The following is a 137,533-nucleotide window of genomic DNA, read 5'->3' as shown; positions in this document are numbered from 1 at the left end:
AGCTTTTCCATTTTCCACAGCAGAATTGCACCAGTTTCATTGCTTAGGGGACTTCTGTGGCTACAGAGGAGGGAGCTGGATTTGCCCCTACAAGCACAATATTGAAGAAGCAGCAGCAGATTTCTTCCTTGTGCTGAATATCGAAGAATTTAGGGAATTAAAGTCCCCAAGCAGGCTCATGATGATGTCATGAATTTGTAGATTTTAACAAATGTGTTTACAGTATTGTATCCGTGTGTCACAATTACAGTACAGTCTACTAACTTCAAACTCAGCAAGTTTGGGTTTTTTAAGAGAGCTCTTATCCCTGCTTTATATGCTGAAATGCAAAACATAAGCCCTGATCCTACAAACACTTAGGCAGAAGCTTAACTTTACTCACAAACACTAAGGGTGAAATCCTTGCCCTTTGGAAGCTAATGGGAATTTTACCAGTGATGTCAATGGGGCCAAAATTTCATCCCAAATGGTAGGTCTACACTGGATCTGGAGGAGTAATTTCCAGCTCATGTAGACATACCCACGCTAGATCTGATTCAGCTAGCATGCTACACAGAGAAGTGTGGCCAAGGCAGCATGAGTGGCAGAAGGGGCTAGCTACCTGAGTATGTACTTATGGTCTTGGATGGCATCAGAGGGAACCCATCCAACCACTTGCAGCTATTCTATTTTTAGTGTGCGGTCTCAATCAGACCTAGTTAGTGCGGGTATGTCTACTCAGGCTGGAAATCCAGCTCCAGGGTAGACATACCCGTAAGGTTTGCAAAATCAGGGCCTTAAAATTTGGAGCCCAACCCTGCATTCCATACGCAAGTAATGAAGGATCAGGCCTACTATTTGGTTTTGACTTCCTAAAGAGTTGGAAGGCTAATACTGTTTAATATTTAAATACAATAATCTACCTTTCCTACAACTATATAATGCTCAATGCTTCAAACACTTCTTCTCATGTGCAGGCCTTACTCAGACTGTTGGTTTTATTGAGCTCAATGGCATTGCTTACATGAGGAAGAAGTATTAATTTCAGTATGGGTTTGTATGATTTCACTATACACGAGTCACAAAATTGTCCATTCAGAGTCAAAGACAAGGAACCCAACCAAATACGTCACTGTGGACAATGTGAAAATGTGAATTAGTTTCAGCACTACAGTTTTCTTGAGATCTGTTTAAACAAGAGGATTTCTTTAAAAGTCTTAATCAGGATGCGGGTCCTGTTATGCTACATGCTGTACAAATTGAGTAGCGGATGTGGTGCCTGCCCAAAAGAATTTACAGTCTAATCTAGAGTTCATCATTTCACATTACATTACCGTGAGAACACATCTTAGACATAACATTCAGAAGTATATGAGTTGTAGACCAAATATCACGTTGTTATTGATTAAGGAGTGATACTTATATGGAAAAATCTGAACATACTGATGTAATTTAGCAAATTACCCCCCTTCAATTTTCTATTATTTATCTTACATTCAATATCCGTTTTTTTTTTTATACAAAAGCAAACCAAAATCTCCCCTCCTCCCATTCCTGATCTGTAATCTTCCATGTAGCTGAATTTGTACGTTAAAAAAAGCACAAGACAGAACAATTGCTTTGATGACAGTACAGTTGAAAAACATTAACCTTGCAGATAAAGGACAAACAACATATTAAAATCAGCAACATGCAAAACACTTTCTTTATTTCCATACTAAGTTAGAGCAGGGGTGGGCAAACTATGGCCCATGGGCCGGATCCGGCCCATCAGGGCTTTGGATCTGGCCCGGGGGATTGCCACCCCTGTGGCGCCGTGGGCCCCGCGCCACTCCCAGAAGCAGCCAGCACCATGTCCCTGCAGCCCCTGGGGGAGGGAGGGGCAGCACACAGAGCCCTCTGCCCCTCCTCCCCCAGGGGCTGCAGGGACATGGTGCTGGCTACTTCTGGGAGTGGTGCAGATCCAGGGCAGGCAGGGAGCCTGCCTTAGCCCCGCTGAGTGGCGTTACCACCCTGGAGCCGCTCAAGCTAAGTACTCCTGCACCCCAACCCCCTGCCCTGAGCCTCCTGCCACACCGCCCCTACACCTCAACCCCCCGCCATGAGCCACCTCCCACACTCCGCATCCCCGCCCTGAGCCACCTCCCACACTCCGCACCGCCTCCTGCGCCCCAAACCCCTGCCCCGAGGCCCCTCATACACACCGCACCCCTCCTCCGCCCCAACCCATTGCCCTGAGCCCCTTTCTGCACCCCACACCCCCTCCCAAACCCCACACTCTCTCCCACACCCCAACCACCTGCCCCAGCCCTACATTCATGGCCCTGTATGCAATTTCCTCACCTAGATGAGGCCCTCGGGCCAAAAAGTTTGCCCACCCCCGAGTTAGAGAAAATGACCTTCAGGGTTTATGAAAACAATTACAAATATAAAGAAGTTTGCTCTAATATGCCCCTTTAAAAAACTAAGATTAGTTGAATCACTGAAACAAAAAACCAAGAGCCATCACTATTCACACAACAAAGATACTATCTTCCTGCTACTCCTAAACATGTCACTGAACTTAATGTTTTCACCTAACAGAGATATGAAAAGCAACTCCATCTCTGCTTTCTCTCTCACTCCTTCCCCTTTATAAATAGTCTGGAATGGACCCAGTGTAGTCTTTTCTCAGGCAACATTTCTAGCGCAAATCAATAGGAGTTTTGCTTGAATCAGGACTGCAGTATTGGTGACCCTGCTGAAATCTAATGTTATCTGAAGGGAGCTTGAGTCAATTTGGAAATAAAATCCACTAAGAAACCTGTACTGTTATTAAATACAATTGGTAACGCTACGTCCAGTAGATAATGAGTCAAGGTTAAACGAATACAACTAAGCTAAATTTGAAGTTTCTTTGATTTTTTTTTTTAAATCACTGCTAAGGTGAATTCCCTTTTACTCTACACCTTTCCAGACTACACTTAGACAAAAACTATTTTGTCAACTGTCTTAAGGCTGATAACTTAACACACAACAAGAAACATGGGGAAAACTAGACACAACATCCAGAGCAACAAACATAAGATGAATGTGACAGGAGATAATGGTTTCAAAACTCACTGTTTGCTTTGTTTTCTTTTTAACTGGTACTGCTACCGTTCAGCCAGTGGTTTTCGTTCCTAGGCACACAAACAGGCATTGGAATCCTGCGCTGAAAGGAAAGGATGAGAAAAAGGGTAAGTACTCCTGAGTCATTAACTAGCAAGCAGCACGCTCAATAAGTCCCCTCATCGACAAAGAACAATATTAAACAGCAATAAAGATTATTAAAAAATCATCAGTCAGTACAGAAAAATCTAATACAAGTAACATGCCAGTAATAAATCACAATAATAAATAGCAATGAGAAACATACGTCATAAGGACTATGGTAACACCACAGCTGATAAATAACTGCAGATGGTAATGAAGGAAGTAAAACAAAAAGGTAACAGCAATAATAAGCTCATCAATAATTACTTATCACTAATAATGATAAAGCTAACCCTATAGCAGTAGTGATAAGGACTATTCTAGCATCATCCATAACTATTCAGAGACACCAATAACTATGGAAATGCTGACTAGGAAAGACTATCACTGCACTAACGAATGAAACGAGAGGAGCCCATGCTAATTACGAGTGTGTCATATTAATAATCTTCACCACTCCTGCAGTGCAATGCTGCTGCACAGGGGTCCAGCGCCGCCTCCTATTTGCCGCCCCACCTTGGCCACTAGCACCTTGCAGCTGAGCTGCACCACGCCTAGCCACCAGCCCCAACCCCAGCCCGCGCGCGCGCCGCCCCGCGGCTGAACCCCTGGCGGGAGCGCGCCGGCCTCCCTCTCTCCCTCCCACCAGCCCGGGAGGAATAGAAGGCGGGGACGCGCATTCGCGCGCTCTTTCTCTCTCGCCGCGGGGGCTGGCGTCTGAGCCCGCTGCCAGAACGAGGCTCCCCTGGGGGTTGCGAGGGCCCGTCTCCAGGGACGCCTGGGAGGCATGTGAGGGGCTGCGGCGGCGGCGGCTGCTGGGCGGAGAGGAGCCCCTCCCCCACCGCCCCCGCCCCTGAGCTCGCCCGACTCCACCTGAGGAGAGGCCGGGGCGCCCGGCCCATGCCGCTGCAGCGCTGCCAGAGGCGATGCCAGGCCCTGGGCTGTAAGGTGTGGCTGGGGGTGGTTGGTCTTCTTGGGAGCCAGGAAGTGCTTAAAGGATCCCCCCAGCCTAGGGGAGGGGAGGGGAGAGGAGGGGGTCCACAGGACCTGGAAAACCAAATAATTCCGGGGACAAGTAATGAACAACGGGGACAGGAGTGCGGTGAAAGGGTCAAACGAAGGGATCCGGACGGGGACGCGGAGCAGAGAACCCCGGACAGCGCCCACTGCTCCTCGAAGGTGTCAAGGGAGTCAGTGGACGCCGCCCAGAGGAACTCTGCCCGGCGGCGTGAACGGACGGAGGATCGGAAATAGGCCCCACCGTCACAGGAGACTCCATCGGCCAACCTCCTCACTCTGGTTTTATAGATGTTTAGCCAGGGCCAGGAAGAGGTTGACCAGGAGGTCCCGTGACTTAGTGGGGCCACAGACAGGGAGTGCACAGATAAGGAGGTGAGGGGAAAAGTGCAACCAAAATCTTAACAAAATATTTGTGAGGAGCCGGAATAGGGGCTGCAGCCCCGCGCACTCCAGGTATACTTGCGCCAGGGTGTCCCTCACACCGCAAAAGGGGCAGGTGTCCGGGATTGGGGTGAACTGTGCCAAGTACACGCCCGTGCTCGCTGCCCTGTGAAGGAGCCGCCAACTGATATCCCTGGCGGGCCTCAGGACCAGGGTGGAATATAGGCCGGCCCACCGGGGCTCCTCACCCTCTAGAGGGCTGGGGGTGGTTGGTGTCGGGGGGCAGAACAGTGTGACAAAGGGATCCTGGATCCCCCCCCCCCACACACACTTCCCCTGGGGGCTGTAATGCTGCCAGATTTCTGACCGCAGGGGTTGTTCTCAGAGCCCCAGCAAGCCTGTGTTGGCTCAGCACTTCAGCCTGCTTCGATGTGATGAACGTTTCTAGCTCTCCTGGTTGTGGTGGAATCAGAACACCTGGACTGAGTGCACCTCCGCGGCTGGAAGACCAATAGAAACAAACCCGAGTCGATTGCTGTTGTAAAATCCCATGATTTTTAAGCCAGTCTCACAATTTATTTTTTTTTACCACTTGTGGTCAGCAGTGCTGTTTTTGGATGAAACAAAGTGTGCGGCTGTCAGAAAATAGCACAACATATCACAACTCTTTGTACAGTGTTTTGATATCCTTGCATGGAAGGAGGGATAGACATGCAGAGTATTATATTCTTATCTATGTGTGTGTACACATATATACATAAATATATATATCTTCACTTTAATAACATTTGGTCAGGGGCTTAAAATATAGTTTGACTATAGCAGGGATGTTACTGTACTAAAATGTGCTTTTTTAAAAGGACATGTAGAAATAATGTATGATAATTAACAGGAAGGAATTTTTTTTTGAAGTTGAGTCCAAGATTGGGGGGAGGAGGGGCAGAGAGGATTCTTGGTTATAAAACAAAAGCAAGTATAATGTTGTGTATTACCAGTAGTTTTTGTTCAGTAGTCTTTATTTGTCCCTAATTGCAATATTCTTTTCAAAGTACACATTTATGAAAAAGTTACTTTTTTATTTAACATGCAAAGCAGATGCTTTGTCCTGGGCAGTTAATAATATGAATCTATGTGGGTTAGGGTGACCAGATAGCAAGTGTGAAAAATCAGGACAGGGGGTCGGGGTCCTGTATAAGAAAAAGCCCCAAATATTGGGACTGTCCCTATAAAATCAGGACATCTGGTCACCGTAATGTGGGTATAAATCTATTTCTGCTATACACAGAGCATAGTGGTTCTGATATTTAGCAATTATTAAAGCCAAATAGAATCTGGTTCACACTTTACATTGATTTGTGTCCCATATTGTACTAGGCACAAAAGATGAAGAGAGAAAATTTAGAGTGAAAGACATTGAAAGTATTTGCCCTTCAGTGCAAATTTATAACATGATTGAAGAAGAGTGCTAGAATTAGATATAGATAAAGAGGTCTTGTTGCTACAGCTGTGTCAAACTTAGTTTTGTTTGCAAGGGTTTATATATTCTTCTCCAACTTAGTAGTTTTTTAAGATGAGACAGGACCATTATGATAATCCAGTCTGACTATTTGCATAAGGCCATACAACCTTACCCAAAAAGAAAAGGAGTACTTGTGGCACCTTAGAGACTAACCAATTTATTTGAGCATAAGCTTTCATGAGCTACAGCTCACTTCATCGGATGCATCCAGTGAAGTGAGCTGTAGCTCACGAAAGCTTATGCTCAAATAAATTTGTTCGTCTATAAGGTGCCACAAGTACTCCTTTTCTTTTTGCGGATACAGACTAACACAGCTGCTACTCTACAACCTTACCCAGTAATTTGTGCATCAAGCCCATAACTTCGGTTTGAGCTATAGCTTATCTGTTAGAAAAAAAACTAGTCTAGGTTTAAGTGATAGAGAATCCACCTTGTCCTTAGGTAAGTTGTTCCAGGGGTTAAATACTCTGTGTTAAAAATGTGTGCCTTATTTCTTGCCTGAATTGGTATAGCTTCTGTGCACTGGATTTCGTTAATACTTTTTTTTCTGCTTGATTAAAGAACAGTCTACTATCAGAAATCTCTTCCACATGTAGGTACTTTCCAGACTACGATCAAGTCATCTCTTAATTGTTGTTTCACTTTGAGGGTTTCTTCACACACAAAGTTGCACCTGTTTAGCTAAATTGGTACGTCACACTTAGTTAAACCAGTGTGTAGTGTGTGTAGTCCAGCATCAGGTTTGAACAAACTCAAAATGACTTCCAAATGAAACCAACAAATTGATGCTAATTTCATATGAAATCATTCAAAACCGAATATTGCATTATTTGAAAGCAAACCAACAGAGTCGCATGAAAGCCCAGAGTCATAGGAAAACTTCTTTCTATGAACCTCTTTACACACTCTATATAGCTTAAACTTCTAGTCCTGCCTTTCAGTGACTTAATCTAGAGCTGTGTCCCTGCCTACATTATAGACCTTGTCTCCTATCCTGTCTCCCCTTGACATTTCTGCCCCATCAATTAACCCTAACAATGGTATTGATCCATTACTACAGGGATTGGCAACCTTTGGCACGCAGCCCATCAGGGAAGTCCGCTGGCGCAATGTTCCCTCTGATTTTTGATAGGCTGTGTGCGCAAAAAATTTCTTCTGTGCAAATTGTTGAAGCAGAGTTCAAATTTGTGGCCAACAGGCAAATGCGCCCAAGCGAGTAAAATGCTTATACATTTAAAAAGTTTTAATTTTCAATTTGTGATAATAGTTTTACACTATGTTATTTTATAAATGTCATTTTTAAATACTTAGAAAAAGGAAATTTAACCATTCTTCATGAAGCAGAAGTTAGTTTTAAGTATTACGCTTTATGATCTTTTTTTATAGACAATCACGAGCATATATCAAGCACATATTAATCATGATCTTTATCAGTCCATAGGCTTCTACCCGTTGGTGTCCACTTTCACCTTTCATTCTATACAAATGTCCGAAAAGATTTTGATAAACATATAATAAAGACAATTTAATAAGTATGCCATTATGTCAATTTATATGGGTTTTCAGATAGAGACATCATAAGTAAAAAAAGAAAAACAAGAGTTTGTGTTTTAAATTTAAAATTTTCCTAAAACATATCAATAAATGATTATCAGCCAAGAATAAGATATGTATTTACAAATGCATTTTAATTTCCTTATTGGTCAAAATGTCAAAGACTGCTAAACTAACCTTACTGTTTTTCCCTACAATCTTTTTTATTTGCCCATTCAATATAAACTCTGTCCAGATCTATCAGTCCTCCAATCAGCTGGTAACTCTTAATACGCATCAGCATGTCCAAATGATCTACTCTTAAACGATTCCGTAGTTTGTTTTTTAGAGTGTTCATTAAGCTAAAGCCACGCTCACAGTCTGCACTTGATGCTAGGAATGTTCCTCCAATATCCATCAACTTTGCAAGATCCTAAAACTGTTGGTTCTGGTGAGCAAATGTCACCATATCTGGGAAACTTAAAACCTATTGGCTTTTGATTCTTTCGGCTACTGCAAACTTGACGTCATTGTACTGATTGACTATAACAATCTCTTCAGCAAGAAAGTCTTTGTATTTTGAACATAAGGATTTGACCTGATGAATTCCAAAATTGAAATTGCACTTAACTATTGCTGCACAATCAAAAGCGGACCACACCTGGACTTCATCCTCTGGAAACCTGTCTGCCAAATGTGCACACAAGATGTTTGTGAAAGTTATTATGGAATTGGTTTCAATTTCATTATTGCATGCTCATATCTAAGAGAGCCTTAACTTTGTCACTCCATAAGACTGAATCTCCAAGGTATTGTCTTCTGATTTTGTTCAGTTTACCTTGGGCAAGGTGAAATGCTTCAAGAGGTGTAAGGCCCCGTTTCTGGAGCAGTGTGGATAGTGAAGCCAGCTCCGATAAAACATCTTTCAAAACTTTTAATGTTATTCGGCATTCCATGATATTCAGCTTTTTGTGGCAATATTTAGAAACTGGATCAGTATCTTTGTCTTGCTCAAAATATTCCAGAAGAGGATTATAGTTGCGAATAATTGCTCGAAGTGCAAAGTGCCTAGATAACCAGCGCACTTCATTGAGTGGCCTGAAAGCCACTGACTCACATTCAGAAGCATCCACTGTTTCCTGAAATTTGCATTTTCTCCTGGATGACCGACAGAACTCCGTGTAGACAGTTCTCATTAAGGTTTCGATGTCTCTTATCAGCTTGACCTCTTTCCATGCATCGGAAATCCCCAAGTCTTCCCGGTGTGCAACGCAATGTTGCTGGACTAAGTGAGGAATATCACGTTTCAGCTGAGCCGCCATGCCATTGGGTTTGCCCAACATCACAGAGGCACCATCAGATGTGAACATCACCATTTTCATTAGATCAAGTTGGTGTTTTTTATAAAACTCTTTGATTGCAGCCACTGTTGAAACAGTATCACATTCTTACAATCGTAATAGTCCACCAAACAAAGTTTTATAGTCTGCAAAATTTATGGATCTATATTTAAAGTAGAGTATCAAGTATCTGTTAATGGATATTCAGTGCTTTCATCAACAGCTAGAGTTTGAAACATTGCCAATGCTATTTCATGCATGAGGTCATTTTGGACAATGCAGTTGATAATGTCAAGAAATTCAAAAGCATAATTTTTACTTCTCCAGCTTGCTGGTATGCGCACATACTTCTCCATTTGGTCACTAATATCCTGAACAGAAAGCATTGAGCTGTTAATTTTAATAGCCAACAACACACGGTCAATAAGTACCTTGATTTCTTCTGGGTTTGAGCGCTTTTGTTCAAGATTAATTTGCCTCCTCTGCTTTTGAGCTGGACTTTCAAGAATCATGCTAAGCAATCCGCTTCGTAAGGAAGAGTTGTTGTTTCTAAGTCTTGTTACGCCATCTATGTGAGACTTACTTGACAGATGATGCTTTAAGAAATCCAATTTCCATACGTCGTTCCACATTCTTCCTGTTGAAAATTCTCCCGAAGCTCTGGCATCTTGACAATATACACAAACCACTCCATTGTCCTCATATGTGAATATTTCACGAAGTTTAACAAGCGTTACACTATGTGACTTTGGTGTAACCATCTCTATAGTCTTATCCAGCCATCCAGATTTAAATGAAGTCGCTGTTCTTTTACGCTTTAGACCTCTAGACAGTGACATTTTGGAATTGATTTTTTTACCGGATTGGTTTATTTAAAATTAATACTTTTATTATGTGGCTACTATCTTCAATGTGCTTAACAGCATGACTCGACAAAAGGGCAAACGGGAGATCATTCAGATCAGGATACTGGAAGTTTGTGCATAGCTCCGATAACGACCATTTATCTGCTGCAAAAAAAGCGGGAAAATGGTAAAACATCACGAGTAAATGTATGAAGTCCAATGCCTTTGAAAGATTTCAGTCACGAAAAGAACATTTACCTTTGTTCATTTCTGCGAAATCTTTGCAGTTCCTTAGCAACTACAGCCAGGCATTTTGACCTATTCACACGTACTTGAGTTTGTACACAGCCAAATGAACAGACTACAAGGAGATGTGTGGGTCCTGACCGTCCCAATGTGATCAACATTTCACGTTCTGAATGCTGGTGTGGAGGGGTATGATTCATTGCCCTCCTTTCCTTCCCGCCCTCCCCCCCTTGCCAGCTAGTAGCATCTGGCTGTGTTGATAGATGGCAGGCGAACAGTGTCAAAAGTCACCCGTAAATGATATTTCAGCCTGGCCCTGATGTTGTATTTCATTTTTTGTGCACGTGGTGTTTCACCATGTGCATGGGGTTCAGGATCTGTGTGAGCGTGCACACGCGCACAGCTTAGAGGGAAAAGTGGCTGGTGGGCCAGGACTGTCTGTTTACCTGCAGTGTCAGCAGGTTCAGCCGATCGCAGTTCCCACTGGTCACGATTTGCTGTTATAGGCCAATGGGGGCTGCGGGAAGTGGCAGCCAGCACATCCCTCAGCCCGCGCCTCTTCCCGCAGCCCCCATTGGCCTGGAATAGTGAACCGCGGCCAGTGGGAGCTGTGATTGGCCAAACCTGCGGAAGCTGCAGGTAAACAAAGTATCCCAGCCCGCCAGCGCCTTTCCCTGGTGGGCTGCATGCCAAAGGTTGCTGATCCCTGCATCACTAGATAGAAATGGTAGAATTGTCAATAAAATAATGAAGAAAAGGCAGAAGTGTTCAATAAATATTTGTTCTCTATTTGGTGGAAAAAATAGCTGCTTTATCATGATGATAACAAAACACTTTCTAATCCAATAATAACCCAAGAGGATGTTAAACAGCAGCTATTGAAGTTAGACATTTTTAAATCAGCATGTCCAGATAACTTGCATCCAAGAGTTTTAAAAGAGCTGGCTCGCTGGACCATTAATTTTGATTTTCAATTACTCTTGGAATATTGGGGAAGTTCCAGAAGTCTGGAAGAAAGCTATATTGTTCCAATGTTTAAAAAGGGTAAATGGGATAACCTGGGTAATTATAGGCCTGTCAGCCTGACCTCAGTCCTGAGCAAAATAACAGAACAGCTGGTATGGGACTTGATTAATAATGAATTAAAGGAGGGTAATATAATGAATGCCAATCAACATGGATTTATGAAAAATAGATCCTGTCAAATTAACTTGATATCTTTTTTTCATGAGATTACAAGCTTGGTTGTAATATACTTAGACTTCTGTAAGCCATTTTACTTAGTACCACTCAACATTTTGATTTAAAAAATGAGAACAATACAAAATTAATATTGCACACATTAAATGGATTAAAAATGCCTAACTGATAGGTCTCAATATAATTTTAAACAGCAAATTTTCATCAAGCAGGTGTGTTTCTAATGAGGTCCTACAGGAATCCATTTTTGGCCCCACAGTATTTAGCATTTTCCTCAATGACGTGGAAGAAAAGTAAAATCATCACTGATTAAGTTTGCAGATGACACAAAGATTGTGGGAGTGGTAAATAATGAAGAGGTCAGGTCAGGGATTCAGAGTGATGTGGATTGTTTGGAAAGCTGTTTGGAAGCACACAATATGTGTTTTAATAAGGCCAATATAAAATTGTACATCTAGGAACAAAATTGTAGCCCATACTTACTGGAAGCAAGTGACACTGAGAAAGGTTTGGAATAGTAGTGGATAATCAGCTGATCATGAACACCTAGTGTGATTGTGTGGCCAAAAAGGCTAACGCAATCATTGGTTGTATAAGTTGTACTCCTAGGAGAATTCTGCACCATTGTTTGTGTGCAGAATTCATGGCCCCCGCAGATTTCTTTGCTTTCTCACTGAATAATGACTTTCTGATGAGGAAGTGAAGAGAAGCCACAAGAGTGGTCATGTGCCCCTCCCCAGCAGCTTAGGCATGTCATTTCGGGCACCTGGAGCAGCTGGCAGAGAGGTAAAGCATGGGGGAAAAGCAGGTCTGGGGACACCCTGGCTGGTGCCAAGTCAGACCCACCCCCAATCTGCCCAATGCCTGTGCATCCAGACCCCCCTGGACCCTCTGCTGAGCCTACTCTCCCCTTCGTAACCATAATCCCCCCCCACTGAGCCATCCGCATCCGAATCTCCCAGTACTAAACCTTACTTCCTGAACCCAGCCCTCCCCAGCCCCTGTGCCTTGAACCTCCCGCACAAGATGCTGTGCATCCAGATCCCTGCCACACACAGCCCCCCCCTCCAGTGAACCCCCACACCCAGATTGCCTCACACAGAACTCTGTCACCCACACCTGGACCCCCCCACACTAAGCCACTCCACACTTGGATCCTGCTGGGCTGAGCCTGCCTGCCCACACCTGGTGTGGAGTCAGGGCCTCGGGTGTTTCTTGGGCAAGCCTGGCCCGTGTGCTGTGTCAGGGTTGGGTGCAGCCTCACCACCACTGAGTCCATGTCCCGGGGGTGGGGGGACTGCAGGGTGATCTCACACCTCCATGCAGCCAGTGGCGTGTGCTCCCCACTGCCATGCTAGAACTGCCACATTTATTGACAAATAAATGGTGCACACAATATTTTAAAAAACTGCAAAATTCTGCTGATTTTTTTGGGGGGGAGGCACTTTTTTTTATTTTTTGACGCAGAATTCCCTCAGGAGTAAAATGGGAATCTTTAGTAGGAGTAAGGAGGTTATATTACTTCTGTATTTGGGACTGGTGTGACTGGAATACTGTGTCCAGTTCCGGTGCCAACAATTCAAGAAGGATGTTGATAAATTGGAGAGGGTTCAGAGAAGGACCAAAAAAGTATTAAAGGATGTAAAACCTGCCTTATCGTGATAGACTCAAAGAGCTCAGTTTATTTATCTTAACAAAGAGACGGTTAAGGGGTGACTTAGTCATAGTTTATAAGTAATTCATGGAGACCAAAAATTTGATAGTGGGCTCTTTGATATAGCAGACAAAGGTATAAGAAGATTTACTGGCTGAAGGCTGAAGCTAGACAATTTAGTCTGGAAATAAAGAAAAAATTTTGAACAGTAACTGTAATTAACCATTGGAAAAATTTAGCAAAGGTTGTTGTAGATTCCCCATCACTAACAATTTTTAGATCAAGATTGGATGTGTTTCTAAAAGATGTGCTCTAGTTCAAGCAGGAATTAATTCAGGGAAGTCCAATGGTCTGTCTTGTACAAGAGGTCAGACTAGACCTAGATGATGACAGTGGTACCTTCTGGCTTTATAATCTGTGAATGATGCCAGTTTCAATTACTTGTTTGTTTCTTTCTTTCTTTCTTTCTCCCAATCCCATCTGTGTGGGCTTTTTCCAGGAATACCCCTATGCATGGAATGCTATCCCCATGCTGCTGTACCAAGCTGCTACTTTCTCTTCATTAAAGTCCCTTTTATAATACCCTTTTGCCACTAGGCCCTAAAGAGTGAGTTTATAAATTACAAACAAAAAAATGAAATCATCCTCACCAATGTGTTGCATCTCTGAAAATCTACAAGATAGACACATTTCTTAGGACAGAGGCTATCTCTGTTTTCATGTACTTTACACCACCACATACATATTTTATAGTAGCAATTCACGGTGCACTTAAAGCACAGATAAAAGTTAAATTTTTAAGTTCCTGGGTTAGTGTTTCTGTGGTGTGGTGTGTAGTTGCTGGTGAGTATTTGCTTCAGGTTGGGGGGCTGTCTGTAAGCGAGGACTGGTCTGTCTCCCAAGATCTATGAGAGTGAGGGATCGTTTTTCAGGATAGGTTGTAGATCTTCGATGATGCGCTGGAGAGGTTTTAGTTGGGGGCTGTACGTGATGGCCCGTGGTGTTCTGTTATTTTCCTTGTTGGGCCTGTCCTGTAGTAGGTGATTTCTGGGTACCCGTCTCGCTCTGTCAGTCTGTTTCCTCACTTCCCCAGGTGGGTAGTTTTAAGAATGCTTGATAAAGATCTTGTAGGTGTTTGTCTCTGTCTGAGGGATTAGAGCAAATTTGGTTGTATCTTAGGGCTTGGCTGTAGACAATGGATCATGTGATGTGTCCTGGATGGAAGCTGGAGGCATGTAGGTAAGTATAGTGGTCAGTAGGTTTCCGGTATAGGATGGTGTTTATGTGACCATCACTTATTTGCACTGTAGTGTCCAGGAAGTGGATCTCTTGTGTGGACTGGTCCAGGCTGAGGTTGATGGTGGGGTGGAAATTGTTGAAATCCAAGTGGAATTCTTCAAGGGCCTCCTTCCCGTGGGTCCATATGATGAAGATGTCATCAATATAGCGCAAGTAGAGGAGTTCTAAGCATAAGTATAATATGCTTATGCCCAGCTGCTTCACTAAATCAGAAGAATTAACTGTTACCCACAACATTAAGAAATACCAATTTAAAATTGAATTTTTATTATTAACTATAAATCTATTTATCCATGGCTAGAAATGCTGCTTTTTGTGAACTTTCAAAAAGTTTCATGTCGTGAAAATTAGGTTTCCTTTTTTTCACCATTTGCTTCTTAGAGGAAGAACCAACCACTGCCTCACTTTTATGACAATGGTGTCATACGTCATTCTGTATTATGAGCATTCCAAACCTAAATTAACAGAACAGATAGATTATTTTTTAATAATGTCACCTTTTAGTTTCCAAAAACACTACTGATAATTAGCAAAATGTCAAATTAGTTACTAAGTAAACAGAGTACCATTTTCATCCATTTATACTGGTGTTTTCTAACAGCAACTGTTTCTGGGCAGACATTTACAGTTCAATACATAAATCCAGAGATGATTTTCTTTTCTTTGCCTTATATCTAGAATTTTCAAACTTCTGAATCCTCCTCAGTTGTCCAGCAAAAATAATTATTAGGCAGAAAATGTTTGAGCAACCAAAACTACTTCGTAGGCCTCTGCCTCCAAAGCTGCTACCTGAACTGTCTATGCCAAGGGAAAACACCTATAAAGGTAAGCAGTACTAATAACAGATAGTCTTCACAATGCATAGTTCCAAGATTTACATATTCTTTGGAGACAATATTGAAGGAATGTGTATTAATCAATTTAAGTATTAATTTAAACACCATATGGTTGCTATCATTATTCAGCAAATAATAAATGAAACCAGAAGAATTCCTCAAAGAAACTGCACTGTGACAACAAGTATTGGAGTTGGAGGTGTAATGCAGTGTGAATATGACTGGAAGATGATCACTGCATATGTTCACAACCCAAAGGAAAGCCAGCGCTTGATAAAATTTGAGATTGCTATACTGGTTTTTGTATGAGAGTGTGGGATTAAGTGTGAAGAAGACCCATACAGTCTCTTGTCCTACTGAACTGTCTTCAAGATGCAGCTGTACAAAAAGTTTACTAGCTACTTAACTTGTAGAATAGAGTATTGATTAATTAGCATCCTGTGCAGCAGCATAAAGGAGAACAAGAGAAGATCGCTTCAGGGCCCTGCCAAATGCCCCAGAATAGCCATTAAACCAGAGAACATAAATACCACAGTTAGCAAAATAAAATATGTATTAGCTAATATTTATGCACTAAATCAGGAATCCCCTAATTTCCATGTTCTAATGCAGAATGTAATGAGTATCCTGAGGGGTTGGTTGGCTGGTTTTTGATGAATCAACTTGTACACAATGTAAAAGCTATATCTAAAGAAGCTACACTTGCTTTCTTGACATTTGCTACTTTCCTTCATTATGGGTAGGGCTGACTCCAGCGTTTTTGCCGCCCCCCAAAAAACAAAACAAAACACCTTGCCGCCAAACACGGAGGCGAAGAGTTGCGTCCCCGCCGCCGAATTGCTGCCGAGTGCAAAATGTGCTCTGATGGAGCGGCCGCCGAATTGCTGCCGAGGACGGATTGCCATCCCAGAGCCCGACGTCCTGCCGCCCCTTTACATTTGCTGTCCCAGGCTCCTGCTTGGTTTGCTGGTGCCTGGAGCCGGCCCTGATTATGGGCCACTGATTGATGCAGAAGGCATTTTTCCTGTAAGTGCCAGGGACCTAAGGTGTGATCCCTCTTTGAGCTTGCTCTGGGTCTGTGCTGCTGTAGACCTTGCCCAAGGACACCTGTGTCACAAAGACAAATTCTAGCCCTTAATATTGAGAATTTGAAGTATATACATGTGTACTTTCCCAAGCAGATTTCAAACCTGATATGTTCAACTCCCTGTGTGAATTTCAACCTTCCTGACCTCAATGCTCAAATGAGTTTTAAATTAGGAGTATAAAATGTGCTTATCCTCATTATCTTTGCTATCTTCTAACAGATATATATTGTAAAGTACAGCTATTTTTTAATTGGTTTATTTCTCTAAATCAGATTTAGATCTCTCAGTGCTACTGATCCAAAGCCAGTCCGTTGCCTTCAGTGGTGTAGATCTGGATTTACACTGTTTGATGTGTGATCAGATTGTGCCCCCCTATATTTTTTTAATCTCTACCTGGTTATTTACATTTTTGGCATTACATGCAACTACCTTAGGCCTCAATTCAGGAAGGTACTAGGCACATGCTTACCTCCATTTCTATTAAGGAAAGTACTTAACTTAAAAGCATGTTCTTATGTCCCATTGACTTCAGTGAGACTTAAAGTACCCACTTAAAATTAAGCATGGGCTCAAGTGCCCTTCCTGGAATCAGGGCTTTAAATTGGTAGCCATTTTAAGGTAAAGTTAAAGAGACAGTAGCTTGGACTCCTTTTTCTTCCAACTGCTTTGCACTGCTCAGGCAGTGCAGAACAGTCAGACAGCTGCCCCTGAGTATTCCAATTTGTTGGGAAGTTGCCACAAGCCAGGTGGCATAAAGCCAATGTAGCTGGCTCTATGCCATTTGCTTCAGGTGTCCCATGACACAGACAATGGGGAGGCTGTAAAAGAACTGGAGCAGGCAAGACCAGAGCATGCTGTGTTTCAGCTGTCCTTGCTTATGTAATGGGCTCTTGGGGGCATTAAAACCAGGTGCAAGTTAGAGCAGTTCCTAGGCTGCTCCATTTTGTGCTGAAGCTTGTTTGGCCCTATAGTCACCATTAGCATCAGGGTGGGGGAATGGAAACTGCTCCCGTGCTTGTGGATTTAACTTCAAACACTTGCTGATGGTTTCATACATTCAACATATCATAAGTTCATACATTAGCTGAGATGACCCAAAACTACAGTTAGTGCTGAGATAACATGTAAAAAAAAATCTTTAATCTGTGACAGAATAAATGCTTGGTTTCACATGGTCTCCCCTCCAATCCCAGAACAAACCAATGTTATCAAAAATAAATTTATAATTAAAATTCAGGATATATAAGGCTCTTTCTTGCATGCATCAAAGTTAATGGCAAAACTCTCATTGACTTCAGTGGGATCAGGAATAGACCACAAGTAATCATTATCAGACACCAGGCCATAACTGATTTCCCTAACACCATAATGAATGCTTATGTTATGATCCAACCAAGGCCTGTCACTATGTGGGTGAGTTACAAAATGACAAACAAAAAGATGTAGCAAGAGATAAAGGTGTTGGGAGAGATGAGAGAGGATGGAGTCAGGAATCAGGGCCGGCTCCAGGCACCAGCTTTCCAAGCAGGTGCTTGGGGCGGCATTTAGAATGGGGTGGGAGTCCGTGTCCCGCGACGGCAATTCGGCGGCAGCTCGGCTGCTCTTCCCTCCACAGCGGCAATTCGGCGGCGGCAATTTGGTGGCGACTGCTTGGGGCAGCAAAATTGGTAGAGCTGCCCCTGTCAGGAACACAAGTAAAGATACAGGGAAGTACAATTGTGATTAGTGATTATGAAAAAGTTAAGGGCATTTGGGGATGGTCCCATCCCTCCTGTGTACAGCTGCATAAGTAAACACTTACATATATACATGTTGAGTCATGTTGCCTTTGAAGGCAATGGGGAGTTCTGCTTAAAAACTGATATCACTGATGATACAATACAGTTCAGAAATATCTGTACATTTTGTATGCTATAGGTGACCTAGAAGATGCAAAAATGCTCTTCGCCATTTATTTAACAATGGCTAGTAACTAGGGCTGTCAAGTGATTAAAAAAATTAATCGCAATTTAAAAAATTAATCGTGATTAATTGTGCTGTTAAACAATAATAAAATACCATTTAAATATTTTTGGATGTTTTCTACATTTTCAAGTATATTGATTTCAGTTACAACACAGAATACAAAGTGTACAATGCTCACTTTATATTTTTTAATAGAAATATTTGCACTGTAAAAAACAAAAGAAATAGTGTATTTCAAAAGGAGTACTTGTGGCACCTTAGAGACTAACCAATTTATTTGAGCATAAGCTTTCGTGAGCTCACGAAAGCTTATGCTCAAATAAATTGGTTAGTCTCTAAGGTGCCACAAGTACTCCTTTTCTTTTTGCGAATACAGACTAACACGGCTGTTACTCTGAAACCAGTATATTTCAGTTCGCCTAATACAAGTACTGTAGTGCAATCTCTTTATCATGAAAGTTGAACTTACAAATGTAGAATTATGTACAAAAAATAACTGTATTCAAAAATAAAACAATGTAAAACTTTAGAACCTACAAGTCCACTCAGTCCTTCTTCAGCCATTCGCTCAGACAAAGAAGTTTGGTTATAATTTGCAGGAGATAATGCTGCCCACGTCATGTTTACAATGTCACCTGAAAGTGAGAACAGGTGTTCGCAGATACCTTGCAACGCCAGCTACAAAAGTGCCATGCGAATGCCTGTTCTCACTTTCAGGTGACAGTGTAAATAAGAAGCAGGCAGCAGTATCTCCCGTAAATGTAAACAAACTTGTTTGTCTTAGCAATTGGCTGAACAAGAAGTAGGATTGAGTGGATTTGTAGGCTCTGAAGTTTTACATTGTTTTGGTTTGAGTACAGCTATGTAACAAAAAAAATCTACATTTGTAAGTTACACTTTCACAATAAAGAGATTGCTCTTCAGTACTTGTCTGAGGTGAATTGAAAAATACTATTTCTTTTGTTTATCATTTTTACAGTGCAAATGTTTGTAATAAAAAATAATCATATAAAGTGGTCACTGTACACTTTGTATTCTGTGTTGTAATAGAAATCAATATATTTGCAAATGTAGGAAAACATCCAAAATATTTAATAAATTTCAATTGGTATTCTATTGTTTAACAGTGCGATTAATAGTGATTAATTTTTTAAATTGCAGTTAAGTTTTTTGAGTTAATCGCGTGGGTTAACTGCGATTAATCAACTAATAACTAATAATTACATATTAACTTTAAATATAGAGTTAACAGCCAATAACAATTGATAGTAGGAATATTAGCTCAATAATAGCTCAAAGAAAGAGCTGAAAACTCCACTGCTTGAGACTTTTTAAAAACTAGGTTCTGATCCTACCAGAAGGGCTCTTACTTCTGTACTGTCCCATTGACTTCAGTCAAACTTGTGCTCCCACAAGAGGCTGCTGTGCAGATTCTGATGTAGGGTCAGTACTTTAGACTGGACAATATGTTAAAATAAACTAGCACTGTAAAAGAACAATCCTGCGTTGGCATAGAAAAGATGTCCTAATAGGTCTTTTCTATGACCTATATGTAAAACAATTTAAATAGCTAAAACTATTAAATCTGAACATAATAAGTAAACTAAAGGAAAAAGTTCGGAAACAAATTTTTCATAGTATTTGATATGCATAACTAATTTGAAATTTCTTAACATTAATATTATGATATTGTTTTATTAATATAGTGTCACTTATGGTGTGTTTGTTATTTATACCAATTCCAGTTATCATTTATTATTTCACTAATTGATAAAGAATACTCATAACATTATACTGGTATGGTAAAAAATAAGTAAGAAGGGAAATCTCAGCAAGTGAATTAAAGTTGAAAAGTAAGAAGTTGCATTTCTTGTTCTCTTGATATTATTAAGTCCATTAGGGGATTAGTTGGTGAAATTTTCCATCTCTGTCAACACATTTCCAGTCTGGCACTATCCAAAATGTATCTAAATATTTCTGGCTCAATACCAGAGCTCTGCTCCACTGATTTTAAATGATTTAAAATGATAAACCTTTTATCCAGAGACAGTGTTCTGTTGCAATGGCTTTTTTTCTAGTATAACATATGATTAGTGATGAATGCTATTTAGAATGTATAGATTTATACAGTACCCTGACAAGAATCAAAGTGCTGTACAATAAAGTACATTCAAGGATCACTTCGCACCACAAAATGCAGCCATTACATTTGATGGATGTTTATAAAGTGGAGTGACCGTTGATCAGAATCCAGCTTTTCAGTAATGGTAATATGATCACCTTGGAGTACACGCTTGTTCTGTGTTTCATCAAGTATGAAACAAGTTCATTCCTTTAGAATAAGATGAACCTATTCCCAGGAAGGTGGGGCACTAAGTGGGTGATATAACGTATCCAGACAATACACAGGAGTCCTATGTGGCTGCTCTTCTAGCTGGTAGCCTAGAAAAAAGGCTGCAGCTCCTCTGTGGAGATTTTTGGGCACTGGACCCATATATTCACCATTTAAGTTTCCTTTCACAGGCTTATCACACTGGTCGCATCTGCATCATCCTAGTTGAAGCCAGCACAGAGCCCACATCACGGTGTTTAGGGGATGTGGAAGCCCCCTGCATGGTTGCTTCTGCCTGAGCCTCCACTCCACACAACCATGGCTATCATGGGGCCTAGATGGTATAGAGAGCCTTATGTGGGTCCTGCGTAATGGGATGGATGTTAGTCCAAGTGACCATTATTAGAAACTAAATATGTCAGTTCATGACTGGCTAATAGTTTAAAATTATTTGTTGGTAAATTAACAAATCAGCCATTTGGCAGTTTAACCAGTGGAAGTTTAATTTGCTGCTTCTTGTTAAAGATGGTATATATTGTTCTTTGGAGCAACACATTTCATAAGGGATTAAATTGTGGCTCTCAGTCACAGCCCCAGAGTAGGGGATCTGTGGAGGAACACTGCCCCAAAAAGAGCCCCTGCAAGCTTCTTGCAGCAAGGACTGCCTTTTTGTTATGTGTTTCCAGTGCCTCACACAGTGGGACCTGATCCTTGATTCAGGACTCTAAGCATTATCACAGTAATCAAGTTTTATGTGCACTGGAACCTCAGTAATTAGTTTTTCACTAATCTGTGTGGCTCATCATAAGCATTCTAAATATAAAAAGAAAAGGAGTACTTGTGGCACCTTAGAGACTAACCAATTTATTAGAGCATAAGCTTTCGTGAGCTACAGCTCACTTCCTCAGATGCATATCGTGGAAACTGCAGCAGGCTTTATATATACACAGAGAATATGAAACAATACCTTGAGGGGGCCATTTAGGGATCTGGGGCAAAAATTGGGGATTGGTCCTGCTTTGAGCAGGGGGTTGGACTAGATGATCTCCTGAGGTCCCTTCCAACCCTGATATTCTATGATTCAACCCCCACTGTCCTGCTGGTAATAGCTTATCTAAAGTGATTTCCAGCACAAATCCAGGTTTTCTCACCCTCCACCCCCCCACACAAATTCACTCTCCTGCTGGTGATAGCCCATCCAAAGTGACAACTCTTTACACAATGTGCATGACAATCAAGCTGGGCTATTTCCTGCATAAATCCAGGTTCTCACATCCCCCCCACCCCCATAAACACACAAACTCACTCTCCTGCTGGTAATTGCTCATCCAAACTGACCACTCTTCAAGTTAAAATCCAAGTTAAACCAGAACATCTGGGGGGGGGGGGGTAGGAAAAAACAAGAGGAAACAGGCTACCTTGCATAATGACTTAGCCACTCCAAGTCTCTATTTAAGCCTAAATTAATTTATTAATTTATTAATTTTATTATTTTATTTATTAATAAATTAATTTAGGCTTAAATAGAGACTTGACTTAGCCACTCCAAGTCTCTATTTAAGCCTAAATTAATTTATTAATTTATTAATTTTATTATTTTATTTATTAATAAATTAATTTAGGCTTAAATAGAGACTTGGAGTGGCTAAGTCATTATGCAAGGTAGCCTGTTTCCTCTTGTTTTTTCCTACCCCCCCCCCAGATGTTCTGGTTTAACTTGGATTTTAACTTGAAGAGTGGTCAGTTTGGATGAGCAATTACCAGCAGGAGAGTGAGTTTGTGTGTTTATGGGGGTGGGGGGGATGTGAGAACCTGGATTTATGCAGGAAATAGCCCAGCTTGATTGTCATGCACATTGTGTAAAGAGTTGTCACTTTGGATGGGCTATCACCAGCAGGAGAGTGAATTTGTGTGGGGGGGTGGAGGGTGAGAAAACCTGGATTTGTGCTGGAAATTACTTTAGATAAGCTATTACCAGCAGGACAGTGGGGTGGGAATAGGTATTGTTTCATATTCTCTGTGTATATATAAAGCCTGCTGCAGTTTCCACGATATGCATCTGAGGAAGTGAGCTGTAGCTCACGAAAGCTTATGCTCTAATAAATTGGTTAGTCTCTAAGGTGCCACAAGTACTCCTTTTCTTTTTGCGAATACGGACTAACACGGCTGTTACTCTGAAACCTGTCATTCTAAATATAGATGTCTAACACTTACATGTTTACAAATTACTACAGATCATTCAGTGTTGTTTACTTTGTTTAAAATTAAATTATACTTGTCAAATAAATTTACAAAGCAAAACATTTTGTGATGCAGTAGGGTTGATTTTTTTTAAATGATTATTTTTGTGTGTTTACTCAGTGTAGGGGAAATTCTCTCTAAAGCATCCAGTTTGAGTCAATCACAGTATTTTCTTGAAAAACATGTGAAATGTATGCCTAGGTATAAATGTATCTTCACTTTTCTTGCTTTTGTGTTCTCCAGACAGGATTCCTCAAAAAGACCAACCTGGAGTGATCAGAAGCACAAATGATGAAGACAGTAATATTTTTTCCAGTAGTTATTTCAGTGGTCAAACACAAGTCCATCCCAAAGATACACACTTCCTTCTTGATCAAAATCTAAAAAAGGAATTGACTCTTACTGCTCCTTATTGTTGTATACCTCCTGACTGCCCGTTGCAGAAAGATGGTAGATCCTTGGACATGGAGGTTCTAGCTCCCCCTGAGGAGAGTGACTCTGTTTATTGGTCTTTACCAGACTCTGCTGCTGCTGCAAGCACAACTGACAAGGATAGAGTTACTCTTTCTGGCTATTATTCGAGCAGTCGAACATCAGTCCAACTCAAAGTCCAAAATCTTTTTCCTGATCAAATTCTTAAAGATATTATTATAACTCCAACTCCTAGTGGTCCTGCCAGCTTCCCATTACACAAACGTCGTAAATCCTTTCGCAGGCAGCTTCTTGGTTTACCGAAGGATGAGCCTGCTTATTTTACTTCACCAGAGTTTACCTTTGGGAGCTTAGCTGCCGTGTCCCCTTCTCACCCATCACCTGTGATGGCAACCTTTAGAAAGTTACAGCGAGAAACAGCTGGCTATCAAAATCTCACTACCCAGTTGACCAATAAAGAGAGAAAGAGCATACAGACTGAAGTTAACACAATAGTATTGTCTGATAATGAAGAGTTCCCAGTAATTTCACGAAGAAAGCCTGAGAGACAGAGTATCATAGGTACTGTATTTTATATTGTCAAGTGTTCTAATTCACTTTTGTCTGTGCATGATTTTTACTGAAAGCATTTCCGAAATAGGCCTCCTTTACAGGAAAAAACGATGCCATTTGTCTGTGAGAATGTTACATCATTATTTAAGAACTAGATAGGGCAAAATTGTAGCTAGTAATAACTAAACTAACTTTATGTTTAAAAACATTAATAGCAGGTAACAATTTATACTAAGAATATCTTAAAATACTTAATAGTATAAGGAAAATGTTTAAAGCCCCATTGCTTGAGGCTTTGAAAACTGGCCCCTAATCCTGCAACGGGATCCATGAAAGATAGTCCTAACACCTGCACAGAGTCCTTCTAGGCCCAGTTCATTGTAGCTCTGCATCTTGTGTAGTCATTTAAATGAGTGTAAAATGCTAATATTCTGGTTTACTATCATTTTGCAATTACTTTGCACTAGTGTAAGGTCCAGATTTGTAAAGGTATTTAGGTGTTGCTGAGCTTAGTGTTGCATTGCCTATATCAATTAGCCTTAATCTTATTTTCTGAAGTGGTTTAGGCACTGAAGAGCCTAAATCCCATTGCCAGTAAGTAGGATTTTGGCTCTTAAGTGAGAATAAGATTTAGGCTCCTGAGCACAGCAGCATCTAAATACCCATAAGAATCTAGGTCTAAATGACTACATAAGGTGCAGGACAACAGTGAATTGGGCCCACTGGCTTCAGTAGGACTCTGATGGTATTTCTGGGTAAAGAGTGGATTGGGCTTTTTAACCATAGTGGTTTTTGCTTATGTGCACAGAGTTGAACAGGGATCTTGGGTTCTTATGACTTTCCTCCAAGTCTAAAGCACTAAGCAGAGATCTTTGATTAGGAGAAGATGAGTGTACATCTCACAATCAACTTCCTTTGCTCCCAGAAGAGACAGGCACTAGTGAACCATATTTCTTCCAATTTTTTACCTCTAAGTAAATAACAGGTTTGATAAAATTATGGTGTAGCAGTGCCCACACTACAGTTAAGATTGTGTTACAGCATAACTTTTAACCTTTTACTTATTTATTTATTTATTTATTTATAGATATTGATATCTCATTGAATAGGCAAAAATCAAAACATAGAATATAAACTTTGAGCACTGTTTGAATTTTCCATGATGGTGTGATGAAAAATGAATCGATAGGGTAATTTTATTATTATTCTCTTTCTGATGATTCCTTCTTCCACTGCCTCCCTGGATTGCTTCACTCTTCTTTGTATACCTTTTGCAAAAACTCTGCAACTCTCTGGGACCTATCTTTTGTCCAGATTGTTGCTCCTCACGTGCTGATTCCTAGAATATCAGTTATACATCGGTATTGTTTATCAATATTTTATACCTCTTCAGCTGTAACAGAAAATGTGTGCCAAAGCAAACCTACTGAATTTTAATTCAACAATAAATAACGTACCAAGAGATAGGACTTAATGTGAAATCACTGGTGGCCTAGAACCCAAGCTTATGGCATGAGCAATCCCAAGTTTAGCCACTGTGCTATGACCTTTCAGAGCAACTAACCTACTTTTAGTTAGCCTATCTTTAAACTGTAAACTGCACTTCACTCCCAAAGCCAGGGATAGAATCAACTGGTGATTTCCAGTCACCAATTTTATATTAGCTACTAAATAGGTGGGTAATCCACTGTGAAAGTGTGTCGTCTCCTCTGATGGCTGGTCTAGAAAAGGGTGAGCAATTATTCCTGTAGCTAAGTTAGTAGTGATTCACACAGGGGAAATAAGCAAGCCTTAACTGTTGCTAAATGTAATTTTTGTTTGCTAATGAAAATTTAAGAATCTGATTCTAGGACTGGTCAGACAGTCCAGTTCTATTATTTCTCTGTGCTAATTTACAGGCTTGGCCTTTTATGACCTGAAACATTGTAAACATTTTTAATGTATTTTTTTCTGGGGAAGGGTGATGGGTGGAAAAAAGTGAGTAGGCAACATTCACCCATTATTTTCTTAAAATATTTCTTAGAGAGACACTTATTTCAAGGGTTGCATGGAACGTTAAAATGAGTATACACTGTAACCAGATAGTTATGGCATTTTGTCGTTAAATTGATTGCACAATCTATAGTTCAGAACTGTTAATGTTAATATATATCTCCACCCTCATCCTGAACAAATAGGCACTGAACTCCCACTGTAAATATAACACACCAGCTGACACACATGCATATTTCAATTCTGTGATTTTTACATTAAAATTGCTTCCAAATTTGGGCCCATCACCAACCAAATAAATCACCCATTTACATAACATTTCCTGAATGTTACATAAAAACATGGTTTGCAGCCACCATTTGCAGTCTTACCCTCTATCTCATTTACACACCCCAGTACAAAACTATTTACAGAATTATGTAAAATGGAACATGAAACCACACCAACTCTATATTAATCATATGAACACGTAACCATTAATGTGGCTGTGGTGTTGAGGCTGCACATTGGTTGTTCAAAATGGGTGGAGATAAGTGGATTGTGGTTGGTGGAAGGGAGGGAGCTGAGGTTGAGAAAGGGAACTGATGAGTGGCGTGCAGATGGGCTGTTGAATGACATAGATGCGTATTTCCTTTCTTCTTATGGTTTGCATGGCTGGAAATAAAGTGCATCAATCTTAACTCTAAGATAAGCCTATATTGCATTTTAGTGGGAATATAGGTGTGGTGGTGGTTTTTTGTTGTTTTTTTTTAAATGACTGCTGAGAATACTAGAGAAATAGTGTATCAGGAATTTCAGATAGCTGTCCTATGACACATGCAAGCTATGATAAGAAATTTGGTTCCCTGATGGTCATTTATACTATGTCCCTTTATGCTGCTCTGGTAATGTAAAGAGGCCTTAAAAGTAAGCGTTGACTTGATGGTCCATTTATGCTGCCAGAGCTGTGTAAATGATCCTTTGGGTAAATGAGAAATGGGCTAGTCTGACTAAGTTAATACATTTCTCACATACCTCTTCTACCACCACTCCCAACTTTTTTCAGAAATGGCTTTGGAGGAGAAAATAAGAAAATCTAACTCATTGGAACAGATTTTAGAAGAAGGTGATGAAGGGGAAGAATCTTATATGGACAGTTTAAAGCTGTACGCTCATAGACAGAGCAAAAAAGTGTCCTATTCAGGTAGGGGTAAGATATATACATTACAATTATGAAATAAACTATGTACAGCACTGTAGTGGGAATTTTGTAATGGCAATATAAAAGATGAAGAACAGTCCTACTATCAACTCCCAATACTGCATGCCATTTTTAAGGGGAGAATGAAATGGATGTTATAATAAATTATAATGGATGTTGTCATAATAAATAATAGAAATGTACAATTACAATAAAACCAAGACAGGAAGGAAATTCAGAGCCAAAGCTTTTCACTCTCACCCTGTTGGGCTTTTGGATTGTAGGGTCTTAAACCAGTGAGTGAGGAATCCATTTGGACTATTAACAGTAAGAGTGGTAGAAAGCTTTTGTAACCAAACCTGAAATTCATCGCAAGCTTGTGCCATGGATTGAGCCACCCAGAATTAAAGCCCTCAATCAATTGCCACTTTCTGAAAATTTAGGCTTTAATGGTTTATCTAAACAGAATCAAAATCTTCAATCTCTTTAACATCATCTGTTGTGGGTTGAAGCTATAGATGGACCTGAACAAGATGCTCCCAAACTTTAGGAAAGTTCTGCTCCAAATCCAAACATCACTGCTCAGGCCCTTTTATCAATAGCTGAAACCCATTCTGCTGCTCCCCCTTCAAAAAAAAAAGTTGAATAAATTTGAATGCTTTTAAAGGGTCAAATTCTGCAGTCTTTATCCAGGTAATGCTAAGATACTGATTTGTAACAGGGAATTTTGCCTGAGTAAGGCCTGACAGTGCATGGAAGGATTTGGCTATAAATTTGGGATCTACATAATGAAGCTTTAGTTCTTTATTTCCTAATCTCAATGATTATTTCTTTATTTGACTACATATATTTTTAATTGCAGAACCTGATCGTGCCCTTGATGATGATACTATAAAGGGTATCCAGGGATTCGGGTACCAGAATTTGTTAAGAGATCAGGATGAACAAGAAAAACTGATGGCCAGGTCCAGAATGGCAGTTTTATACTGCACAATCCATAGAAGAACTGAACTTAATCTTAAGGTATACCTTTCAAAAATTACAGCTGCACCCACTTTCCATATCGCTATCCTTAATGATCAACTGCTGCTTTCATTAGAAACACAGTTTCCCTGGGATTCATAACTTGGCTTTCTTAACTTCATTCACCTAGAACCTGGTATTAAAATTGTCAGTATATGGTCACTTTTTAAAAATTAAAAATGGCTAAAATAACTTAAGATTTGTTTACCAATTTTAGATTAGTCTTAAGCTTGGTTGTTCTAGATGCGCCTTTTTAATTCTCTTGCCTCACCTTGATCTCCCTCTTTATTATCTATTTCCTCTCCTTTTTCACCCTCACTCTTCTTCCCTTATATTGTGTGTCTTTCCTCATTTTTCTGATGCACCTCATGATTTATGTGACATCTCTTGGCCCTAGCACCTCTTGCAGTATTGGACTGAGTTTGGACACATTGCTACTACTTCTCCTCCATATAGTGCCATCAGATTGCTTCAGCACCATGCAAGCAGGAGTGGCAAGATCCTGAAGGTGGGATAAGGTGCCCAACCCTCTTTCTAGGAGGCCAGAGACTTCACAGTCTAAAGTTTCTGGAACCCTGCCTGGCATTAATTTGGCCCTGTTATGTAGATGCTGTTTTTAATTATTTCTGTTTTCATGTAATGCATGGATCTGTTGAGTCAAAGCATTGACAATTGATCTGTTTGTCAGTATAATAATGCTTAATATTTATTCAACTATTTATTATTGTTCCCTGTTTACATTCAATCTGTAGTATCTGTTAGGAACGTACAGTTTACTAAGTAACTTTCATAGAAATGACTCACAATTCTAGCTTACAAGGAAATAGTTACTTCATATAAATTTCTCTAAGGTTGTAGAGAAAAGTATATTAATGTATTAAGATTATAATATATGATATAATTAAATACTGTATCCAACTATTTATACCCAAGGGTGTAGACAAAGGTTGTGCATGCAATCGTGACTTAATTTCCTGATCAGGAATTCATATTTTTTTACCATAGCTTTTTGTATGGGGTTTCCTAGCTTTGAAAGAAAGGGGTTTTAAAAAATGAAAAGAGGAAGCTTCACTTTCTAAGACTCTGGATCTCTGAGTTGCAAACATCATGTACATTCCAGAACCTATTTAGCTAGACAGCTCCAGAGTACACATCCCGTGCACCTTAGGAAGATCACAGGAAACAGCCCCGTACATTTCATACAAAGAGGGCATAATAAAAGATAAAAGTAGTAACTAGGCCATGCAGAGCATAGAAAGTGGGAACAAGTAGCTTAAATTTGATGCAAGAGGAAAGAGGAGATCAATGAAGTGGGAGGTGAGAGGCAATGTGGCCCTCAGTTAGGCAAATCCTTTGATGCTCCTTGCATAATGATTTGATACTGTCTCACATGACTTTCTTATAAACAAACTAGGGAAATACAACCTAGACTGAGCTGTTATAAGGTAGGTGCATAACTGGTTGGAAAACCATTCCCAGAGAGTAGTTATTAGTGGATCACAGTCAAGCTGCAAAGGCATATCAAGTGGGGACTCACAGGGATTGGTAATGGGTCGGTTCAGTATCTTCATCAGTGATTTAGAAAGTGGCAGAGAGAGTACACTTATAAAGTTTGCAGACGATACCAAGCTGGGAGGGGTTGGTTGCAAGTGCATTGGAGGATATGATTAAAATTCAAAATGATCTGGACAAACTGGAGAAATAGCCTGAAGTAAATAGGGTGAAATTCAGTGAGGACAAATGCAAAGTACTCCACTTATGAAGGAATAATCAGTTACACACTCACAAAACAGGAAACGACTGCATAGGAAGGAGAACTGCGGAAAGGGATCTGAGGTTTATAGTGGATCACAAGTTAAATATGAGTCAATGGTGTAAAACTGTTGCAAAAAAGCAAACATAATTCTGGGATATATTAGCAGGAGTATTGTAAGCAAGACACACTGATAAGGCCTCAGCTGGAGTATTGTGTCCAGTTCTGGGTGCCACATTTCAGGAAAGATGTGGACAAATTAGAGGAAGTCTAGAGGAGAGCAACAAAAATGAGTAAAATTCTAGAAAATATGAACTATGAAGAAAGATTGGAAAAAATGGGGTTTGTTTAGTCTGGAGAAGAGAAGACTGAGAGGGGACATAACAGTTTTCAAGTACATAAAAAGTTACTAAAAGGAGGAGAGAGAAAAATTGTTCTTGTTAACCTCTCAGGATAGGACAAGAAGCAATGGGCTTAAATTGCAGCAAGGGAGGTTTAGGTTGGACATTAGAAAAAACTTCCAAACTGTCAGGATAGTTAAACACTGGAATAAATTGCCTAGTCCTGCCTTGAGTGAAGGAGGTTGGACTAGATGACCTGAGGTCCCTTCCAGTCCTACACTTCTATGATTCTTTGTATCCATCAATGGAGTCATTTTGGTGTTTTGTCTAACTATTTTTTTTTAAATCTTTTAAATTACGTCCTGATGGAGCCAGTTCTTAGCTCTGCCCCTCCCCCACCCCATTGATAAAAAATGTTAATTTTTTAATTTAGTTAATATATCCTTTCTACTGAATATGTCTTCTAGGGTTATTTCCTGACTCTCCTTCCAGACCTGACACCTTTAGTCGACACTTTGTTGTATCTTAACCTATCATTCAATGACTTACACTTCTTTCCCAGGGAGGTATGTACCAGTTATTTTCCTTATCGTTATTAAGAGTAAAACTGTAAGACTGTCTGAATTTTTACAGTTTAATATTAAACTAAACATAAAAAAATGTAACTTTCAAACAACAATGATTTAATAAGAGATGCAATAAGAGATGCAAATTGCATAGCTCAGATATTAGAAAAACATCATTCCTTTACATTTCTGGTTATTTATGGGATAGTAAGAATCAATGTGAGCCTGGAAAGATTCCAACAAGATTTAGAAATATCTCTGCATCTGTGTCTGAAGGTCCCATTCTGATCTTGCTTTATACTAGTGTCACTCAGTTGACTTCAATGGGAAGTGACTCCTGATTTAAACTTATCCTCATTTATGGAGCACCAATCTATGGTTGATACTAATATTCTGCACAAAAAATACGCTGAAAGAACCTTAATCCGGTTGCAAAGTCAAGCACGCAAAAGTTAGGAAATTCCAGAATTAAAGTTGCCTGTGCAATCTTAATGCAACTCTCTTGTGCATATGCTATGATCCAGTCCTCAATTACATGATCACATACTACTTTTTCCACAGGATCCATGCCTCGTTCAGTGCACAGGACAGACAGTACTCAACTAATAAGCAGCTAGTCAATATTTTTTTTCCTCATTGTTCAGTGTGTGACTGTAGGCTTTACTTACTGCACATTATTCAGATCCTACTCTGAAGTCAGAAGTATTAATTTTCTCAGGGGCTTTGATTAATGCTCAGAACTATAGTATCTGAGTGTTTCACAAACATTGGTGATTTGATTTTCACCACACTTCTGTGAGATGAGTGCGTATTTATTATCCCTCTTTTGCAGATGGAGAGCTGAGGCACAAAGAGATTAAAGTCAAAACTATCCACTAATTTTGGGAGCCCAGTTTGTGATCCTGGAACCTGATTTTTCAGAGTACTTACCATTATATAGCACAGTATATGTATGTTTAGGGCCCTACCAAATTCATGGTCCATTCTGATCAATTTCATGGTCATAGGATTTTAAAAATTATAAATTTCATGACTTCAGCTATTTAAATCTGAAATTTCATTATGTTGTAATTGTAGGGATACTGACCCAAGATGGAGTTTGGGAGAGGGTCACAAGGTTATTGTAGGAGTGATTGCAGTACTGCTACCCTTACTTCTGTGCTGCTGGCAGCAGTGCTGCCTTCAGAGCTGGGCAGCTGGAGAGTGGTGGATGCTGGCTGGGAGCCCAGCTCTGAAGGCAGAGCTGCCTCCAGCAGCAGCGTAGAAGTAAGGATGGCATGGTATGGTATTGCCACCTTTACTTCTGCGCTGCTGCCTGCACAGCTGGGCCCTCAGTCAGCAGCCACCACTCTCACTTCTGCGCTGCTGCCTTCAGAGCTGTGCAGCTGGAGTGTGGCATGGTATGGTATGCCACCCTTACTTTTGTGCTGCTGCTGGCTGGGAGCTACCTTCAGAAATGGGAGCCTGGCCAACAGCCGCCACTCTCTGGTTGCCCAGCACTGAAGGCAGCACAAAAGTAAGGGTGGTAATACCGTGACGCCCCCCCTAAAATAACCTTATGACACCCCCCATAACTCCCTTCTGAGTCAGGACCCCCAGTTTGAGAAATGCTGGTCTCCTCCCCCTTCTCCCCCCCCCCCCCATGAAATTGGCATAGTATAGGTAAAAGCACACAAAAGACCAGATTTCACGGCAAGAGACCAGATTTCACGGTCTGTGATGCGTTTTTCATAGCCATGAATTTGGTAGGCTATGTAGGTCCAAAGCACAGCTTCCATTGACTTCAGTTGCAGCTGTGAGTGCTCAGCACTTCTGCACATAAAGCCCCAAGGTCTCACTCTGGGCACCCAGAAAATGAGGAACACACAATTAATGACCACCTGGTAAAAGTTTGGTTTAAGTGATTTGCCCAGTATCACATAGGAACTCTATGGCAGAGGTAGGAGTAGAATCAAATTCTCCACTTCCACTCTATTCTGTGCTGATAAGACCTCAGCTGGAGTATTGTGTACAGTTCTGGGTGCCACGTTTCAGGAAAGATGTGGACAAATTGGAGAAAGTCCAGAGAAGGGCAACAAAAATTACTAAAGGTCTAGAAAACATGAGATATGAAGGAAGATTGGAAAAAATAGGGTTTGTTTAGTCTGGAGAAGAGAAGACTGAGTGGGGGCATGATAACAATTTTCAAGTACATAAAATATGGTTCTAAGGACGAGGGGAAAAAATTGTTCTTGTTTACCTCTGAGGATAGGACAAGAAGCAGTGGACTTAAATTGCAGAAAGAGAACTTTAGTTTGGACATTAGGAAAAGCTTCCTAACTGTAATTAAGCACTGGAATAAATTGCTTAGGGAGGTTGTGGAATCTCCATCATTGGAGGTTTTAAGAACAGGTTGTACAAACACCTGTCAGGAATGGTCTAGTTATTACATAGTCCTGCCCTGAGTGCAGGGGTTTGGATTGGATGACCTCTCGAGGTCCCTTCCATTCCTACACTGCTATGATTCTATGAGACCATCATTCCTCTTCCTACAATCCCCTGTCTCATTCACCACACACCTTCCAACTGCAATAAATGAAGCAGGGTGCCTGCAGACCACAGCCTCCTGTACTACACAACCCTGATTCATCCCCAGAGCAGGTTCATCCTGTGCATTGAAAGAGGTAGGGGTCCTGTGGGAAAATAGTATGTGATAGTGTAATTAGACTGATCATAATACATACCCATAAGGGCCAAATTAAGGTTGTGCTGGCAATCTTAATTTTGGAATTTCCAAATGTTGAGTGTTTGACTGTGCAAGCCAAATAATGTTTGCTTAACATAGTTTTTGTGTAATTTCCTAGGTTTTTGAAAAAGCAAACTGAAAAACATTGTACTGAGGCCCAAATGGGTCATCAGCAGGGTTGGAATCTTTGGATCCATCACAAAAACCTCTGCCATTTGAACTAACAGAGTAACTGACAGATGATAACATACAACTGCTGTGGAGCAGTATTCGAGGAGGCCAGCACACTTTGCCATTGGGTTACACCAGTACTTATTCACAGGAGAGGAATGGTGGGACTCTGGAATATTGGTTTTCATTCCAGACTGGTCTGTCCATTTCCCCCAAGCGTGATCTGTAGTACCTCATCTCTCCCACTGGTCCGTGTCCCAGTCCTGCCTCTTCCCCACCCCGGCTTCTCATCTTAGTCCCATTCTCCTTATCTAGCCACTCCCAGTCTCTACTTCTTAGGCTTTTCATCTAAACACCAAATCCTTGTCCAGCAAGCCCTACCTCACCCCTCGGAGCTTCCTGTTCTAGTCTCCTTGCCCAGAGATTGCCAGTCCATCCCAGACCTTCATCTAAGCTGTCTCTCTCCCCCAGACTGGCCTCCAGTCTAGTCTCATCATCCACATTCCCCATCCCCACTGGCTTTCAGTCCAGTTCCAATTTCTCTTCCCAGCCTCCTCATCCAATCTCAGTGTTGTTCACCCCCCCACACACACATAGCAGGTTCTTATCTTAAGTCTCTTTACCTAGTCAGTCCCGCACTCCCCACAGCTCCTCATGCAATCTCTGTCTCTCCCATCCCCCACCTACTGAGCTTAAACTCAAAAAAGAAGCTTACAAGAACTGGAAATTTTGACAGATGACTAGGGAAGAGGATAAAATATTGCTAGAGCATGCAGGGATGTAATCAGGAAGGCCAAGGCACAATGGGAGTTGCAGCTACCAAAGGATGTGAAGGGTAACAAGAAGGGTTTCTACCGGTATGTTAGCAACAAGAAGAAGGTCAGGGAAAGTGTGGAACCCTTATTGAATGAGGGAGGCAACATCGTGGCAGATGATGTGGAAAAAGCTAAAGTACTCAGTGCTCTTTTTGCCTCGGACTTCACAGGCAAGGGCAGCTCCCAGACTGCTGCACTGGGCAACACAGCATGGGGAGTAGGTGAGCAGCCCTCAGTGGTGAAAGAACAGGTTAAGGACTATTTAGAAAAGTTGGACATGCACAAGTCCGTGGATCCAGATCTAATACATCCAAGGGTTCTGAGGGAGTTGGCTGATGTGACTGCAGAGCCATTGGCCATTACCTTTGAAAATTTGTGGCGATCGGGGGAGGTCCCGGACAATTGGAAAAAGGCAAATATAGTGCCCATATTTTTAAAAGGGGAAAAAAGAGAACCCAGGGAACTACAGACCAGTCTGCCTCACTTCAGTCTCCAGCAAAATCATAGAGCAGGTCCTCAAGGAATCCATTTTGAAGAACTTGGAGGAGAGGAGGATGATCAGGAACAGTCAACATGGATTCACCAAGGGCAAGTCATGCCTGACCAACCCGATTGCCTTCTATGATGAGATAACTGGCTCTGTGGATATGGGGAAAGCAGTAGATGTGATATATCTTGACTTTAGCAAAGCTTTTGATGCGGTCTCCCACAGTATTCTTGCCAGCAAGTTAAAAAAAGTATGGATTGGATGAATGGACTATAAAGTGGAAAGAAAGCAGGCTAGATTGTTGGGCTCAATGGGTAGTGATCAACAGCTCGATGTCTAGTTGGCAGCCGGTATCAAATGGCATGCCTCAGGGGTCGATCCTGGAGCCGGTTTTGTTTAACATCTTTATTAATGATCTGGATGATGGGATTAATTGCACCCTCTGCAAGTTTTCAGATGACACTAAGCTGAGGGGAGAGGTAGATACGATGGAGGATAGGGATAGGGTCCAGAGTGACACAGACAGTTTGGAGGATTGGGCCAAAAAAAATCTGGTGAGGTTCAACAAGGACAAGTGCAGAGTTCTGCACTTAGGAAGAAAGAATCCCATGCACCGCTACAGGCTGGGGACTGATTGGCTAAGCAGCAGTTGTCCAGAAAAGGACTTGAGGATTACAGTGGATGAGAAGCTGGATATGAGTCAGCAGTGTGCCCTTGTTGCTAAGAAGGCCAATGGCATATTGGGCTATATTAATAGGAGCATTGCCAGCAGATCGAGGGAAGTGATTATTCCCCTCTATTGGACACTGGTGAGACCATGCCAGGAGTATTGCATCCAGTTTTGGTCCCCCCAATACAGAAGAGATGTGGACAAATTGGAGAGAGTCCAGCAGAGAGTAACGAAAATGGCTAGGGCACATGGCTTACGAGGAGAGGCTGAGGGAACTGGGGTTATTTAATCTACAGAAGAGAAGAGTGAGGGCAGATTTGATAGCAGCCTTCAATTACCTGGAGGGGGGTTCCAAAGAGGATGGAGCTCGGCTGTTCTCAGTGGTGGCAGATGACAGAACAAGGAGCAATGGTCTCAAGTTGCAGTGGGGGAGGTCTAGGTTGGATATTAGGAAACACTATTTCACTAGGAGGGTGGTGAAGCACTGGAATGGGTTACCTAGGGAAGTGGTGGAATCTCCATCCTTAAAGGTTTTTAAGGCGTGGTTTGACAAAGCCTTGGCTGGGATGATTTAGTTGGTGTTGGTCCCGCTTTGAGCAGGGGATTGGACTAGATGACCTCCTGAGGTCTCTTCCAACCCTGATATTTTATGATTCTATTCTGTGATACTGATTCCCCATCCCCATTCCCATTGTCCCCTCCTGTCTCCTAGTTTCCTTCCAACCAAGTCCCAGTTTCTGTGCACAACCAGTTCCCGAACTCCCTCCTGGCTCCCAGTCTCTGTCTCCTCCATGCTGCATGGGCCAGGCGGTGTGTGTGTGTGTGGGTGTGTCATTAACTCACCTGTGTTCTCAATCTCTCAGTTAACGTGCTTGGACCCAGATATGGTATGGGTTGCAGCAGCCCAGAGCTTCAATCACTGGAAAGGTCCTGCTCTGACCTGGGCTGGAGCATACTCAGTGCAGACAGAATCTTTAGGGAAATTAGCTGCTAAAATCTAAAGAAGTCTCTACTGATCATATGTGACCTGTGATTTTTTTCAAAGGCTTATAACTTGGCCAAATTAGGGCTGATTTTCATAGGGACAGCAAAAAACACATCCAAGACACAAAGGCCACCCCTCTGCCACATTTTAAATCCCAAAGTATCAGGGTGCTAGAACTTAAAAAAAAAAGGTTTTAATCAGATGTTTAACATGGTCAAAAGAATGTATTTTTCCCTAGCCCCATTCTTCAAAATGGCTGAACTGTTTTGGCTGAAATTTTCCAAAAAGATTCAGCCTGTGGCAGACACCCAGCATGGAAAATTTCAGCCGAAACAGTTAGTTTGGTTAAGTTATAAGCAACTGGAAACATGTTTTTGTAATGGGAAGTGTAGGGCAACCTTAATAGTAGATGGTGCTACCAGCCCAACCTATAATACTACAGCAGTGTAAGTGAGATCAGGAGCAGGCCCAGAAACCACATGACATTTTTATAAGGTACTTTAACTAAAATAACATTACTAATTAGCTACTGCTGTACATTAAATGCAAGATTCATACAATATTAGGACAGTTTCCTTGTTTCTAGTTATTACAGTGTCACTTACTAATGTTAGAAATGTAGAAACTCTTACCATAACAAGAATCAGATTATCTTTGTGGTAAACAACTTTTTTTCCATTACTTTTTTCCCCCCCGAAGGTATATAATATTAAAAACTTAGAAGTACTGAAGCTCCGAAACAACCCCATCAAAGAGATCCCTGATGATGTCCACAAACTCAAGACACTTAGAATACTTAACATGTCCTTCAATTTACTATCTGCCCTTCCCACTGGGTAAGGTGTTTACTATTAATTAATAGATTGGATTACACTATTTCTATGCTCAAACAAGGATTAAATTTTTTGTGTGACCTACATTATATTCATTCATTAATTCATTTCCATACTGGCTTTGTTAATTACACCTACAGAAAGGCTTTCTAGGAATGTATATACATAGTAGGGCTGTCAAGCGATTAAAAAAATTTATCGTGATTAATCGCACTGTTAAAGAACAATAGAATACTATTTATTTTAAATATTTGTGGATGTTTTCTACATTTTCAAATATATTTATTTCAATTATAACAGAATACAAAGTGTACAGTGCTCACTTTATATTTTTATTACAAATATTTGCACTGTAAAAAACAAAAACGTATTTTTCAATTCACCTCATACAAGTACTGTAGTGCAATCTCTTTATCATGAAAGTTGAACTTACAAATGTAAAATTATGTACAAAAAAAACTGCATTCAAAAATAAAACAATGTAAAACTTTAGAACCTACAAGTCCACTCAGTCCTACTTCTTGGTCAGCCAATCACTCAGACAAACAAGGTTGGTTACATTTTACAGGAGATAATGCTGCCTGTTTCTTGTTTACGATGTCACCTGAAAGTGAGAACAGGCGTTTGCATGGCACTGTTGTAGCTGGCATTGCAAGATATTTACGTGCCAGATGCATTAAAGAGTCATATGTCCCTTCATGCTTCAATCACCATTCCAGAGGACATGCATCCATGCTGATGATGGATTCTGCTCGATAATGATCCAAAGCAGTGCGGACCAACGCTTGTTCATTTTCATCATCTGGTCAGATGCCACCAACAGAAGGTTGATTTTCTTTTTTGGTGGTTTGGGTTCTGTAGTTTCCACATCAGAGTGTTGCTCTTTCAAGACTCTCAAAAGCACGCTCCACACCTTGTCCTGCTCAGATTTTGGACGGCACTTCAGATTCTTAAACCTAGGGTTGAGTGCTGTAGCTATATTTAGAAATCTCACATTGGTACCTTCTTTGCCTTTTATCAAATCTGCTGTGAAAGTGTTCTTAAAATGAACATGTGCTGGGTCACCATCTGAGACTGCTAGAACATGATATATGCAGAATACAGGTAAAACAGAGCAGGAGACATACAATTATCCCCCCAAGGAGTACAGTCACAAATTTAATTGATGCATTATTTTTTTAATGAGCATCATCAGCATGGAAGCATGTCTTCTGGAATGGTGGCCAAAGCATGAAAGAGCATACGAGTGTTTAGCATATCTGGCATGTAAGTACCTTGCAGTGCTGGCTACAAAAGTGCCATGTGAATGCCTGTTCTCACTTTCAGGTGACATTGTAAATAAGAAGCAGGCAGTAATATCTCCAGTCAATGTAAACAAACTCGTTCGTCTTAGCGATTGGTAGAATAAGAAGTAGGACTGAGTGCACTTGTAAGCTCTAAAGTTGTACACTGTTTTTGAGTGCAGTTATGTAACCCAAAAATATCTGCATTTGTAAGTTATACTTTTACGATAAAGAGACTGCACTTCAGTACTGGTATGAGGTGAATTAAAAAATACTATTTCTTTTGTTTATCATTTTTACAGTGCATATATTTGTAATAAAAAAATAATAATATAAAGTGAGCACTGTGCACTTTATATTCTGTGTTGTAATTGAAATCAATATTGAAAATGTAGAAAAACATCCAAAAATATTTAATAAATTTCAATTGGTATTCTATTGTTATAAGTTTCAGAGTGGTAGCCGTGTTAGTTTATATCAGCAAAAACAACGAGGAGTCCTTGTTGCACTTTAGAGACTAACAAATTTATTTGGGCATAAGCTTTCGTGGGCTAGAACCCACTTCATCAGATGCATGGAGTGGAAAATACAGGAGCAGTTATAAATATGTGAAAAGATGTGAGTTGCCTTACCAAGTGTGAGGTTGTTAGAGAGAAAGTATAAACAAGGATCGATGACATCACCACTTGGCCTCTCTCCTCCCGCACCTACTCTGAAGGCAACAAGAAATTAGGAAGACAAAGACTTTGAACTGTGGAGATTGGTCCCAGGCTAAGAAAGAAATTCAGCCTGTGTAATAAGAAATGTAAACTGCTGGAACATCTAGAGGGGCGAGAAAGTGCTTGATTCAAATCTTGCTTAGCCTGTAGAATTTAGGCTGCGATTTTATTTTTATTTCTTATGTAACCAACTTTGATCTCTATGCCTACCCCTTATAATCATTCAAAATCTATCCTTCTATAGTTAATAAATCTCTTTTTTATATTTGATCTAAAACAGTGTGTTTTGGGTTGAAGTGCTTGGGGAATCTGCTTAGATTACAAAGATTGGTGCATGGTCGCTTTCCTTTGACGAAGTGGCTAACTAATTAATGAGCTTGCACTGCCTAGGGAGTCTTGAGCAGTGTAAAATGGCACATTACTGGAGCGCAAGGTTTGGGGCTTGGGACATTTGCTGGTGTCTCTTTATACAGTTCATGAGTGGCTTAGAGAGCAGTCATACAACTCAACTGGGTGTGTCACCACATATTGATGGGTGAGTGATCATAGCCTCTGGAGAGGTTTATTGCTTGTCACTAGCATAGCATATTGAGAGTCAGCCCAGGCTGGGGAATTTAAGGGGACACAGTGGTTTCACAGTCTAGATTGTACCCCGGGGACATGTCATAGTGGTGCAGCAAGCAGACTGAAATGCACAGCTTGTTGTTCTGAATGAAATTTGCACTTCATACACTGGTGCCGAGATTTTAAGTGGGTTGGCTGAATACAGTAAAAAAAAAAAAAAAAGTTACACTTTTGTTATTTTCTGTTTCTTATTTTGGGAAAGGGAAATAGGAGCAGAAAGGCATAAAAATGGATGAGAGCGATGCAGTTGCAAAGTTAGAGCTGTACAGACTGCAGGTAGCAGAAAAAGAGAGAGACTATGAGTATCAGTTGAGAATGAAAATATCCCCATTGACATGCTTATTGGGAATGATTTTTTCCATGTAGTTTCTCAAGAAGGAATATTATGGTGGGACCCCAGAGGAAAAGAGTAAAGTCCCAGGAAGTGCTGGAGGAAAGGGAGCAATTCTCTTTGATTCCTCTGCAGCAAAGGGAAGCAGCATGGTTCCAAGTGTGGATGGAGTTGAGACTGTCTCCTGCACTGCAGCTGAAGGCAGCACCTCATCAGGAAAGGAGAGAGTGGGGGTGGAGTGCCTGTCACTGACAGAACTGTTTCAGCTGTTAGCTGCAAGCCCTTTGCAGCTGAACAAAGGCTGGATCCTGCTCTAGTGAGCATAGAGAGATGTGTCCTAGAGGGAGGCCCAGAGAAGGGAATTAAGGAAAAGATTTCTGTAGGAAAGAAGCAACCTTGTAAGCATATTGTGTCAATGCACAGTGTAGTGTACCATAGCTAGGTATCCCAGTGTGCAACGCGCCACCATCCCGTGCACTGTCTTTTGGGAAGTTTTGTCAATGAATGGTGGGGAAAAAATGAGTCATGAGGGGTAACAGGTAGCAAGGGGTCAACTTTCCAGTGTGCAATTTTCTCCATCCCATAATGTCACGCATAGCCCATAATTTTCACAGCTTTTTAAAAAAATCCCATGAATCAGCACAGCCCTCCTCACTGTCCACCATCTCTGACAGAAGCATGGAATCTGCACATCTCTGCACTATTGTCGTAAGCATTGCAATCACAGAACAGATGCCGATCCTCCAGTATTTGCAGAGCTGCAAGAAGAACTGAATCAGCAGGGAACATCACAATTTTATGGAGGACAGATTGCTGTGGGACATAGCAAGAATCAGTTCAAGTGTTTTGGTGGCATTTATGGAGCAGCTGCAGATGGTGGAGCACTGCTTCTGGGCCCAAGAAACAAGCACTGACTGGTGGGATCGCATCGTAATTCGGGCTGATGATGAGCAGTGGCTGCAGAGCTTTCGGATGTGCCAGGCCACGTTTCTGGATCTGTGGGCTGAGCTTGCTCCAGCCCTCCAGCGCAGGGACACCAGAATGAGTGCCACACTGAGAGCGAAGAAACAAGCGGCAGTCACAAACACCAGTCAGTGGGTAATCATTTTGGAGTTAGAAAATTGACTGTCGGGGCAATTGTCATGCAAGTGTGCAGGGCCATTCATTACTTCTTGCTATGCAGGATTGTGACTCTCAGCAATGTGCAGGACATAGTGCATGGATTTACAGCAATGGGGGTCCTGAACTGCAGTGGGGCAATAGAGAGCACATATATCCCTATTTTGGCACCAGACCACCTTGCCACTCAACTGAAAGGACTACTTTTTTCTGGTTATGCAAGTATTGCTGGATCACTGGGGACGTTTCACCAACGTCAGTGTTGGCTGGTCAGGAAAGAGCATGATTCTCATATCTTTAAGAACATAAGATTGTTCATAAATCTACAAGCAGGGACTTTCTTTTAGCACTGGCTGATTACCAGTAGCAATATTGAAATGCCAATAGTGATCCTGGGGGACCCAGCCTATACCTTGCTCCTCTGGACATGAAGCCATACACCAGCCATCTTGACAGCACCAAGGAAAGATTCAGCTACTGACTCAGCAAATGCAAAATGACAGTTGAGTATGCTTTTGGTAGATTGAATGGATGCTGGCAATGCTAACTCACAAGATTGGATTTCAGTGAAAAAAATATCCTAGTGGTTACAGCTGCCCGCTGTGTCTTTCATAATATCTGTGATGCCAAGGGGGGAAGTTGCCTTTGGGGTGGAGGGAAGAGGTAGAGTCTGCTGAGTTTGAACAGTCAGGCACAAGGGTGATTACAAGAGCTCAAATGGAGCTATATGGCTCAGGGTGGCTTTGAAAGAGTACTTTAACAGTGAGCCACAGTCATGCATTGTGATATACTGTGCTCTGCCTGGCTCTGCAGTGTGGGGACCTGTTAGGAATTGTGGGTGCTTGCTGTACATTTATGATTATTACACTGTTCGTCACTGATTCTGAGTTTTGTGTCACACTGTACGGAAACCAGTAAGTGGTTGCTTTCAGTACTGCTAAGGACTCTGCATATGTTCTGAACTAATAAAGATGAATCATTCTCCAAATAACAGAATTTGAGTAACAAAACCAGTACAAAGAAAAATCTGTGCAATTTAAAAGCAAATACTTTAAAAACTTACTAAATTAATAGAACAGAACTTAACGGGGAAAGAACGTTCATGTCCATTTTAGCTACACATACAGCAACTGGAGCTTCCATAGGTCAGTGCTTGTGAAGCTGTGGTTGTTTGTCTCCTGGGGTGGAGTGGTAGGGTAGGGATGTGGCCACAGAGGCCACGTGGAATGCTGGGGGAAAGAGAAATAGGGAGGTGCTATAATTGAGTTCTCCAGACACTGCAAAGGGAAGTGAGCTGGGATTGTTGAATCAGTAGGTCCACAAGAGTTTGCAGCATCTGTGTTTGCTGCTGGAGAAGCCCCATTATATCCTAGCGCATCTCCCTTTTCCTGTTGCAACTCCTGGGCCTTTCTCCTATCTGCTCTTTCCTTCTCCATACAGTCTGTGATATTCACCCTCCAGGCACTCTGCTCACAGTCTGATGCAGCCCTGGCTTGCAGCATCTCACTGAACATGTTATCCTGAGTCCTTTTCTTTCTCCTTCTTGTCTGACTCAGGCATTCCATCAGTGTGGAGGGGGAAACCCCTCAAAGCCACAATGGCAGCAGCTACAGACAAAACACACAGAGGTACTAGTGTCAATATAGTCACAAAAGAAAGTGAACATTAAGATTCAGAACTCCCTTCCCTTGCTCCCCTAAAGTTTTAAACCAGACATGCTTATCGCCACTTCTGCTTCAGAGTGCTTGTGCATGGCACCACTCACAGCACCAAACAGGGTGAGCATGGCCCGTCTGGGGTGAGGGAAATGAGACAGGAATTGCTCAGTTGTATAAAGAGTATATGGCAATGGCACTGAACAGTGGCACCATTGTCCACAGGTGGTCGTGATTTTAGCTGATATCTCACTCCTGAGAGTAACAAAGGCACAGAGAGCACAGCTGCTGCTGACTTCCCGAAGCTGCTCAGGGCCATATGCTGCTGGCCTGTTAACTTGGGCAGGCACCATTGCAGTAATCACTGACTGGCCTGGGAAAAAAATCCTACCTCAGAGGAAGAAATAAGGCTGCCTTCCTAGAAATCTTCAGGAGAGGATTGCAGAGTACCTCCATGAAAGTTTCATCAAGATCTCTCTGGAGGATTCAAGGGACACCCCTGTGTACATAAACAAACTGTTTCACATGGTCCACCCTGCCTAACTGTACAGGGAAATGAAAAAAGCACATAAACAATTCTACTTCTCTTTGTAGTACCACTACCTCTTCTAGTATGAGTAAATTTAATGAAAAGTCGATAGCTGTGTCCTGTTAAGTTGGGCACTTCATTAATACATCACTGTAATGGGAAATACATTTACACACTTATCCAAGGTTCCTTCCCCTGCATTGGGCTTACCTGTGCTCAACTGCCAGGACTCACTGGTCTGCAATCAAATCTCAAACAGGTTCTGGACCGTGGCACAGCTGCACCCCCACAGTTGCATATCTCCCACCCTTCTCCTCACGCCAGAGACCCGTGACGGGCTCCTCAAAGGTATCCAAGGTTGTCTACGGGTAATGGGGTGTCTACCAAGTATGGCATGCAGGTCTTTGTAAAAACGGCAGGTCTGAGGCTTGGCACTGGATCAACTGTTGGCTTCCCTGGCCTTATGGTATTCCTGCCACACTCTGCTTTCATGCAGCACTGCTGCTGATCCCTGCCATACCACTTCTCCTGCATCCCCTGTGCAATCTGCTTGTAGGTGTCCACACTTTTATGGCTAGCCTGTAGCTGTGCCTGCATAGCCTCTTCTCCCTACAGCCCCAGGAGATCCAATACCTCCTGTCTACTCCAAGCCAGAGCATCTCTGGAGCGTGTAGCTGGCATGGTCAGTTGGGCAGTTGCATACAACAATGGAGAGCTGGTAGGTGTGCTTACCAAGCTGGACAATCATGAAAAGTTTCAGAGTAGCAGCCGTGTTAGTCTGTATTCGCAAAAAGAAAAGGAGGACTTGTGGCACCTTAGAGACTAACCAATTTATTAGAGCATAAGCTTTCGTGAGCTACAGCTCACTTCCTCAGATGCATATCGTGGAAACTGCAGCAGGCTTTATATATACACAGAGAATATGAAACAATACCTATTCCCACCCCACTGTCCTGCTGGTAATAGCTTATCTAAAGTGATTTCCAGCACAAATCCAGGTTTTCTCACCCTCCACCCCCCCACACAAATTCACTCTCCTGCTGGTGATAGCCCATCCAAAGTGACAACTCTTTACACAATGTGCATGACAATCAAGCTGGGCTATTTCCTGCATAAATCCAGGTTCTCACATCCCCCCCACCCCCATACACACACAAACTCACTCTCCTGCTGGTAATAGCTCATCCAAACTGACCACTCTTCAAGTTAAAATCCAAGTTAAACCAGAACATCTGGGGGGGGGGGTAGGAAAAAACAAGAGGAAACAGGCTACCTTGCATAATGACTTAGCCACTCCAAGTCTCTATTTAAGCCTAAATTAATAGTATCCAATTTGCAAATGAATTCCAATTCAGCAGTTTCTCGCTGGAGTCTGGATTTGAAGTTTTTTTGTTTTAAGATAGCGACCTTCATGTCTGTGATCGCGTGACCAGAGAGATTGAAGTGTTCTCCGACTGGTTTATGAATGTTACAATTCTTGACATCTGATTTGTGTCCATTTATTCTTTTACGTAGAGACTGTCCAGTTTGACCAATGTACATGGCAGAGGGGCATTGCTGGCACATGATGGCATATATCACATTGGTGGATGTGCAGGTGAACGAGCCTCTGATAGTGTGGCTGATGTTATTAGGCCCTGTGATGGTGTCCCCTGAATAGATATGTGGGCACAGTTGGCAACGGGCTTTGTTGCAAGGATAAGTTCCTGGGTTAGTGGTTCTGTTGTGTGGTATGTGGTTGTTGGTGAGTATTTGCTTCAGGTTGTGGGGCTGTCTGTAGGCAAGGACTGGCCTGTCTCCCAAGATTTGTGAGAGTGTTGGGTCATCCTTTAGGATAGGTTGTAGATCCTTAATAATGCGTTGGAGGGGTTTTAGTTGGGGGCTGAAGGTGACGGCTAGTGGCATTCTGTTATTTTCTTTGTTAGGCCTGTCCTGTAGTAGGTAACTTCTGGGAACTCTTCTGGCTCTATCAATCTGTTTCTTTACTTCTGCAGGTGGGTATTGTAGTTGTAAGAAAGCTTGACAGAGATCTTGTAGGTGTTTGTCTCTGTCTGAGGGGTTGGAGCAAATGCGGTTGTATCGTAGAGCTTGGCTGTAGATGATGGATCGTGTGGTGTGGTCAGGGTGAAAGCTGGAGGCATGCAGGTAGGAATAGCGGTCAGTAGGTTTCCGGTATAGGGTGGTGTTTATGTGACCATTGTTTATTAGCACTGTAGTGTCCAGGAAGTGGATCTCTTGTGTGGACTGGACCAGGCTGAGGTTGGTGGTGGGATGGAAATTGTTGAAATCATGGTGGAATTCCTCAAGGGCTTCTTTTCCATGGGTCCAGATGATGAAGATGTCATCAATATAGCGCAAGTAGAGTAGGGGCTTTAGGGGACGAGAGCTGAGGAAGCGTTGTTCTAAATCAGCCATAAAAATGTTGGCATACTGTGGGGCCATGCGGGTACCCATAGCAGTGCCGCTGATCTGAAGGTATACATTGTCCCCAAATGTGAAGTAGTTATGGGTAAGGACAAAGTCACAAAGTTCAGCCACCAGGTTAGCCGTGACATTATCGGGGATAGTGTTCTTGACGGCTTGTAGTCCATCTTTGTGTGGAATGTTGGTGTAGAGGGCTTCTACATCCATAGTGGCCAGGATGGTGTTATCAGGAAGATCACCGATGGATTGTAGTTTCCTCAGGAAGTCAGTGGTGTCTCGAAGGTAGCTGGGAGTGCTGGTAGCGTAGGGCCTGAGGAGGGAGTCTACATAGCCAGACAATCCTGCTGTCAGGGTGCCAATGCCTGAGATGATGGGGCGCCCAGGATTTCCAGGTTTATGGATCTTGGGTAGTAGATAGAATATCCCAGGTCGGGGTTCCAGGGGTGTGTCTGTGCGGATTTGATCTTGTGCTTTTTCAGGAAGTTTCTTGAGCAAATGCTGTAGTTGCTTTTGGTAACTCTCAGTGGGATCAGAGGGTAATGGCTTGTAGAAACTCGTGTTGGAGAGCTGCCGAGCAGCCTCTTGTTCATATTCCGACCTATTCATGACGACAACAGCACCTCCTTTGTCAGCCTTTTTGATTATGATGTCAGAGTTGTTTCTGAGGCTGTGGATGGCATTGCGTTCCGCATGGCTGAGGTTATGGGGCAAGTGATGCTGCTTTTCCACAATTTCAGCCCGTGCACGTCGGCGGAAGCACTCTATGTAGAAGTCCAGTCTGCTGTTTCGACCTTCAGGAGGAGTCCACCTAGAATCCCTCTTTCTGTAGTGTTGGTAGGGAGACCTCTGTGGATTAGTATGCTGTTCAGAGGTATTTTGGAAATATTCCTTGAGTCGGAGACGTCGAAAATAGGATTCTAGGTCACCACAGAACTGTATCATGTTCGTGGGGGTGGAGGGGCAGAAGGAGAGGCCCCGAGATAGAACAGCTGCTTCTGCTGGGCTGAGAGTATAGTTGGATAGGTTAACAATATTGCTAGGTGGGTTGAGGGAACCATTGCTGTGGCCCCTTGTAGCATGTAGTAGTTTAGAAAGTTTAGTGTCCTTTTTCTTTTGTAGAGAAGCAAAGTGTGCGTTGTAAATGGCTTGTCTAGTTTTAGTAAAATCCAGCCACGAGGAAGTTTGTGTGGAAGGTTGGTTTTTTATGAGAGTATCCATTTTTGAGAGCTCATTCTTAATCTTTCCCTGTTTGCTGTAGAGGATGTTGATCAGGTGATTCCGCAGTTTCTTTGAGAGTGTGTGGCACAAGCTGTCAGCATAGTCTGTGTGGTATGTAGATTGTAATGGATTTTTTACCTTCAGTCCTTTTGGTACGATGTCCATCTGTTTGCATTTGGAAAGGAAGATGATGTCTGTCTGTATCTGTACAAGTTTTTTCATGCAGTTGATAGATTTCCACTCCATACGGCTAAATGCAGTGCCTTGCATAATGACAGGTTTCAGAGTAGCAGCCGTGTTAGTCTGTATTCGCAAAAAGAAAAGGAGGACTTGTGGCACCTTAGAGACTAACCAATTTATTAGAGCATAAGCTTTCGTGAGCTACAGCTCACTTCCTCAGATGCATATCGTGGAAACTGCAGCAGGCTTTATATATACACAGAGAATATGAAACAATACCTATTCCCACCCCACTGTCCTGCTGGTAATAGCTTATCTAAAGTGATTTCCAGCACAAATCCAGGTTTTCTCACCCTCCACCCCCCCACACAAATTCACTCTCCTGCTGGTGATAGCCCATCCAAAGTGACAACTCTTTACACAATGTGCATGACAATCAAGCTGGGCTATTTCCTGCATAAATCCAGGTTCTCACATCCCCCCCACCCCCATACACACACAAACTCACTCTCCTGCTGGTAATAGCTCATCCAAACTGACCACTCTTCAAGTTAAAATCCAAGTTAAACCAGAACATCTGGGGGGGGGGGGTAGGAAAAAACAAGAGGAAACAGGCTACCTTGCATAATGACTTAGCCACTCCAAGTCTCTATTTAAGCCTAAATTAATAGTATCCAATTTGCAAATGAATTCCAATTCAGCAGTTTCTCGCTGGAGTCTGGATTTGAAGTTTTTCAGGGGACACCATCACAGGGCCTAATAACATCAGCCACACTATCAGAGGCTCGTTCACCTGCACATCCACCAATGTGATATATGCCATCATGTGCCAGCAATGCCCCTCTGCCATGTACATTGGTCAAACTGGACAGTCTCTACGTAAAAGAATAAATGGACACAAATCAGATGTCAAGAATTGTAACATTCATAAACCAGTCGGAGAACACTTCAATCTCTCTGGTCACGCGATCACAGACATGAAGGTCGCTATCTTAAAACAAAAAAACTTCAAATCCAGACTCCAGCGAGAAACTGCTGAATTGGAATTCATTTGCAAATTGGATACTATTAATTTAGGCTTAAATAGAGACTTGGAGTGGCTAAGTCATTATGCAAGGTAGCCTGTTTCCTCTTGTTTTTTCCTACCCCCCCCCCCCAGATGTTCTGGTTTAACTTGGATTTTAACTTGAAGAGTGGTCAGTTTGGATGAGCTATTACCAGCAGGAGAGTGAGTTTGTGTGTGTATGGGGGTGGGGGGGATGTGAGAACCTGGATTTATGCAGGAAATAGCCCAGCTTGATTGTCATGCACATTGTGTAAAGAGTTGTCACTTTGGATGGGCTATCACCAGCAGGAGAGTGAAATTGTGTGGGGGGGTGGAGGGTGAGAAAACCTGGATTTGTGCTGGAAATCACTTTAGATAAGCTATTACCAGCAGGACAGTGGGGTGGGAATAGGTATTGTTTCATATTCTCTGTGTATATATAAAGCCTGCTGCAGTTTCCACGATATGCATCTGAGGAAGTGAGCTGTAGCTCACGAAAGCTTATGCTCTAATAAATTGGTTAGTCTCTAAGGTGCCACAAGTCCTCCTTTTCTTTTTGCGAATACAGACTAACACGGCTGCTACTCTGAAAGTAGTAGTGTGCATTCACTGAAATTGGAAGGATGCATTGTTATATTTATGCTATATAAAGATATGTACAAAGCTGTGGATCTTCTGTATATCCACCATCCTTGGGCCCTTCCCCATAAGATAGGCAATAAACCAAACTTCAGATCATGGCTTTCCCAACCTTCCTCTGCTCACTTTGCTTTTTTAGTTGTATGTACCCCTTTTCCTCTACACTTCATCTTTCATATCTGGTTTGTAAGCTCTAGCTCTCACTACGTAGTTGCACAGTGCCTGACCTTGATTGAGGCCTCAGTTCTATGTTAGTACTCATGTCGCACTGGCTGGAGTGACTGTTGACCGAGAGTGCCAACCTCAGGGAAGACTGTCAAAAAGCAGGGCAGACGCCCCAAACTGATTGTCTGTTCTATAATTAGATTTCACCAACCCAGTAACAAGTGTGAACTCCTAAAGCACTATAACAGTCTTATCATGGAGTCAAAGACCGTGGCCGGGGGCATTCCAATCTGTCTTGCCAAGCAGGCAAGTTGGACTATGTGACAGATGGTCACTTTACACCAAAATCACAACAATATTCAGGTTACTTCCAATGTCAAAGGACCAGTCTCTTACTCAAAGGACCACGTCAATTGTACTCCGATCTCAAACCAAGGCAATAGCCAATCCTGTAATAAAACAAAGTTTTATTAAAAAAAAAGAGTTATTTACAAGGTTAAAACAAGAAACATACAAACACAAATGAGATACAGTCTTGGATTTAATAAGGTAATATACGCTTCTATAATAAGCAGCTCTATATATGCTTTAGGACTGACCCATGCCAAGCAGCATGGGGATCGCTTGCTTATGTTTAGGAATCCTTGCCTTTCAGAGTCCAGATGCATAAAGATCCAGTTTCTCCTTGTCAGGGATTTTTATCCCCTTCTCCCCAGAGCCCACACTGATAGAACAAGTGTCGGCGCCTGATTCCTCTTTATGTGAGTGGGGACATCCATCAACAATCTTTGTCCTTTTGATGTCTTACAATGGCTCGTTTGGTTTCAAAGGCCTCTTGTTTGAAGGCCTCGCACTTTTCCTGAGTTAATACTTCTTTCCTGTTTGAGGCCAGTTCTGCACTACAGACCTATGTCCATATAACTGCATCACTCAGGAACGTGAAAAATCCATACCCCTGAGTGACGTAGTATACTGACCTTAACCCCTGTGTACAGCGCGCTATGTCAACGTGGGAGCTTAACAGGGAGATGCAGCATTTTAAGTGTAGACCTGCCCTGAGTTACACAATAGCAGATGTTTACAGTGCAAACACTCAATATAATTTTATACCATGGGCTACAGAGGTTATAAGTGAGATCAATACATGCAGCATCCTACACTGTTCATAGGGGCTAAACACCAAACACATTCTTACAACTCTAATATTTATCTTAACACTACGAGCACCCAGGTAAGTCAGACTGGTTTCCAGCTATGTATTTGTTAGTGTTCAGTGAGGCCCTGGGCCTTAGCATGAGCTGGCACCTGGTCTGCCAGCATCACAACTAGTAACGAATAGTCCTGGAGGATAATATTTTCACAATTTCTAGAGGTCTCTAGTGGAGCCACTGCTTGGGCTTATTCTACTTCTTGCATTGGCCTGTCAAATGCACATCCTATCAGGTCTGTCTCTGTGTGGCTCCTTGAACCTCTTGCCAGCAGTGGCAGTACAGTTGGCTGATTGTCTGCTGCTATTGTGTACCATTTGCTGGCTTCACTCAGCTGACTCCTCTGAGGATTTGCAGAATATAGGAGTTGAGTACACTTTGGGACTCTTAACCTACCAGTATTTCAACCTCTCTCTCTCTCTCTTGCTCTCTCTGGGTGGGGATTTTGGCTCACAAACACACACACCAAGGAAGCATGGGGGGGGAGGAATCCTGTTAGGAATAAATTCATAATGCAGCGATTTCATTCGTAATATTGCTTTATATTGTCAGCACTACTTTAGCTTCTGTGCATGGAGCTATTTCTAATTTTGGGGTGACACCATATCTTAGTGGAATGTTTTCTGTTTTCTGCTCATTTTGGCCAACATCAACCTAAGAAATGGATGGTCTTGAAAGGACCTGTTCCCTTCCAGAAACCTGTCTGTCCAGTGGGAGTAAATCAGTCTTTTAAAACTCGTAACAGTTAACACTGATAGCAGCTGCCCCATCACAGATTTTATAGGTGGATATAAATGAGATATATACATCAGTTAGCATAGATCAATGTATTTAAATAGTTCTTCTGTAATGTACTGTGTTTTCTCTTTTTTTCAGGCTGTTTTTATTACCATATCTTAGTTATCTGGATGTTTCCTACAATGATATTAGTGTTATCCCTCATGAAATCAGGAATCTCAGGTATTGATATATAATATACACTGGAACCAGACCTATGTGTAAAATATTGTGAGCCTATTAGGAAGTCGATTGTTAATAAATCTGGAGTAACGCCACTGATGTCCATGGATTTACTCTGGATTTGCACCGGTATAACAGAGATCACAGTCTGGCCCACTGCCCTGTAATGGGGGTCTGATTTTAAAAATTAAATGCATGTCCAACTGCTTAAATATCATGATTATGCTTGTAAATCAGGTAACTTCACACAAATTATGATCATTTGTTAATTGTGCCCATATGCATGCGCACTTGCCTAATTTGCACGCATGATCATTGTAATTGTATGCCCTCAAATCATGTAAACCACATTGTCATTCCCAGAACGTGCAAATGAAGGTGTGATTGCAGTGTGGGCAGGCATACCTGCTCTAGCTTTAATCCGGCTAGCACATGTAACAGTGGCAGTGAGGATGTGGGAGCAGGGAATTTGGCATGGGCACCAGAGGACATACCCGGGATCCCCTTGTACACTAATTGCTAGCCTGTTCTCCCACTTCTTCACTACTATTATTACACATTAGCTAGGTTAAAGCTAGCACAGGTATGTCTACCCATGCCACACTTACACCTTCACTTGCAGTGTAGACATACCCTCAGTGTGTTTGTGTGTGGTAGACAGGGGAGGTTAATACTTTGGCCTTAAGGGAATGATACAGTAGAAATTTTGTGATAGACTGAAAAGGTTTTTCTGAAAAAAACATGGAATTAATGTACCTTTTAGAATGACGGTTAACATCTTTGAGGTATGTTGTATTAAAAGCAATTGTATATGTGTTATTGTGGCATTGCATGTACCTTCTCTAGTAGGGATGGGGATGCTAATATACTTCTTCCATTATAAACCCTTTGAAGCCACCCTCTGGAGAGGTGCACATATACCAGTTCAGAGTGGATTCTTCAGGCACCAACAGACAGAGAAAGGGTTTTTGAATAAACAGCCTGGTTTTAAACTGGCTCATGACTTTCTTCCTGATCCAGCAAATGGACAGGACCATTGGTCCAGGGAGGGCCCCAGTCCTTTAGGGCAGTGGTTCTCAACCTTTTCAGACTATGGTGCTGCTTTCAGGAGTTTGATTTGTCTTTTGTACCCGCAAATTTCACCTCACTTAAAATCTATTTGACTATAAAATCAGACGTAAAAATACACAACTGTCACAGCACATTATTACTGATCAATTACTTATTTTCTCATTTTACCATATAATTATAAAATAAATCAATTGGAATATAAATATTGTACTTACTTTTCAGCATATAATATATAGAGCAGTATAAATAAGTCACTGTATGAAATTTTAATTTGTACTGATTTCGGTAGTGTTTTTATGTAGCCTGTTGTAAAACTAAGCAAATCATAGAATCATAGAATATCAGGGTTGGAAGGGACCCCAGAAGGTCATCTAGTCCAACCCCCTGCTCAAAGCAGGACCAATTCCCAGTTAAATCATCCCAGCCAGGGCTTTGTCAAGCCTGACCTTAAAAACCTCTAAGGAAGGAGATTCTACCACCTCCCTAGGTAACGCATTCCAGTGTTTCACCACCCTCTTAGTGAAAAAGTTTTTCCTAAATATCAAGATGAGTTGATGTACCCCTAGAATACCACTGCATACCCCCAGGGGTATACGTACCCTTGGTTGAGAACCACTGCTCTAGGGAAAGGTTGAAAGGGCAGGGCCCACTGAGGCCTATATGACTGTTGGCATGGTCTAAGCTGAAGCTGTGATGAATTTGTTTCTAAAAGGAAACCCTTAGTATGGGGTGTTGAAGGACTGCTCCTTCCAGAGCCCATGTTAGGGCTGGGGTGAAGACTAGTCAGTTTATTAGTATGTGTGTAAGATTCTTTTATTGTTTTAATATGGTTTTTTTTGTAATGCTTTGTACCTGAAGGATAAAGTAGGTTTGTGAAGGAAGTGCTGTATGACATAGGCACCGACTCCGTGGGTGCTCCGGGGCTGGAGCACCCATGGGGAAAAATTAGTGGGTGCTCTGCACCCACCAGCAGCCAAGCTCCCCCGCATCCCCACACCCGACCTACTCCTCCTCCCCCTCCCCTGAGCGCGCCGCATCCCTACTCCTCCACCTACCTCCCAGCGCTTCCTGCCTTGCTGCTGCCAAACAGCTGGAGGGGGAGGAGTGGGAACATGGTGCGCTCAGCGGAGGAGTTGGGGAAGAGGCGGGGCCAGGGTGGGGATTTGGGGAAGAAGTCAGAATAGGGGCAGGGAGGGGGCGGAGTTGGGGCAGGGACTTTGGGGAGGGGGTTGGAATGGAGGCGGGGCGCAGGCGGGGCAGGAGTGGAGTCGGGACGAGGCCGGGGGGTCGAACACCCATTTGCGGGAGCAGAAGTCGGCACTTATGCTGTATGATGCCTTATAACAATTATACCTGTTAACCATCCCTAATGAGAAAGCATGTAGGTGCCATTGGGCAACTTGTCTGTGTTGGTAGTAACACAGTGAAAGCAGGGAACTGCAGCCTGGAGATACTCCAGTCAGAAGGGAGAGAAATATGGGTCTCTGCCCAGGACAGGTGATGACTGGGGGAGCTGGTAACTTGAGAATGGTTGCCCTTGCTGCACTGTAAAGGGGGAATACAGGTGCAGTTGCCCTAAACTGTGACACTATGAAAGAGGAATTTTTTTCCCACAAAGAGTTAATCTGTCGCTGTTTTTGGTGAGAAAGTTTGTCGGAATATCAGCAGCTGTTTATATGAGCAGAAGGAGGGCAGATATAGAAGTATACTTACATGTTAATAAACAAGAGTGTGAAGTTGAGAACACACACACTTAACATTAAGTTTTTGAGAAATCTGATGATGGCCTATGTGTGTGTTTGGACACCTGTCTTAAGCTTTCAGTTGGATACACACACAATCCCTTATTTCCAGTTGCACTAGTTGTTTAAACTGTACTTCAGAAAATAATTCTCTTTGTGCACATAATTGCATCATTGAATCAACACTTAAAATGTATTATTTTTTAAAACTTAGCCTTTTATACATACAGATACATGTGCCATCTAGGTGCAGTAACTCAGCAAGTGGGAAGTAGGATATGTATACAATTATAGCTGAGATGAATTGTGTACATAATTTGGTGGTCTTTAAAATTACAGGGCACTGGAATATCTGAATGTTGAAGGAAATCAGCTGTGTGCTTTGCCTTGTGGGGTTTTGAAGCTTCCTGTGAAACTCCTTAACACAGAAAATAATTTGATGCATCCCTCTTTATGGAAAGAAAACAGCCAGAACCAGCCACAGAGACTTACTGATCTGGCTGCCCTTTACTTCTCCAGAAACCACATGTGGCAAAGATATACTGAGATCTCAAAGGATATTCAAGAAATATTAAACAAGTAAGTGACAGAAATCTCTAGATGACACTCTGGCTTCCATGGGAGTTTTGGATACACAAGAAATGTACCAATGGCCCCTAATTACTTATTCTGGCAATGTCAGAAGGACACCGGCTTTAGACCTGGTAATGTATACTTTCTCCATCATGAAACCACCTCTGTAGATCACCACTGTAGGAGCTCCATGCCATGCATTGTGAGCCACAGAATAAGTTAAGAGAAGTTATTGACATCTTCACATTAAAATAATGCTGATCAATAATAGTGCAGTTACTTATAACAATTCTCATGCAGGTATACTCAGCTATGTATCTGAATGCATACCAGGCCTATGTATTTTTGATAATATATGGAACTGTACATTTAATCAAGTTCATCAAACATGTGCAAATTATTGCTTTGATCCATTTAAATAGCTTAACTAGTTCTGTACTGTCACCTATTACCATCGTATATTCCAGCCAAAAATGTTTGCTGCATCGTCATGTTGAGGTTGTGCACTGAACCAGTCTGTTCAAGAGAGAGCTGTGAGCTTCAGAACAATCTAAGTTGAAAAAAATACCAGCTCAATTTCTGGGAGTGGCAGAGCTATCCCCACCCCTGCGCTGCATCTCTCTATTTTCACTTTGTCTGCCTCAGACTTCCACTTGTCCTCCTTCCCCACTGGAGCCATACAAGTATAACTACACCCTTAGGGCTAGAGTCATTACCCCCATGGAATAGAGAGCAGCCTACACCACAATGTAGTTCTGGAAGTGCAGGAACCTTCCACAACCATCAGTCTCAAAATCAATCTGAGGCCAGCTAGATCCCTTAATTTCTAGTTGAAGATGCAGAAAGTGAACTGGAATGTACTGTGTGTGTATAGTCATGTGCAATGTTTCTGACTCATTTTTCTCTCCATCTTAGCTGTAGAGTCTGTGACTGCTGCAAAGGACCCTTGTATGGTCAAGGACTTCGTCTCATTCGATCTTGCAGGAACATATTTAGATTCCGCAAACTTCCTTTTCTCTTTAATGCCTGCTCACCATCCTGTTACAGCAGGTACATGTCTCAGACTGACTCTCAGACTTGAATGCTTTATGGAAATTGATCTGGGTTGCAGCAGAGAAACCGGTGATATAATGCAGTTAAGAAATATGAGGTTTTTTAGGTCATGTTGTACAAGAAAATAGCTTGTGATACTGGAGTGTTTGGGATCACTTTCTCTGTGCAATTATCATATCCTCCTTAATGTGCTTTCTGGCCTAAATGTTCTATTTTTATTTGGAAAGGAGTCTTTGCCTGTTTAGGTTTGTTTGGGATCACTCACTAGCCTTCTCGGAAGGATTTTAAGAACTGCTTATGCTTAGCTATTAAGACATGACAAGTTCTATACAAATAGCTTAAATCCACAATTCATAACTTGCTTATGTTTCATTAGACACCAGTGAATAATTGAATCAACAATATAGCAGGCCAAATTCATTGCCGTATAAGCCAAGTGAAGTTTATAAATTGTACCACCGATGATTTTGGCCCCATACTTCCTGGAGTAATAATTCATAGAAAAGAATTTTTTAATCCTCTTTCACCCTACCAATAGTACACCATATTATAAATTGGTTCTTAACATGGTTTAAAATTGGACAACAAAGTTTGTATCCCTGTAACACAACGTTAACACCATTCTATAACGTTGTCCTAAAACCTTGTTCAAGCCCTGCTAGAGGAGTAGTCTCGAACATGGTTCTAATTCAGTGTTCAGTTCCATAAACACATGCCATTGGCCTTAGAGTGAAATTGACCCATGTGCAGAGAGCCAGTGCAAGCCCTTTGCACCACTTGAGATCTGCTTAAGCCCTCAAAACAAAGCTTAAGTAGGATTTAAATGATGCATAGGACTTGGTGTTGGTCCTCTGCACAAGTCACTTTCAGCCTCAGTACTTACTGCTGCAAAGAGTTCCATTCACATACACGGGACTACTTGTGATAGTAAGCATTTGCATTTGTCCAGGAGTAAGCATTTGCAAGTTCAGGCTCTAGCGTGGGTCATACCTTTCCAGGAACCATGTCACTGTGCTGTGACACAGGGTATATTTACACAGCACTGGTAGACAGAAATGTCTGCTCAGAGGGGGTAGGTGGGATGGTTGTACTTAGGTGGCTGTCATGAGCCACCTTCTGCTGTATAGCAGCCACACTGCTATGTTTAGCCTGCTAGCTCAAGCAGAGGTAACGTGTCTGTCTACCTGTTCTGGGAAGCGCCATCCCAACTGCTGTGTAGACATAGCCACAGTTCCCAGAGGAGTAGTTTGGCTGTAGTAGCCTGGTTTTGATTTGAACTGAACATGATTAAACTATACTAGCAAAACTGCTTTTTTCCACTGGTATAAAAAGTGGTTTAAAGTGCTACACTATCTGCCACATACAAAACACTAATTTGGCTATTAGTAATTGTTAAACGGCACAACTACAAAAAGGTGCCTCTTGAACATGTCTTCAACCCAGACTTAATATACTGTTGATAATCCAGGTGCAGAGTTTATATGGGGGCTAAGACTCTCAAAAACAACTAATGATTTTTTGGATAACCAGCTGGAGACACCTCCAGGAGGCCTGATTTTTCTGAAAGTGCTGAGCAGTCACTCTGAAAATCAGACCTCGGTAAATTGTCTCAAGTTGGCACCCAAAATCACTAGTTGCTTTTGGAAATCTTAGCTGTAGTGCATATTTTATTACAAATAGCTTTGACAAAGGAAATTCACGCTAAAGTGAAGTTTGCTAGATAGTGTTCTCATTTATTTGAACACGAGACAGACGCCAATAATCTAATGTCTGGCTGATTATAGGTATGTATACTTTTGTATAGTCCTTAATTTTTTTTAATGTCAAAATCCAAGATAGGAGCTTTCCAAAGGAACCCTGTAATTTGTATTTAAAGGATGTTTGGGCTATGTCTGCTTTTAATTATATAATGTGACATTGTCAAATACAAAACATTGGTTGGTGGAAAATGTTTAATAAAAAATTAAACTTGGGGGTCTGAAGAAAAATTTGCTCTGCAAATTTCAAAAGATTATTTATCAGATTTCCTAAGTAGGAAGTCTGAATTTCTTCACCCTCAGTCACCAGTTTTGATTTGATGGGCTTGGGCTTGCTCTCCTTAAAATGACTAGTAGCAGCAGCAGCCGCCAATAGGAACACAAGGTTTTGGTGGCATCTGTAGAGAGATCTTTTATGGCTGATGTCTTTCCAACAAGTCTCCTCTATTTCAGAGAAGTATAGTCACAGCAGAAATGCTCATAGTTCAGCATTTCGCTCGTTTGAAGTTGTGGTAGTGTGTTTATCCCACACAAATCATGAAGGGATTAATGTGGGCCTGAGACCAATTTTAACCCACGTGGTTGTAACTGGAGAGTGAGCCAGACATAATTAGAGAAGAAGCCGAATTGGGGAAGGAGCTGGGTTGTGGTTATTAGAAAGGGAAGGAACCCACAGTAGAAGAATGCTGCAGGGGGAGAAAAAGTAAGTCTGCAGTCACTTTCTGGCATTAGAGAGACTAGGACAGTTGAGGAGTAAGCCCCGGGATCCTTGCCTGTGTGTAGAGAAGGCTGGTATGTGGCCAAGAGAGACAGGGAGCAGCCACGGGGGTGGAGCTGGTTCTAGAGGTATGCCATGAAAGAAAGCAGCAGCTGGTCTTCTAAGAAGAGAGTCCTGGGAGTCAATCAATCAGGGAATACAGCAGGGTAACTGAAAGAGGGATGAAAGTCAAGCCCAAGGAAGGCAGAAGTGGGATTAAATTTTAATTGTGGGTTTGGGATTTTGTTGGGGGATTCCAGGTGAGGGCCCTGAAAGTAGGAATAACCTAGAGAGGTAGTAGGGGAGAAAGCATGAGTGAGACATGGGAGGAAGAAATCTAAGGTCTGGTCTGCACTAAGACCTATGTTGGTATAACTACATCACTCAGGGGTGTGAAAAATATAGCGACATAGTTATACCGACCTAACCACCTGTGTTGACAACACAGTGTTGGTGGGAGAGCTTCTTCCATCAATGTAGCTACCACCTCTCAGGGAGGTGGATTAACTACACCCACAAGAGAGTTCTCTTCTGTCAGCTTACAGCATCTTGATTAAAGTGTTACAGCAGCGCAAGTGCACCAATGCAGCATTTTAAGTGTAGACGTGCCCTAAGGAGGTGACAGCAAGAAGTCTGGGGCTGTGAACTTTGCCAGTCTGTCCTTTGGTCCCTGGACTAGAGCCCAGTGGAGTAGGAGGGCTGGGTTTCCCTAGTAGCCACTGGTAAGATGGTGTGAAGCCCTAAGAAGGGGCCAGGGATGATGGAAAGCCCTGAAAGAAAGGTGTGAGGACTACAGGATTCTGAGGACTGAAGATTTTTTTGTCAGCATATTTGAACTCGTATTTGTTGGACGTTGTTACCCCAAAAGGGGTGAGACTAAACTGACCTGTACACCGGGGGAATTCTGCACCTAAAAATTCTGCAAAATTCTGTATATTTTATTTGTCAAAATAACACAATATAATCATGCCCGTTCAATTATTTTGGTAATTTATTTCAAAATACCTATCGACAAGTATGTCTAACAATACAGACAACAAAAAAGATTCAGGAAGTGGTTTTGACAGATAGATTCCTTACTAGGCCTATTAATACAGAACTTGGAGTAATAATTCATTTAAACTGCAATATAGAAATGTATTTCCAGAACCCCTCAGAAGCAGTGCAAAGGCTTGGGGGAGTCAGGGATAATGGAGGAGCTGAGGGAGAGGGAAGTAAGTGCTGGGAGTGAACCTGGAGGGTTGTTGGGTGGGGGTGGGAGAAGTATAGAACAGTGTTTTGTTTTGGTTTTTTTGGGGGGGAGGCATTGTCAGAGAGTTGGGAGCCTCCCCCATGCAGACCCTGAATGACTGAATGGGAGTGGTTAGCAGTCAGGCACATCTGCTCCTGTGCCCATGTGTCCCTGCACCCCCATCTCAGCCACCCTTCCTCCCTCCATCCCCATGTGTCCCTGCACCCCCACTAAGCTTCCTTTCTCCCCATGTGTCTCTGCACCCCCCCTCAGCCACCACCCCATCCCTATGTGGTCCTGCCTCTATGCCCCCCCATCTCCATGTGTCCCTGCACCCCCAGTCCCATTCAGCCCCCCAGTCTTTGTGACCCACCCCAGCAACCCTGTGTGCCCTGCTCTGTGTCCCCCACCCCCTCAATATCATATGCCTCCTCACCTGGCCCTTCAGGCAGGGCGCTCTGAGGAACACAGCCACTCCTCCTCCCATTGGTTGCTGGCTGCTACAGTGAGCCAGCTGCTTTCTGTTCTGGTGCCACAGCAGCCCCTGCTGGGTGAAAGTTGTAACTCCAGTGCCTCTCAAGCAGAATGCATTTTCTGCGGAGAAAAAATAAATCTGTGGGGGACATGAAGTCTATGTGTGTGCAGTGGCTCAGAATTCTTCCAGAAGTAAACATGGCCAGAGGGACGAGGGATGGGAAGAGAGCCTAACACAGGACTGAAGCAGCTGTCAGCTGGGGGCACCAGATGGGGAAAAGCTTGTTACACCACACTCAGCCACAAGGGGGCACGCCAGCAGTGAGAGTGTGCTTCAGCAAATGGCTTCCCCTCCCACTATATCCCCAGATACTTTTTCAGCCTTGCTTATTTGAGCAGTCTATTCAACTCAACAAAGCGGGCCTGATCCCTAGTTGCAGATAATCAGTGAGCTTTGTTAATGTCAATGGAGCTATGAGAGTTTACAACGGCTAAAGATATGGCCCAGTTTGTTTGTTGTTTCAGAGGTGGCAAACGATCTGCCACACCCTTAAACTGGGCCCTTAAAAGATGTGATGAACCAAAAGGAACATTTTCAAATGTCAAATGACTTTGGGTGCTCCTGTTTTTGGGTGCCCAATTTAACACACCTAAATCCTGATTTTCAGAGGTGTAGGGTAACTATTTTTGCCATTGGTTTCATTTGGAGTTGGGAATGTTTTATACCACTGAAAAAGAGGCCGGAGAGGACTTAAGTGTGGTACCCAGTAGTGCAGGCTAGACAACAGTTCCATTTTGCACCAGATGTTGAGGCTTTGACATTTGTTTTCATTCTGATACAGAACAAAAACGAGCCCTCTTGAAATCTTTCAAGAGAGACTGACCAATGCACCCCAGAACAGCCTGGAGGTTACAGCATTCAGACTCAGGTAGAGCAGCAGCTTGAACCTGGGTCTTCCCCATTCCAGGTGCATGCCTTATCCACCCAGCTAGTGACTGTTCTGGAGAAGTGGCTTTCTTGTTTTGATCAGAAATTTCTATTTTGGGCCTGAGACCATATTGATACGTTTCTGAAAATCATTTCAGCTTTGGCAAAATGACCTTTTTTATGGGGGGAAAAAAATGTTGTCAGTTAACTTTCATACTCCAAACTTAATGAGCCAACTGTTGATACCTCTTTTTTTGAAAAGTTTGGACCATGTAACTCAGTGGCGGATTTAGAGTTAGTGGGGCCCTATGTGCAGCTTCATTTTCAGCCCTCCTCTCCCGCCACCGGGGACCCAGCCAAGAAAAATAACGTTCTCTCTTATCTCCCCCACTCCCGTTTTTCATTCTTTTTTTCTTCATCCTCCTCCTATATTTTAAATAAGGGGAAGTAAATGAAAATAAAGTGAGGTACCTTGATTGGGGCAAGGGGTTGGGGTGCAGGAGGGGGTATGGGGGACAGACTGTGGGAGATAGTTTGGGTGCGGGGGCAGGCTCTGGGTTGGGGCAGGGGGTTGGGGTTGGGATGTGGGAGGAGGGGTGAGGGCCCTGGCAGGAGTTTGGGTGCGGGCTCTGGCAGGAAGTTTGGGTGCGGGCTCTGGGCTGGGACAGGGGGTTAGAGTGTGGGAGGGGGTGGGGTGCGGGGTGCAGGCTGGGGCGGGGGGGCAGCGCTTACCTTGGGCAGCATAAAAAGAAAAGGAGTACTTGTGACACCTTAGAGACTAACAAATTTATCTGAGCATAAGCTGTCGAGTTGTAGCTCATGAAAGCTTATGCTCAAATAAATTTGTTAGTCTTTAAGGTGCCACAAGTACTCCTTTTCTTTTTGCGAATACAGACTAACACGGCTGCTACTGTGAAACTTGGGCAGCGTGGCTCCCAAAGCTACGGCACACATACCCCTCGTGCAGTGGCTCCTAGGCCGGGGGGTGGGAACAGGGGGGTCTCCACGCGCCGCTGCCTGCAGGTGCCACCCCCCAGCTCCTCCTGGCCACAGTTTCCAGCCAATGGGAGCTGCAGAATTGGTGCTCGGGGCGGGCCAGCACGTGGACACACACACACACCCAGTGGCCGCAGGGACATGCCAGCCGCTTCTGGGAGCAAAGTGGCGCAGAGAGCGGGCAGGGAGCCATCTTAGCCCCGCTGCTGGCACGTCTCTGTGTGCACTTTGCAGGGAGGGGGGCAGCAGGTCTCTGTGGGCTGCCTGGAGTGAAGGCAGCACACAACCACCTCCCCCACTCCGCTGCCAGGGGCACACAGAGACATGCCAGCAGCCAGCCGCTTCTGGGAGTGGCGTGGGGCCACCGGCCATGGCATGCAAGCAGCCTGCTTGCCTGAGCCCTGCTGCACTGCCGGCCAGGACTCGGGGGCAGGTTGCCAGATATTTGTGCTGCATTTCGGGGGGCCCCCTGTCACTGGGGGCCCTGTGCCACTCCACGGTTTGTTTCATGGTAAATCCACTGCTGACGTAAGTTGTCTTCACATCACGCAGGAAATCTGTGATGGAGCTGAGATCAGAATCCAAAACTCCTACCTCTGGTTTTGGATCTTAACCACAATGCTGTTTAACAATGCAGAGTTTTTAATTGTATATTTTTGCTCACAGTTTCAACACAAGTGTTGAAATACACAATCAACAACTACGTGAAACTTGTGTTTTTAAAAAACCCTGACTTGTATGTGAACTAGCTCACAAGACTTACCCAGAGCTTTTCACTCTAATACAGTAACGTTCTTTAGCATTTTCCTTTAAATAGAAAAATTGAATCTGAAATTCTTTTACAATTAAACTTCAAGGGCTTTGTTCCAGTCTCAGGAACAAATATTCTCTCATTTGTTCCCAGATAGCCAACATCAGAATCAAAGCCTTAGTTTTATTTTCAATTGTTTGTTTTCCGAGTAGGGTTAACTCCTGCTACATTCTTGAATTTGCATTTCTATGTGGTTCTCTTGGCTTGTGGAAGAAAGAAGCAGTGGTATGCTCCTAGCATATACAGTACTTCCCCTTTAACTGGCTCACTGACAGGAGGGGTAGTGACTGTACAGGGACCAAACTCCCTGTAACTAAAATGCTATTAGCTGAATACTGAAGAGCTTACCATTTGCTCAGGATAGTTTTTGTAGTGGTGTTGTAGCCGCATGGGTCCCAGGATACTAGAGAGACAAAGGGAGGTGAGATAATATGAGGATAGTTTTTAGCAGTTAGTGGACAAACTTAATGTATCATAAGGTTGAGAAGCCCTTATACACAAGGGTTTCAAGCAAACACCTGCAGACAAACTTTGGACCTGACCCTTCCCCACATTGAGACAATTTGAGATCTGTTATTAACTCCTGTGTTAGGAGGAGTAGGCTGCAGAAGATTCACTGCCCCAACAGGTTTCAGAGTAACAGCCGTGTTAGTCTGTCTTCGCAAAAAGAAAAGGAGTACTTGTGGCACCTTAGAGACTAACCAATTTATTTGAGCATGAGCTTTCGTGAGCCACAGCTCACTTCATCAGATGCATACCGTGGAAACTGCAGAAGACATTATATACACACAGTCTAAAGTGATCATCAAGTTGGGCCATTTCCAGCACAAATCCAGGTTTTCTCACCCTCCGCCCCCCCCCCACCACACAAACTCACTCTCCTGCTGGTAAATCATCAAGTTGGGCCATTTCAACTTGATGATCACTTTAGATAAGCTATTACCAGCAGGACAGTGGGGTGGGAGGAGGTATTGTTTCATGGTCTCTGTGTGTATATAATGTCTTCTGCAGTTTCCACGGTATGCATCCGATGAAGTGAGCTGTGGCTCACGAAAGCTCATGCTCAAATAAATTGGTTAGTCTCTAAGGTGCCACAAGTACTGCCCCAACAGTAGCCTAGCAAGGCATTGCTCCTCAGTGATGCCCCTCTGAGGCACAGATTCTCCAGTGATCATCTCTTGTGCTGGAACAGGGAACAATCTGCTACAGTACTTTCAGGTGCAACATAATCCTGTTACCTGTGTCCGGCCAGGTCTGCTCACCAGTTCATTAGAAGGTCAAAAACCACAATTCTGCCACCTACTTGTTTGTAGGGGGAAGTAGTAGAAATAGTCTCTGCTCCCCTCCCCTGTGGAATCAAGGCAGGTCTAAGGTGGCCATGCAGAAGAGGGGGTCGGGGCGGGGGAGGAGCTTAGTCCCCTGCATGGCCACATTAGTCCCAGCCGCAGGCCAGCACTTTGTCAGTTTTCAGCTGAAGGTACCTTGTTTTTGGTGTGTAATGGGGTATTCCATAACTATATGCATTTTCCACTTTATGCATCCAATGAAGTGAGCTGTAGCTCACGAAAGCTGATGCTCAAATAAATTGGTTAGTCTCTAAGGTGCCACAAGTACTCCTTTTCTTTTTGCGAATACAGACTAACACGGCTGCTACTCTGAAACCTGTCAGTGAAGGGAAGGCGGTTAGCAGATCCTTAAAGGTTTTTAGGCACCTGTTGAACTCCTGTTGAACTCAATTGAATCAATTCAATGGGAGTTAGGCCCGTACATTTCAGGATCTGGGCCTTGGTCTTTAACTTGACCTGCTGACTTGTGTGCAGCACAGCCTACAGACTGCGCTCTGTCCCCTAAGATTGACTCAAGTTAGCTAACTCAGGTTAGGAGCACACCTTTTTCCTCGTGAAGAGACAGCCTCGGGGAACCAGAGATCTGGGCAGGGGGAAGACTTGGGAGGGACCTAGGGAAATTCCAGTGCAGAACCAGATGTGGGCATGGCAGGAAAGGGAGGGGAAACAAAGTGGGACTTGATGGGTTTGACAAGAAAAATGTATGGATTTTATGAGGAGGAGGAGTAAGGAACTGAAGGATTTGAGGGTGGAGCCTTTATGCAAATGAAAGAATACATACTCTTCAGATATGCAAAACAGGGCATAGCTTTATTTGCATAAAACTTTCAGGGTAGAAAATGGATTGCTCTGTTTACTGCAGGAGATGTTATTTTTGTGGTCCGGAATTGAGGCATGTCAGCACTGATTACAATGGGGGAGGGGATAATCTCCAGAAAAGGCTTTTTTTTCTTTCTTTCTTTCTTTCTTCTCTTTTTGTTTAAAGTATTAGTACTATCACCTTTAGGAAATGTAGCCTGTACTGGGATAGGCAGGCCCCTCACATTTTTCTGCGAACTCTGCTCAGGAAACCACAGCAGCACAGGAAAGCAACGTGCAGTTTCGTACATGTAGCAGGGACTGCTTCAATATGCTAAGAAGTGCAAACTTTGAAATGAAATGCCTCACCCAGCAACTTACCCAGCAGAGGACTTGCATGTTACAGCCACATTTCTAGTCACTTAGCAAAGGTGTTGCTGTATTTTGACACCATCGCTGCATATTTCTGGGTCACTTCATACAGACTAACACGGCTGTTACTCTGAAACCTTTCATTACTGTAGAAATTTGTTGCGACACACCCACACTCTAGCTTTTGGCAAACCACAGAATGAGCTCATTACATGAGGAAGGGCAGAGCACCCCAAGCATCGGTGCTTTGTCTAATGAAGATTGGCCTGAGATAACACCATTGCAAATGATGATGTTTTGTGACTGTGTAGCAAGAAACCTATATTAAGATGGTGTTCTCACACTAGCTTTGCCAACCCACACTGATTTCAAGAGATTTACTCCTGATTTACATCTGTGTGAGAGGACCTATGTGGTCACAAGAAGTGGTGTGTAAATAAATTTTGATGGCACATGAGCATCTTGAATTGAGATTATGACATCACAATAGTGAAGAGAAAAAAGCTCAGTGATTGAGGAGGGAGCTTTAACGGTTTAAAGCTCTTGGGGCCTGATATTCTAGTTCTATCATGCTACACATATTGCAGGATCAAAGATGGGGAAGCAAAAGTCAGTTTAAACCACCTCTATTGTCTCCCATCCAACGGCCAACTTGACCACCATCAAAGCTTAGAGCAGCCTGAAGCTTCGCCTACTTATGCCTGGCTGCCTATGGTCACAAGGGAGACACAGTGGATGAAGAAATGTCTTTTAATGGACCTACATCAGTTGGTGGAAGAGACAAGTTTTTGTGCTACACAGCACCCTTCTTCAGGACTCTCTCATATCCTGGAACCAATACGGCTACACCACCACTGCAAACAACTATGGTCACAAGGGCATTTTCTGCCAACTGAAGATCATTAAGGCACTTGTGTTCCCATTTCTTCCAAAGACCAAACATTTGATAACATCAGATGACATGGAGGTTTTTCTAGCATTGGTTTTTTGGGTTTTTTTTTTTTTTACGACCAGTGAATAGGCTTCCTCTGGGTAATTCAGCAACAGACTCTAGGCTAACGGAATTCCAAATGAGAGGCTGCATTGCTCAGCATTTCTGTAGTATATGAATAAAGGCCAGCTTCTAGTCACATCTGCCAGGTTCCAAGGGGCAGAAAACTGAGCGTTTGCATTACTTAGCCTGGTGGCAATGGACAGTGTTAAAGCTGAACAAGAGCTCTATGTGAGCTCCATGTAAGCGCCAAAGTGTCTTTCACCAACAGAAGTTGGGTCCAATGAAAGCTATTACCTCACCCCTCTTGTCTTGCTAATATCCTGGGCCTAACACAGCTACATTAACACTGCGAAAAGCTTGGTGTCTGTTATGCATGAATAAACTTTAAAAAAAATAGTCTAAGGATGGACAAAGGTAAAGAAAATTGGAGAGTGTAGAGCGCTGATGTGAAGTGTTCTCAGGGCTTGCATGAAAAATCCAGCTGTTCTTTCTGCAGAAGCTAGGACCAAGCTCAGACCAGTGCCACTTGGGCTTTACTCGCCCACTTGCATACATCTACTTCCCGACCACTCACTGTGAAAACGGAGTGGGGGGGGGGCAGTGCGAGGAGAAAGGAAGGACCTGTTCCTAAGCCTTTAATGTAGCACAATCTTTACTTGTGTACCAGCATCCCCTACTGGTATGTTTTATGCTGGAGCTTTAACCACCTGTGATATTTTTTTTAAAGAACAATGTGAACAGTTTTTACTAAAAAAAGATCTGAAGCTGTATTGTTTGCTATCATTCTCGTCTTAAAAAACAAGGTAGCAGGAGCAACTCCACATCGTTTATCTGACAAGGTGAGTTGACAAATGTAATCAAAATATAAAATAAAGCTGGTGCGTCTCAGCTGAATAAACACTGACACCTGTTCACATCACACTACTTTTTCTAACCGCCTCTGCTAAATCGTTCAGGTCTGATTCTCCTCTCATTTATACCTAGGGCCCTACAAATTCATGGCCATAAAAAATGCATCATGGAGCGTGAAATCTGTTCTCCCACCGTGAAATCTGGTCTGTTTTGTGCTTTTACCCTATACTATACAGATTTCACAGGGGAGACCAGCGTTTCTCAAACTGGGGGTCCTGACTCAAATGGGAGTTGCAGGGGGGTTGCAAGGCTACTCTAGGTGGGTAATGGTATTGCCACTCTTCTGTGTTGCCTTCAGAGCTGGGCAGCCAGAGAGCGGTGGTTGTTGGTGAAGTGCCCAGCTCTGAAGGCAGCGGTGCTGCCAGCAGCGGCGCAGAAGGAAGGGTAGCCGTACCGCCACCCCCCCTACAATAACCTTGTAACCCCTCCCCTCCCCCCCACAATAACCTTGTAACCCCTCCCCTCCCCCCTCTCCCCCCCCCCCCCCCCGCACACAATTCCTTTTTGGGTCAGGATCCCTACAATTACAACATGGGGAAATTTCTGATTTAAAGAGCTGAAATCATGAAATTTACTATTTTAAAAAAACCTATGACCGTGAAATTGACCAAAATGGACCGTGAATTTGGTAGGGTATTTATACATCTGTACTTCCAGAGAAACTCCATTCAAACCAATAGGTAACAGAGGTGTCAAACTGGTATGAGAGGAAAATCAGACTCAAACTTGACCATGCCATGCTAATAAGGCAACAATGACCAATCTGTTCAATGTCTTTGCTAGATTAATTTATTTCAGTATTAACTGTATTGTCCCTACTTCAGGAACTTCTGCATAGAGCTTCTGGTTTTTTTTATTTTTAAGTGATAAACACAGACTTTAAAAAAAATACCAAAAAAAAAATTGAAATTGGTGTTTATCCAACACACACTGGAAATGGTTACTTGTATCTAAGGGCTTCTCTCCACAGAACAGTAACACGGACTACCGGGGTGTGACTGGTTAAAGCACGCTAATGTCTTATGCATTAATTAGTCCGTGTAGACCCTGCTGGTGCACACTGAAGGTTTCCTAGTGTGCTTTAGCATAGTGCTGTTTGAAAAGTACTATGTTAAAGCACACTAGGGGACATTACAAAGAGATTACTGATGACAACATATACTGCTGTAATGAGTAAAGTATATAAAAATTGGTAAAAAAAATAAACCCTGAAAAATGAAATGAATAAATCCTAAAAAAGCAGGAGCCTTGCTGATACAGCAGTTTTGGTGCATGATGATACATTTCATTTTTACATAGGTCATTATGGACAGATGGTACGAGAGTTAAGGGCCCAGCCAGCTTATATTATATGGCTCTATTTTAGTTTCCCTATAACTCCGGATTTTAAAATTGCCCCATTTACCCTGAAGCCAAAGAAAACTGTTCTGTGAAAGCTGAAGAAACCTCGTTAGCTAAAACTCATTAAGAATATTACCCTGATTTGAAATCTTGACACTTTTCTAATGTTTTGTTGCCCTCTAGCGCAAAAATGGCTTGCTATTGACCCTTCAAACTTACAACTCAGTTTCCTCACACAGTGGTTCTATTTGAAGAAAACAGGGTCTGATCAAGCAAATAATTATATTTAATAGAGAGATTTTTTGTGTGTGATTAGTTTTGGGCCCAACCCTGCTCCTTTTGACAGCGAGCAATGAAAGGTTTTTGCCATCGACTTCAGTGGGAGCAGGAGCGGGCACTGTAAGCATGGCCTGCTGTGGCCAAAGGGTAGGGCCCAGGCCTATATAAGAGGGACCTAGTTTTTTTACTAGGTGAGACCAGGGATGAGGCAGGTCTTTGTGAGGGGCTTGAATGCTGTGGAGGAAGAGCTCAATAGGGATCCAGCGTTTGAACTGAGGTTAGCAATGGGTGCTTGTTGAGATGGAGCCAGGAATGGAGTCTGGGAGAGGTTTGGTGGAGCACAATTGGGAAGAGGTCAGGGAAAATACCCCAAATACAGACTGAAACGGGCAGTAGTAGGAAGTGACCTTGGAGACTAGGAAATGAGGCAGTTTGGACATATGGAGTCCTAAGGTCAAAGGAGAGAGAGAGGGCCCGGGCGCCCTTATGATGCCACCTAAAAACAGTGGTGAAATCCCATGACCAAAGAGTGAAAAGATGTGAGGACACCCTGTTACCTTAGAACAAGGAGACTGTGTAAATCACTGTAGGCCTGTGAGGGGAAAGAATTTAGCCTGGGGAGGCAGGAGGACTGTGAATACCTCTGTCACCAATGGGGAAGGATGGTTTTGTTGCTTTCTGTTTGAACTTTGCTTTGGTTGCACATTTGCATTGGAAGGGGCGGACTCCAGCCAAAGTCCCTTGCCAGTCTGGGGAGGATGGTCTGCAATGGGCAAACCGAAGCAATTCTGAGCATGAGGAGGGACTCTGTGAGAAGGCCCTTCCGCACACGTATGAACATGCATGGCCCCAATCCCCATCCCTAATGGTTGAGTGTAGTTTAGAAAGAACGTAAGGTTCCTTCATAGGATGCAGGGAGGGGGAATTGTACTGTGGAGGCACTTGAAATCCCCCCACCCTCTTCTTTTACACACAGAGGTGGAGATCTGCGCATGGAAGACCCACATTCCCATGTGGAGATCTGGTGGGGAGGGGAGAAGGGAGGGAAAATCTGGGCCATAGATAATAGATAACAGATTTACCTCCCTTAAATAGGACATGCCTGTGTTCTGGGACCATGTGCTGGCTGTTTGCTTGTGCCGGGAGGCTGCAGCTCTGCACCTAATACAGGTACACTTTGACACTGGCTTGCAAAGCTGCCTCAACATACAAAAGAAGCATGTCCAATGGGCTGCATGAGTCTTATGATGTTCCTATCTTTTCACTTCTTCTGCTTTTAAGTGCATGGTCTCTTTTCCCTGATGCTATAGTCTTGACTTGGCAACATTAATTCTGAAATGAAATGTTTTAGGTTTGGATTGTATCTGGACTCTTGACAACTAACTACTTCCCTGCAGTAAAGGCTCCTCTCCAATGTGTATTTCTTTCGTTTGTTAGCAGATTTTACACCATTTATATTCCAGTCAAGAAGAATTGAGACAGTGATTACTTGGTACATCCTATAACTCATCCCAGAAGTTAAGACCTCTTCTGTTGGAGAGTGATCATTTGCTGTAGGCCTCTACAAATGTGCAGACAGAGCAAACTGTAACTCAGTGCAGTTACAAGCACGTGCGTATTGGGCAAGCAAGCTGCTGAGGGAAAAAAATTAAAACAGGAAAAGTTACAACAGCTCTATGCGTAATGGCTAATGATATTACACATTTGCCTGAGCTGGCTTACAAAACTGTCAACAAAATTGCTGCAGCTATTAAACTTTCTCTCGCTCATCAGATGCAAGCCTTCTTTCTGTACTTACTCACAACTTCGCTACTCTTAGGCCTGGTCTACACTGCGGGTGGGAAGGGGAGGGAAATCGATTGAAGTTATGCAACTTCAGCTATGTGAATAACGTAGCTGAAGTCGACGCACTTAGATCTACTCACCGCGGTGTCTTCACTGCCGTGAGTCGGCAGCTGACACTCCCCTGCTGGGAGAGGGAGCACCTCTCGCTCCAGTGGAGTACCAGAGTCGATAGACTAGACGCAATAAATCGACTCCTGCTGAATCGATCGCTGCCCCTCGATCCTGTGGGTAATGTAGACAGGACCTTAGTGTGACAGTCTGTTCCTCAGCAGTTATTGCTATCTGGAACAGCCTACACGTGTCCCAGCCTAACGTGCCATCCTTGCCTATGGTAAGGACTTTTTAATTCAGCCATGTTTGTCCAGCAACCAGTGTAGCTGCATCAGGGCAAATTCCTCTTGTAGACAAGGAAAGGTGGAGATTGCCCTGGTGAAGTTTATCCTGCTGCACTATGCAGTCCCCCACAATGTCAAATCAAAGCTTTCCTGATTTGCACTTGGGGTTTGCACTGCTGCAGCTATACAGGTTGCTGACCACTGATGGCTGTATCCGGAGCAAATCTCCAGTGTAGGCAAGATTCTACACTTCTTTGTAAATTGCAGCTGAAAGCCCATTATCTCTCTGTTGCTTATTCCTCTTAATCGTTCTCCCTTCTTCTATTATTTGACTTTGATTGGGTGTTTCATTATTATTTGTTAAGGACCATTAACATACCTGGTACTGAACAGGACACAAATATAAGTGATGATACAATGTCTTGTTTTCTGTCATTTATATCAGTGTCAGAGCTTCAGAATCTGTGCACTTAATTCGTATGTGTGTTTACTGAACTTGTACAGGTGCATTTGGTTGCAAAAATGGACAGTTAGATGCTTCAGCGGCTATTTACATGTGCAAACCCCCAATTTGTATGGGCAGTAAGGTAATTGGATGCACAAATAAGTTACATAACTTCACAAATGTTTTAGAACTCTTCCTGAGACACCACATTTGGTGTGCTGCCTTCTAGAATTCAAGTCCACAAAATATGAGTGCAATTTGTCTGAAAGATGATATAAAAATGTGATACCAGCTGGACAAACAACTTTACCCAAGTAACCAAAGGTCTAGGAAGTTGTTTCCCCAGCTGCCACTCTTATAGAGAAGTAAAAGAGCGCACAACAACTATTACATTTGGCTGTGGGGAAAATATTTCATCTCAGCTTGTTGCTTTCCTCTTGATCCTACTTCACCTGGCTCAAGCAGAAGCTGTGGGAGAGGCCCCCTATGTAAATCAAAGGGTCTTTTGCACAACAGCCCTTGCCATGCAGGAAGTGAGAAGGTTTGGCATGAACAGACTAATATTATTACTAATCTGAGGGCAGAAGTGTGAAACAAATTGCAGTAGATGAACATGATCAGCACCAGTGGAAAGCAAGTTTTGCTGCCACCTGCTGTTGAAGTAGGACAGTGACACGTCCATGGATAAAATGCACTCCTCCTGTCAAGGAGACCGCAGTGATTGGGGGTTTCCTGGTACAGTGGTGTACCACTTTAAAGCTGCTTTCATGGCCATAGACAGAACATATACAAGTTCTTGAAATTTGCTGGTCAGACAAATAGCATCCTGAGGGCAGCCATGTCCCCCCACTTGTCTCTAAACTTCAGTCCTGCAAGGTGCTGAGGACACTTGCAGACTCACAGGACCAGGGTTTCTAATTCCACATCTAAGGTCGTTACTCAGATTATTTAGACACATAGCTGCCATGTCTCCATATATCATAACCAGTGGCAGATTAGCCACTGGGCCGATGGGGCCTGTGCCCAGGGGCCCCAACCAATGGGGGGCCCTGGAAAAATGGGTGTCCCCACCCCGACCCTGCTCGACGGCAGGAGCGCCAGGCTGGCAGGGAAGCCCCTGCGTCCAGTGGTGAGCTGGAGCCGGTTCGCACCAGTTCCTGGGAACCAGTTGCTAACTTTTGAAGCAGTTTTAGAACTGGATGTTAAAAATTGTTAGGAAAACAAATGTTATAAAATGATCTTAAAACGAATAATCTTAATCTTATAAAATGGTGTAGAAAATAATAGGGCAGGGGTCGGCAACCTGTGGCATGCCTGCCAAAGGCAGCAGGCGAGCCGATGTTTTACTGGCACGCTGCTGCCAGCCGGGGTCCGCTGGCCCCACTCAGCCTGCTGCCTGCCTGGGTAAACAGAACTGAGCAGGGCTAGCAGCCGGGACCCCGGCTGGCAGGAGCCGGTGGCCAGAACCCCAGAGCAGTGGCGGGTGAGCCACTGCCGGTCTGGGGTTCTGTCCGCCACCCCGCTCAGCCTGCCTCTGGACTGGAGTTCTGGCCCCTTGCCAGCTGGGGTCCCAGCCATTGGCCCCTCTCAGCACGCTGCCTGCTTGGGACCCCAGCTGGCAAGGGGCCAGCGGCCAGAACTCCAGTCCGGCGACGGGCTGAGCAGGGTGGCGGACAGAGTCTGGGGTTCTGGCCGCTGGCCCCTTGCCAGACGGGGTCCCAGCTATTGGCCCCACTTAGCCCGCTGTCATTCTGGGGTTCTGTGGGGGGCTCAGGTAAATATAAAATTTATAACTGGCACAGGAAACCTTAAATTAATGAAGACTTGTAATACAGTGTACAAAATAAACTTTAAATGCAAAGGGATGTGGAATTTTAGCAGTTAAAGAGCTGTTTCTACAACAGATAGTTCAAGATTTATGTTGCTATGCGTGTGCGCATGTAATGTCGCAGGCTGTGACTTGGTCGCATCCAAGTTCGTCCTGACGCAAGACAAACATCTCGTTTATTATTTTATTAACAGGGGTTGCACTTGCCTCGTTCGTGCACTTGCTCAACTCTTTTCTATAGAATTCAACATGACCAGTGAGTCATAGTCGGCCTGTTTGTTTCTAGGAAATTGCGTGTGATATTTCGGTGTGTAATACTAACTGGACTGTTATTCGAAGATTAAAGTTTTCTATTCAATATTATTTACTCTTCATAATGAAACACGAGAAAAACATTAGTGACTGGTTTTCCACTAAAATGACAAAACCATTAGTCAGTAGTTCTAGTAGTGAAAATAATTATTTAAATACTGAAAACGCCAATGAAAATAATTTTGGTGATGAAAATATCTTAAATGTTGAATCATCTGAAAATGCGTTCGCAATGGAAGAGGATTTACATGACTGTGAAAATGTGGTACCCGAATGTTGGACTTCCGAGCAGGCACAATATTTTTTAAAGAAATATAATGGCTTGATAATTGAAGGCAAAAAACTTGGCTGTTCCCACTGTGCAAATATGTCACATTTGGGGGTCCTTGAAAGAAAATCTTTACACATTTCTTCGGAATGGCAAAAGTGTATTATTAAAGCATCTGGAACTGATAAAAAGGGTTCAGCAAGCTACATTAAGAAAAAAAATGAAGGAACATTTTGAATCAAGCTCTCATTTGAGAGTTATAAATGTTTTAAATGAATCTAAAAAAGAACCTCTCACTACTGTGATTAATAAAGTTACTGAAAAAAATATTGCAATAATCAGCAAAATTTTCAACATAGTTTACAGCTTAGTAAAAAGAAACCGACCAATGTCAGATATGGAGGATGAAGTAGAGCTACAAATTAAGAATGAAACCGATTTAGGGAACTGCCTACATTCTCAATTTTCAGCCATCAGAATCGTAGAGCATATTGGTGAATTAATAAAACAAATTTTTAGTAAAATCATTGAAAATAATTCAAAGATTTGTATTATTATTGATGAAGCTTCTACAATTTCAAGTAAAACTGTGCTTGTAATTCTTATAAAATGTGAATTACAAGATTCTTCACCAACAATTTTTCTCAATTTAGTGGAATTAGAATCAACAAAAGCAGAAAATATTTACAATGCTTTGAGAAATGCATTAACCGATACAGGATTTGACACAGAATATTTAAAGAAAAATTTAACCGGATTTTGTTCTGATGGCGCGAGCACCATGCTTGGACATAAATCTGGAGTTGCTACAAAACTCATTCAAGATTTTCCAAACGTTATAATTTGGCATTGTTTGAATCATTGGCTACAACTGGCTTTAGATGATGCTATAAATGATATTAATGAAATAAGCCATTTCAAGATTTTTTTGGACAAGATTTATGCAATTTTTCATCAGTCAAATAAAAGTCAGTTTGAACTTAAACAAGTTTCTGAAGAACTATATATTGAAATAATCAAAATAGGCCGTGTTTTTGGTCCACGATGGGCTTCTTGTAGTCTTAGAGCTGTCAAAGCGGTCAGGAGAGCTTATCCAGCTCTTTTCCTTATTTTTGAAAAAATAAATATATTTTCTGGCATGGAAAAAAGATTGAGAAACAAAGAATTTTTAAAAGACTTGGCATTAATGATTGACATTTTGGATGAAATTGCTTTATTATCAAATGCATTGCAAGCGAGACAATTGAGTTTAACAAAGGCAGATAAGCTAATCAAACGAATGATTGATTTTTTCATACAGTTAAAAGATAGTTTTGGTATACATGAAAATAAAATTAATGAAATGATAGAAAGTGATGCTTTTAAATGCATAGAGTTTGAAGATAATGTAAGGTTTAAATCACTGCCACGAGACAAAATAATAGAGTGTATTATTGAAAAAATGAAGGCAAGATTATTAAACAAAAATCACATTAAATATAAAGAAGATAATTTAGGTCATTCTAGTAATACACCTAAAATAGTTGAATTATTCAGTGTTATAGATCCCACTTCATGGAATATTGAAGAAGTCAGGTTACCTTGGAAATCAGGAGAAGAAAAAGTGCATGAGTTAAACAAATTCATAAAATTTGTAGTTGATTTAAATGATTTTTGTGACTTTGTAGAGAATAACATTCAATCAAAACATCTTCCTGATCCGGAAACAATAAGGAAAGCAAAGCAAATTATGAACACAATTGCAATTACTTCTGCAGAAGCAGAAAGCTTTTTTGTTGATGAATATTATTTGTAGTTGTCAAGGTTCCTTCCCCACTCTGAACGCTAGGGTACAGATGTGGGGACCTGCATGAAAACCTCCTAAGCTTATCTTTACCAGCTTAGGTCAAAACTTCCCCAAGGTACAAAATATTCTACCCTTTGTCCTTGGATTGGCCGCTACCACCACCAAACAAATACTGGTTACTGGGGAAGAGCTGTTTGGAAACGTCTTTCCCCCCAAATACTTCCCAACACCTTGCACCCCACTTCCTGGACAAGGTTTGGTAAAAAGCCTCACCAATTTGCATAGGTGACCACAGACCCAAACCCTTGGATCTGAGAACAATGAAAAAGCATTCAGTTTTCTTACAAGAAGACTTTTAATAGAAATAGGAGTAAATAGAAGTAAAGAAATCCCCTCTGTAAAATCAGGATGGTAGATACCTTACAGGGTAATTAGATTCAAAACATAGAGAATCCCTCTGGGCAAAACCTTAAGTTACAAAAAAGATACACAGACAGAAATAGTTATTCTATTCAGCACAGGTCTTTTCTCAGCCATTTAAAGAAATCATAATCTAATGCATACCTAGCTAGATTACTTACTAAAAGTTCTAAGACTCCATTCCTGTTCTACCCCCGACAAAAGCAGCATATAGACAGACAGAGACCCTTTGTTTCTCTCCCTCCTCCCAGCTTTTGAAAGTATCTTGTCTCCTCATTGGTCATTTTGCTCAGGTGCCAGTGAGGTTACCTTTAGCTTCTTAACCCTTTACAGGTGAGAGGAGTTTTCCTCTGGCCAGGCGGGATTTTAAAGGGGTTTACCCTTCCCTTTATATTTATGACAGTAGTGATAAAAGGGCGAATTTAACAATTACACATATCTCAAGCTTTATGACCATCAATTTGTTGGGAAAACCACTAAGTTGGGAAAACCACTAACCCCCAATACCATATGTTAAAGCCTGGATGAGAAGTCATCGATCCGCATTAGATACCAGAGTTTGTGTATCCAACACCAAAGATTATGGAGAAGATCAAGAAGCCATTTGGAAATTACTACCTAATTAGTAATAAATAATGTACTTAAATATTCTTTAAAATATTGCTTGTTGCATTGTATACTTCAATATGAATCTATTACACTTTTTATTTTTAATAATAACTTAAGTAGTTCACATGTAATATTTTAAAATACAAGAAAAATAGGCATTTCATTCTTAAATATTATCGTTTGCTTACTCATACATCTCTTCTTTATATTTTCTTTTCAAATGTATTTTAAATTCATTTAAGAAAGCAATACTTTGTTTCTATTGTAATAAACATGTAAAATATTTTTTATTATTTTTATTGTTAAGTATGACTCCCAGTGACTCAATGCATTGCCACTTCTTATGGAAAAAAGTACAAAAAATACATACTATGGCACATCCCTTAAATCAGAACTTTATCGGGAACCGGTTGTTAAGATTTTGGCAGCTCATCACTGCCCGCGTCCCGACTCCACTCCGCAGCAGGAGCACTGGGCAGGGCAGGGGAAGTCCCTGTGCCCTGATCCCACACCCTGGCAGAAGCGCCGGGCGGTGGGGGAAGCACCAGAGTCCCGACCCTGGCTGCGGTCCCAGGACTGGAGGAGCTGTCGCTCCCTGCCGTGGCCTCAGGCCTGGGGGAGCTCTGACTCCCCGCTGCGGCCCGAGGCCATGGAGCGGGAACAGAACTTCTCCAGTCCGGGGAGCCACGGGGTGGGGGTGGGAGGGCAGAAAGGAGCAAGCACAATGCAGGGCCTCAGGGGAAGAGGCAGAAGGGATGAGGCCGTGGGTGGGGCTGCAGGTGGAAGGGGCAGAACAGGGGCGGAACTGCCAGTGGAAGTGGTGGGGAGAGGCCCCCCACTTGCTCTGGCCCGGGGCAGCCTTATTTAAAGAGAACGTGCCTCAAAAGGGCAGCGTTACACTAAACAACAGTCACAACTACCTTGAGAAGCTTTCCTTGACTTTTCCCTTGTCTGCCTTGTAAATATGAATCTAACACTTACGAGCTAGCTGGCTGCTCCTCTGGCTAATGCTCTGCACTCAAGTCTAGCCCCTGCAGAGGCAATGCGCGTCTGGAGTGAGACGGGTTCTCACGTCACTCTTGTGTCAGCTCTCTACTTAATCTAAGAGTTGCACAAATGGACGTCAAAGGGTTCAGTTCCTGGTTAAAGGAGGGTTGCTGCAATTCAGGAACTTGATGAAGTGGCAAAAATCATGGGATCAGCCAGAGACTATCCTATGAAAAAAAAACCATTTTCCTTCAATTATTTATCCCACCTTCTGCTATGAATTCCTCCTGGCATTTCGCTTAAACATGATTCTCCTTCCTTTCCTGTTCTAAATGGTTGCAGCTGTGCATTGTTGTTGCATTTCAGCCTAGAAGTAGCTACATTATAATAGTGAAGTGATTCCTATTTAAACTATTAAAGCAGATGGGGAATGTCAGAGCTACATCAATACAAGGCTGCTACTTGTTAAAGGGGATCAGAAATAGAACATTAACTGTATAGTCCTTTGAATTTTAGAACCAAGTGTTTTGCAGAGGAACAGTTACAATCCCCAGAACCAAACCAACACCTGTGGACTTGGTTGCAGATGGATGCAAATCTTGAACTATATTATACTGAACTATATTCTTAAATGCAGCCAAGATCTCACAAGCTGGAACAGCCACTCTCATTTTGAGCCAAAATCTCATTAGAACAGCTCCAAGATTTCAGTACCATTAAAGCCCAAACCCTAGCCCATATTCAGCTTCAAAGTCCAAACCCGAGCTTAACCAAACTGGGATTTGAGCACCACCTTCTGAGTCAGTGTGTTACTAATAAAAGAAGACACATGCCGAATTCAAAACCACACTTTCAAGCACATTCACCCTGTAAAAGGGGAAGACAAGGAGTTAACCAGACAGATATTGGTTCTGAAAGAGGAAGCTTCTCAGGACAGCTGTGCAGTTACTTCTGCTTTCCTGCATCTCTACAACTGCTAGCAACGTGTTTACGCCTTGCTCTTTGGAAATGTCACTAAATATGCAAATTATTAAGAGACTGAAGTTAAGCATTGAGTTGACCCTGAAGCAGCACGTTCCACTCACTGTTTATTAAAGTCCCTGACAAATCCCAGTCACTGTGGGCCAGATTCTCTGTTGTGCCCTCGTTACGCTGGGCTCAGAACTGACACTGATTTTCACGGGATTCTCTAGCCCAGCGCTTCTCAAGCTAGCTGATGTGGAGGACTGGCAATTTTTTTTTCCCAATGTGTGCACAGACCGGCAGCCGATGGTGCCGGTCCACGGATTACCACTTTAAGTAGCACTGCTCTAGCCTACATAAACTTGCCGTAGTTCCTAAGAGACCATTGCGAGCTAAGAATTGCTCTGGCTGTTCCCGCACCTCTGCCATGCCCCTTCCCACCTCTGCCCCACAGCCTGCACTGGGGCTTCAGAGAGGGCAGTAAAAGCCAATTCTGCTGCCACACACCCAGGCTGGGGGAATCCCCAGCATGACATTGACTTTAGCAGTGGCTTCCATAGCAGGGACACCATTCACCTGGCTCCCCCTTGTGGCCAGAGGTGTTTCAATGGCACACTCCATCTTCCCCCTCTCTTCCGTGCCCCTTGGAAGCACTGGGTAGTCTCTCTCAAGGCTACCACCAGACCTCCCCTGAAACTGGGTCAGTAGCCCAAAATAATCCTCAGTGTCCCAAACACAAACACAGTAACCCCATAGTTCCAACCCATGTCCAATGCTCCTGATTACAACAGAGCCTTTATTCTATCCAGCAGAAGTCTAGCCTTCCAGCTCTGCCTTCTTTCCTCAGTCAGCACATGTCCTGCTCTGAGAGAAAAGTTGGCATTTATACTACCCTCCTGCTGAGCAACCCTCCTGATTGGCTGAAAGGGGGGTGCCCTGTCCCCACTACAGGGCTTCAGATTCCAGACCCTTAAAGTAACAGTGTCCTGGGATCTTCCCATCCCACTGTTAATTACTCGGGAACACTGCCTTTCTTCTGGTTTTGGTTGCTTCCTGAGCCTAGGATCACACCAACACCCCCTTGAGAGGGCATCTTCTGGCTCCCTTTAGGCATCAAGAACCAGTACACCCCATTACAGTTCCTTTTATGAGCATAGGGGAAGGGGTGATATTCTGCTCCAGTGCATTCAGTTACCATATTGCTTCAGAGCAACCCTTATGCTGTGATTTAGTAATAATATCCCATTCAAAGGTGTCAGTCATTGCACTACTGCAGTTCCAGTTAATCTGTACTGGCACTGTGAAAAGAGAACTGAAATGTGTAACAGGATATTAACCAGCCACATCAATCACATTTGTTGCAACTGAAGTGTCTGCTGGCTCTTTGTAGAGGCTTTCCTCTGAAGCCCACATGACAGGGGAAATGGAGACAACACCTGGTCCTAATGCCCACAGACCCATGCTAATGCCTTGGACCCTTCTGTCCAAGCCAAACATTTTCCAATGTTATCCCCAAATAAGATACACAACACACCATTTTCAGTCTTGTTCTAGCTGCTATATGCCCACAGCTGTCTGGGAACTCCTCTGCTGCCAGAGGAATCCCCTGCTGGCACAGAGGATTTACCTTGTCCCCTAGTTTGGGAATGGAGCATGGGAAAGGGGGTCAAGCGGCCTGTTGTGTTCAGGTTATTCTCAGCTGCCAGAGTGGACCACTACGATAGGGCCTAGAACAGGCCCCAGTGCTGCCAGAATCCGGGGCCCATAGAGGTGGCAACTGACCACTATTGAACATCCCTCCCAGCTTCCTCTGCATTGGGCCAAGCACAGTTTACATGCCCCTCAGCACTGGAGTCTTGATCTCTTGGTGTTAGCTTCTGCAGCGGAGCTTCCTCAGTACAAACACTTATGTCACAACCGCCTCTATAACCTTGTGCAGAGCGGCGACAAACCTCTTGGCACCTTCTGTGGCGCACAGTGGGGATTACAACGAGGTATGCCTGGTCATGTAAGTCTACGTTTTACAGTTTGTAATGGGATAAGTTAATGACACTCAGGACAGGTTAAAATGAAGTACTTTCAGCTCACATGCTCCACAGACAGCTGACTGGGCATTTTCAGTCCCTCTTTCCATGTTACTTCACATCACCTACTGCTACCTCCTTTTCTTATTTTGTCTTGTCTCTCGAACACGGCAGCAACATTTGGGGTTTACTATGGTAGCATTCTCCATTTCACTGCTTTGTTTCTTTGGGTTCAAAATACCAATAGCAAAAAAGTATACTTGGTTTACTTGAGCAGCCCCCCTCAGAAAACACATCCTATCAACCAGCCATCACTAAACAAACTGCCTCATGCTAGTTTAGCTTCCCCAAAAGCCTCATTCTGGCCCTGGCCAAGAGACAAATGACTATTTACCAAACTCTTGCGAAGCTCTTAGGGCATAATGTCCTGTTGGCGCTACCTGTTCCAGCAACTCTTCGACACTAGGGCTGTGAACAGACACAAATATTTCAGTAGGGTTTTATACTGTTGAAAGCAGCCCCATATACAGTCAATTCCCAACAAGACAAATTATAAACACTGTAGGGTGCCAAAGACACCCTTGACCACTGGAGAACTTTACAGGGCCTATGAATGGCCAAATTAACATCGAAGAGTGAAAGACCCAGGCTGTATCCCCAGACACACACACTTTTAATTTAAAGAAATAGACCATTTATTTGGGTCTGCGCTTCGACCAAGCAGGCGAGCCAGGATACTACAGCGGATTGAGGTATGTGTCAGTCCACTACAGAATTTCAGCAGCTCCAAAAGAACAAGAAAGATGAAGGGAAGAGGAGAACTGTAGGATATGAAAGTTCTGTAGTTATATAATAAATAGGCTAAGTGAAAAAACTTGTAATGCTTTTTAAAACACGTTTACCCCCTCCCCCTCCACAAGCTGTCCACAAGTAGCTTGTGATTTTCAAATTTATTCAAAGGTTTTTTATTGTTTTTAAACTCAACTTTTGATAAGTTTGAATTCAAGTGGTGATGCTTAGCAATGATTGGTCAGATGATTCAAGTGGTACTCAACCAGCCTGATTAAAATTAGCATAGATTATTTGTGTGCACATGCACAAAAACTCATTTTAACATTCCTTTCTGCAAACATTTGTGGTGAGAAAACTCATTCATTAGATTATTCATGGAAAGCACACACAACCAAATAAAGCTTAAGCGAACATTTTCCCCTTATTTAAACAAACCCAGTAGTCCTGCAAATTGTTCTATACAGGGCTAAAGGCAACTTCTTTCATAAAATGTAAATCCCTATAGTAAATCCATTAATGTGGCTTACTCAGTTTTGCGTTCAGATGCAGCAACTAACATTTGCATCATATTAAATGTAGCCAACTCTAGGTGTCTCACCATCTGACGTCACTCACTTCTCAGCAGTTTCATGTCTGTTTGCAGATCTTACATAACAGTCATCGATGATAATCTTACATCTATGCAATAAGCAGTTACATTTTGTTTCCAGCTACAGGAAGATAAGAACTGTATATGAGAACTTGTAATGTGTATTGTGAAAGATTTTCAGCTTGGAAGTGAATCGCAACAGCTACCAGGTTCAGAGTCCCATTCTCTTTTAGTACAGCATTAGTGTTTGAATGGATATTTAAGGGGAAGGGTGTTTGAAAGTCCCATAGGAAATTAGACATTGAATGACAGAAGCAGATCCAGTGTCTTAAAGGCATTTAGCTAGGGAGCAAGTACCTTTGGGACATGTTCTCCAGATCAATGTCTACAGTAACCCCTCCTGTAAATGTTGGGGGTCTCGGTCAGTGGGTGTCCGTTGCTATTGCAGTGAAGCTTGAACCACGTGTGCTGTCACCACACTGAGGCAAGTGCCACAGGAGTAGGAGTGAGTGATATAGGTTCAGGCAATAGCTCAGCACTTCTGAGTGCATGAGCCACTTCCACGGCTGGCTTCGTTAGAAGCATCTGCAGGAGCAGGTGAGGAAAGCAGTCCGTTTTCAAAGAGATACCCAGTACTTGGCCTGTAGAACCTGCAGCGTTGGACAGAGTGGATTCAGGGTCATGTATCTCTCTCTCTTTCTACATGCCCTCCCCAAGTAGCCTGGCATCTCTCAGGTTGGAAAGTGCTGCCCCAGAGTTTAGTACAGGTCTCTTTTTAAAACAAAACTGATCCACCATTTTGAATTAGGATGCTTACCAGGATAACATTTTCAGGTTCATTTTTTTTTTTTTAAATCAAACTTGGAAGTCAAGGCATTTCTGTAGTATTGTTTCAAAGAGGAGAAAAAATTCTGCACATTTTATCACCTCTTGCTTGTAATAAAAATGTGACAGGGTTAAAAGAGTTTTTCAACCTTGTTTATTGTCTCTACATTGCATGCAAAGTTACATATGGGAACTGTCAACTTGTCAAATATAAAATAACAACAACAATAATAAAAACAAATTCAGAAACAAAAAGAGTAAAAAACCAATAGCAGCAAAATATTAATGATGGCATACACTTAAACTGATCACATTAAAAACTATTTTCTGTCAGGACAGGTATTCAAGCATAATATTAAAACGTTATTCTTTTTTTAAAAAGTCACATTACAAAATGTTAGCATGGCAGGATGATTTAAAAATACCAATGTTTAAAACAACATTATACACCCTGTAGACAGACGCCATATATATCTGTATCTAGTTTCTTCAGAGATATATACAGAAAATTGTGTGCCTCTTCATAGTAATCCAGTCTCACATAGCCACAGATGGAGCTTCCAAAAACATCCTCCGAGCAGCTATTCTCAGACATTTGGGGCACTCTCCAGACTTGAAACACTGACTGTGGAAGCACGCTTTGCAAACTGTTTACACACACAAGCAGGTGGGGAAAATTGCATCAATAATTGTATTCCTTGAAAGATGGTAGTTTATCCCGATACGAAAGTAACTGAAGAAGACTCATGACCAGGACAATGAAGCACAATGTAACAAGGTTAATTCCATATTTTGATCCCAAGCCAATGAACCTTGAGGTCAATTGGAGTCTTTCCATTGACTTCAATGGGCACTGGATTAGGTCCAGAAAAATCTGATGTAACAGCACTACATTTGCTATTTCAAACTCAAACAGATATGTAAACCCATACCAAGAACACACTTGAATTTTGTTTTAACTTACATGCAGACAACACATCCAAGTTTTCAAATACACAATAAACTCACTGAGACAAGAGAGTTTGAAATCAGTGGGACTACTCACATGCTTACAATTAGGCACATGCTTAAGTACCTTGCAGATTCGGGGCCTGAAATATTATACATGCACGCACACACGTTCTCACAAGAAAGAAATAGCTTTGGGATGGAACATACCTGTACATCTTTTGCATGTGGCAGTCTGAAATGGGAAGAGTACATCTGAGCTCTGGCAAAATTCACAAATAAATCCCTTGGCTTGACAAAGCTAGAAGAATTGAAAAAGAGTTAATTACTTTTTTGATGTTTATTAAAAGTTCATATTTATAAAAAAAATATGGTCAGTTGTGGCTATTCTTCAGGCTATATACCAGACATAGCGATTCCCTTACCTCGCAGTTTTCTACATGAGATGTGGAGCTTTTTAGAATATCCCTGAGAAGAGGCACTAACAGCCCTCGTTTAATCTTCACCAAGTCATCCATTGAGAACAGATGCAGCTCTGTCGTCAGGTGGCTGGAGACCTGTTCAAATTCTTTCAATACACTACAGATTAAAAAAAAAAAATTAAATTACAAAGTGACATGTTTATTGAGAGCATGTTTATCAAAACATGTAAGTAAGTGGAGACAGCCAAGTCTCATCAACCAGGAAGAACATAAAATTGATACCTCTATACACAGCAGAACTGAGTTAAAGGACACTTGTGAATTTTGCAAAAAGCCTGAAAGTTATAAAAAAATTTTTCCTGCTTCTTAACTAACCGTAGAAGAAAGGCTATTAAGTCTTGCCTACCCAGTTCCTGCTCGAGTGTTTGTTGGAAGGCTACAGTGACAACTTTCTTGGCTTGTGGGTGAGGGCGTATGGGGGTCATTATTTAACATAGCTTTTTCTCCCAAAGTTTGAGTTCAATAAGTATTCAAACTAAAAAAAAATTCTGTTCTCAATTGTGGAGGCATGAATCTCGTCATATGCAATAACCCCACCCATTCACTGATCATCCGCAGAATGCTCACACAGAAACAGCATCGGCCGCTTGCTATTTGAATGCACACAAAAAGAAGTAAGTGATTGTTGGGTTCTGATGTGGTTGGGGGGGGGTTTTGGTGGTGAGAGTGTTAAAAAGCCTTTTAGACTATTCAGCCATTGCAGCAAGCGCAAGAGGAGCACTATTGTTGTGCGTTTTAACTTTCATTTGCTAACCATAATTGGATGGAGAAAGAGTGCATCAAAAATGCTTAGTTTTGACAATAATATTTTCATCAGTCATTGAATCATTATTGTCCCTAGCCCCACGGTAGAGAGAGAGAGAGAGAGACTAAACATTTACTTTTTTTTTTTTTGGTAATTTTATTAATTTATTTTCTTATTTACTTGCCTGGTTTATAAAAGACCTCTAATTCTGTGGGTGTAAGTGATAGCATTTAAATGTCTTACCCAGAACTCAGCTCAGTGTCCAAGTGCTATCATCTGCACCCACAACTAATTGCAGGTGCAAAACAAAGGTCCATTATTTTTCCATTTTATAGTTACTACATTAAGCATTGCAGGCAAGCATTGATTTAGACAAAAAACAACAACATATCCTGGAAGAACACCTTGCTTTTCTTTAAACCCACCAATGTTCCCTAAAGCCACAGAGAAGTTAGGCTGATTGTGTAATGAAAGAAAGTAGTCAGAGCTGCCTAACTCAGGCAGAATATGCACATTTTCTACAGCTTGTTTTGTGTCATTAGTTAATGAAGATGGAATGAATACAGTCTACTAAAGAGCCATGATTTGAGCAACATATGGAATAACCACTCTAGTCACCTTAGAAAAACTTTGAACAGACATTACATTGCTGAGCAAGGACACTCACATTGTTCCTCCAAGAGGAATAGTATCAGAAGGACAAAAGAAAAAAATCTGCCAAAAATTATTACACACATCGAATCATTAATCAAGTCTCATAAGTGTTTCTACAATGGTACTGGGAAAAAAACAAGCTGCCTTATAAAATACACTATCACTTGACATTTGCAATAAATAAATTTGCAATAGATAAATTTGCAGGGGAAAGGAAGACGATATCAGAATTTCTGTTGATCATACAGAACTAACTTCCTTAAAAAGTACATGATTAAAAATTCATCTGGAGGGGGAAGCTCCATGAATAACTATTGTACTTCTACCAAGTATTTGCTATACTTAATCATGCTCCATACCTTTCAGCAAACCTGCAGGTTTTCAGTAGTTTTTTAATATGCAAAAGCTGTTCTTGCATCTCCTAAAGGATGAAGGGTAGATAAATGTAGTATTTAAAATGAAAAGCAGAGCAGCATATTTAAACATTCAGAAGTGTTTAAGAGCAGTAATTTAGACAGTAATATTTAAAAATTAGCATTTCACCATAGAGCAGTTTTAGTTTAAAATTAGGAAAAATACAGCAGAAGGTTAGACAGATCAGCTATATAATGCACCAAAAGGCCTACCCCACAAATGCGTATGCATGGCCAAAACATACAACCTGAAGCTGCAGGTTGTTCCTGCAGGATCAAAGACTAGATAAAACCAATTGCTATGCCCCAGGGCAGGGGGAAGAGTTTATAAGCCCTTCCCTTGGGTTCACAAGAGCCAATAGACTTGTGCTGAACCCTTTTGTCCAACCAGTCAGCCACAGAGCCACCTCCACTCCCCAACCCACAGGGAGGTCAATGTGCCCACAAGAAGGGGAGGGGGAGTGTGAAATCCTTAGAGGAGCCAACTGTTTTCTTTCCCCTGCTGGCCCAGACACAGCTGCTTCATGGGCAGAGAGAGGCAGCCAATCTAACTGCTCGTCTCTCCTGGTGGCAGGTACTTGTTCAATAGGGCATCCTATTCCCTGATAAACTGGACATCTCTTAAACAAGGTGGGCAATAGGATTGAGGCTCCTAAAACCCCCTCTTCCCCATCCCTTTAACCCTCATCGGAGTCGATAGCGGTGGGGTCCCAGCAGGTGGATTGGAACAGCGGGAGAAAAGGGAGGCAGGTAGCAGCCCTCCTGCCCTCAAGTGCTACAGGTAACAAATGAAGAATCGCTTGCACTGGATGAGTTATTACTGGATAGTGCCCAGATATGTTACTTAATAAGGCAGCAACCTAATTAAACCAGATTCCTGGGGTCTAGTCTTTCTTCTGGCAGCGTGCAGGACAATGCCACACACTTCAATTACAAAGAAGCTGCACTTACCCTGACTCTGTTCAGTTCCTTTGCTTTTGTATAGAGGGTTTTGTTGATACACGACACATTGAAGATGGGGTTTTGCCATATGCTGAGCAGGAGATGTTTGGAGAAGTTACAGACATAGTACTTTCTGAAGTCCCATTTAATCAATATTCGGGCAGGGATGGAAGTCTGTGCATGGCTATGGCAACAGTCACAGAAGTACTTCCCCAGGTAATCACAATAGCGGAGTCTCCTGATGTATTCTGTGGCGGGTCAACAATGAAGAATGGTTCTTTAAAGAATTACCGTATTGCCTTTTAACTGCGTCAATCCAGTAATACATAATTCAGATCTACAGAAAAATGGGCTGGGCTGGGGGGAGGGGGGGCTCCTTGTTTTTTGAAGAGGTAGACTCGTGGTCAGATTTAATATTCTGAATTAAATATGGAAACCTCTTTTGCAAGACTGATCATAGTTATATCACCATCAAAATTTACACAGATCCTTATTGGAAACAGTGTTGGCTGCTTCCCCAAAACAAGTTCAAGACTGGGGCTTGTGGTTACAGGTGTAACCTAACTAATTCCTTTGCACAGTTATTGTTAATGATTCTTTGAGTCTTTGATGTCAACTCAAATATTAATTTTGTTCTGCCAGTCATGAGCGAGTGCCTCTCTTTGTATAATGACAGGTCTCAGAGTAGCAGCCGTGTTAGTCTGTATCCACAAAAAGAACAGGAATACTTGTGGCACCTTAGAGACTAACAAATTTATTAGAGCATAAGCTTTCGTGGGCTACATCCCACTTCATCGGATGCATAGAATGGAACATATAGTAAGATAATATGTATATATACACACATACACACAGATAAGTTGGAAGTTACCATACAAACTGTGAGAGGCTAATTAGTTAAGATGAGCTATTATCAGCAGGAGAAAAAAGAGAGAAAAAAAAACTTTTGTAGTGATAATCAAGGTGGCCCATTTAGACAATTGACAAGAAGGTGTGAGGATACTTAAGGAAATAGATTCAATATGTGTAAGGACCCAGCCACTCCCAGTCTCTATTCAAACCCAAGTTAATGGTATCTAGTTTGCATATTAATTCAAGCTCATTGGAGTCTGTTTCTGAAGCTTTTCTGTTGCAAAATTGCCACCTTTAAATCTTTTACTGAGTGGCCAGAGAAGTTGAAGTGTTCTCCTACCAGTTTTTGAATGTTATGATTCCTGATGTCAGATTTGTGTCCATTTATTCTTTTGTGTAGAGACTGTCCGGTTTGGCTAATGTACATGGCAGTTGGGGGCTGAAGGTGACAGCTGGTGGCGTTCTGTTATTTTCTTTGTTGGGCCTGTCCTGTAGTAGGTGACTTCTGGGTACTCTTCTGGCTCTGTCAATCTGTTTTTTCACTTCAGCAGGTGGGTATTGTAGTTTTAAGAATGCTTGATAGAGATCTTGTAGGTGTTTGTCTCTGTCTGAGGGATTGAAGCAAATGCAGTTGTACCTTAAAGCTTGGCTGTAGACAATGGATAGTGTGGTGTGTCCTGGATGGAAGCTGGAGGCATGTAAGTAAGCATAGCGGTCAGTAGGTTTCCGGTATGGGGTGGTGTTTATGTGACCATCGCTTATTAGCACAGTAGTGTCCAGGAAATGGACCGCTTGTGTGGTTTTGTCTAGGCTGAGGTTGATGGTGGAATGGAAATTGTTGAAATCATGGTGGAATTCCTCAAGGACTTCTTTTCCATGGGTCCAGATGATGAAGATGTCATCAATGTAGTGCAAGTAGAGTAGGCGTCTTAGGGGACGAGAGCTAAGGAAACGTTGTTCTAAGTCAGCCATAAAAATTTTAATATACTGTGGGGCCATGCAGGTACCCATAGCAGTGCTTCTGACTTGAAGGTATATATTGTACCCAAATGTAAAATAGTTGTGGGTGAGGACAAAGTCACAAAGGTCAGCCACCAGGTTTGCCATGACATTATCGGGGATACTGTTCCTGACAGCTTGTAGTCCATCTCTGTGTGGAATGTTGGTGTAGAGGGCTTCTACATCCATTGTGGCCAGGAGGGTGTTCTCTGGAAGATCACCGATGGATTATAGTTTCCTCAGGAAGTCAGTGGTTTCTCGAAGATAGCTGGAAGTGCTGGTAGTGTAGGGCCTGAGGAGAGAGTCCACATAGCCAGACAGTCCTGCTGTCAGGGTGCCAATGCCTGAGATAATGGGGCGTCCAGGATTCCCAGGTTTATGGATCTTGGGAAGCAGACAGAATACCCTAGGTTGGGGTTCTAGGCATGTGTCTGCACAGATCTGTTCCTGTGCTTTTTCAGGGAGTTTCTTGAGCAGATGGTGTAGTTTCTTTTAGTAATCCTCGGCGGGATCAGAGGATAATGGCCCGTAGAATGTGGAGTTAGAGAGCTGCCTAGCAGCCTCTTGTTCATATTCCAACTTATTCATGATGATGACAGCACCTCCTTTGTCAGCCTTTTTAATTATGATGTCAGAGTTGTTCCTGAGGCTGTTGATGGGGTTGTGTTCAGCATGGCTGAGGTTACGGGGCAAGTGATGCTGCTTTTCCGCATTTCAGCCTGTGCACGTTGATGTGCACAATCTATGTAGAAGTCCAGTCTGTTGTTTTGACCTTCAGGAGGAGTCCACAGATTGACAGAGCCAGAAGAGTACCCAGGAGTCACCTACTACAGGACAGGCCCAACAAAGAGAATAACAGAATGCCACTAGCTGTCACCTTCAGCCCCCAACTAAAACCTCTCCAGCGCATCATCGAAGATCTACAACCTATCCTGAAAAATGATCCCTCACTCTCATAGATCTTGGGAGACAGACCAGTCCTCGCTTACAGACAGCCCCCCAACTAGAAGCAAATACTCACCAGCAACCACACACCACACAACAAAAACACTAACCCAGGAACCTATCCTTGCAACAAAGCCCGATGCCAACTCTGTCCACATAGTTATTCAAGTGACATCATCATAGGACCTCATCACATTAGCCACGCCATCAGAGGCTCATTCACCTGCACGTCTACCAATGTGATATATGCCATGATGTGCCAGCAATGCCCCTCTGCCATGTACATTAGCCAAACCAGACAGTCTCTACGCAAAAGAATAAATGGACACAAATCTGACATCAGGAATCATAACATTAAAAAACCAGTAGGAGAACACTTCAACTTCTCTGGCCACTCAGTAAAAGATTTAAAGGTGGCAATTTTGCAACAGAAAAGCTTCAGAAACAGACTCCAATGAGAAACTGCTGAGCATGAATTAATATGAACACTAGATACCATTAACTTGGGTTTGAATAGAGACTGGGAGTGGCTGGGTCCTTACACATATTGAATCTATTTCCTTAAGGTAAGTATCCTCACACCTTCTTGTCAACTGTCTAAATGGGCCACCTTGATTATCTACAAAACTACAAAAGAACTACAAAAGTTCTTTTTTTTTCTCCTGCTGATAATAGCTCATCTTAACTAATTAGCCTCTCACAGTTTGTATGGTAACTTCTAACGTGTGTGTGTGTGTGTGTGTGTGTGTGTGTGTGTGTGTGAGAGTGTGTGTGTGTGTGTGTGTGTGTGTGTGTGTGTGTGTGTGTGTGTGTGAGAGAGAGAGAGAGAGAGATATAATCTTACTATATGTTCCATTCTATGCATCCGATGAAGTGGGATGTAGCCCACAAAAGATTATGCTCTAATAAATTTGTTAGTCTCTAAGGTGCCACAAGTACTCCTGTTCTTCTCTTTGTATAATGGACCCAGTATAGGGCTTTACACTCATTTCAGAGATTTCCCATGCAATGAGACCTGATGAAGTGGATACATCTGCACATTACAATGCATTAAGCAGTTTGTGAAAAAAGTATCCCAAAGATTTTTATAACTCCAACAGGGTTTTGTGGTCAAGTCTTTAAAAATAAGAAAACTACTTACACAGCCTCTCTTTTTAAGACCAGTTGACAGTACGAATTGGCAAGGATTACGAATTCTATTTCAAAAGTATTTTCTAATTAAGATTTATGATTTGCAGCTTGGAGACTTGAATTTATTTTTTACTAATAGCCCACTTTAAAAAAGTCAAGCTATTTTACAACGTCATAAATAATGCTTCCAGTTTTATTATTGAAAGTCACCACTTCCAACTGTGGATAAGTAGGAGTGCTATGAAGTGGCCTATAGCTGATGGAGAAAGGCGTTGTGTTCTGGCTGTAATGACATTTCAGATGGTGATATGATCCTATTGTGCACTGTGTTAAGTGCATCCCCAACACGGAGCATTTTCTTCTAGTTAAGGTATTGTCAGAACTGCAAAATGCATCATGTCAGCACAAGAATACAGGTTGGCAAACAACCTGGGTTTGCTTGGTGTGGTATGTCTGTGGGTTTGTGTTTGTGTTTCAGTACTTACTGAGTTCTATTGGGGTTCCACAACCAGCACAAGTAAAGTTTTGTGCAGCTACAACGGCATCTCTCCTGTACAGAGAGACAAAATTAAATCTAACTATCCAAAAGCATATCTGATCAATTACATTCTCCCAGAACTACAGACACCTGCACTAATACTTATCAATATTTTCAACTTGGAAGTCTGATCATGTTACTCAAAAAAACCCCACAATGTAGGAAGAGAAGTCAGTTGTTAAAGAGAAGTCCTGTATGCTATTTTACAGTGGAACTCTAAGCTAATCTTTGTAGAATATACAGACACTGCTACCAGAGATCATGGTATGCGAGAAGTGCGATACTTCCCCAGTCTTTCTTTAAGAAAGCTTAAAGGGATACGGTCAACCCAGGAAAAAAAATCACATTTGTCTGAACATTTTGTACCCATCATTAATTGCAAGTAACACCCAAGGTTGTTTTAACAGAATTTGGCAGAAAAAAAGTTGTTCATTTACTTTGTGCATTTAACAGCACTTTAAGTAGAGTGAGATTCATAGTTCTTCTGCGTAGTCAGTCTTTTGCTTGCTGAAAAAAAAGTCTTGAGCCAGCAGGGGAGCAAAAAACAAAGATCCCACAACTAGGGTGACCAGATGTCCCAATTTTATAGGGACAGTCCCGATTTTTGGGTCTTTTTCTTATATAGGCTCCTATTACCCACCATCCTCGTCCCAATTTTTCACATTTGCTGTCTGGTCACCCTACCCACAACCCTCAAAAAAAGTTACTCACCATATTGAGTAACCATATACAGACAGTGTTAATCAGGACATAATGACTCAGCAAAAGTAGACATTACTACACAACTTCCAGTGAGACACTGGAGAACAAGGTACTGAATAACAGCTCCGAGCCAAAGCCCAGTGAATCAACAGAAATCTTTTCACTGATCTCAACAGGCTTTGGACTGGGCTCAGTGTATAACAGAAACAAAATGACTAGTCCTACAGACAGACAAGTACTTGAGACTTACTTGAGTGATGGGTGAATATTAAATATTATTTGAAACCTAGGTGGGGCCCAGTCTGTGGTTCCTCTTAATTTGGCTTTGACCTTTATTTCTTCTGCCAGATTCCCACTAGACTCAAGTTCCTTTGGAATATTTTCTTTATTAGCATACTATTGAAGACAGAAAGACAGACTTAAGTGTGGAATTTAACCTGCAACCTAGTAGCTGAACAGATGCTAACATGCTTTGCAGACTATGCAATGAAGTGTCACATTCAACACTCCAACAGCTGTCAGTACAATCACAGCTTTGATACCCAAAGTCATGTTTAGTAGCAACTCTTGAAGGACTTCCTGTGTTCACAGAGATCCCATTTACATGATTGTCCTACGTTGAATTAAAGGCATTAGAGCTTTCTAACCAAGACAGGCTCCCCCCACCCCCAAAACTGCTTAAAAATAACCAAACCCTGAACACACATATTAAGCATCCTCCTTCTCCCCTTGCCAATGAGGCAGCTGCACTGAACACGCTGAATAATAAGCACATTGTTTTCTGTTTAAAGACTTACTTTCTGCTTAGTTGTGTTCAGGCTCCTAGACAGCTGAATGTTAGTTTCTGCCTGTAACCAACATTTCCTGAATGCTTGGTATAGCTTCTGTGCTGTTACTTCAGCAGAATTGCAGCCCGGATCAAAAGATAATCTGAAAATAAAGCAAGCCAAATGGCAGCATTTCATAAGTAGATTTGTGTCTTCCACATCCCTGAAGATTCCTCACACACCCTCCCTCCTCTCCCCACTTTGATTCACCTATGACCTCTAGGACCCTTGTGCCACAGCCATCAAAAACTATGTTCCCTTCCTGCCTCTCTTTAGGAGAAGTACCATGTGGCAGGGAAGAGTATTGCCACCTGGCTATTTACTAAGTTACGAGAAATACAAAAAGTTACCTTTTATCTGGAGATGCTGCAATATTTTCCAAGTCTTCAAGTTCTACAGAAAAGGAGAAAAAATTTGTTAGCCCAACAAAAGCAAAAACCTCCTACCATTGTATTCTATCTACTTTAGGGCTAGTCTACACTGGCAATGCTAAAGCTTAACGTGCCTTGTGTGGTCGCTGTGCAGCGCTGGGAGAAAAAAAAACCCCATCTCCACAGGGGGCGTGGTTCCCTGTGCTAGGAGGACGGCTCCCAGCTCTGAGGCATTGTCTACACTGGTGCTTTACAGCGCTGAAACTTGCTGCACTCACAGGGGTGCTTTTTCACATCCCATGAGCGAGAAAGTTGCAGTGCTGTAAATTGCCAGTGTAGACAAGCCCTTAGGATCTTATATGGCTCCCATCATCATAGTATCTGAGCACCTGACAATCCTTAACATATTTATCTTCACAAGAGCGTTGTCAGATAAGGAACTGCTATTATCTCATTTTCATCAATCATCATCATCACTCCCATAACCACATTGGTTGTTGGGGCACCGTCATTGATGAGGAATCGACCAATTGTCTCCACCCCTGATGATTGTGTGTCAGTGATGAGTATCTGCGAAGTCCATTCCTGTCCACTCTTATGTTGTCTGTCCATCTCTTCTTCTGTCTACCTCTTCTTCTCTTCCCCTGTACTGTGCCTTGGAGGATGATCTTGGATAGGCCAGATAATCTTGTTACATGGCCGTACCACTTCAGCTTGCACTTCTTCATGGTCGACAAGAGGTCTTCATATGACTCAGTGCATTGGGTGATGATGTTGTGGACCTCTTCACTAGTGACATGGTCGAAGTAGGAGATGCCCAGGATTTTACGGAAGTATCTCATATCTACTACCTGTATTTTCCATTCAAGTTCTGCCGTAAGAGTCCATGCCTCACACGCATACAGAAAAACGAAGATGACCAGTGCGTGCAGAACTTTCAGTTATTTTCCAGGGAGATGTTCTTATTCCTCCAAATTGGCTTTAGCTTTGCCACCACTGCTGTTTGCACAGTTCTTGCCAGAATTTCTGCCTTTGATCCTTCATCAGTGATGATTTCCCCCAGATAATTAAACTGTTTCACTGTCTCCAGTTCTTGTCCACTGACAGGGATATGTGAGCTGACCCAGTCATGTTTGTTTGTCGTCAGCTTGGTTTTCTCTGCACTAATTTCAATGCCATATTTTGAGGAGGTTTCATCCAATCGTTTCACAAGGTTGGTAAATTCATCTTCGCTACCTGACAGGCCGGCAATGTCATCAGCAAACCAAAGATTTGAGATTGTTCGCCCCCCCCCCCCCAGTGCTGACTGTCCATATGTGGTCATCTATGGCATCAGTCATTATGTGTGCCATACTCAATGCCTTCTTGAAGTCAACAAAGATGGGATAGACATCCTGCTGGTATTGTAAGTACTTCTCACATAGAACACGAAGATTGAAAATCTGTTCTGTGATACTTCTTCCAGCACGAAAGCCAGCATGTTCTTCAGCAATGATATTCTCCATTTGTGGCTTCAATCTGTTCCATATGACTTTCAACATCACTTGGCTGGGATGGCTAATTAAGCTTATGGTCCAGTAATTTTGACACAATTGCCTTTCTTTGACAGAGTGATGATTAGTGACTATGTCCACGTGGAGGGCCACTCATTGGTCTGCGAGATCTTGTTGCAGATCTTGGTAAGTACATCTATTCCTATTTCTCCTCCGAATTTCATCAGTTCGGCTGGGATACTGTCAATACTTGTAGCCTTTCCATTCTTGAGTGATTTCACAGCTGTCTCCACTTCTTCATGCAGTGTTGGAAAGTCCTCCTCCTCTGTTGACTCTGGGCTGTCTAGGACACTAGGATCTCCATTTGTCTGGTGGTTTTATAGATCAGAGCAGTAATTTGTCCACCTATTGATGATGTCCCTTTCTTCTGTAAGACTGTTCTCTTCTTTGTCTTGAATTGTGTTAGCTTTTCAGATTTTTTACAGATAGGTAATGGAGGCACAGAGATGCTAAATGACTTGCCCAAGGTCACACACGAAACCTGTGGCAAAGCAGAGAATTGAACTCAGGTGTCTTAGGGGCTATATAGGGAATCTGTGGTGGGTACACTTTGGGCACTACCCCGTACAATGCGCATGCACGTTAATATACATGTCAACCAGTGGAAAGTATTCTTGCTGTAGAAATGAACTCCTGTATTGTTATTATGTATGATAGAGTTTTAGCACTTATGCAAAGCTATTTCAACTCTTCCCATTAGTAGTGCATGATTACCAAGAGAGAAATTTTACCATACACCTCTGAGTTTGTACTATAAAATACATACTATGGCAACATGTAGCTCTGGAAAAGTGGCACTGAAGTAGTTAGTAAATCCATCCAGACTCATTGCAAGTTGCATCTGCATAGTTTGAAAGTCTTACCAATAATTACAAATTCATCGTCTGAGTCACTATCGCAGTGAAATCTACCGGCCTCATGATGTGATGGTGGATTTACTGATGAGCTGACCTGCAGCACAGCACAACCTTTAACAAAGGAAGTGATTCATTACTAAAAGAGTTTCATGGAGGGATTAATACATTTAGATCTGTGCACTATTTTAAACATTCTGTCACTGTCTTCTCCTCCCTCTCCATCAAACAAAAACCACACACTAAATGTAGAATGAGCTTTTAGGTTGTATGTTCTTTGGGGTAGGGGCTGTCATTTCTTTTGTATTTGTAAAGTGCCTAACACAACGGGGCCTAAGCTGATTGAAGCCTGTATTAACTACTGCAGTTATAAATATTTAATAGTAATATGCTTCCCCACCCCGCACACTTCTACTTCAGTGATTTCCCCCCCCAAGAAGTTACATCGTTTAGATTCATGTTATACAATGTATTAAAATTCCTTTTGGGACATGCCCATTTTACAAATTCATGTACTGTACAGTGTTACAATATCATAAGCCTTTGTTACCCTGACTCATACTACATGTGCACAAATACTGCTTGAGATTTCATCCTACTCAAATGTCTGCTGACTGATCCGTGAACTAATGAAGTAAGTTATAAATCAAATGATGATAGTCAGACTCCATATCCCGTAATACGAAAAAGGAAGATGAAGAAACCACACATTACAAATGTTGCACTTGAAGGTGGTGTTGGTTTTTTTTTTTTTTTTTTTAAATCCTAACTTGACAGTTTCACTAACAAGGAACATGAACTACGATTTCTGGTGAATCACAGTCCAGCACAAAGAACTACATATATCCCCATGCACACTCCAAAGAGAGAGACAAACCATAAAAGATGCACAGAGGTGAATGTTAAAGAAAAACTGGCAAGCATGGGAATAACTTGGAGAATCAAATTTATCAGGGATACATCTCATAGGACAAGGGAAGGCAAACTTTTTGGCCTGAGGGCCACATCGGGTTTCCAAAATTGTATGGAGGGCTGGTTAGGGGAGGCTGTGCCTCCCCCAACAGCCAGGCTTGGCCCAGCCCCCACCCCCATCCAAACCCCGCTGCTTCATGCCCCCGACAGCCCCCTCCCCCCCCCGGGACTCCTGCCCCATCCAATCCCCCCTGTTCCCTGACAGCCCCCCCCAGGACCCCTGCCCCATCCACCCCTCCCTGTCCCCTGACTGCCCCTGGAACCCCTGCCCCGACTGCCCTCCACCGACGTTGGATCATATTAAAGAAGTTCTGTATTAAAATCACAAATGAGTTTGATTCCCCATAGTTTAAATTCCAGGGTATTACTAATTAAGAGGTCTCTTGGTTTTTGGTACTATTTCTCTCCCTCTGTGTGTGAAACTTGCAAGCTGCCAATTGTGTTAGTACATTCTAAGACAGAGTCTGTTCTCAAAGCAATTCTTTGTAAACAACAACTACTCACACAGAGAGAGAGAGACTCAAAGCAATACTCTGTAACAACAGAAACAGCACCCAGAAACTCCCCGCCCTTCTGTTGTATTCATCTCACTTTAACAATTGTGATTAAAATAGAGATAGAGGATGTATGTGGATGGATGCTTGGTGTGGTTAGTAACTGAATGATCAGGGAGGTGCCAGCCTAAGAATCCAGTGTCCATCAGCCGAAGAAGGCGTCAAGTGGAAATAACAGAAGACCCCCGGAGGGCAGACTGGAATCCACCCAGCCGCCTCAAGAATGGGAGAACCAAAGAACAAGATAACATCTGGCAGCATGGAGCCGTCAGAAATGCGACATCGGCTGATTGATTCAGCAACAGCATGATGAAGCAATTCCCATAGACTGGCATAGGAAGAAATTCCTATAAAAATGGACTCTAGAAAGTGAGAACTTTGGGGTCTGATTGTGCAAACCAACTTCCAGGAGCATCAGAGGAGCATCTGACAAGGCCCTGCTCCCTCCTCATGTCCAGGCCACCTGGCCAGTGGCTTGGTATGAGCAACTCTAAGGCTGGTAATTATGATAACAACCTTGTAGAATGTGTGTGTGTGTGTGTGTGTGTGTGTGTGTGTGTGAGAGTGTGTGTGTGAGAGAGAGAGAATAAATATGAGATTGAATGGAATGTTATAGCTATAACTAACTGCTTACTATGATTCTTTCTGTATTCACAATAAATGTGGTATTTTGCCTTTTTCCCTTTAATAAGATCCTGCTGGTTTTTATTTTGTTGGTATAACACCGACCCATCCAACCCCCCCGTCTCCTTCCTGACTGCCCCGCTGGGAACCCTGCCTCTATAAAACCCCCCTTCTGTTCCCCACCATCTGACCGCCCCAACCCCTATCCAGACCCCTGTCCCCTGACCACCACTCCAAACTCCCCTGCCCTCTATTCAACCCTCACACCCCACCCCCAACGGTCCCTGACCCCTTACCGTGCTGCTTGGAGCACTGGTAGCTGCCCGGCTGGAGCCAGCCACACCACCACGCAGCACAGAGGTCATAGAATCATAGAGGTCATAGAATCATAGAATATCAGGGTTGGAAGGGACCTCAGGAGGTCATCTAGTCCAACCCCCTGCTCAAAGCAGGACCAATCCCCAATTTTTGCCAGAGATCGCAAATGGCCCCCTCAAGGATTGAACTCACAACCCTGGGTTTAGCAGGCCAATGCTCAAACCACTGAGCTATCCCTCCCGGGTCAGGCAGCGGCTCTGCAGCTGTGCCTCCCGGCCAGAGCTCACTGGCAGCACAGCGAGCTGAGGCTGTGGGAGAGGGGGAACAGCGGGGGAGGGGACAGGGGCTAACCTCCCGGGCCAGGAGCTCAGGGGCTGGGCAGGACGGTCCCACGGGCCGCAGTTTGCCCACCTCTATCATAGGACAAGCGACCTTTTGTTTTTGAAGCCTGTCTGGGGAGTCAGTGAAGATTAGACAGGACAGGGAATTCACTTATGAGAAACACCCATCCCAACTCTTCCTGTAGGGTAATCGGGCAAAGACAGGCAAGAAGCGTTACATTATGGGCTAAAATGAAATAACTTACCTTCATAGCCACTGTCTGAAGAAGCAGAAGAAGCAGATTGTGTCTTTACTCTGGTACAAGAGGATATTTCTGAATCAGTCTGATAGCTGCCTAGCCATCCACTGGTTTCTTCTGCATTCCAGGGCTCTGCCTGTTGACTTAGGATACTGCACTTCATTTTCTCCAGAGATGCTATAATCATATCTGCAACCAAGAAGTGTGCATTCTCCTGGGCACAGAAAAGAGGAATGTTTATTACTAGTTTACTTATTAGTGTAATTAGTGTCAGCTTCTCTTCCCAACATTAACAAGCCAAGAATGCATACTTAAAGCATACGTGGCCTTTAATTTAAGAAGCTGCTGGAAATTAAAATAAAATAATGTGGGTAAGAGGTACAGTATCCAAGAAACTCAATTTATGTTGGTCTTAATGTTTTTAAAGAATATTTGTTGCATTTATTTTCTTTCCCTCTCTGAAATCAAAAGGAAGAAACTTCAAATGCTTAATTGAGTAGTCTCTTGGCAGGTGTGTATATTTAGGCATTTTTAAGGGCATATTCCCAAGATTACCCATAAATTTTAGTAAGCATATGTTAAACCATGTAGCATATTTACTAGGATTTAATTAAAGGAGTGAAGTATATATAGACACTTTAGTGTGCATATTAATTTTGAACTGGTGAGGTGTGGCAGGCTTTAATACTACTTTGAGATTCTCAGATGAGGGATGATAACAGAAGTGCAAAAGCACTTGCTTATCTCACTGACTTAATTCTTTAATGTTTGCAAGGTATAATTAACCCCATTTTACAGGTGGGAAAATGGAAACTTGCGTGACTAGCTCAAAAGATCACCCAGGAAGTTGTTGATAAAGCCAGGAATGGAACACAGATCCCCTGGCTCCCACTATGGAGTTGCTTGCTTGCATGCAACTTCAAGGTCCAATAAGAAAGCTCATTGCTTAAAAATACTCTCGGGATCTAATGTTGCAACTTGTGAATGTAGATATCAAATAGTCCACTAACAAATTGAGTTAATGCTCTAAAAATGGCACCAGTTGTAATTACAACATTCTTCACAGCAGTGTAACGGGAAGCTGTAGTAATAAGCACTTAAATTATCATCACTTAAGAACAATTAAAAATGAAAACTACAGTAGACATTTCTTCAACTTTTTGACCATCTTTAGGAGAAAGAGGTGAACAACAGATTTTATTTCTAAACAAGTCCAATAAAATGGCATTTCCCCAACAGTACAGGCCCTCACGTAACGTCTCAAGAAGTTCACATGGGTGCCTGAAGAAACTATCTTAAACTAAATGATGTTCGATTATCACCACTTCTTTTGTTAACAGTTTCCCACAGAAACCATTCAACAAGCTTTGGGACATACCATTAACAAAGGAAAGAAAATTAAACAGCCAATTTTTCCTGGAGGGGAAATACTGATACCAAGGTGATTCAGAGAAAGTTTGATGGATTCTCAATGGGGGTTAATACCAGGTCACTGGCAGATCTGAGAATACTTGTGCCATGTCCAATGGTTAAGAACTTGCCTGCAAGAGTTTGTGTTGCCAAGTGGGTTCTTGCATATTGAGGAACTTATATAAGCAAACAGTCTCCATTTACGCAAACTCTGCTCTCACCCCTTTTTCGCCACCTTCCTTTTATACGCTGAGCTCCTTCCCTTCAGGAAACAGCTCAGGGTCATAGGAGAAAGGTGAAGAAGACCTATTAGGTCATCTATTCCCTCTCCCTCCCAGGGCAGGATTGTAACTTTCAGTACGTAGATTAGTGCTTTGTCCAATCTTCTACCAATTCCCATGGGAGACGACTCCGTTGTCTAATAGAGGTCAACTGTCAGGAAGTTCTCTCCTGATATTCATCCTAATTCCCCCCTCTTAGTTTTATCCCATTACTTCTAGTTAAACCCCTTGTACCATCCCTGGTGTCTGAACCCTTTAATAGTTGTTATATTCTCCCCCTCTCCCTTTCATCATGACTGAGCTCTTTGATCTTTCCTCTAAGATGACAGCCTCCTGATCATTTGTGTAGAGGGGGCAGTGCTGCCTAGTGGACAGAGCACTGGATTGGAATTCAGGAGACCTCAGTTTTATTCCCTGCTTTGCCACTGATAGGCAGGGTGACAAAATGATGGGGTCTAACTTAGCTGCTACCACTCACAAAAGTGATCTTGGTGTCATTGTGGATAGTTCTCTGAAAACATCTGCTAAAAATGCAGCAGCAGTCAAAAAAAGCTATCAGAATGTTAGGAACCATTAGAAGAGGGCTAGATAATAAGACATAATATATGATAATGCTTCTATATAAATCCATGGCATGCCTACACCTTGAATACTGCATGCGGTTCTGGTCACCTCATCTAAAAAGATATATTAGAATTGGAAAAGGTACTGAAAAAGGCAACAAAAATGATTCGGTGTATGGAACAGCTTCCATATGAGGAGAGATTAAAAACTCTGGGACTTTTCCACTTGGAAAAGAGATGACTAGGAGGGGATATGATTGAGGTCTATAAAATCTTGACTGGTGTGGATAAAGTGAATAAGGAAGTGTTATTTACTCCTTCACATAACACTAGCACAAAACAAATCCTGTGCTATACTATCACAGAATAGCATGAAATAATGTAGATAAAATGGAGGTATAGGAAAGGGGAAAACATTGTTTGGAAAATGTTTGGAATGAAAAGGGAGTATCTTTAAAGTATTACACTCCCTGAAGTGAGTGAAAGGAGGGTGTGTAGAAGGGGCAATATTGAAAAGCTTGGGCTGAATTTTAATTTGTACAAATGCTCATCCTAAAACAGAATAAAAAAAGAAAAACAGCAAGTTGTAAAAGACTAGTTTTGGCATCACTAAAGTTTGTTCTTCTAAAGCCAATCAGACGGAATCAGTTCTACGTAGACTGACTAGCAAACAATCAAGTGTAATTATTCATAAGTGATTATTCTGCACTAGAATATTGGCACAATAGATCCATAACTGCAATGCTCTCACCTTCTCCACATCTACAGGAAGCATGAAGGTATCCTGCAAGGAACGGTTCAAGGAAATAGCTCCTATGCTTAAATCTGAAGTAGCACCTGTAGGTGTAACAATAAGCATTACTATTAGTTATGTGTTTCTTTGCACTAGCCACAATATGTTAAGTGCTTTCCAAGAGAAAAACTTACCCTTGTTTTCCAAAACTGTCAAGGGCATGGGGGGGGGGGGTCGCAGGGAGGGAGGAGGAAGGAATTGTCAAAGGTAGAGACAGTTTGAGGGACCTTGGTCTTTTGAAAATACAAACAGTACTTAACTTATCCAGGCAACCTGGAGAAAGTATGTCAAGTTTAGGGGAAACAAAGCTTAAATACACTGCAACACATAACTTCATTGTAAACCTGCCTCAGAAGTCTAAGCAAAGCCCAAAGCTGTTCATTTAGTACGCTAATCAAGCACATAAAATACCAGCGCACTGAACTACAAATAAACGAGTGTGGACCCGAGCAGTTAAGAAAAGCCACATGGAAAAGCCTGGGTACTCAATATGCTACCCTTGGAAAACGCCATGTGTTATTACAGTAAGCATGTGGAAAGTTAACGCTGCTCAGAACTGTTAGCCACTGGCTGGAAGATAAGACTCATGCTAGCACAATACAGGTTTCAGTGGGTGTCTAATCATACAGGGGCCAGCTGCAGACAATGTGGGCATTGGTTTCATATGAATGCAAGAAGCTCAGAAGAGTTTGCTGTATATTTCCATACGTCCTGAATCCCTACTGCATGTTAGCATATGTAGGACCACCATACGTAGAGATGCAGCATTTCTCGTTTTACAGTGTAGCAGCTGCCATTTTTACAGTGCTCACTGGTGATTTTGCTGAATATGGAAAACAAAAGCACCATCTCATCCCTTTCAGCACCTTTTTATGATAGAGCAGAGCATACATTTGTTTCTCTATAGCTTGAGTACCTACACTCAATCACATAAACATGATGTGCTGGAATGGGTCTTAATTCTTGTTGAAATTAAAGCCTCGCCTTCATTAAGATTAGTTGGTTCATATTCTAATATTTTATATTAAATCCCTAAGAACCACTACTACAAGAAATTAGCCAACTAATATTGGCAAGATAGAGGGGCAAGGGGATAGTTTATACAGTCACAACAAAATATATATATATCAAGGAGCATATGATAATAGCTCAGTGGTTTGAGCATTGGCCTGCTAAACCCAGGGTTGTGAGTTCAATCCTGAGGGGGCCGTTTAGGGATCTGGAGCAAAAATTGGGGATTGGTCCTGCTTCAAGCAGGGGGTTGGACTAGATGACCTCCTGAGGTCCCTTCCAACCCTAACCTTCTATGAATCTATGAATCTATGTTATAATAAAACCTGTGCTTACCACCACCTTGACCACTTCGCTTGTATATTGTTTCTCTCTTCCCTACCTTGCATGTATTGACTTGTTTCAGTAAAAAAGACTTTGGGGCAGGGCCTGGCTTCTTATATACTCACACAGCATCTGGCACGTTCTGGGTATACTGCAATATAAAATGATTTAGAACATCCAGATGACAAGCAAATGGTCTGTCTTTTTCAAACTAGACCCTCTCCACCATAGACTTTCTGCTTAAAATGATAAACTATAATGAACAGAGAGAGACTCCCAAAAACACATAAGAATAGTTTATGCAAGTCACCCCCTCCAGCTAATTAGCACTGAACATTTCTCAATACGTTAATCATTTTTATTTGGCTATAATTGGACACTTCACCTTGAATCGTCCTTTAGAATATGTGTTAACTAGAATATGTGCTAACTACTTATGCTAAACTATCTGTTTGATCTTGTATTTAGCTGTGACACAGTAAGTTTCCCAGGCCTGAAGAAGAGCTCTGTAAGTTCCAAAGCTTGTCTCTCTCATCAATCACAAGTTGGTCCAATAAAGATATTACCTCACCCAGCCTTGTCTGTCTGGGACCCACACAGCTACAACAACACTGCATACATACACTGAAGATAAAGTAATCCTGTCCTCCCCATCTTACTTCAAAAGGGTTCCCCATTTCCCTCCTGAAGGAGCTTAGTTAGGATAAGGTGGGGGAAGACAAAAAGACCAAACACGGGATCACACTAAGAGTGCGTACTTTCCTTTTTAGAAGTCTGCCTTCTCATTCAAGTTTTAACTCAACCAAGGTTCACCAAAACATTTGATTAAACTTAAAACAATCTAAAAATTTTAGTTCCTTTTCAGATTGTATCATCTTTGGAGCCTCAACTTACATCTGCAACAGATCACTGTATGCACTATTTCAGTATGAGTGAGCTAGCTGTACTTTGTAGCTACCAAGAAGGATAAGCGTCCACCTGCCTAGTCAGGTGGAGGTGTGGAAGGAGAGAACTGTGGTGCGCACACAGTCTGTAGGACGAAGGTTAGTGGGGCCTGACAGCAACGTGTGACAGACAAAACTGTAAGCAGTGTGGCAGCCATGTGGGTCCCAGGATATCAGAGAGAGAAGGTGGGTGAGATAATATCTTTTATTGGACCCACTTCTGTTAGTGAAAGAGAGAGAGAGAAAGAAGGTGGTCCAATAAAAGAAATTACCTCACCCCCTTGGACAAAATTGTCAGTTTGTTTGCTAGGCACTGTGCATCGCTGCTCTAACCCTGTTGGGGTCTGGGAAAGGACATTTCAGACAGTCACATTAGGAAACTGGATATTCTGAGTAACCTAGGCAAAAAATTAAAGCTAAAGGGAAGTGACAGCCATTTTGCTTGCCACACACCCATCACCTCAAAGACCAGGAAAAGCAATTCATTTAAACAGTTACCTAGCAAAGGTAGAGATTTGAATTTCAAATTAAACTGTACTGAAGTCATGGGGGTAGGGGGGACCTTAGTGTGGCCCTTTTTAAACAGAGATTATTGGAGAGGTCCTTAGAGGAAGTTTCATAGGATAAGTAGAAACAGTTTCATAGTTAAAAAGTAAATTCCATTAAAAAACAGTTTGTCTGGATTTAAACATCAAGGCTTGTTGGATCATATTAAAGAAGTTCTGTATTAAAAACCACAAATGAGTTTGATTCCCCATAATTTAAATTCCAGGGTATTACTAATTAAGAGGTCTCTTGGTTTTACTGTTTCTCTCCCTCTCTGTGTGAAACTTACAAGTTGCTAATTGTGTTAGTACATCCTAAAACAGAGTCTGTTCTCAAAGCAATACTCTGTAACAACAACTACTCACACAGAGAGAGAGACTCAAAGCAATACTCTAACAACAGAAACAGCACCCAGAGACTCCCCGCCCTTTTATTGTATTAACAATTGTGATTAAAATAGAGATAGAGGATGTATGTGGATGGATGCTTGGTGTGGTTAATAACTGAATGATCAGGGAGGTGCCAGCCTAAGAATCCAGTGTCCATCAGCCGAAGAAGGCATCAAGTGGAAACAACCAGAGGACCCACGGAGGGTAGGCTGGAATTCACCCAACAGCCTCAAGAATGGGAGAACTAAAGAACAAGATAACATCTGGCAGCACGGAGCTGTCAGGAATGTGACATCTGCTGATTGATTCAGCAACAGCATGATGAAGCAATTCCCATAGACTGGCATAGGAAGAAATTCCTATAAAAATGGACTCTAGAAAGTGAGAACTTTGGGGTCTGATTGTGCAAACCAACTTCCAGGAGCATCAGATGAACACCTGACAAGGCCCCGCTCCCTCCTCGTGTCCAGGCCACCTGGCCAGTGGCTTGGCATGTGCAACTCTAAGGCTAGTAACTATGATAACAACCTTGCAGAACGTGTGTGTGTGTGTATATGAATGAATGTGTGAATAAATATGAAATTGAATGGAATGTTATAGCTATAACTAACTGCTTACTATGATTCTTTCTGTATTCACAATAAATGTGGCATTTTGCCTCATTCCCTTTAATAAGATCCTGCTGGTTTTTATTTTATTGGTATAACAGGCTTTCATTTTCCAGGTTTTTTCCTTAGCAGCGGGAGACAAGGCAGCAGGAATCACACCAACATTTAAATGGTGGGGGTGGATTTGAGAGGGGGACAATACTTGTTTTCAGGTAAGAATCTAAGTGACAATTAATAGAATGCCAAAGAGAAAACACTCTAGTATAATTCCCACTCTAAAATTAAGCAGTTCATGTCTGGTCGTTTGGCTTCCTGTTCCCTTCTACTGTCCCTTCTCCTGCCTCAGTGCAATTTCAGTGTCACAGCTCCAGTGAGGGAAGAAGATATCTCATACCACTCTCTGCCCTAAGCCACTAGCCAGTGGTTTAACTGGCTGAAGAGAGGAGCAGAGGCCTGAAGTTGAGGATTCTGGAAATTGCATGATCTCTGAGATGGCACAGTAAGTTTAAAGCTCTAAGCATAGTATAAAGAATCAAAGCAAATGGCAAATTTTAAAATCAAGACTGGCTTTAAAAAAAAAAAAAAAGATATGCTCTAGGAATTATTTTGGAGAAGTTCTCTGGCCTGTGTCACACAGGAGGTCAGACTAGATGATCACAGTGGTTCCTTTTGGCTTTGGAATCTAGGAATCTATTTTCTTTGCCAGAGCTGAATGAGGTGCCTGCCCCCACAAAAAAAAAATTTCTCAGGTTTAACAAAATAAAGTCCCTAATCCTTGAATGATCTTTTTTCAAACGTGGCCCAGACCACATTCTGACTGACACCCATTGGTTGTGAAGGAACCTAACCACTGAATCCCATGTGCTTCAAAGCCCCCTTCCCCTCCTCTTACCCCCAAGGCACCACCTGCCCTGGGCAGGGGACCTGGGAGGCAGGGACACAGGCCAGGGGCTGCTCAAACCACCCACACTGCAGGCAGGTGTAGGGTGTGCCACAGCTGCCTGCCTGGCTCTTATCATGGCCAGGCTTTGGCTCCAAGGGCCCCAACCGGAGTTGGGTCGGGGAGAGTTGTGTGGGCAGTTGTTGGGAGCCTGAGGCTGGGGACCTGGGACACAGGCACGGGGCTGCTTTTGCCTCCACCTCGGGCAGAGGGGCGGGGGCACCTGGCTCCCCCCACTTTTGGGAGGACTCTGGCACCCTTGCCCTGGGCTGAGGCTGGGGCTAGTGGGGGCCGGCCTGAAGCCAGGGACTCTGGGCAGCTGGAGCCAGTGCTCGTGCTGCCCACCCACCTGGCGTTTGGGGACTCGGGTCCATGCCGCCCAGGGACTTCCCTACATCCACCTTGCATTTCCCCAACACCCCCCCCCCCATTTTGTGAACCAGTTACATGCAGTGTTGCCAATGTAGTGATTGTTTGGAAATCTGAATTGAAATTGAAACATTAATACATACTTTAAAAGCATACAAAGTGTATGATAAAATACATGTATCTGAAAAAGTATAATACTTTTCAAAAGTATGAACATAGACTAGCTTCCTTATATAGCTGTTTTTTTATGACAATGTCAGTGCATTCATTTAGGTGAGTAATGAAATGTTGTTGTTCTTATTGTATGAGTAAAGGGCAGTAGAACTGTACTTAGCCTCTGCTGACTGAGGGCATCGAGAGAGGCTGGGGACAGTTGTTTTGCTTGATGGTCTGCCTGAGTCACAAGTACTATTTGACCTGCCCCTCTCCACTGTTTAAAGACTGAGCTGATTAGGCTCCATGGATAGTCTCTTGTTTTGTTAAGTGACCACTACAGTTGAAATCACTGATAATCAGGTCTAAGTGCTTAAACCTGCAGTGGAGACAGTGTTTCTGTAGAAGAGATGGACCAGTCTGCACTAGAAGTGAGGTTCCCCCACTGAGAGCTCAACTGAAATGACTGAGAGCTGTGTGGAACCTCAAGAGACCAACTGGCAGAGGTCACAGTGGCACATGGCAGCAGAAGGTGACAGTGCAGGGCCATTGACAACGGAGCAATGGAGTGAACGGTGGCACAACGAACAACAGTGACCAGAGCGAATAGTGAGCAGCTGGAGGAACGAGCAAGGTGCCTTCTTTGCCCCCACCTGGGAGGTGAACTCATGTGAAAGCACCTCTGAACTCTGAGTCTCCACTGACCCAGGACAACACCAGTGAGTGCTAATGAGGCTGTTAAGAATGCTGGAGACACAACACAGTTCATGCGAACAAACATGGCTGTGGCATCATACTTTCTATTTAAGCAAGAGATACCACACACTACAGACTGGAGGCCAATGTTAAGTGCATTGTCACTTGTTCACCTTGAAGTTGAACACTGGTTCTGAACAAGACCAGCAAATGCTCACTATCTTTCTGCAAGAAACTCAACTGACTGGCTAGAATGATGCAACACTGAAAGACTCAACAGTTGAAAAAGCGAAGAACTCTCTCACCACAGTCAAAAAAATTACATACATGGCTGATGAACGCACCAATGCAAATGGGCATCAAGTATTAAGTCATTGTGTGCATTATCTTGATGACTGTGGTAGCCAGTAGATGCATTTCTAGATGTTCAAGTTATAGAAGACACACTGGCTTCATCTGTGACAACCCACATCTTAGAAGAGTTAAATGCTTCTCAATTGGACCCCAAACAGATGGCTGCTTGTGCATTTGATGGAGCTGCAAACTTCTCTGGAAGACATAGTGGAGTACAAGCTTTGCTTAGAGAAAAGTGTAACCCTAATCTCTCCTATACACACTGTAGAGGCCCTCTACTCCAACTAGTGCTTGTACGAGCTGCAGACTCTTCAAAAGACATTTAAAAAGCTACACATTTAATGTCTTCATTATATTCTTTTTTCGGCAAGACTCAAAAAAGACTGAATATCTTGGAAAATATAGAAGATACAGTGGGACTGAAGTTCAAATTAGTCCAACCTGGGAAAACCCTCTGGCTTTCTCATGAACGATCCTTGGCTGTTGTCTTAAAATTACTCCAGCCGTTATTACTGGCTTTGGAAAGTATCTACGAAGATGGGATGGATCTAAGTAGTGAGGTTGGTGGATTACTTTTGCTACTACATTCAGAGAAGACTATTGCTATTCTCTCTTTTGTAAGTCTACTGTTGAAACCACTTGGGTCATTAAACAATGCCATCCAGGCATCTGCTTCAATAGTAGTAGATCTTTGTCCAGCAATAGAAGCTACATTTGTATCAGAGAACTATTCATTGGAAAAGTACTGGAAGAAGCAAAGGCTTCAGTCCAGAAGTTGACTAATGAAGGCATTTATATTGAATTCTTAAGTGAAGAGGACAATAGGTGTTTGTTAAGAAAACTGAAAAAGTACACAGACATGAGTCTTAAAAATCTACAACAGCGACTTCTAGATTCTACTCAACCTCTAGGTAGCTTTTACGGATCCCTGTCCTATAAAACACCGACAGTTGAGCGGTGTGAGGCACTACCAGCAATGGGGCTGCCATGTGCTCAGGACAGAATACAGAATTTGAACAGAGTGGAATATCATTCAACGAATGAATGAACATTTGACTTCAACTTCTTTTTTATCATCACTAGTGGCTCGACTTGATCTTTATGCTATGTTTCCTGGGATGAAAGAAGTAGGAAGTCATCTCTTGCTACTTCCAGTCACAACAGCTATAGTTGAGCGTTCTTTTTCATCATTGAATAGCATTTTGTGTTCTGAAAGAAGTCACCTTCTGCCTGATCATGTGAATGAACTAATGGGCATATCAACGGAAGGAATGGAAGTACCAGACACACGAGAAGCCACCAAAGTTGAATGCACTGCATTCAAGAAGTTCATTAACAGAGTTGTGCAAAATTATAACAAGAAACCAAGAAGGATGTAGATGTAGTGCTTCATAGAAGGCTTGAGTAGCCAACTTAAATCATGTTTTAAAATCCTCACGCAAATTAAAATCTAATAAAATGGTCATGAAACATTTTTCAGTTTTTACTATGGTGCCATACAGCCTACCTTCACCCTCACAGTCTCCCCCCTCATCGGTCCTCCCCCCCCCCCCCGGTAAATTCAACCCCCCCCCCAAATTTCAATTCCTGGGGAAAACACTGCTGCCCACTGTGGCCCATGCTTGGCTGCCTGCCCGCCTGGCGCTCTGGGGCTGGGTGGGGTGCTCGGGTGGCCTGGGGCTGGTGAGAGGGTGACTCTGGGCTCCAGCAGGGGAAGGGGGGGAGAAAAGGGGTGGGCCAGACAAGCCCCCGATTCACCCGCCGCCCATGTCTAAGCCCTTCCTTTGGATGTGGGACTGCCTCCCCCAGACTCTGGAACCAGCACCTCAGACGTCCTGAGCCCCCAAGTTGCTGACACTCCCTCAGAATTCCACCTACTCTCTGGTCATGCTTGGCTTTTAGTTTAATCCCTTTGCGGACAACATGGCAGAAAGGCAAGGAACACAGGTTCAGCAAAGGAATGTTTTAAGCACAGTCACTTTACTTTAACAAGGAATAGAAAATTATATATCTTTGCAAAACAACAAATGTCCTTGGGCGGGGGGAGGAGGAGGGAGAGAGACAGAGACACAGACACACACACACACCCATCCCCAATCTTATCTCATCCTTCTGAGAATCAAAGGTACGCTCAGCATTCAGGCTAGGTAAAGAGTCCCTCCTTCCCTCCCTCTCCCCCCCCCCCAGATATTCTTGCAAGTGGTAGTGAATGGCCCTGCTCCACTGAGAAACACCCCTTCTTAAATACAGTCTGTGCTTTTTTCACAGGTGCCCAAACTGAGACATTCCAGCCCCTTCCTCCCATCAGACTTCTGAGTAGAAAGTTCATTATTCCATGGGATTGGGTGCAGTTGGAAGACAGTCAAAGTTGACTATCTGAGGGCTTTTAAATCATAGTAATTCAACAAGGTGTCAAGCATCTTTCCTGGGCTGGACACCTGTCTGGAATGCAGTGCAACAGACTGGCCTTGACAACATTTTTCCAGCACAGAATGCAAAACTGTAGTCAGCACACAGAATGGAAGTATGGAAGAATGGAATGCAAAAACAGAAGTCATACTTTGACAAAGACTATCCCACTATGCATGATAGGTAGAGCCCTGTGTGGATACAAAATTTGTATCTGCATCCAATCCACAATCCGCAAAAATGGTCCACATATATACACATCTACATCCACAGATATGGATATCCATGGATTTGCAGGGCTCAAATGATAGGACCCTAGCACCTCTGAGGACAAAATGATGGGGGTGAAATCAGGATCTACAGCAATATTAACACAGGCAAGGACATTTTTAGAGTGTTTACTTCATCTCTATCCACCCCTCCCCCCTCAACCCATTCTGGCATTTGTTTTCCAGGTGACCACTACACTAGCCAACATCATCAGACTCATGAGACATGCCACAAGCTTCCATCGTTTGCAATAAGACAGATGGTTCCAAGCAACTTTAATGCATAACAATCCCTGGCAACAGTTTGGAGACTTGGCCAGGATTAAACTATCCAGACCTGCATGACTAGCTGTACTTGATTACAAACATGGGCGTAGTTTGTTTCTTCCCTTCTCTATTCTGGACAGGATCCAAATACATTGTGCTTGGTTCAATGAACAAAGCACCTAACTGGAGCAAACCACAATCATCACGGTCACATTAATCAACGGCTCAGTGTTTATGAAACTATATGTCTCAAATAACTAGGTATTGTTAAAAGTCCCTGATCCTGCAATGGGGTCTGCCCATTTAGGAGCTCACTGCAGGATCAAGACACTTTTTGAATTAACATGACATTAGCCATTTACAGGTGAGAGAGACTAGCAGGGCCAGCTCGAGGTCTTTTGCCACCCCAAGGGCCGGAACGCCACCCCTTGAAAAGTGCCGCCCCGAGCACGTGCTGGTACGTAGAACCGGCCCTGTGAACTAGAGTACTGAGGGGTGGAGCCACAGAGTCTATCAACTGTGCAATGTTGATTTTAGAGTAACAAAAACAGAAACAAATGTGTTTAAGGGGTTTTTTTGGGTGGTGGGGGAGCATTTATTTATGATACCCGGGCAGCCTGATTTTTCCCTCCCTTACACCAGAAATTCACACCGTCTCAACCTTATGGTTCCTGGATGACTGAGAAGCTAATACAATTAGGGTATCAGATATCAATAAAAGGAAACCCAATTCACTGAGGGCTGGGGATGACTTTTACTCACATTGTTACCTTTTGTTTATGTCAACATCTATTTAATCCAAAATGCCTGACAAACTATTGAACTGAAAGCATTTTTGGTGACGATTCAGCACCTACACCATTTCATTTAATAACTGAAGACCTGATCCAAAGTCCACTGAAGTTAATTGGAGTCTTCATTAGCTCCAATGGGTTTTGGAGCAGGCCTTGAGGGAATGCCCAGTCCATGTTTTTGGGTTCTCAGAGCCCTTTAGCAAGACAGAGTACAAAAGATTTGACATTCCTGAGATTTCTAAGGTAAAAACAGAAAAAATTTTGAAGAGAAAAAAGCCTTTCGTTCAAGCCTTTTTTCTAATCATAAAGAAGGGGAAGAGAGCACAACCCCCCCCCCCAATACCTCCACCTTCAGGTCTCCTTTAAGTAGAAGCCAAATCAGTTACTGTTTTAGTTATTTGTATTAAGAGTAGCAGACAGATGTCTTAACTGAGATTGGGCCCCATTGTGCTAGGCACTGTACAAACACATGAGAAGAGACCGTCCTTGCTGCAAAGAGCAGCTCACTATCTAAAGAACAATACAGACAAAAGATGAGAGGGGAAACAGGGGCATGAAGCAACTTGGCCAAACACACACAGAAGACCAGTGGCCGAAACAGAAAGAGATCCAGGTCTGACTCCTAGTTCAGTGCCATGACCACTAGACTAGACCAGTGGTTTTCAAAACTTTTTATCTGGGGACACAGTTGAAGAAAATTGTTGATGCTTGTGACCCAACAGAGCTGGGGATGAGGGGTTTGGGGCATGGGAGGGGGTCAGGGCTCCAGGTGCAGGCTCTAAGGTGGGGCCAGGGATGAGGGGTTTGGGGTGTAGGAAGGGGTTCCATGTTTGTGGGGGCTCAGGACTGGGGCAGGGGATTGGTATTGCAGGGTTGGGGCGCTGACTTACCTCCGGCAGCTCCCAGTCAGCGGCACAGCCAGGGTGCAGAGGCAGGCTTCTCGCCTGTCCTGGCACTGTGGACCACCTGAAGAGGCCAGCAGCAGGTCAGGCTCCTAGGCAGAGGTGCACAAGCAGCTCCGCACGGCTCTCGCCCGCACACACCACCACCACCCCCCACAGTGGAGCCGGTGCTCGGAGTGGGGACAGCGCGCAGAGCCCCTTGGCCCCCAGCCCAGAAGTCAGATCTGCTGCTGGCCGATTCCAAGGCGCAGTGCGGTGTCGGAACAGGTAGGCACTAGCCTGCCTTAGCTGGACAGCACCGCTGACAGGACTTTTAACATCTTGGTCAGCGGTGCTGACCAGAGCAACCCAGTGCCTTACATGCTGCGACCCAATACTGGGTCATGACCCGAACTTTAAAAAAATGCTGGATTAGACCATGCCATCTCCCCTAATGTCACTATTTGTCCTGCACCTTGATAATAGAGAACTTTATTTTCCATTGATGACAATCTGGGACTGTACTCTTCATATGACTAAACAAACAAAAACTGAAACTTATCAGCAATGTTGCTCACACTGTATTTAGAACAAGGGGCTCCTGCAAAACTCTTCTCCCTGATCCTGTTTATGTGCTCACAAAGAACAGTGGGGAGTACCTGATGAGAAAATAAATTCCTATAAAACATAAGTTCTTTATCGTAACAATTCCAGGAGGTGATGCCCCAGAACAAGCAAACTTACTATATGCACTTTCACAGGAATGAATATGGTGGTGGTGTTTTTTTAAGGAACAAAATATGAGTATGTTGCAAATACAGCACAGTGTTAAGATTTGCATCATTTGAAGGAGGTGGATGACAAATGAAGAGCTTTTGGTGTAAGTCTGAAGATACGATCCCTTTGAGGATACCTGCCTTTTGGTGAAATCTGGTCTATTCCAAAAGCAAAAAATATATATATTCTGCGGAAGGTATAAGTCAACTGTGGCATAGGATGATACAGCAGTACCCAGAGAGAAGATGAATTCCCATCAGAGTCGGGGAAATCACCCCTCTTTCTTGTGTGCAATTTGGTGTCAAACATAATAAGGGTCTTCCAGGAATCCCCTCCAGCACATCATTCAACCATTAGCTAAAGCAAAAAATGCCAAGATTTACTTTATTTGCTTTTAGCATAAGGGAAATTCTGAGATAAGATAAAGTTGGGCAGTAGTCTCTTAAGTTACATTATCTGCATTATTAGAGTTAAATGACTTATGTTCTATTAGAGATTCAGTACTAAATTAGAATCTTTTAGCATTCTTATAAAAAGAAAATAGCAGAGACACCCCCTAGCATGTGTTCAGAGTCTCATTGATTAGTTTGTCCCCAGAGAACAGCTATTCTTAATTTGTTATTCCTCCATCTTTACTCTGTCCCATTCCAAGGCCTGGATTACACTATAAAGTTAGGTTGACCCAGCTACGTCGCTCAAGGGTGGGAAAAATCCACACCTGAGTGGTATAGTTAAGCCAACCTAACTCTTGATGTAGACAGCGCTAGGTTGATGGAAGAATTCTTTGGTTGATATAGCTACCACCTGTTGGGGAGGTGGATTATCTATGGCAACAGGAGAACCCCTCCCATCAGAGTAGGTAGTGTCTACACCGTAGCGTTTCAAGTGTAGACAGCCCCAAGTGGCAGTGTTTGCGTGGTCAGTTATATCACCACAGTGAAACTAGTTTCATTTGGGTCTATCCATTAGTACTACAAAAGTCTTACCTGGAAAAGGTTTGGAAGTGATTAAATGAAAGTTACCTTGCTGATCAGAGGGTGCTGACTGTGAACGCGGGTGGAAAGCATTGCTGCCCTCATCTCTGAGTGGCAATGGTTCCAAAGTCTCAGAATTTCTAAATGCTGCTGACAGCTCATTAGCTGTTGAATCTGGAGAGATTCCTTTAAAAGGCAAAGGGTGGTCTGGTGAACTTGAAGAGTTTTTAAGTTCTTTTTCTGAACACATAATAGCAGAGTTTGTCAATGATGTGACAGTGCCTCCAGTTAATGTCACTTGAGTAAAGTAATCACATTTCAGAGGAGACATTTCCAAGCGGGATGAGCTATTTAACGCCGAAGTGATGGAGCTTCTGCCAGGATAAAGTGGGCATGATGAGGAAATCAGTGAAGATTTAGAAGAACTACACTGAGTATTATCCCAAGATGCCTTATGCCTCATAAATCTAACATCCATTTGTGTAGAAGCAATATTGTGATGTGTATAGTCTGTGTCACTGTCATTAGAATCACCATCGGTACTCTCCTCCCAGTGTTCCATATCGCTGTCTGGATCTTCAGTTGTCTGCAATACAGTTTTCTCTGGTAGTGAAGATGGTTTAATACCAGATGTATTTAGAACAGATGCAAGAATTTCTTTGATAGCTGCAGTACTGTCCAGGAATGATCTAAAATTTCCTGCATGCCCAATCACTGCTGGCCTTGAGTACTCATCTGTTTAGGAAAAGTAAGGGATTGAGAGGTTAGGAAATCATCAAAAAAAGGTTACTAGTTACAGCATGAATAGAGAACACCTCCAATGGAAAAAAAAAATTCCAAACAAAACCCCCAACACCACTTCCACTGGAAGGTTAGGGATCTTGTCTCCTGCAACCAGGAAATGTTTCTATTGTTGATCAATCATAGATAATCATCAACAGTAAAGTAAGCCATTCCTAGCCAAGCATGTATAATCAGTAAACATTTTGTCATAAATATAAAGGGAAGGGTAAACACCTTTAAAATCCCTCCTGGCCTGAGGAAAAACCCTTTCACCTGTAAAGGGTTAAGAAGCTAAGATAACCTTGCTGGCACGTGACCAAAATGACCAATGAGGAGACAAGATACTTTCAAAGCTGGGGTGGCCGGGGGGGGAGGGGGGGAGGACGACGAAGGTTCTCTCTGTCTGTGTGATGCTTTTGCCGGCAACAGAACAGAAATTAGATAGGAGTTCCCAGAAGTCACCTACTACAGGACAGGCCTAACAAAGAAAATAACAGAACGCCACTAGCTGTCACCTTCAGCCCCCAACTAAAACCCCTCCAACGCATTATCAAGAATCTACAACCTATCTGAAGGATGACCCAACACTCTCACAAATCTTGGGAGACAGGCCAGTCCTTGCCTACAGACAACCCCCAACCTGAAGCGAATACTCACCAGCAGCCACATACCACACAACAGAACCACTAACCCAGGAACCTATCCTTGCAACAAAGCCCGTTGCCAATTGTGCCCACATATCTATTCAGGGGACACCATCACAGGGCCTAATAACATCAGCCACACTATCAGAGGCTCGTTCACCTGCACATCCACCAATGTGATATATGCCATCATGTGCCACCAATGCCCCTCTGCCATGTACATTGGTCAAACTGGACAGTCTCTACGTAAAAAAATAAATGGACACAAATCAGATGTCAAGAATTATAACATTCATAAACCAGTCGGAGAACACTTCAATCTCTCTGGTCATGCGATTACAGACATGAAAATTGTGATATTACAACAGAAAAACTTCAAAATCAGACTCCAGCGAGAGACTGCTGAATTGGAATTCATTTGCAAATTGGATACAATTAACTTAGAATAGAGACTGGGAGTGGCTAAGTTATTATGCAAGGTAACCTATTTCCCCTTGTCCCCCCGGTTCCTCAGACGTTCTTGTTAAACCCTGGATTTGTGCTGGAAATGGCCCACCTTGATTATCATACACATTGTAAGGAGAGTGATCACTTTACATAAGCTATTACCAGCAGGAAAGTGGGGTGGGGGGAGAGAAAACCTTTTGTAGTGATAAACACCCATTTTTTCATGGTTTGTGTGTATAAAAACATCTTCATCGGATGCATACTGTGGAAAATACAGAAGTGAGCTGTAGCTCACGAAAGCTTATGCTCAAATAAATTGGTTAGTCTCTAAGGTGCCACAAGTACTCCTTTTCTTTTTGCGAATACAGACTAACACGGCTGTTACTCTGAAACCTAGCTAGATATGCGTTAGATTCTGTTTTGTTTAACTGGCTGAGAAAATAAGCTATGCTGAATGAAATATAGATTCCTGTTTTTGTGTCTTTTTGTAACTTAAGGTTTTGCCTAGAGGGATTCTCTATGTTTTGAATCTGATTACCCTGTAAGGTATTTACCATCCTGATTTTACAGAGGTGATTCTTTTACTTTTTCTTCTATTAAAATTCTTCTTTTAAGAACCTGATTGCTTTTTCATTGTTCTTAAGATTCAGGGGTTTGGGTCTGTGTTCACCTATGCAAATTGGTGAGGATTTTTAATCAAACCTTCCCCAGGAAAGGGAGTGTAGGGGGGAAAGATATTTCCAAGCGGGCTCTTTCCCTGTTATATATCTGTTAGACGCTTAGTGGTGACAGCAATAAAGTCCAAGGGAAAAAAGAAAATAGTTTGTACCTTGGGGAAGTTTTAACCTAAGCTGGTAAAAATAAGCTTAGGGGGTTTTCATGCAGGTCCCCACATCTGTACCCTAGAGTTCAGAGTGGGGAAGGAACCTTGACATGGTGGCAGCGAGGTTATCCTAGCTTCTTAACCCTTTACAGGTGAAAGGGTTTTTCCTCTGGCCAGGAGGGATTTTAAAGGTGTTTACCCTTCCCTTTATGATACATTTAAACTGTGGTTGGTTGTCCCAATATGTTCCCATGTGTCATTTTTGGAAACTACATGTGAGCTGAAAAGAAAGAGCCTTCAGGAAATCCTGAACAGGGGAAAAACAAACAACAAAAACCACACACACAATGCTCCAGTCCTTACACTATCTCCTGCATTAAGGCAAGAATGGAACTTAACAGTTTCGCAAGGCAGAAGAATACAGATTACTACAAAAGGCAGAGGAGTCATACAGTATACATTGTGTCAAAAAAGAACATGAAGTGCTAGAGTCTTCACCAAGCCATTGAAACTCACTGGCAGGACTTAGGCTGGTCTACACTACAGACTTATGTCAATATAACTGTGTTGCTCAGGGGTATGGAATATTCACATCCCTTAGCAATGCAGTTATACTAACTTAACCCCCTGTACAGACAGTACTATGTCAACATAGCTACTGTCTACTGGGGGGATGGAGTACCTATGCTGATGGGAGAAGTTCTCCCTCTACAACCACTGCAACACTATAAGTGTAGACAACCGGCAAGAAAGATTCCCGCTAAACAAAGAGGGTAATGAAAGGTGTAATATTTAGAATTTAAACTTTCATTTATATTCTTTACAGTTGCAAATGTCATTTTTACAAAGGCACTTATTGAGTCTGCAAATAGATGGAAACAAGCACCAAGTTGAGATCTTTATAAGGAATTATTTTTGAAGAATAAAATATGACAGAATCCACTCCACTTAAAAAAAAAAGAAAAGAAAGAAAAAAAAAAAGCAGCAATGGATATCTACAGAGTACTTTTACAAGAACCTTCACATTTCTGATGTGCTTTCTTTCATAGAAAAAATTACCTTTCTTGAAACACTTCCCCACTCACTGATACTCCTGCTGGATCCAGACAAGATCCCAGCTGGTGGGGACAGAAAGCAAAGGCATATGATGCTTTCACTGCAGCCAGCCTTCCCACTCATTCATACTTCTGCTGGATCCAGAGGAAACAACAACCGAAAGTATGGGCCCAATACTGGCTCAGCTAGCTTAGCACAGGTTAAAGACTACACTGCTCAGCCTACACCAAATTTTAGAATGTGTTCCTTTCAATCCCAGACAAGACAAGGCCAGAATTACCATGAAACCATTATTCAGAATGGCAGCAGCATTTTGTCTGGACCCTTAACAAATAACTAACACACAGAGTTCCTTGGAAGGAATCAAAAGCTCTATATGCTACAATTTCACAATTTTAAGTGAATTACTGCAAAGTTGGAGGTCAACAGAACAGAGAAGAATTTGGTTAAGATTTTTAAAAGCAGGTCTGACATCATGAGTATGATGTACTAGTATGCACTGCAATCAATTACTACAAATTATGGAATTGTAGAACCAGACACATTTCTTCATCAAGAAATTTAGCAAAAACTTACCATCAGTCATTAAATGAAGGGCCTTGTCATGTGGTGGATGTTACGAGATAAGTTATCAGACCTCACATGACAAAGAAATGGGCATGTGTCTCATTGAAGGCAGATAAGTTGATTGTGAAAGTCTGAGAATAGGTGCAAACAGCAAGATTCATATCCAGAGCAAAGGGCGATTTATTAGGACCAGAGGGAATGCCAAGTACCACAAGCGGAACAGAGTGGCAAGTCTGGGAGACCTTTGTCCAAGAGTTGTCTCCTTGGACATTGTCAGGAAATGAATCTCAACTAAAAACAACTGGCAACAAATCTCACTAAGGCCCACTCAACTGGGAGCCAGTATGTGCTGGAATTGTTTGTTAGATAAGAGAGTTTACTAATTTAGGGACTCTAAGAGAACTCCTAGCCACTTTGCTCAGCCTAGCAGCCTCAATATTGTAAAAGCACTTCTCAGAAGAGAAATCTAAGGTGCATCTGAAAAACTGCTAAACATTAATGAACTGATCCCACTGCTTGCGGAAATCACGTTGCTAGTGATTTGTTCCTTAAGCAGCATAGACTCAAAGAGACAGGGACTGAAAGCTAAAAGACTTTCAAAAAAGGGCAATACAGTAGAACCGCAGAGTTACAAACACCAGAGTTATGAACTGACCAGTTAACCACCCACCTCATTTGGAACCGGAAGTACACAATCTGGCAGCAGCAGAAACATACACACAAAAGCAAATACAGTACAGTACTGTGTTACATAAAGGGAAAGCAGCATTTTTCTTCTGCCTAGTAAAGTTTCAACGCTGTATTAATTCAACATTCACTTGTAAACTTTTGAAAGAACCACAATAGCATTTTGTTCAGAGTTGCAAACATTTCTGAGTTACAAACAGCCTCCATTCCTGAGATGTTCATAACGCTGAGGTTCTACTATACTTGTATTTGTTTTCCGGGGGGGGGGGGGCGGGGGGGCATAGTTTGATAACTTTAATAGGTTGCACTTGCATGTCTCTCTCCCCATATGCACATCATCCTCCATAGAAGACAAAATATTCAAAATACAGCCTCTCCTCTACCTCTGACTCTTTTGCCAGTCTTTCCAATCACAAGTTCTGCCTGCCAACCGCCAGCCCTGGCTCATCCCCCAACAGCCTCTTCCTTTAATCTGGCTTTTGTACTGTGGAGCATCTCAGGTGAAAATCCCAATGACCAGACTGACTTCCTCCACTATAAATTCGTTCTCTCCTCCTTCAGTTCTGCCATCATCCTAAGTAAACAGTTCTACTTATCCAATTTAATTGAATCCCACACTCACAATCCTAGTGCTTTTTTGCCATCTTTGACTCACTCCTCAAACCTTCTCCTCCTCCCTCTACTTCTTGCCCCATATAGAATCTCACCAATTTCTTGCATGAGAAAATTAACTACATATGGCATGGCCTTACCCTTTCCCTCCTACAGCTCTCTCCATCTTCTCCTCTGTAACAGATGTAGGTTTTTGCCTGCTCACCTCCCGCACTCTCTCCACTTCCATGAGTGACCTCACCCTATCCCATCTTCTGGTAGCCCTTGCCCTCACTCATCTCCTTCCTTACTCTTCTCCTTAACCTCTCACTCTCACTGGTTCTTTCCGCTCACAATACAAACATGCTTTAGTCTCTCCCACCCTTCAACCGATTTTTCTCTCCAACTACTGCCCCATCTCCCTTCCCCGGTTCATCTCTAAACTCATTGAACCTGCTGTCTGTACAATTGCTGTCTGGAGCTCCTCTCCCGCAATTCCATCCCAAGACCTTTTCAAGTCTGGTTTTTGCTCCTTGCACTCCACTGAAACCTCTCTCAAAGTCTCTAGTGGCCTCTTCTTAGCCAAATCTCAGAACTAGCACTCCATCCTCATTCTCCTTGGCCTGTCAGAAGTAGTATCGGATTTAGAATTAGTGGGGCTCTGTGTGCAGCTTCATTTTCAGGACCCAGCCAAGAAAAATAACATGCTGTCTTATCTCCTCCCCCACCCCACTCCATTTTTCATTCTTTCTTTCTTCATCCTCCTCTTATATTATAAGTAATGTGAAGTAAATGAAAATAAAGTGAGGAACCTAGATTGGGGCAGGGGGTTGGGGTGCAGGAGGTGGTGGGGGGGCAGGCACTGGGAGGAAGTTTGGGTGCTGGGTGTGGGCACTCGGCTGGAGCAGGAATGCGGAAAGAGGGGTGAGGGCTCTGGCAGGAAGTTTGGGTCTGGGCTCTGGGCTGGGGCAGGGGGTTGGGGTACAGGAGGAGGAGTGAGGGCTCTGGGCTGGGGCAGGGGTACAGGAGGGGAGTAGGGGGCAATGCTTACCTTGGACGGTGCGGCTCCCAAAAGCGACTGGTGCACACATCCCTCTGGCAGAGGCTCCTAGGTTGGGGGGGGGGAGGGGCAAGGGGTCTCCATGCACTGCTGCCTGCAGGCACCTCCCCCGCAGCTCCCATTGGCTGCAGTTCCCAGCCAATGGGAGCTGTGGAGTCAGCGTTCGGGGCGGGGGCAGCATGCAGACACCCCCACACACACACACACTTACCCCCAGGGATGCTGGAACATGCCAGCTGCTTCTGGGAGCAAAGCGGCACGGTGGGAAGGAGGCAGAGTGGGCAGGGAGCCGCCTTAGCCCTGCTGCTGGCACATCTCTGTGTGCCCTGTGGGGGAAGGGGGGCAGCAGGTCTTCACTTTCAAGGCCCTTCATGGTCTACACTTCCTCCTACCTATCATCTCTCATTTACTATTGACATAGAATCATAGAACTGGAAGGGACCTCAAGAGGTCATCTAGTCCAGTCCCCTGAACTCACGGCAGGACAAAGCATTATCCAGACCACCCCGACAGGTGTTTGTCCAACCTGCTCTTAAAAATCTCCAATTATGGAGATTCCACAACCTCCCTAGGCAATTTATTCCAGTGCTTAACCACCCTGACAGTTAAGAAGTTTTTCCTAATGTCCAACCTAAATGGCCCTTGCTGCAATTTAAGCCCATTGCTTCTTGTCCTATCCTCAGTGGTTAAGAACAATTTTTCTTCCTCCTTCTTGTAATGACCTTTTATGTACTTGAAAACTGTTATGTTCCCTCTCAGTCTTCTCTTTTCCAGACTAATCAAATGCAATTTTTTCAATCTTCCCTCATACATACGTCATGTTTTCTAGACCTTTAATCATTTTTGTTGCTCTTCTCTGGACTCTCTCCAATTTGTCCACATCTTTTCTGAAATGTGGCACCCAGAACTGGCCACAATACTCCAGTTGAGCCCTAATCAGCACGGAGTAGAACAGAAGAATTACTTCTCATGTCTTGCTTATAATACTCCTGCTAATACATCCCAGAATGATGTTCGCTTTTTTTGCAACAATGTTACACTGTTGACTCATATTTAGCTTGGGGTCCACTATGAGCCCCAGATTCCTTCACGCAGTACTCCTTCCAAGGCAGTCATTTCCCATTTTGTATGTGTGCAAATGATTGTTCCTTCCTAAGTGGAGTACTTTGCATTTGTCCCTATTGAATTTCATCCTATTTACTTCAGACCATTTCTCCAGATCATTTTGAATTTTAATCCAATCCTCCAAAGCGTTTGCAACCCCTCCCAGCTTGGTATCATCCACAAACTTTATAAGTATACTCTCTATGCCATTATCTAAATCTTTGATGAAGATATTGAACAGAACCAGACCAGAACCGATCCCTGTGGGACCCCACTTGTGATGCCCTTCCAGCATGACTGTGAACCACTGATAACTATTCTCTGGGAACTGTTTTCCAACCAGTTATTTTCCAACCATATTGATTCCTGCATCCACTCGGCCCATGATGTCAGCTTCTATAATCCACTTGTTAAAGTTTAAAACAAGAACTTTTGTGCTTTCTCCCTCCTTTGTTTCTTTGCTGCCACTCATGCTTGGGAGGCGCTCCCCATAAACATGTGCAGACCTACCGTCTTAAAACTCTTAGCCAGGATGCCTACAAAAAATCAGTTAGGCCATTGGTACTACTGCCTATCACACTGACCAACATTGTCTCATGGTTTCCTTCTACTCCCATCTGCCTGTATCCATCTGATGTTTCTTGTCTTATACTTAGATTGTAAACTCTTTGGGCAGGCAGCGTCTTTTCATTCTGTGTTTGTATAGCGTCTGGTACAATGGAGTCCTCCCCATAAGTAGGGCTCCTAGGCACTACAGCAATAATGACAAAGAGATTCTTGTGAGACTTTCAATGTTCTCTACTGATTTCTCCAGCTTTCTATCCACATCATTTAAAGCAAAGCTTAAGTGAACAATGGAAGAGACTGTCCAAGTAGAAGTAATGTGATTGTTGCCTCAAAATTGAGTGTTTACAATGTTTGGGTTTTATTCTGGGTCAGCACTGGCTAAAATCCTTCTTTTTGGTCATAGACGGGCTAATCCACCATTATAAACTTTCATCTTTACTCTGGGCTCCTATGTTGCCAACATCAGAAGTGTTATTTTAAGCTCAAGTTTTGAAATTACAACTAGTGTATTCCTACTAATGGCTTCATCTTGCAAATTGTATTCAAGCTAGTAGCCTGTTGAAGTCAACAAAATTATTACTACTTGCATGAGTAAGGGCAAAGTCTTTATTTTCAAATACCATTCAGATTATTCATGGGAAGAAGCATTCATTTTACCTTTTGAGCACTCTGATTGCTGTTCTGACCAGAATGGATGGCAGATTCTTCTCAAGGCAAGGAAGCGAGGCAGAGTGAAGGAGGCACTTTTGTACTGACTCATCTCAACAGCCAACAAATAAATTTTCATTTTCAGTCAGTTAGCTCTCGGTAATTAAAGGACTATACAAATATCTACCATTTCTATTAATAGGCTGACTATCATGCCATGCAATCAACAGTTAAGAATATAAGTTAGAAAAATCGATTATAAAAATCATACCTGAGAGATCTGAAATTTGAGGTGTCTGAGTAAGACAGCTAATCCTTGCTGGGGCAAACACTGTAGCATTCGATGAATACACTGACTCGGAGACAGTTACCTTATTGCTTTGCTTGGTCAACTAAGACAAAAAACCAAAACAAATAAATAAAGACAATCGGATTATGGAGGTCTCTCAGGAGAACAATGCACAATGTTTTATTAAGCACTGCAGAGAAAGACAGAGTTTAGTCAAACCTGTGTTACAAAAATGCTCTAATCTCTCACCCACTGTAATATTGTTGCATTTCCATTGTTTAGGTCACAACAACATAACAGTTCAGGACTGGCAACAAAAACTGACATGCTTCACAAATGTAATGGCCAATACAACTATTTTATTTTTAGTTATTTTTGAGAAAACAAAGTTATTAAAATGTGTTGGCGGGGGGGGGGGGAACAAAATATCTAAGGGGAAGAGAAAGAAATCCTGTTTTCTTAGGCCTCAATCCTGCTGACACTTATGCACATTCTAATTCTACTACAGTGAATATTATTTATTTCAATGTAACTACTCATGGTAAAGTTAAGCATGTGCCGTTTACACGAATAGGTCCTCAGTTTGTGTTGAATTAAGATGTTTAAAAACATACTGGCATAACACTGAAAGTATTAAGAAAAGAAAGAGGAACTGTAATTCTTGTAAACTAATAGTTGGAAGGGAGAAGCTGCTAAGATACATACTGTTTTTAAACTAAATAAGCTGCACCAGAGCCTGACAGCAGACAACAGTCTGGTTAGTTTAAAGATCAAAGCAAAGCTCCTTTGGAATCTGGGAAGGAACAGGTATCCAAATCAAAACTGAAGTATTTCCATTTTATCTGGAGAATAGTTACTGGGGACAATGACATATTATGTTATGCTTGACATATTCAGAATTCAATAACCTAAAAGGTTAGGAAAATATTCTGTTAAACATCTGATTTGCTTTAGACCCTTTTTCACAAGAATTTTTAAAAACTGACATTTCCAAACATGTCATATTTAATACATACATACATACTATAAACCAGCATTATCAAGCCCAACATTTCTTATAGGAACATAAATATTTAGCAATCAGTTAGTTTGATTAAAAGTTATTTTTCAATACTCATTATTAATCAGTTATGCAATAAAGAAGCGTTGCCTTTTAGGATACTAATGCCCTAATCATCACACAAGTCAACACCACACCTTACTGCAAGTATTCTACAACTATAACATTTACACTGAATGAAAAGGAGTACTAGTGGCACCTTAGAGACTAACCAATTTATTTGAGCATAAGCTTTCATGAGCTACAGCTCACTTCATCGGATGCATTCAGTGGAAAATACAGTGAGGAGATTTATATACACACAGAACATGAAAAAATGGGTATCATCATACACACTGTAAGGAGAGTGATCACTTAAGATGAGTTATTACTGGGGGGGGAAAGCGGAGGGGGAAGAAAACCTTTTGTAGTGATAATCAAGGTCGGCCATTTCCAGCAGTTAACAGGAACGTCTGAGGAACGGGTGGGGGGTGGGGGGAATAAACATGGGGAAATAGAAAAGGAGTACTTGTGACACCTTAGAGACTAACCAATTTATTTGAAATAGTTTTACTTTGTGTAATGACACATCCACTCCCAGTCTCTCTTCAAGCCTAAGTTAACTATTTCCCCATGTTTATTTCTCCCACACACACACCCCCACCCCTACCCCGTTCCTCAGATGTTCCTGTTAACTGCTGGAAATGGCCCACCTTGATTATCAGTACAAAAGGTTTTCTTCCCCCCCCACACCCGGCTCTCCTGCTGGTAATAGCTCATCTTAAGTGATCATTCTCCTTACAGTATGTATGATAAGTGTGTATGATAACACCCATTTTTTCATGTTCTGTGTGTATATAAATCTCCTCACTGTATTTTCCACTGAATACATCCGATGAAGTGAGCTGTAGCTCATGAAAGCTTATGCTCAAATAAATTGGTTAGTCTCTAAGGTGCCACTAGTACTCCTTTTATTTTTGCGAATACAGACTAACACGGCTGCTACTCTGAAACCTGTCATTTACACTGAGTATAATTTTACTCTAAGATGATGCCTGTTAGATCTTATCAGAAGCAGTTACTAGTCTCAGAATATAGATAAGAGATTTTAATTACTTTCAAAACAACTCCCACTTAAATGAGATAATATTTCAGGTTTTGGAAAAAGCTTGAAAAGGGAAACTCTCTTAGATATGTTTAATTATCAAACAAATATTTTAGTTAGATACAATTTTACTGTAAAGTCATAAATGAGTTATCTGAAGTCAATGTCCAAACCTAACAGAGGTACACAATGCACAGTTGTAATCAAAACAAACTAGTCACAACCAATTTTAGTAAAATTTTAGTAAAACCAATTTTCATAAAATAAATAATAATTTGGTTTTCCATCTGTGTTGGGCTTAAAGTCCAAGTTCATCATGAAACCAAAAGCAGTTTAAGGATATAGCATCTATTCAATGAAAAGCGATAAGATGATTTCCAGTTAATAAAAAAGGAACCAACAACATCTTGCTTTACCTCTTGAGCACTTAACTGTTTGAAGGCCTGTGTTCTACAGTAGCTAGTTACTGATCCTGTATGGAAAGACATGATGGGAAAATCTTCATTTATTTTAAACTACCTGGAAGCAATTGAGAAAAGGTGATAACAATTACTAAATTAATCATGCTTTCATTTTGTTTTGCAGTCTTTAAATACAGACAAATCTTTATGTACTGGTAACACTTGACTGTTGTGCAGTTTCTAACCTTCTCATTTACTACCAAGCACAATGGAGTACTAACAATGAAAGGTTAAATGAGCATCTTTCTAATTCAAACAGTTTACACATACTCAGAACAAAAAAAACCTGTATTACTAAGGATAGATTAATGACATTTTCAGAAATGTGACATGAACATCGGATGGGTTTAGACTATATTTTCATTATACAAAGAGAAACGACTCAATCATAATAAGAGTTTCCCTACAATTAGGCTATGTCTACACTAGAGACCTTACAGTGGCACAGCTGTACAGATGCAGCTGCAAAATCTTCCATGTAGCTGCTCTATGCTGACGGGAGAGAGCTCTCCCATCAACATAATTAAGCCACCCCCAATGAGCGGTGGTAGCTATGTCGGTTGAAGAGCATCTCTTGCCAATATAGCATTGTCTGCACCAGTACTTCTATCAGTGTAACTTATATAGGTCAGGGGTGTGGGTTTTTCACACACCTGAGCAACGTAAGTTTTGCCAACAAAAGTGCAAGTGTAGACATGGCCTTAATGTTTCATTTTTTATAAATAAAAATAGTTGTTTAAAAATTCAGGTTCCGTACTCAGTCTCCTTTATATTTAAAGGATGTGGGATGTACTGGTAATGGACATGACAACATAATATTTTTCTTCTTTTCTCAAAATTTAATGTAAAGCTAACTCTGCTAAGGGAATTTGATAGTGCAAAGCTTGTTTAAGGTAAGCTAGTTTTTCCTTAGGCAAGTGTTTAACTTTGAGACCTTATGATTGCTGCTTCATGGAAACCTTTGGAAAACATTTAATTTAGAACCTGCCTGGGCTAAGAGATAGAAAAAGACTTATTGGAACAGCCAGTCTCTCTCCCTCTAACTTCTATTATTCTAGAAACAACTGTTTGTTGTGTATTTCAACTCTTGCTTTTTGCCCAGGATATCTATAAATAAGATTTTGTGCTTCTTTAAGATTTAGCAGTTATAGCTATCCTTTCCCCACCTGCACTCACAGTATTTGTACACAATATAAACTGCAGTTCAGAACAGATATACTATGCAGCTGTTAATATACTGTCCACCAACCTACAGTAGCACTCCCAGCTAGTACCAGGGCTGGATTAAGGAATAGGCATTACAGGGTCCTGTCTCCTAGAGTCACATGAAGAGATCAGTCTCCATTTTCACATTAGAAAAATGTTTCTAGCCCTCCTGATAGCAAAAAAAAAAAAAAAAAAAAAGCTTGAAAACGTGACCTGGTGTAATTAATGTCTGAAAACAGCTAAAACAATAGCTCCAAGTGGTCTGAATAGCACACCCTCATCTTAATTCTGCAATCTACTTCTATACCCATATGGAATGTGCCCAAGGGGCTAGAGTGCCTTAATGCAGCCTTGTTTGCTACCACATGTGGACAGCATCAATGTTAAAACAGTGGAAATTTTTTAGAAAAAAAATCTATTGTAGATTAAGCCTTAGGGCACTATTGTATCATACCTATTGAACTCAGAACACCTTAGTACAACCAATGAGAGTCTGTTTAAAAAAATAAGTCTGTGGCATGATACAATCTTTTAAAAAAAATGTTATATTATATATAAATATATATGACTTGGAAGGATTAGAGGTTTGTCAGTAAATGTCAATTTCGTCATGTACACACAAACTGACAAAATTATTTCCATCAATGATAATCAAAATTTACAGCTAGGCAAAATAAGAAAAATGCTGCTTGAGAACTTAGAGTTTTATTTAAGAATATTTACTTTGTACATTGACACGATGTCCACAATTTGTCTTTTAATGGTCACAAAGCTTTAACTTTTTGAATCTCAATGTCTACTCTCAGGAAATAATTATTGTCTGATTCCTCACCAATTCCCACAACTGTGAAAATGTAAAATCAATAAAAACAAATGCTTAAAAGTAAACATCAGTATTATCCATCTAAAATATAAATATCAAATTCTGCCACCCACATATCTATTCCACAGCACTATGTAGCCCTTTAAGTGAAACTGACTGACCTTACAAGAAGGCATTAGATGATAGAGAGATCATGTTCCAATAAAAATTTTTAAATAAATTATTAGAGACACAAAGTAGGTGAGGTAGTATCTTTTATTGTATCAATTTCTGTTGGTAAGAGAGACAAGCTTTTGGGCTTACAGAGGTCTTCTTCAGGTCTGGGAAAGAAGAGCTTTGTGTAAGTTCAAAAGCTGGTTTATTTTATAGTTAAACAGGATAATATAATCTTTACTTTACATACAATAGAATACAAAGTAAGAATATTGAAAGTCTTAGAAACACTGAGGAAGATAAAATTAAACCAGATCAACTGTTACCGAAGTCCAACTCTATGCTCCAGTATCTATTAATATTTGTACAGTGCCACAGATATGTGCTGTCTTTTACAAATAAATTCAAACAGTTTCAAGACTTCAGATTACAATCTAAGACCGTGATGCTTATATAAATGCATAACTTTACCCACCGGCTTCAAAGGAACTATTCAAATACATATAATTAAATGTGCATAAGTATTTGCAGGATCAGGGCCTTAAAAAAAAGCTAACATAAGAAAATTATGTTGCAGAAATATCCTTTGATATATGCTTAAGTATCTTCTGATAAGGATCACTGTTCATCTTTATAAAGCCGAGTAGGCCAGGTTCAGCCCTGGTATAAAGCAGGTGCTACTTCAGTAGTCACACCCGCTCATACAGCAGTGTATATAGTCCAATGTTTGTTCATGCAAATAATGAACCTAGTATAGATGCGTATGAAACATTTATAATAAAATGGAAAAATACTCAAGTACGGAATTCTTAAATGTCATTATGTATGTGAAAATTTACTCAGGACCCAATTCCACCATGTGTCTCATTCTGAATACTTTACTTCTATGAGTAGTCAAATTAAGTCAACAGGACGAATTGTCAAAGGAAGGTACTATTCATGAATAAGAGTAGCAGAATTGGGCCCTTACTTTTTTGTGTGAATTCTTTCACTAAAAATTGACCACCACATTAAATAAATAATATATTATCACATAGAACAAGATCCATTTTGAAGCGAAGGCAGCTTTGAAGTGGACAGATGCTAAAATTCATGTTTGCGTGCTTTCAATGTGAAAATATCCATTTTACTGAATTTCATGGGGGGCGGAACTGGCGAAAAAGAAAGTGAATATTTTTTCTTACACTTTCAGTTATCTAAAGAAGACAGATCTGCACAGACAATTGTCTGCATATCTGTTCGTAAATGTAATATTTGGGATTTTTTTCCAAGTTTTCCCATGAGCCTTGCCATTTATGCTGCACTCATCACCATGGAATCTGAGCACCTAAAATTAGGAAGAGTCAGCAGCTCTTTAAGCATAATTTTGGAAGAGGCTTATTTTTTTCATCTGTTAAACATTTTAGTTAGAACATATTGATCAAAGTAATTGCTGAAACATTACTCACAGCTGATTTAACCAGCATATCAAATTTACCAGAAACACATGCTAGGCAGAGGCTGATATGGAAGATGAGGGAACCCCACCTACAAGGGGCAGAAGCAATGCCCTGGAGAAACCCTACCCCATAGTTGCCTTGGTGGTTCTGGGATTCTCTCAGGAAGAGGACCCTATTTTTTGTATCCATCTTTAGCTAACAGATGAATGAAGCTTGAAATCCCAGCTCTTGGAAGTAAACAGGTTTCTCATCCTTTACCTCCCACTGGGTCTCATCTGACGGGGCCACCTTGAGGAAGAATTTCTGGACAAGTACCCCAGAAAACCAGTGATATAGCTGAGACACATCAATGATATTTTCATCCTCTGGACAGACGACCTAAACTCACTCATAGATTTCTACTACAACTTCAACATCCACCACCCATCTATTAAACTCTCTGTAGAACACTCCTGAACCAGCATCAACTTCCTGGACACCACAATCAGCCTCAGCAATGGAACAACTATAAACAAGAAACTCACAGATAACCACACTTATCTTCACAGATCCAGTAACCACCCAAACCCACCAAGAAATCTTATCTACAGACAGGCACTCGGATACCACACAATATGTTTTGAGGAGAACTGCTGGAACACAAATCTAAACACACTTAAAACTGCCTTCACCAAATAAGGACACTCCACTAGAGAAGTAGATCACATCGTAAAACAGGCCATCCAATATCCCAATTAAAGAACCTTCTTCAATATGAGGGGTGTGGGATTGGAGGCTTTTTTCCCCTAGTTGTCACCTACCACACTGGGATCCATATGAGGTATCATTAAACAATTACAACCCATACTCGACGGGAACTATATCCTGAAAGAAATCTTTCCTGAACCTTCTCCTTTTTGCCTTCAAACAACTCCCCAGTTTCATCATCAAGAGCAAGCTCTCTACAGACACAGACTCACCAACTCGAAGTTTTTCAGGGACCAGACCCTGCAAAAGCTGCAGCCATATCTCCACTGCTATAATGGTCATTACTCCACACAGTACATCTTTCAAGATCCACGGGTCCTACACATGCCTATCACAATATGTGATATACTTCATCCAGTGTGCTAAATGCCCCAACAACAACTACTGGGTGAAGCCAGACAATCACTATCTTGTTGAATGAAGTCACACAGAAAAAATGATAAGAGACAAAAACACCATATTACCCATGGAGAAACACTTTTCACAAAACAACCACTCCATATCTGGTCTGTCAGTCCACGTCCTCAAAGGAAACCTGCACAACATCTTCAAAAACGAGCCTGGGAAATTAAATTCATGGCTCTGCTATACACTAAAAATCAGTTTTAATAAAGATACTAGATTTGCACCTCATTACAACATTCTGTAACCCACCAGCCCCTCTTCTTTGTCCTAGGACTGCCAGGATGTTAATGGGACACTTCACCTTGAATTGTCCCTTAGAATATGTATTAACTATTTATGCTACACGAACTTTGTGTTTAGCTGTGACACTCTTGAGTACCTTTCCCAGACCTGATCAGAAGTTGGTCCAATAAAAGATATTACCTCTTCCACCCTGTCTCTCAGAGAAAAAGGAGGGCATGTTTTTTCAATCCTATTAGTTTAACTGAATTGAAAGCCCTCTTAACTCTGGTTAAGATGCAAGCTAACGTGTCGAAGCAGTGTTAGCTTCTATACTCTAGCCTAGATCCCCACACACACACACCTTTTGGCAACAACAGGGCAGCTAAGAGGGTGTCAAGCATGTTAGTGGTGCATCTTAACGAGTAACAAAGAAGGCTTTTCAATTGTGTTAAGCAAACTTGATTGAAAATGCACCTTTTTGCCTGTCAAAACAGGGATTTAGAAAGCGTAGTTCCAACTGCTTGTACCTCACCCTCATTTTCCTGTGAATAAATTCAGGCTTTGTCTACGCTAGCAAAAACGTGGTTATCTCAACCAGCTAATACATTTTAAAACTACAACTGCCTTGTCTACACTAGGACTTTTTAACATGTGTTAGCTACTAGCATGTATTAAACACATCCTTTTTTGTAGTGAGGATACACCCTCAGAGCTTGACTCTGCTACATTTCATAATTTTCCCAAGCAGCAACACAGTGAGAATGATGTGATTCTGATGGTTTCACTACTGTAAAAAGATTCTGAGAAGCAGCACTTAAAGCTGATGAAATTAGGCCAGTTTGTCTTTGCTGCCCTTAGGAAAGCAACAGCCAACAGTAGGACTGGAAATGTCCGCAGACAGCCCTATACCCATTCACATTCTTTGCAACCATCAAGGGGGGAAAAAAATAAAATAAAATAAAAAAAAGGCGGGCAGGGGCAGAGGGTTTAAATTCTTAAGAAATGGACAGCTCAAGCCCACAAACACACTTGACTGGTAAAGTTTCCTACTTGCCACTTGTATTTTTTTCCCCCAAGCGCTGAGTTAACATTAACTGATTCTAGAGATATGAAATATTGAGTAGGCGGATTATGCCCCCAGAGAAAGCCACTAACTTTTTATAGAACACAGTAAGTTAGGGGGAAAGCCACATAAAAACATTAAATAAATTCCTGTGTATCTTACTGCCAAAAGATATTCAAACTCTAAACAGCCAAAAGCATGGTCTCCTGCAAGAAAATTATAAAAATACTTACAAGCTAAAGTAAGAACTAATTATGGAGAAAACAAAAGCAAATTTTACCCTTTGTGTTCCTGTAACACTCCTGATTCAGCTAACACGAATACTGTTTGCAGTCAGAGCTACCTCAGGTATATCCTCTGGGAGTCTGGTTGGTGTTTTTTGTTTTTGTTCTTTTACAATAAGAACAGGTTTGGTCTCGCACAAGTATTGCTTGTTTCTTATGGCCGATTCTCCCAGCACCCACGCCTGACTACTTATTAGCTGATGCAATCTATTGACAAGTATACCAGGGGAGTCACTCCGCGCAACTTCTGAATGACCGTGTGGCTGTGACTGTTTATCATTAGCCCTCCCTTATCCAGCCCCACCAGTGCAGAAAGAGCCCCGGCCCCGGCCAGAACAGGCTTTGATCAGTATTGGCAGCAGGAAATCGAGGGCTTGGGACAAGCACCAGGTTAGGCTGACAGGGACAGAAAGAGGCTTGGAAGCCAGAGCTGCCCTTGATGTTCCCAGTCCCAGCCATATCCCGCACTACTCGGGATGAGGCGGAAGGAGCGATTCAGCGTTGCTCCTCCCAACAGTCACTGTTTTCGCTCTTCGCAATAGGGGATGCGGCTAGATCATTTCTAAACCTAACCCTAGTAGCAGCTCGCCTCCTCCCGGCTCCCTCTGTGCGCACCAGCAGCAGCCTGGGGACCTGCAGCTGCAGGGCCGGTGTCCTCAGGTCACAGGCTCTATGCCACGCCTCTGTGCAGCCACATGGTGCCCACTCACAACCCGCATCTCCACCCCCACAGCGCAGTAATAATCAGCACCCCCCCTCCAGCAACCAGCACCCCCTCTCCCCCGCCCCCTCCACCTGCCCCCCGCCCCCCACCCCCAGCAACCAGCACCCCCTCTCCCCCGCCCCCTCCACCTGCCCCCCGCCCCTAGCACCCCCTCTCCCCCGCCCCCCACCCCCAGCAACCAGCACCCCCTCTCCCCCGCCCCCTCCACCTGTCCCCCACCCCCAGCAACCAGCAACCAGCACCCCCTCTCCCCCGCCCCCAGCAACCAGCACCCCACCCCCAGCACCCCCTCTCCCCCGCCCCCCACCCCCAGCAACCAGCACCCCCTCTCCCCCGCCCCCCTCCACCTGTCCCCCACCCCCAGCACCCCCTCTCCCCCGCCCCCCACCCCCAGCAACCAGCACCCCCTCTCCCCCGCCCCCCTCCACCTGCCCCCCGCCCCCCACCCCCAGCAACCAGCACCCCCTCTCCCCCGCCCCCTCCACCTGCCCCCCGCCCCTAGCACCCCCTCTCCCCCGCCCCCCACCCCCAGCAACCAGCACCCCCTCTCCCCCGCCCCCTCCACCTGTCCCCCGCCCCCAGCAACCAGCACCCCCTCTCCCCCGCCCCCTCCACCTGTCCCCCGCCCCCAGCAACCAGCACCCCCTCTCCCCCGCCCCCTCCACCTGTCCCCCGCCCCCAGCAACCAGCACCCCCTCTCCCCCGCCCCCTCCACCTGTCCCCCGCCCCCAGCAACCAGCACCCCCTCTCCCCCGCCCCCAGCAACCAGCACCCCACCCCCAGCACCCCCTCTCCCCCGCCCCCCACCCCCAGCAACCAGCACCCCCTCTCCCCCGCCCCCCTCCACCTGTCCCCCACCCCAGCAACCAGCACCCCCTCTCCCCCGCCCCCCTCCACCTGTCCCCCACCCCCAGCACCCCCTCTCCCCCGCCCCCCACCCCCAGCAACCAGCACCCCCTCTCCCCCGCCCCCCTCCACCTGTCCCCCACCCCCAGCAACCAGCACCCCCTCTCCCCCGCCCCCCTCCACCTGCCCCCCACCCCCAGCAACCAGCACCCCCTCTCCCCCGCCCCCCTCCACCTGCCCCCCACCCCCAGCAACCAGCACCCCCTCTCCCCCGCCCCCCTCCACCTGCCCCCCACCCCCAGCAACCAGCACCCCCTCTCCCCCACCCCCCTCCACCTGCCCCCCACCCCCAGCAACCAGCACCCCCTCTCCCCCGCCCCCTCCACCTGCCCCCCACCCCCAGCAACCAGCACCCCCTCTCCCCCGCCCCCCTCCACCTGCCCCCCACCCCCAGCAACCAGCACCCCCTCTCCCCCGCCCCCTCCACCTGCCCCCCACCCCCAGCAACCCCTCTCCCCCGCCCCCCTCCACCTGTCCCCCACCCCCAGCAACCAGCACCCCCTCCACCTGTCCCCCGCCCCCAGCACCCCTTCTCCCCCGCCCCCCTCCACCTGCCCCCGGCCCCCATTAACCAGCGACCCCCTCCACCTATCAGCACCCCCTTATCTGTCCCCAGGTCCCCGGTCACACAGTCCCAAGCCCCGGTCCCGCCGCCGGATTAGCAGCCCCCCGCTGCTGCGCTCCCAGCCCGCTCTGCCCGCCGCCCGGCCCCTTACCCGTGAGGCTGGGGGGCGCAGGGCGCCGCCCCCGCAGGGCAGCCGGCCGCTCCGCCCCGCGCGCGGGCTGGGGACTGTTGGCGCCGCCCAGGTCGCGGGGCCGCCTGCCCGGGCGGCGGCTGCGGCGGCGGCGGCGGGCGGGCTCACGTCGCTGCCCGGCGGAGTTACAGCTCCCGGCTGCCGCGCGGGGCGGGGAAGCGAGAGACGCTGGGCGCAGCTTCCAGCCCTAGCCTCCGACCTGCCCCGACCTCCTGCTCCCGAGGGGGTGGGGACAGGGCCGGGGCTGTCCCCGTGCGAGCGGGCGCAAGCCCGGCCAACGGCCTCAGAGGAAATCCCGCACCCAGGGAGCCTGCTGCGCCCCCGGCCGCGGGCTGGGCGCATGGCTGCAGTCGCTTTCCTTGCTGTCACTGACTGCCGTGGTGCTACAACAGGGTGGGTCTAAACACAAACAAACCCCCACACCCCCCCTGTCATACCCCATCCTTCTGTTCTAACCCAGCCCAGCAGCTGTGTCATCAATTATCCTGAAACATACCTCAAAGTTTGAGGCAGGGTGGATCTGACTGAAATCACTAGTCAGGAAGACTCGATGCAATCAGGGATTTCTACATACAAGTGCATTCTGGTTGGTTGTTAAAACCTTAATACATATTCTTCACAACTCAGAGAGATAGGTGTAGGTTTCGTTTTTAGAAGGTACGCATACATTTTTAAAGTGATTTATTTTGAAAAACTTTTCCGATTAGTTTGACAGCTATATCGGAAAATGAAGGATTGTTTGGTTATTTCATTTACCAAAGGTAATTGAAGCAGATAGTTGTGAAGTCATTGGGAGGTAAACTATGTTCAATGCAAGAGGTTAATCATTAATATTTGGAGGATTTTCTTGCCATGCTCTATTAGAAGGACAACCTCACCAGACAGACATTTAAATTGTTTTATTTAACTAAAACAACAACATTATGTATTCTGGATGTTTTTCTTCAACAGCAAATGTATAATATTTTAACAAAACAGGAATATGAAATTTTGAATTTAGTTAAACATTCAAGTTTTTTAAAATCAGGGTTTTTTTGTTAAAATTGTTTTTAACTAAAATAGTTAACAGAAATATTTAAAAAACAAAAATTAAATCAACTATGTCAGCCAGATCATCATGAGAAACTTAAAATATTGGCTTCTGCAGCTAACTCAGCCATCTTCACCTTCATTTTCCTGTTTGTTCATAATCTGGAAAAGAAAAACAAGCTCTCCTGCTTTTTCAGGTCCCAAGCGATTTCTCAATTTGGAATGAATTAGTCCAAAGGAAGCAAATATTCTTTCTACGCCGGCAGAAGAAGCTACTGCTGTTAAAACTGAGATTATCACTTCAACAGTTTCTGAATCCAAGTGCTTAAGTGACTTCCACCAGTTCACTGGTGTGGCTTTCTTTAAAGCATCATCAGCAAACATATATTTCTTGAATAGTTCTTATTCCCAAACTGGGTCTCTTTTATGGCCTGCTGCCATTATAGGTTTTCCCTTCTAGTGAGAGAATGGTATGGTAGATCTCAAATCAATGAAGGCTACACTCAGAAAGACCTCAAGTGACTTCTGGAATATGCTGCTCAAACCGTTTCACTTTTGTTTCCACTGCCTGTCCCTCCCTTCTCACATTTATCTCCAGACTTCTTCTCCTTGTCCAGATCTATTCTGCCCCCAACCATCTTCTATTCATTGAACTTTTTGAAACTTTGCACTTTTAGAGAGAGGTAAGGGATTCACTCTGTGTACATAAATTTGCAGAGGGACAATAGGGTTGAGGTCTGTTATTTCTCACCTCTATATATCATTTGTTTATTTTAAAACATTTTTGCTGTTAACAAGCATGTTATCTCTGGAGACACAAATCCACAGTTTGAGAACTGCAACACTAAGCATCTCTGTTGGTATCTTCTAGACTGAGCACTGAGTCCCACTGGGTAGATGAAAAGATTAACCTAAATAATCTATACAGAAGCCCCTAGAACCTCATAAAATTGGGTCCCTAATCCATGAACTATTGGAATTTATTTACAAAACTTTTCTTAAACAGTACATGAATATATTGTCTCATACTACAGAATTAGAATTTATAATCCCTAATCCATGATGAAATATCTTTGAGTTATAATATATCCTAATTAAAACTATCTTTAGATAGGTTTTTTCCTCAAAACGCATTTTATCAAAAAAATCCGATTTAAATAAAAAAATCAGATTTAAAAAAAAATTTTTTTTTCAGTCATTGATTTTTATCCACCATGGTTTTAGGTGTCTCCTAATGTACAGTACACAGGACCAACAGGGGATCTTGCCTCATTTCTGGTTGGCTAGCTCTTACCACATAGCCATTAGTGGAAATAAATAATAATTAAGCTTATAGAGATTCATGTTTTTA

At 42.7% G+C, this 137,533-nt stretch overlaps 2 protein-coding genes across 3 annotated transcripts; one reads left to right on the top strand and one right to left on the bottom strand.

Annotated features, from left to right (window-relative positions):
• Positions 1 to 3,827: 3,827 nt before the first annotated feature.
• LRRC63 (leucine rich repeat containing 63) lies at positions 3,828 to 56,117 on the top strand. The gene is made up of 10 exons (XM_084618043.1): positions 3,828 to 4,161; positions 14,929 to 15,075; positions 22,956 to 23,705; positions 26,734 to 26,871; positions 27,731 to 27,891; positions 30,453 to 30,551; positions 37,104 to 37,240; positions 51,253 to 51,336; positions 54,489 to 54,728; positions 55,638 to 56,117. Exons 2-10 carry the CDS (start codon positions 14,988 to 14,990, stop codon positions 55,801 to 55,803), a joined length of 1,863 nt encoding a protein of 620 aa, XP_084474169.1. The 5' UTR covers positions 3,828 to 4,161; positions 14,929 to 14,987; the 3' UTR covers positions 55,804 to 56,117.
• Positions 56,118 to 83,112: 26,995 nt separating this feature from the next.
• Positions 83,113 to 135,233, bottom strand: RUBCNL (rubicon like autophagy enhancer). 2 transcript variants are annotated; one of them, XM_084647513.1, is made up of 16 exons: positions 135,115 to 135,233; positions 126,382 to 126,484; positions 123,804 to 123,924; positions 114,604 to 115,290; positions 101,809 to 101,894; positions 98,810 to 99,017; positions 95,765 to 95,869; positions 93,328 to 93,370; positions 92,948 to 93,080; positions 92,401 to 92,546; positions 91,396 to 91,460; positions 86,993 to 87,231; positions 85,988 to 86,049; positions 84,173 to 84,326; positions 83,958 to 84,048; positions 83,113 to 83,446 (listed from the first exon to the last, which is right to left on the bottom strand). In XM_084647513.1, the coding sequence occupies exons 2-16, from the start codon at positions 126,451 to 126,453 to the stop codon at positions 83,337 to 83,339; spliced, it is 2,322 nt and encodes a 773-aa protein (XP_084503639.1). In that variant the 5' UTR covers positions 126,454 to 126,484; positions 135,115 to 135,233; the 3' UTR covers positions 83,113 to 83,336. The 2 variants fall into 2 exon arrangements, with proteins under 2 accessions (XP_084503639.1, XP_084503638.1); XM_084647512.1 differs by lacking the exon at positions 135,115 to 135,233 and adding an exon at positions 132,765 to 133,315.
• Between the last annotated feature and the right edge of the window lie 2,300 nt (positions 135,234 to 137,533).

Source organism: Lepidochelys olivacea (assembly GCF_965140295.1).
Source record: "Lepidochelys olivacea isolate rLepOli2 genome assembly, chromosome: 1".
NCBI lineage: Eukaryota > Metazoa > Chordata > Testudines > Cheloniidae > Lepidochelys > Lepidochelys olivacea.
The sequence above is the reverse complement of the archived record's forward strand: the minus strand, read 5'-3'. Positions and strand labels throughout refer to the sequence as shown.

Excerpts from the sequence above, each read along its gene's own strand:
- LRRC63 (XM_084618043.1), top strand. The coding sequence starts at position 14,988 with ATGTTTGAGCAACCAAAACTACTTCGTAGGCCTCTGCCTCCAAAGCTG. Across the intron at positions 23,706-26,733 it reads TGAGAGACAGAGTATCATAG|AAATGGCTTTGGAGGAGAAA; the intron begins GTACTGTATTTT and ends AACTTTTTTCAG. Across the intron at positions 30,552-37,103 it reads TACACTTCTTTCCCAGGGAG|GTATATAATATTAAAAACTT; the intron begins GTATGTACCAGT and ends TCCCCCCCGAAG.
- RUBCNL (XM_084647513.1), bottom strand. The coding sequence starts at position 126,453 with ATGTCTTTCCATACAGGATCAGTAACTAGCTACTGTAGAACACAGGCC. Across the intron at positions 91,461-92,400 it reads AATATTCACCCATCACTCAA|GAGAGATGCCGTTGTAGCTG; the intron begins GTAAGTCTCAAG and ends CTCTCTGTACAG. Across the intron at positions 87,232-91,395 it reads TGGAACCCCAATAGAACTCA|AATACATCAGGAGACTCCGC; the intron begins GTAAGTACTGAA and ends GACCCGCCACAG.